This window comes from Ascaphus truei, chromosome 1 (genome assembly GCF_040206685.1).
Source record: "Ascaphus truei isolate aAscTru1 chromosome 1, aAscTru1.hap1, whole genome shotgun sequence".
In the NCBI taxonomy this organism is placed as follows: Eukaryota; Metazoa; Chordata; class Amphibia; order Anura; family Ascaphidae; genus Ascaphus; species Ascaphus truei.
Genome location: NC_134483.1, coordinates 196,766,669 through 196,910,847, shown reverse-complemented (window position 1 = coordinate 196,910,847; position 144,179 = coordinate 196,766,669). Strand labels below are relative to the sequence as shown.

The 144,179-nt window shown below is 44.2% G+C and overlaps 1 protein-coding gene across 1 annotated transcript; it reads left to right on the top strand.

Moving 5' to 3' along the window:
• The first annotated feature begins 63,525 nt into the window (after positions 1-63,525).
• ROR2 (receptor tyrosine kinase like orphan receptor 2) lies at positions 63,526-141,437 on the top strand. The gene is made up of 8 exons (XM_075600054.1): positions 63,526-63,626; positions 102,319-102,606; positions 103,466-103,496; positions 126,210-126,337; positions 132,560-132,874; positions 135,331-135,576; positions 137,915-138,120; positions 138,740-141,437. The coding sequence occupies exons 1-8, from the start codon at positions 63,554-63,556 to the stop codon at positions 140,153-140,155; spliced, it is 2,703 nt and encodes a 900-aa protein (XP_075456169.1). The 5' UTR covers positions 63,526-63,553; the 3' UTR covers positions 140,156-141,437.
• The last annotated feature ends 2,742 nt before the right edge of the window (positions 141,438-144,179 follow it).

Sequence of the window (144,179 nt, the reverse complement as noted above, 5' to 3'; positions counted from 1 at the left end):
TATACCACTAATATATATACGGTATATATATGTATCGGGTATTCCCCCATACAATCACACGTAATGTGTGTGTGCGGGGAACTTAGTGTTACCAGGTGTGGTGCTTTACCTGTTAGGCTCACAGGGGGCCTAAGCCTCCGCCACGGGGAGCCTGGGGCACGAATAATAATAATTGGAGTAACCTCGTACTCGGTGCAGCGCCTCCACCTGCGATGGCTCCCACTCGAGGGGGAGTGATCCTCGCAGGACAATATATAGATCACACAACAGCATGTAATACAACCAATGACTTTACTTGCGAGCATAGAACGTACTTGCATATAATATCAACAGGTGTCCCTCCCTAGAGGAGACACTGACTACTGCGTCTCGCAGGACGCTATCCCCCTTTCACCGGGTGACCCCCACCCCGTGTCCAGTAACCCCACACTCTACAGAGAGAGGATATGGGTGACTGCGCAGTCACTATTAAAGCTAATAGTATTGTTGGTGCACTTGTTGTTACGGATTACCTGCCGAGCACTCCAGTGCTCGGGCCTGCAACTGGCTTCACAAAGGATCCGATGAGAGATGACACCGGAACCACCATCCAGGGCGATCCCACCCGGATGACTGCTGCAGCCGCAGCGAAGGTCTGAGCCCAAACCTCAGAATGGAAACGCAGCGTCCGCTGTGTCCCTAACTTCCTCTGGATACTGATAAGGGGCAGGGTCCCTAATCTGGGGCCTGTCCCTACAACACTCAGCTACTGTGACTCAGGGCTATCTGGGGCTTGGGGGCTGCTGGCCTAGTGCAGGGAATCACTGACTCCTCCACCCTACCTCCTTCCCCTAGCTGCTCCGGTCACCAACTAACTAGCGTGCTCCAAGCCCGCGAAATGTATCCATCCCTGAGCAGGGAGATACTGTAGCCCTATTGGCTCCCTGGGGTCATGTGGCTCTGCCCCTGTGCACCCTGGGGGCTGACTGCCCTTCACTGCGCATGCGCGACCTGTCTGTGTGCCTCCTGGCGCTCCTAGCCCTTGCGCATGCGCAACGCACCTGGCAATGGCGGAGCCCTGAACCGCGAGCCGCCGGGACCTCGGCAACGCGACCGCGGCCCTAGCAACCGGCCGCATCCACAGGAGAGGCGCGCTCTGCTAGCGCACGCCCCCGCACTTCACCTCAGCAACGCTCCGTGAGTAACAGGAGGGGCTCTGAACACTGACAGGGGACCTGGCTACATATATATATTTCTCTAAGGATATCTGCACATCCCTCTGTGATAGGTTGAAGGGCCTGTCACTCACCCAGAGATGGCCAGTGAGGCTGCACATCCTTCCCCTCTGTGATAGGCTGATTGACCTGTCAATCACCTAGGGACAGCCAATGACATTGCACATCCTGTGTAACGAGACTGCATTGGCTATGTAACATCGTAAGTGTCACATAGGAAGTGTCTATGGAGTTCAAATCGGAGGTGAAGAATACAAGAATTGGATTATGCTCTTCATAATTATCCCTGCAACTGTGAGAACTTGGATTTCTAAATGCTCTGACAATTTTGTCACATCTAAAGATTAACTTTGTAAGCTGCTGTGTAACCTTCAGTGCTACACTACCTTCCCAGGGCTGATGTATACATCTGCTCTTTCACCTCCTACTCCTCATCTCCTCCAATACCTGGGAACTCTCTCCTCTCTACCTGCATCTCATTGTGCCCTCCCTATTGCTTTTTCTGTTTGCTGTTTCCTCACTCCTTTGTAAACTTTTCTGTTCCTTCCAACTCCCCAATTCTCCTCCTATCCATATTTCTTCGTCGCTCCTTGCCTCCACCTATGCTTGTACCATACACTGCACCACTATGCACACACCGTTCCCAACAACTTCTACATCCCTCAATAAAAAGCACCCACACAAATTCTCTCTCTCTCAATCCTGGACCCAGCCATATTCACACCAGCTCTCGTCCGTGACTCACTGCCTCCTCCTCCCTCCCTGCTAATGGTGTTAACCCATCTAATTTAATAAAGGCCAATCTTAAAACACACCTCTCAAAAGAAGCGTCCCAATAGCCTAGACTCATGGCTACTGTCCCGCACCCACAGTCACTCCTACCAACCAGCACTGCCATCTACTGCACTTATTCGCTCACCTGCTGTCTCTGTAAGTCTCCCAACATACCACTTAGATTGTAAGCTCCCCGGGACAGTGATCTCCATTCCTATTGTCTGACTTTGCTGCACTTATTGTATTATAATTCTTTTATATGTCCCTTGTCTTTGTAAAGTGCTGAGTACGCTGACGGTGCCATATCGTACATCGTATACATACGTCCCCCTCTGTGATAGACTGAGCAGCCTCTCATTCACACAGGAAACTCTGGGGGAGGGGATTTTAATGGCAGAGGAGACAGCAAGGAGAGGAGGACACAGATGAGATGTGTAGGAGGGGAGATAAGTATACACAGAGGGGAGCTGACACCGTAAGGCAGGGAGTGCAAAGAGGAGCAGGGTATGGTGGAGGAGGGGGGGGAGGGAAGAGGAGATGGAGACAGCAAGGAGAGGAGGAGACAGAGAGACAGCAAGGAGACAGATGAATGAAGAGGAGGAGAGAACGGAGAGCTTTGTGCACATGGGGCAGGAGGGAATACAAAGGGAGCAGAGGTGACAGCAAGGTCAGCAGGAGGAGGAAACAGAGACAGCAAGGAGAGGAGGAGACAGAGGGATGATGAGAGAATGGAGAGCCGTGTGCACATGGGGCAGGAGGGAATGCAAAGGGAGCAGAGGTGAGACAGCAAGGGCAGCAGGAGGAGGAAACAGAGAGACAGCAACGAGAGGAGGAGACAGATGAAATGTGTAGGAGAGGAGGGAGTGTAGTGTGCACAGAGAGGAGCAGACAGAGTAAGGCAGGGAGTGCAAAGAGGAGCAGAGCATGATGGAGGAGAGAGTAAGGCGGAGAAGAGGGAACAGACAGCAAGGCGTTACAGGGAGGGGTGAAAACAAAGAGTAATGTTTAATTAATAACCTTTCAGATCTCCTAGATCAGCGTATGTACAGCTAGTATAATAAAATAAGTATAATTCGCAATTTGAAAAGCCCACTTAGCACAAAGTGATGTCAAGCTTTGTATTGTTTGTGTAGGATAATTTATATCATTTTTATGCTGATGTGTATTTGTTGGTGTCTGAAAATATAAATCTAAACAATTCCCTTGCAGCAAGTACCTTAAACTTGTCCCCAGTATTAAAACAGATTTATGGTGTCGCTTGTCAACACCTTGTGCTTTATATGGGGGCAGTTGATGCTCAGCGTGTACATTTTTAGGGATATTAAAGAATTCAAGTTGAGACAAACAAATTCGCAACATGTAGGCAGAACCAAAAGGCCATTTAGAAGACGAATGGAGCATGTGAGGAATATTATCAAAGTAATACACTATTGACCACCGCAGCCACCTGCACTAGATTTAAAGGGTTCTTGTCCAGGTATCTTGGGAGGTTCGAAAGCTTGCACACTGTAAACTTTTGTTGCTTCCATAAAAAGTGTCATACTACCTATTCCTTCCTTTAGCTTTTTTTTTTTTTTAACATCATAAGGGGCTACTGTGGCTCATGCTTTTTTGTCCGAAAGAGTGAGACATACATATATTTTCACGTACACATATTTTTAATTCTATATCTTTTTCACATATAGTATTTGCCATATTTTCTATACCTCCCCCATCTCCTACCTCTGGTTTAACACATTGAGGGTCAATATGTATGTCATCTTTTTTTTTTTTGCATAGAATTATAATATAACCAAACGTTAATGATTTGAGGTTTTTTTCATTATATATTCTACTTGTTATGCCTACATAGAATAAGTGTTTTTCGGTTATTTCTTTTTTCTTTTTAATTGGTGGCGGTGTATGAGTTGGTATCATTCTAAGCAGACGCCCTTACTAATAATGATGAAAATTATACATTAATGTTTCAAGAAGAAAGGGTTAAGGGAATCACACTTGGCAATATTGTAATTAGGAAGTTTGGTTTTATGTCTGATGGCTCCTTGTTATTGTTTTGAGGCTCCTTTTCGTAAAATTGACTTCATTTTTAAGAAATGTATTTATTCGAACAAATAACATACAAAAATGCTTTCGTTTTTTTTTTTTTTACTTTATAAACCACCGCTAAATATTTTACATTTATGATATATATTTTTATCTATGGATTTAATAAAACCGCACATGGGTTTCTTACCAGCTGATCTTGTGTTTCTTTTTATTTCCAGAATGAAAATGTATTCATATTAAATAAAAGACAACACGAGTTACGACTTTTGCACGCTCAGAGTTTATTATTCATAAATTCATGTTTTGTATGCGAGGTTAGACAAAGAAACGGAGTAAGGGCTTAAAGTAATCTGTTCCAGGCTTCTTCAGCAGATATATTTCAATGGTATTTTTTCCCCCCATTTATTATTCTGCCCTAGAACCATAAAAACAAAATCAAAGTAACAATTTCAGGCTTGGAACTGACTAGAAGAGACCATGATATCTTACAGATTACGTGGCCCGCAAGTCTGACTGTGACTCAGAAACATGTTCTCTCCAGGTGCGCCCAATATTAAGCACTCACTAAAGCACTGGGGTTAACTCTCAGCATCAGTGTAGCCAGAGGCCAGGCTGCAGAAAGCAACATGCTTCCAGTGCACTGCAATTTACTTGTGTTTCAACTCTCTCCGGTATGGCAGCACACTTTAGTATACCACACTGCTCAAAGAAGAGTATTTTATCCCAGTTCCACGTTTTAGAAATCTTTCCCTCTCAAGTTTTCATAAGCTGTTATATTTTGTGTGTGTGTGTCAGAATCGGCGCTTAATGTCATCTTGCTTTTTTATCCATCTAAACATCTGGAGAAAGGGACCTTGAATAACCGAGAAAGGGAATCATTTAGGTAACATCTCATTTTTTTTTTTTTTTTTAATGGTTCAGGCAGCAGGCCTAGAAAGAAGTGAGGGTGTAGTCCTGACTGAATAATATCTCCGATTTCTTTGTCTTACCCAGCCTCAAATCTAATCAACATTCCTAATGTCTTAGGTTCACGACGATGCGGAAAGGCGGACAAAGGTCTGTGTAATGGCATTTATTTAATGCTATTTGGAAAAAGATTTGCAGTGATCCTGAAGAATATGCAAACACAGTCTAAATCAGTCTCATGTTTCTGGTGTGTGCTTGTAGAACCAGTAATTAATATCGTGTATAGACAGATGTGACGCTGAATTCTCAGTTGCTGGACAACTTTTGAGGTTTAAGTTTCATGGCATGTTGTACTTGCACAAGTCAACTAATTTTTGGATACCTTTAACCTCAGACTCCAAGGTATTTAAAGGAGCTATCCAAGCAATATCCTACGTGTGTGTGTGTTTTTTCTCTCTCCAATAAATCAGTTTTGTAGTATTAGATAATACTACTTTTTTTTTTTTTATTCAACTCAATGTCTAATGAAGTTTTAATAAACTGATAATTCTTTTGATTTCTATAGCAGGTTTTAGCCCACTTTCCCAGCAGTGTAAGATCTTTGTAACGCTTTCCTCTTTGTGATAACGTGTTGCCAATATTCCCAGCAATTTGAGCTGCCAACGGTAACAATAGATAATGTTACCTTAGTAATATCAGGATACATTGTAGCTGCTGAGTTACACTGACTGAAGGATTGATTTGAAACTAAAAAGCAGCCATTTAGTGAACCCTGGCAAGCAGGATCTTTGAGGATCGATCACGGGAGAACTAGTCGATCGGCAGCATAGGTAATTATTTTCAATAAAGGTAATCAAAGGCTGCATATATTAAAAGAAAACATATATATGTTGCTTGGATTGCCTCTTTAAAAGAAAAAAATGGTGTAGGTTACAAAAATAAACACGACCCATGTTTGCTCCCAGAACCTGAAACCTAACTGGTGGTTAAAATTAAGAGTTCTAGTTTTTTTGTTTTGGCTGATTTCTTGAGAAATCATGAACTAATCACAATACTCACTATTATATGGAATGATAACCAACTAGTCATCTTTTAAAAGTGAGATCACTCCAGATTGTTGTTACATAAAAGTACAAGCAAATAATGAATGTTAAAAGCATTCATTGGGCAATCCCTCCGAGAACCAGAGTGAACGAGTGCCAGTGACATCAACTAGATCAGGGGTGCTCAACTCCAGTCCTTAAAGGATACCAACAGGCCAGGTTTTAAGGATTTCTCTGCTTCAGCACAGGCATCTCAAGCAAAAGGACTGAGCCACTGATTGAGCCACCTGTGCTAAAGCAGGGATATCCTTAAAACTTGGCCTGTTGGTATCCTTTAAGGACTGGAGTTGAGCACCCCTACCTAGACGGGTGATACCTTTCTAACACCCATACGTATATATCAAATAAAAGGATGCTAGTTTGTAAACATACTTAGCTGGGCCTTAAGGGAACGGTTGACTTCCTTTCTCCGTTTTGTCCGACATTGGATGTTCAGCAAGAGTTTTCAGTCAGCAGCCTCTCCCCCTCCACCCCCATTACCTTTATCGGCTCTCTGATGAGGACCAAGGTTGGCTAAGGGTAAAGGAAACACTTGAGAGTGAGACACGCCCCATGCAGAGGCCCCTACGAAAATTCATCTTGTAATAAATCAAATAAATAAATGGAAATCGGCATGGTCAGATATGTTGAGGGAAGCTAACCAGACTGTTCAATTCATCACAGTAGGTTGTTGTTTTGGTCTAAATTGATGGGACTGTACCTTTATAAGGTAAGTGTACAACAGCAAGAAAAAACATTGGTGCCTTTTCCAATGAAGCAGAAAGCATGTGTGTGCGTTCACATTATCGCCACAGTTGTGGAGAAGTGTTGGCATTGTAGCATCATCAGCGAGGTCAGAGTTGTTCTTTGTTGTCCTCTGCTATCAGCTATACAATCAACTCCATTATTGTGGGGCTTTGATGTTTTTTTCAACATTGTCATTTTGCCTGGGCTAGCGACTCCCCAAATAATCTGCTAGGCTATTTTTCATCCGAAATATCTTAATAACCAGACTTTTCTTATCAGCACCAAAGATTTTCCCACGCAGGACAGCAATGATTTATTTTTTAAAGGTGTTTATTGATTGATAGTTGACATTAAACATGACATATTCGGTAATGTCATGTTGCTACATGTCTGAAGCCAAATGTTGGGGCCCTCTCTGTAAGAGGTCACTTTTTTGCTATGTTAGATCTGTAGGCAAACGCATGAAACGCCAATATCAAAGAGAACTTGCCTATTTCACTTATCAACAGATTACTGTATCAACTTGAGGTATGTCGTAATCAGGGAACCAGGGAGGTGTTTTAAGCTCTGTGCCCCCACCCACCTCTCCCTGGTTCTTTAGACAATTACCAAGTTTAAATCTTCCTCCTGGGGAAACAAAATGGCCACCAAATCTCAGACCAATAGGAATCTGCAACATCATCAGTTGCAGCTTCCTATTGGACGGCCATTTAAACCCTCTTTAGAAACTAGGACGTAACATTGGTAACTTCACCAGTAAGTATATCAGGAACTCGGGGTCCCTGGAGCTGTAAATAATGGGGTCCGCCAGAGGACCTTCATGTACCATCCTGTAAAAGAAACTTTAAAGATGCAGACCAAGCAATATCCTACATGTTTTATTTTTTATTTTTAATAAATCAGTTCTGTACTATGAGAAAATACTTGTAGCATTAAAAAAACAAAAAACTGAGGGACATTATTGATGTATTTTTCATTTCCATAGCAACCATTTACAAAGTCACATCCCCTTCCTCTTCTGAAACAGGCTGTGGCACACCCCTTTTTGAACCCTGCCCTCTCTCTAGCAGTGCACCAATTGTATCTAGTGACTGCCTGGTCACATGATCTTCCCCACAGAACATTGTATCTTTGTTCCTCTTCTGCTGCACTGGCAGCCATTTAGTGAACTCCTGAGCTGAATCTTCACCGGTCGATCACAGGAGAACGGATCGATCGGCAACTTAGCTAATTACTTATCATCGTGTGGATTGTATTGATGCACATAATAAGGGGGGGGGGGAGGAGGAATTAAAACCGGCAGATTAGACTTCTGCTTTAAGACATTTGCTATTGATAACATTCATGGTTTTGACTAGTGCCATAGGAAATAAATCCTGTTTTGTGGGTGTGCTGATGGCCACGCGGGCTAGCCATGAGCCGGCCACTATTACTGTATATCATGCCGATAAGAACAAGATGCCATGCCAAGCTAATTTAAGGGGACGACACATGGGCAATAATGCAAATGAATGATCACTATGGAAGTTATCACATTGTATTCCAGTAACTTTAGTCTCCATTAAGATAGGCTTTTTTTTACTAAGAATTTTGAATTTTATTTAGCAACATTCACGTCACTTTTTCTGTTTTTGCACCAATTTTTCATTATAATATTTCTAATATGAAAGCAGCATTTCTCATTGAGGACTCACTACCCCGTCTGTAGCTGATAATGAACATTGTTCAGCGCACATTGAGTGCAATTGCAGACTTCTATTCATCAGAAACCGTTCCTTCTTATATAATGGGGACCTAACCACTTTGTTGATGCCCTCTGACAAAACAGCTGTTAATTGCTCTCATCCTCCCTCCAACCATCAAAAGAAAACTGTTGATATGGTCTGGGACGATATTCCTGAGCCTGCAGCAAATTGATCCTCGTGGACCTGTAGCTTAGGGCTACAATCATTTATGACCATTCTGGAACCCTCTGTAAGACGTATTGTAAGCTGATTTGATTATATTGCAGCATATTCAGGTGAAGATAAGGTTTTTTCGCTGAAAATATGAACTGCTGTAAAAAATAATTATGCAGGGTTTTTTTCCGATTGCAATGGTTAATTGAAAATAAACAGACCACTTGTGAGCATAGTCTTAAGCTTCGGATTTAGTGGGTGCGGGCACGCGACGTAGCACATTGCGTAGCACATGTTGGCCGAGAGATCTGTGGATTGAAATCCACAGCGGCGGGGAGGTGTGGCGGAGGCGTGTCAGTGATGTCACAAGGCTGGCTCGTCCTCATTGGCTGAACCGCTCACGTGACCCGGCCGTTGTGCGCAAAAAAAAAAAAAATCTCGTCTCCTGAAAGCGTAGTCGCCCTTCATCGCGAGCGAGCTCTATGGACTGCCTCATAGAGGCGCAGCCTGTTGTTCGCGCGCGCAGTAGATCGCACTTTGCGACGTGGCGGTAGCTCGCACTGTGCGACGTGGCCTTGGACAGGACAACCGCCCTGCCCAGAGATAATGGGGGAAGGCAGATTTGTGGATCTGTCTGAGATATGTGTGTGTTCACAAGGGGTATTGTTATCTGGTGTACACAGTATGGTGGAGGGTTTTTGTCACTTTTTTACTCACCATAACTTTCTTCGTGTCAATGGTTAATTAAAATGTTATAATGTTCTTTTCTGATATTGGATGGTTATATTTGCACCAAGATAGAATGTGTGCTATTTATTTTGTTAGAATAAAACAGCATAATTTAACAAATTGTACCTGTCTTTTCTCTTGAATTGTGACTGGCAGGTCAGCTCCTACTCTGCTTTATTAAGGGTTCCGCCTCTGAGCTATGAAATCTCCCAGGAACTCCCAGAAAGCATTTCCATGTTTTCATCGAATCCCAGTGGGCATCCTAAAACCTTATATTTAGACATTATTAAGGAAAGATCGTTGGACCTGACGTTAAACAGTCTCTCAGAGGCTGAGAGATGGGAAAATTGATTTCTGGAATGTACTCCACACATGTGTCACAAAGTACATATTTGGCACAGATTCGTCTGTGTAGGGAAAGTTGCTGAAAAAAACAAACCTTGTAATACATGAACAATGTCATCAGCTTTTGTGTCCTGGCACTGAGGTTTAATGAACTGGCTTCTCTCCAATAGCTTTTTGGAAATGTGATATGAAGTTGAGTAGGAGAGCTGCCTCTTACGTCAGTGTTCTGTGGTCCGCTTGATTGCAAATCCCCATTGTCTTGTATTCCATGTGTGATTAAAAGGAAAAGTCTGTGGAATTGTCCTGTTATCATTCTTGTGATTAAAACTATATTTAAAAACAATGAAAAGATGAATAGTTGGTGCTTGGTTCATAGGAATTGTGCATATACCCATTTTCTACTTTTCATTGGAAGACACCTTTTTTAGGTGAATGGGCCACGAGTCTTACACCGTGGGATGATATCTTATGGAGTAGCACCACTTAGTAAATGTCGCCCTATATATGCCATTGACATTGGTCCATTCTTGCACTTTGGCCATCTAGTTTACAGATGTTTGAAACTTCTTCACAAAGTGCATTTCTATAAGAGGTTCAAGTTATAGTGTGAACGATGTCGGTGACTTCTCCTCATAGTCAGGGCCGCCAACAGGGGGGGACAAAAGGTAAAGGTGTTCCGGGCCCACTGGCTGGGGGCGCAAGTTGGACCGGACCTCTGATCAGGCCCAGCTGCCGGTCCTGTCGCGACCGGGGCCCGGCCCTCAGATGCCTGCAGGGCTCTATCACTGTCCCACACCGACGGGCCTCTGTGACGTCAGCGCGCCAGAAATAGGCCTGACCCAGCATCCAGCGCGCGAAGGCATGGAGGGAGGCCAGGTGCGCGCAAGCTCGACGTGAGACAGAGGAATAGAAGCCCGCAGTGATGGAGAGCCGGGGTCGCGAGAGGACATAATGTGTATCGGGTGGAGTGGGTTTTTTCCCCCAAATGTATTGGGGGAGTGGGGGGCTTTTTCAAATGTATTGGGGGAGTGGGGGGCTTTTTCAAATGTATTGGGGGAGTGGGGGGATTTTTAAAATGTTTTGGGGAGTGAGGGTATTTTAAATATGCATTGGGGGCGTGGGGGGCTTTTTAATATATATTGGGGGAGTGGGCTTTTTAGCGTAGGGTAGTTGACGGAAGGTGGGGGCTAGTGAGTGGAGAGAGGGAGGGAGTGAGGAACAGTGGGAGTAAGTGAGATGCAGAGGAGAGAAATACATGCGAGGCGGAAGGGTAAGAGGGGGAGTGATTGAGGAAGAGGGAGTGAGGCGGAGGGGAGAAATACATGGGAAGAGGGTAGGAAATAGAAATGACTCATGAGGTGTGAAATGGGGGGGGGTCGCAATACTGCTGAGGCAGGGGGTGGGGGACCCAGATGTAACTAGTGCTGGGCCCCTGTGTTATTAAACATAACTAAATACAACCTCTCCATATTGGACAATAACACCCAGTGGAAAACATAATTTTCATCCATATTAACTAGTTTAAAATAGAATTTGCCACTAATGATATCTGTGATTGTTCATTGAGGAAATAGATACAATGGCATATATGTATTTGAATGCTGGGCTACAAGATTAACCCATAGACTGCCCTATTATACTTTGAGGGCTGGCACGCCAGGGGCCCTACGTATTGTGCTAGATTTCTAGGGAGAGATTGTGGTGAATGAGATTGAAACAGAAGAGAAGAACCCGTTCACGTCACCGTAGTGACGTTGGAATCATGTGATCACTGAGGGGTGATCACATGATCACTTAGGAGCAATCACATGATTGCGACTTGCCTTAGGGGTTGTGGCACTCTGCTTCCATTGTGGACCACCCAGCACTGAAAAGTTTAAACAAGGTCAAAATATATATAATTCATCAATGGATCCACTATCCCTAATAAATACTGAACTCCTATATGCGCCAGACAATAGTTTGTAGCCCAAAGATCAGAAGCTAAACTTTTTTCAACTGCTGGCAGATGTTGTGTTGAAGAAAACTGGAAAGTGTAACTTCCTGTCTACAAACAAGGATTAAAAAAAAAATGTGACAGATTGTGCCTGTAGAAAAACTGACATGCACTGTTTTAAAAGAAGAGTCATAAAACAAACCTGGCATACGTTAATGCCATAAAACACATAGGGGGTCATTCTATATAGTCTGACGTGGATGCCGTGGTCAGCTTGACTGGCCACATTGGACTATTTAGAATAAGGCTAGTAGTCCCAACACAGCTGCAATCTTTCTTTAGTTAATAATCAATTTACAAGCGCGCACTACTAACAATATACAAATGGCAGTTTTATTTTGCATTCTTTCCTTCATTCGCAGAAATGTAGCAGCCTTTCCTGCACAAAGTTCTGTGTAAGGAATTCTGTCTCCTTTTTTCTCCACTGTAGATAATGCTTTATCATTGGCTGGCACTTCCCGCACGCATGCGCGTTTGCCCAAGTGGACTTCAAGTCTCAGTTCAGATGAACGTTCCGGATGAATGGTCTGCTGTTGGCAGAATTTTATAGTGATGAAGTACTGGTTTTAAATTGTAAGCTTTCAAGTAATTATATAAGATCTCTGGGGTGGGCCAGTGGAATAAACACAGCCAGTGGTGGGGGAGGGGAGACTATAAAGGAATAAAAATGGATTGGTCAAAAAGTCTGGGTCAAAATATTGAAAACTCAATACTCCCAATAATTTTCATAGAAAGTACTCGTAAAGGTTTCCATCTATAGGTTTGTAGGCGATAGAGAACATGACAGAGGAATAGACTCTTTGATTATATATAATTATTTTTTTAATACTCAGCAGCACTGTAGCCGTATGATAGATTATACCTATATTTGAGACTTTGGACTCGGTTCTTCAGATCGCGCATCTATTGAGGTGTCCTGTTACGTAGTGGATATGCCCCAATACATTGCTCTGCATTGTGTCAAGCTCTATTAATATTTAGCAGCTTATTCATTTTCTCTAAAAAAAAAAAAAAGTAGTCTAGAAAAACAGCATGATATTGTAAAAACAGAACACAAAACGGCAAGCGTTCAGACGCCTTACCTGTACAGAAGTGTCAACACTCAGAAAGATTTATCTGCTGCGATATTGTTTTGATATTGTTGAATGCTAAGAAGTGTACTTCAGCCTGTCAAAAGCTGAGGGGAAGAATGCGCTAACTTATAGCTGAAAATATATTGCATGCCCGCTCCATTAAAAGAGCAGCCCCATTTAGTACCATATGCTGGAGTGGCAAGAAACTCCCAAGATTAATTACCGTCCCCCCCCCTCCCTCTGTCCCCCCTCACTTCTCCCTCTCCCCCACTCTCTTTCCACAACATAACTTTTTTTGTTCCTCACCAATCTGTCCGACCTCTCACCCTTTCTTTTTTTTTTCTCTTTTCCCGTCTGTCTCGTATAATATCTCTTTATTATTACGCAGGCCAGAGCTTTTAATCTGGGATCACGGAGGTTTTCACACAAGTCTAAAGACCTGTGGACATTACAGAAAGAAAACATTGGAGTCTCTCCAAAGCAAACCACTGCTAAACATTGGAGAGTTTGTTACAGCAATTAGTAGAAATTATGATTTATATGAAAATACTTTGCAACAAGCGCTATATACCTTCACCTCTGCTGCAATGTTTTTGCCATTTGAAAGGAAAGGACCATATGTTCAGTTCGCATTTCAAGTTTTGAATGCACAAGGCGCCTTTTGGAAACTATTTTGTTTTTTTATTTGTGCATAGCACAATTTTTTTATTTTTTTTTAAATGCTGAAAAACATATTTAAAAAAAAGTTACGCATGTATATTAAAATGCATTTGGCGAATATATTTATATTCTTGAAAAGCAACCCATTAGATCCACATTAATGCAAGTAAACCATAACATCTCACATCTGGGTCAATTATTTCCTTACCAAACGTTCATGTATTTATGTTTATTTGACTTTACTCATATTACTGGGATTTATTTATTTCTAAGATAGTAACATATCCCACAGTGCAGGGCAATGAGAGATTAAATGCAGCCATAGTTAAGAGACTAAGTATAACAAACAGGACTGGTTATTGGATATCCTTACAGAAGTTGAAGATGTCCCGGCTCGGAAGAACGTACAAAATAACGTTTTCTATTTTCTTTATAACGCCTTTTGCAAAATGCATTACTATTTGCCCCGTTCAGTTTTCCTTCTGTGCTTTGAACCATTTCTGTGACGCTGGCCAGTTACGAGATCTCCGCCATGTGGAAGCGATTTCCATGCGAGTGCTGGAGGACTTGAACGCTCCCATTTTCCCACGAGGCGATACCCCAAGCGTTGCATGCTATCAATTTACATTGATAGATGTTGACAGCTACCATAATCATTTTGCTTCTATTGCTTACACTTGAGTTTCCAATTTTGTCATTTCTGTGGTGCTTTATTTTCCCATGGTTTTTTCCCCCCCCGTTTTCTCCCATCCCCCTTGGCGGGCGCCATTTGTAATTTTTCTTAGATTTTAGTCAAAAACCCAGAACAGGAAAAACGATTTTATATTTCAATATAACTTGGGCACATCAGTCAATTTTGGGAAGTGCTCTGGTAACATGTTGCTTGTGAGAGAAATTGCATGTTGCTAACCACAAAATGTTCTGCAAAATAGAGTTTTAAATAATGCAAAAAGGTACATTTTTCATCATCAATTTATATAGCAAGGATAAATCACAATATGTTAAAACAGTAATCCCAGCTGCCTGTGTTTTTTTTTTGTTTTTTTGGTTTTACCCCCATTTATTTTAACAATATTTGAACCTAGGGTTCACTAGAGCTGAATTGTGCTCTCCAAGAAAAACAAAATGGAAGTTTCAATCTCCCACATCGCATGGGCCAATATCAAGCTACAACGCATCCGCTGCAGCTACCTATAGGCCCATGTGACGCGGGAGATTTAAATCCCAGAGTAAAAACAGGGATCTTGGAACAGGGGGATTCAGCTCCAGCGACCCCGTGGTTCTCATCCTGTGAGAGAAGGGGGAGTGGGGTTAGGTGGGGGACATTGCTGCTTGAAGTTAGGATCCCAGAGGATCTAGTGAAAACTAGAATTATGATGGGACCACTTTGACCATCTCTAAAAGTTTTTATAGATATTTATATATACAAACACATATATCAGTTTGATAGTGTTTGAGCACAGCCTTTGTATTAGCTTTGCAGGGGGAGTACACCATTGTTTTCATCTCTAAAAAGAAAGTGATAACTATATTATTTTCCTTAGTTGGTTATTGACTGCAACTTTAGATAAAATATCTGAAAGATAGATACCGACAGTGACATACTGTAGCTCTGGTAATGATCTAGTAGCCCCATGAGTGGGCACTTTTATCATTTCATAAACCAAATTAATCATTCTGTTCTCCTCCCCGTGTGAATGCCAATGTCTGCTACTGTTAAACTACGGTCAATAGCACAGCCCAGGATACTGGTCAAAGCTAGAAGTGGATACGGATCAAACGCTATAAAGAAAATATTACTCACATGCCTCGATTTTAAGAGGTTTCTTTAGTATGTATTTAGAAACATGCGCTGGTTAGTGGTGGTTGCTCAGTGGTAAGATACTTAGGTCATTGTGCGTGCTTTAGCTCTCCGATGTGGCATGGAAGTTGTAGACATATGGTAGCAAAAATAGTATTGACTGCTGCTTTGAACTATTGTGCGGTCTCCTCCCTGCAGTGCAGGATTCCAGGGTCCTCTTTGTCTCTTGCATGCTGCTCAGGCCTTGCAATATCCACTCTGAGGGTTAAAGGTGGTGTCAGTGTAGATCAAATGACGTTTGCTCAGAATGAAAAGCTGCTGTGTAAAGTGGTACTTAAAAAAATACAACTGTTTCTGGCTAACAGAAAGTAGCCTGGAGCCCCTCTGCGACAGGGCACCTTGCCTTTGAGGCTAGGCTCCCGTTCCCCTCCCTTCTCCTCCCTCCCCCCCTTTCCTCTCCCCCCCCTTTCCTGGCCCCCTCCCCCTTTCCTCTCCACCCCACTCTCCCCCCCTTCTCCACCCTACTCTCCCCCCCGCTTCTACCCCACGATTTTCCCCTTCTCTTCCCCCTCGCTTCTCCCCCTACTCCTCCCACTTTACCCCCTTTTCCTCAACTCCCCGCTTCCCCTCCCCCCGCTTCCCCTCCCCCCCGCTTCCCCTCCCCCCCACTTCCCCTCCCCACCTGCTTTCCCCCCCAACTTATCTGTGTCACGACCGGACCGCGCACTGCTTTCCCTCCCCCTCCTCATCGCGTCTCGATATGATGCGGGGGAGGGGGTGGGGCTTAGGGGGTTCAAAGGAGGGTGGGAAAGCAGTCCGCCCCCTGCAAAGAAGTTGGTGCTCCTGATATAAATCTGGCAAAATCCTGATTGTGTGCCTAACATAATGGCTGCTTCAGACAGTGTAACTCAGCAGCTACAATGTATCTTATATTACTAAGGTAACATTATCTATGGTTACAGTTTGCAGCTCAAACTGCTGGGAATATTGGCAACAAATAATCACAAACAGGAAAGTGTTGCAAAAATCTTGCGCTGCTTTGGAGGTGGGCAAAACCCTGCTATAACAATCAAAGGATGCTTTAAAACCCAAATACAAAATGGCATTAAGTGTTGAATTAGATACTACAGACCTGATTGAAAAATAAAATAAAAAACAAAATTGCACATTATTGCTGCTTTAAAGATACGAAAGTACCAGAAAGAAAGTATTGTTACTAAATAAGGGAAGTTTTATTAACAAGTAGTAGTTTGTAGTTTAATGTCCTTTCTTCAGCTATCATTGCAGGTAACAGAATGCATTCCCTTGGGGGGGAGGGAGTGTAATGCAATCAGGATTTTCATTTTGTTTTCATCTTTTGAGACAAGAGACAAAGAAGGGCTAGTGGTCACTTCTTGACTTTTGCATCTCCTAATATTGCATGTGTATGGCTATGTACGCACCGTGGCATTCACTTGTCACCCAGAAGGTGGTCAATTAAGTAAGGTGGTAGTAATTTCTACCAACTACAAGTCAAATAGAGAACTTTGAAGCTGGCTATGGCTCATTTCCCCTGGAGTGCTAAAGTAACATTTCCTTTAATATATATACACTGTTGGCTCTTGCAACAGCAGAACCTGGAATCTTCATGTCAATACTGTACTTGTGGTTCCTGTATTCAACCATTGGCGCCAGGAATGAATCCAGACATTTTTTTGTTTTTGTTTTAAAGTACATCAGATTTTATTACATTATTAGCGCTTCAAATGCCGTTGTTCCAAATAGAGCTTATTAAAGGATTTCAAGTGGGCTTTCTTATAGGGCAGCGTGGTTGCCATCATATGATATTATTCCATGCATGTTTTGAGTTGTTTTTCATTTGCTTGTCTTTTTGCCCATAATGCTAACTTTTTTTCCACAGAAAAGGACATCATGCTTAATGAAGAGGTAGTGGATATTTTTGGTTCAGTTGCTCTTTGTGTGTTTGAGCTGCATGAAAGTGTTACCTGTTAAATCCGGATTTGACCATAAGGTCAAAACAGCTGTCTGTGAGTAGGTGTTCCTGGCTATGCACTGCGTTAACCCAGGCTGTGCTGAAAAGCTGTGTAATACGGCAGGCATATGCTTATAGGGGTCCATGTTACTATGAACATGAAGTAAAAGGTGACACTGTGTGGCCAGAATCCCTGGCTGCAGTGGAAGCACTGTATGCTAACAGATAATTGTGAAAAGCAGGATTGCAGACCTGTCTGAGACATGTGAGTGTGCTCACAAGTGGTAGTTTTGTATATAGCATAGAAGCTGTTCATTTAATAAATCCCTCTTTTTGGTAGGCTCACTTCTCATTGCTCATTGTTATATATTGGGCATTACCAACTGCTGGATTTCTGATCTGTGATGAGCTGGAGCAAACCATATTCTCTCTGGGTCTGTGTCCTTATGTACAAACATCTGCCAGTTTAGAACATTTGACAGTCGACCTTCTTTGTCCAACTGTAATGTCAACTCTGGTTGCAGATTTCACAGAGTTAAACCATGGATCCATTCTGACTGCAATGACAATATATAAAAATCGATGTATTCTATGCTTGCTGAATATATACTATAAGGGCATGATATCCTTCAATTATTAGCCATGTGTAGCCATGTATCCCCTTGGCTACTAATCTGCCCTGCCTAACACATAAACCCTGGTACCAGTGCAGACAGTGCTAGGGTTAAATCTACGCCCTGCTGTAGTAAGCAGCACCCTTGAGTGACCGGGGGGGGGGGGGGTGACCTGAGGGCTAGGTGCCGCCCACCCAGGGCTGAGACCTGAAGCCCTGCCCCTGGTAACAGTGGGGCGTGGGCAGTTGGAGTTGTGCGTTAGTCAATTCTATCCCCTCCCGCAGGGGAGTTGTAGCTGTTACCCCTTACTCCACCAGGGAGTAGGGGAGCAAACGATAGACTTTTGGGGCCTCAACTCTTAGGGGTTGATTCAAGGGACCAGAGGAAATGCATTGTTGATTGTGTACGGCTATACTCAATAAAGACCAGTTGCTGTTTTTTTATACTCCTGCCTGTGACTGTAGTTTATCAGGGGGTGTAGGAGTTTGAGCTAGCTGGGAATGTGTGTTAATCAATTACTGACTGGTAACAGTTGTATGGAGGTTAGGTGGCACCTCCCCCCAGAGCTCACTCCTCCTCACCTTTTTAACTTGGGAGGTCTTTTCACTTTGCCGTAAGAGCAGGACCTTCTAGGGTTCTTTCCCCTCATACAGAGGTAAAAGGAAGGGTTCACAGTGTAGTGTAGGACCTGCAAATTTGGTTATACCTTGACGTTTGGTATGCAGGCTTACGACGCTTTGGCCAAAGGGTATAACTAAATAACCAAGTCATTATTATTATTATGGAAGTATTTAAACTTTATACTTATTACCATATATGTTTTGTCAATTGGATGTAGCATTGGGCTCCCCTGTCTTTTGTTGTAAACAGTGACATCTCCCAGAGGGTTGGGGAGCACCTGTTACGCACGTATTTGGCTTCATCCTACATTCCTATAGTTTTCACTTAATTGGTATGTTATGTCACATTCAGAGCAAGAACCATGATTGCTATGTATGGCTACTGTAATTAATGTGACCCACTCCCATCAGGGTTCAAGAAGAAAAATTTTAGATCAAAGACCTTGGGAGTTTTAGATGTATGATTCAATCTTACTGTATTCATACTAGAAAAAAAAAATTGAGCAATCTACAATAATGTTTTATGCACTGATTTGTGATTTATTTTTTATGATTGATGTTCAACATGTGGTATTGAACCAGATCTAAAGTCAGATAGTACAAGATACCTCTTCATAGAACTTCTATAAATCATTATTTTTGACTGGCTTTCTCTTCCATATCAGAGATCAAGTAGGTATGTGATGGAATTGTGTGGGTAGACTATTCATTGGATAGCTCTGCTATTTTCTCTTAAATTAAATGCTCCAGATCAGAAAAGAATACTCACAAGCTTTCATGTCTGTGGTTTTAATATTGCGTACTGTGTCCTCTGGTGAAATGCTATGTACTAAATATGGATTTTGGAATAGGATAGGAGAAATAATGGGCCTTAGAAAATTACATGGTGTTGTCATACATGTTTTTAATGTATTTGTTGCTTCTAACAAGAACATTATGGCAGAATAGTAAGGATGAGTAAATCATAATCCCCCATCATTATTTTAGGCCTAAATTTAGTATATAGATCCTCCCTTGCTAGCCCACCTGTACAACAGACATTCTTGCTTTTAGACATTCTGCAAAGTAACAACTGGAAAAGCAATGATTTCCTGGTACTGAACAAACTTGGTGAAATTATGGAGCGGTTTAACTTGGCTAGTCGGCGTACTTTTTATTTGCTCTCTGTTAACCAGAAGAAACTAGTAAGATGGAACTTTAAGGTTAATTGTTCTGCTGAAACTGGGAGGGTTGTTTTCATAAAATGTCCTTCACACAACTTTGCAATTACTTTTTCAGTGTTTTCTTCTTAAAAGTAGGTCTCTACCATTAACACTCTGTATCCTGGTTTTATACAAAGAGACACGTGTTGAACTCCCAACTTGTGTGTTTAGTTGGACCTAGCCGGTTGGGACGTGCATCTCAACAGTTAACACACGCTGCTTAAAAAACCCAAAGCACATGCTTCTGACAGCAAGGTAGTTACATTTATTACATGTTCTGTTGCTTATTTAAGTAATCCTAGTGGGCCTAAACAGTGGTTTGCAGAAGTATTCTCCCCCTACTAATTTGTACTCACATTGTATCGAATTATAAATAATGTATGTGGTTTTTCAAACAAACTTTTTTTTATTCTAAGCCAGCGGTGTGCAAACTGGGGGGTGCGAGACTGAGTGCGGGGGGCGGGGGGGGGGGGGGGGTAGGGTTTACAGAGGAACCAAGCTCTTCCCAAAGGTACTTAAATTAAGTGCCGTGGGAGCTGCAGGCCCTCTGTAAACCTAACTTACCTTGGCTCCGGCGGCTTCTCACACGAGTCGCCATGGCAACGCGACATCAAATTACGCCGCGAGGTTATGTGACGTCACGAAGCCGATGCCGAAGCGGGGGTGAGGTGACCGCCGGCAGGGGCCACAGGGAAAAAAAGTTTACGCCCCCCTCCTGCTCTAAGCTACAAAAGTTGTAGCGGTTAAACTGAACACTGTTAGGAGGAGGTTAAATATCAGCAAAGGAAATGTACAAAATATAATTTACTGGTTGCATACGTATTCGGCCCTTAGGTCAGTACTTGGTAGAAGCACCTTTTGTAGGAATTACTGCTAGAAGTCTATTTGTATCGGTCTGTACTAGCTTTGCACAGTGGGATGGTGACATTTTTGCCCATTTTTCACGGGAAAATCGATCCAGTTCTGATACATTTGTTGGAGACTGTCGATAGGTTGCAATCATCAAGTCTCGCCATAAATGTTAGATTGGGCTCAAGTCAGAACTTTGACTGGGCCACACAAGAACATTAATTCTCTTCATGTTCAAACACTCCAGTGTGGCTTTGTCTTTGTGTTTTGGGTCATTGTCCTGCTGAAATGTGAATTTCCTCCGCAGTTTAAGAGTCCTGGCTGACTCAAACAGGTTTTCCTCAAGGATTCACCTGTAGTGTACACCACCCATTCTCCCCTTTATACTGACAAGCATCCCAGTTCCTGCTGAAGAGACGCATATCCCTAACATGATGTTACCACCTACATGCTTGACAGTTGGGATGGTGTTGCCTGGGTGATGTGCAGTGTTCGCCTTGCGCCAGATATAAAGCTTGGAATTTAGATTAAAAAGTTACATGTTTGTCTCGTCTGACCACAAAGCCTTTTTCCAGATGTCTGCAGTATCATCTACAGCTTTTCCACAAACTCCATACTTGATTTAACATTAGTCTGTTTGAGTAATGGCTTCTTTCTTGCCGCACGTCCATACAGGCCTGCTTTGTGTAGGGACCGGCTTATTGTTGATGTGTGAATACCGACTCCCATCTCAGACACCAAACTTTGCAAATCTATCAAGGTCAATTGTTTGCTTCAGAGTGACATCCTGAACCAGTTTCCTACTTGTCCGGCTGCTCAGTTTGGGAGGGCGACCTGATCTGGTAGTGTCTGGGTGGTACAATGCATCTTTCACTTCTTAATGATGGACGTCACTGCTCTGAGAGGGATAATCGGCCCCTCTGAAATTTTCCTGCACCCTTGTCCTACTCTGTGCCTCTTTACCCCTTTACCCCTGACTTGTTTGGAAAGCTCCTTGGTTTTCATGGTTGCTCTGTTGGATCACTGTGTGAGTTGCAGCTTGAAAGTCTTTATATACTTTAGGGAAATGATCTACAAGTTATACCACTTGGATTACACACAGGCTGAAACCATTTCCCTAATTTGATGGCCTTTCAAACAATTCATATGCACCTGAGCTGATTCAGGGCTGCAGCAGCAAAGGGGTTGAATACTTATGCAACTGAGATCAATCTGCTTTTCTCTGTAAATCGTACTTCTTTATGTTCTATATGCATTTTCTAACTTCATCACTTTGGAGTCATTTTTGTACATTCTACATGTAAAGTTTCATTTGAAAGCGTTGTGGTGTACGCTCAGGTGCTAACAACATGTGAAACGCGCAGGGGTGAATACTTCTGCACACCACCGTATATACTTGAAGGTTTGTACGACAAACCTACGATAGCTCCCTAAAAAACAGTGTGAAAATGTTCATTGTGCTATGTGAAGGTACTTGTATACATAGATTTTTCAAAAGGTCTATATATTCACATTAGCCTGCATGGCATATAGCTGTACTCTGTAATTGTCCATTTATTTTAATACAAATAATACCAATATTAAATGAGTCCAGAAAATATACTGGAATCAGCTTCGACTAATTTGACAACACCCAGAGCAAAACCAAGCATGTCGCTTCAGATCCCAGCGTACCCATACAGCGCTCCAGCACCAGCAAGGAGACATGCGCCATGTAGGCCTACTGGGGATACAATGAGACAGGGTGAGAGTGAAGTTTGCACAAAACAAACTGGCAACAGAGAGGAAACAAACAGGGCTCCTTTCATCACACAAGCATAGCTGATGAAAGACAGAAGACCAGATATTAAACAAACTTGATGTATGAATTACAGGTGCCTCCTGCCCCAGCCACCAAGACACAAAAGGCCTTTTATCAAGAGCCTGAACGTCTTATAAAGTGTCAGCTTTTCTCCAGCCTAATGATAATTATCATATGTAGTGTGTTAAAAAAAAAATGATATACAACAATTGACAAACAGAAATAAATAAATACCCAATTCCATCATGGTTTAGTTATTATTTTGTAAACGTGTTATAAGGCATATGCATTATAACACACATACATTTATGATAGGGGTAAGCTATTTTAGATCAGGATTTTAGTTGAGCTGCGCTGACAATCAGTGTGCTGAGTTTAACCACCTTTTTTCATTCTAAAAGGAAACATCTGCTTGTGAGGGTTTCTCTTTTTGTGCTTCGATGGCATGAATCAGCCAAGCTTCAAGCTAGACTTGTGCATTGGAATGGTCATATCAAACTCATTACCCTTCCTCCTTCCACACGTGTGGAGTTTCCCTTCCCTGTCGTGACGGATCCCAGTTTTCACTCCTTTTCAGCAAATAAAAATACCACTTGTCTCAAGACAGGTCTGAGACCCTGCTTGTCACCATTATCTCCTAGCATAGAATGCTTCCACTGCAGCTAGGGATTCTGGGAAATGACATGCAAACGAGCACAGTGTGTCACCGTCTCACTCCTTTTCTGGGACTGCAATGAAACCTTTTTTACCCCGCGATTCGGAAACTTGGCTTCTCATAACACCACAATGTGCACAATACGAGGATGTGCAATGCCATGTTATTTAACACATGCCACATTATTTGTGTTGAGAAATGTTTTGTTGTTGTTTTTTTTTTGTTCCGATAAACAAGAGTAGAGGTTCGATAAATTCCCCATGTGGGTATTGCTCTTTCTAGTGATCTTTTAGGACATATGCTACCGAATAATACAAAGCCCATTGTGCAAACTAGTATATCAAATGTTCATTTGTAGTGCAAATGTATCGCTATCTTCTTTTCAAGTAAAAGCTTCAAGCTATTTTTATATGGCTATTAAGATGCCTAAGAGACAAATGATACTGGTAATCTGACACTTTCTGGGCTGATTTACTCCAAAAAGAAACACTTTAGTGCTAATTTTTAACCAAGTCATGAATCATTCACTGCGTGGGACAGTTTTGTGGAGAAGTTGGTACTTATCTCTCACTCCCACTCACTAAAAACCTTTACAAATGCAGTATGGCCCAGGATCAAAGTGACCTAAATACAGTGGCATTTATAATACTTAAAAAGAGCTGAACGAGACGTTAAAAAAAAAAGTCATCATTTTTTTTTTACTTTCACATTTTCATGGCAAACAAAGGTTTTCAGGGATTTTCACTGTCTTTGTTAATAAGACTGTTTGCCAGTCATCACAGCAACTAGTAAGTTTCTGGATTTATTCTTTGTTTGCAAAGTGCATATGATGCCATCATTAGTAAACTGATACACATAAGTAGCTGATTTGTTATTTTTGTTATTTTTTTTATAACTAGCGGATATACCCGGCGTTGCCCGCTCCCCCCCCCCTTCACTGCTGCGTTCTCCCCCCCCCACCCCCGCGTTCACATGTCCGATCCTCCCCCCGTGTGTCACTGGGGGGGCGGGAGGGTTGGGATTCCCCCCCCTTGACAGCTAGGCGGCGGCTGTTCACTGGTGGGGTGGGCGTGATGGTTGTAATCCCCCCCCCTTCAGAGCTCAGTGGCGGTGGCTCAATCAGGGTAGTGATTCCCCCCCCCCCCCTTCAGAGTGGGAGGCAGTGACTGGGTGGGAGGCAGTGAGTTTGGCAGTGACACTAGGCCGTGACTGGGTGGGTTGGTGTTTGACAGTGACTGGGTGAGTGATGGTGACTGGGTGGGTGACTTACCTTGACCAGGTGGGTGCTGCTTCCTGCCGCCAGACACTTCCCCCCCTGCCCCTGATATCTCCGCGGCAGTTGGCTGGGGCGGGAGGTGGGCTCGGTGGAGGGGCGCACGGGAAGTTGGCGGGCGGGTGTGGCGACGCTGGGGCAGGAGGCGCGCACGGGGGAAGCGGTGTTGGCGCTTCCCCTCCATCCCACGTTGGGAGCGGAGGGGGGTGCTGGGGTGGGACGTGGGAGGGTGGAGGGTGTGAGGCGGCTGGAGGTGAGGCGTGGTGCGGCTCAGGATGCGGCGTGTGGCTCTCACGCGGTGTGAGGAGGCTGTGAGGGTGGGGGCATGTGTATTTGTGTTTCTGATGTCACTCCACCCCGCAGGCCAATCACAGTGCGAGCCTCCGCCAAGCACGTGACCTGCCGCAACCTCACAAACCCACACACAACCAAACTTTCAGTTTTATATATATAGATACTGTTTTACCAGGAAGTAATACATTGAGAGTTACTGCTCGTTTTTAAGTATGTCCTGGGCATAGAGTTACAATGATAATACATCATTAAACGTTATATTTACAGACATTTCATGGACAGTTGGGGCCAATATAAATATCCCTATAACAGAGTGTCGGAGGGGGCGTGGGACCACTATGTCTCTGATGTCATCTCCCTTCCGGCTGCCCTCAGTGTAGTGCAGGAAATCTCCCCTAAGAAAACATGCTTTTGGGGGAGGGGGGGGGGGGAGAGGGGTGGTGCAGACGTACTACTACATCATGTGGCACACAGGTGAATTCATTACAACCAGTACCTCTCATATAAGAACAATAATAATTTAAACCGAAATATGAGTTCAATGAGCTGTCTACCCCCTGCACCCTCCCCCTCCCTTTTGTTTTATTTCCATGGGTGGGAAGCAGGGGGTCCCTGGAACATTGAATTGCAGCTCTAGGGCCCCCTAGTTGCTAAGATATCTCCTGGGAAAGGTACTTCCGTGTCTTTAAATCCCCAGCATCATGTGGGCCAACAGGAAGCTGCATCAGAGGACGTTGTGGCTCCTTATTGACCCCCTTAACGCTGGTGACTTAAACCACCATTTTGTTTCCCCTGGAGGGGAACCATACTGGCAATACATTTGCAGGTGTATATATTCAGTATGGGGAACGAGTACATTTTAGCTCTGGGGACTCCCCGCTTCCCAGCCAGGTGACAAAACAGAATAGGGCCATGCTGAGCTGGAGGAACGGCCCCAAAGCTAGATGTAAATGCACATAGAACAAAATGTTTTGCTCTGTGAAATTACTCTGATAAAACAGTTAAGAATCTAGCAAAATGCGAATGAGCAGAGTTTGTAAGATGGAGGCGTTAAGGGTCAAAGCTGAATACATTTGTACATTTTATGCAGATATCGCCCCACACCATGTGTGCGGCCACTTTCACACGGATGGCGGGCGGCACAGCAAGATATGGCGGGAGGAAGTGCCAAACTTAAAAAGAAATGCAAGCGATTCATTTGTAAGGTGGCGAACGGCAATGTATTTTACAACAGACTTAGCATTTTTCATACTTAACCGTGATTTAAAAATGTACAATGCAGTTAGGTTTAACATAAAAATGCATATGACATACCCATAGGTTCCACGTTTAGCTCAATTCAACTGCAAGCTGTTGATTTAGCTGGGTTACTACTGTGGTAATGTAATGTTATGTGGTTAAGTTAGTGCAGCAACATAAATAGAAATTACAGATGACATTAATGGTGGACTTTTAATGTATACATTGTACTTTTTTTTGGTCCTTTTTCGCTATCACATATCTGAAAATGTGATGTACAGTAATATTTCCAGGAACTCCTAGTTATTGATGTCTACGTAATAAGTTCAGTAGTCCTGCGATTATCTGCATGTACAGTATGCGATTGGGAAAAATTTAATACGGACTAACATTAGGATGAAAACATGAAAGATAAAAAAAAATTGAATTTCGGCACTATAATGAGAGAGCGGCACATAATACTTATTACAGCAGTATAAATAATTGTTGTGTTCCTTAGTGTATATGCAGACTATTTCCTGTGCTATTGCTTCTGTTGTCTACAAATGTATTGGCCGGGTCAGAAACAGATGTGGGTGTTCCGTCATTCTCCCATTCTTCTCTCGGCATCTGCTGTTTGTCATCAGCTTCTACTAACTGCTCGATACCCATGCAACTGCCTTCTCATGATCAAGAGGGCCAAGCTCCTAAAATAGAAAGCAGCTGAGGCCTAGGTTTCCGCTTTTCCATTAAGTTCATGAATGATATATAGGAGTCTACTGTTCAGCCACTGTGTTATTAGCCATACGATGACGATTGGGTCTCAGTTTGGCACTGAAGAATGCTGTCTGGAAGGCGGCACTTTTATTTATTTATTTTTTCCTGCCAGAGTGGCCCAAGCTAATTGCAGACACATGGGAGTATTTATACAGATGGGGTTGGGCTATTGCAATGACCGATCCAAAGTTCTGATACAATGTATACACACACACACACCAAAGGCTTGTGCTGTCCTGCTTCTTGTAACAGAACCAGGGCTTCTTCTGTTCCTGACATAGCACAGCTGCATTGTATCGTATCATTGGAGGTATTGAGTGCCCAAAAATGTTTAGACAGGAGGGTCTGTGTTCAGTGTATCAGATTATGAAATGATGTGTCTGTTTATTGTTGAAAGCTGAAAGCCGACAAAAGATTTTATCCTTCTAGTGATCTCTGCTCCGAAAAAAACCCCAGATGAAACATATTTGTGTCTTTATCATTTACTAGCTTCCCTGCTCCGGTGACGTTGGGTTTAGCACATACAGTACATTGCTTTGGGGATATGACTTCAAGTTTGGGCTTTGTATCCAGGACATGTTACTAATGTAACAGCAATTTGTAAGTTACAAGTGGACATTTCCATAGCATCCTGTGTTGTGTGGCTTCTAAACTCCAAATTATGTTGCCAGTGTGACAAATACTGTTCTCTTTTTGAGGAAAATTAGATGGAAATGTTTTATTCGATTCATCAGTGGTTGTCTTGGCTGTTTCATCTTTCCTGAAATAGGAATGTGCTTATTATTATCATCATCATCATGGATCGTGCTGCATGTTCAGTGCGAGAATGTAATAGGACTTGATCTTCAAACATTACAACATTCGACCACAATGTATCCTTTGTTTTCTCTTTAGGATTTAATGGGACCTAGCTATTGGAACCATATCAGTAGCCTGTGTTAGAAATCTATAGGGTGGGCTGTAAAGGAACGTCTGTGATTCATTACTGTATACACATTTCTACAGCATTGCAGAGATGTGTATGTCCGGGTTTCATGATCTGTGCAAGGAATAATGGCAGGAATGGGAACGTATCACAACTACTAATATGAATGATGTGAATGAATGGACTTAGACGCAGAATAACATGGTAGCAAGATTTACTTTGACATATTTTTTCAGTTCATCTGCTGCCTTCAGAAAAGAACTAATTTACTAAACAAGCAGCGAGCTAGACATATATGTTACATGAATGTATGCACTTGTCATGCGTGTTTTTTTTTTTTATTACTTTGTTTCAATGAATTAAACAAAACACACAAAACCCCAGTAAGCTCTTTTGGGAACCCCTGAGCCTCCACAAAATGTATATGTATATAAGTGTCAAAAAGGACAGCTATTGAGCGTGGCATATGTAAGGGTTAAACTAAATTACCCTTTTCAAGAGAATTTATAAGTATTTTACTGTGTATTTTTGTCATATTGGATGTAGCATTGGGCTTCTCTGTCGTCTGTTGTTTCAATGAATTTAACAAGAAAAGGCCACAACCCTTTCTATTACCGTTTTAAATGTTTTTAAAGGCTTTTCATCCATTTTCAAGCACATTAATAAATGTGGTGCGGAAAACGTCATACATCAACAAAATATCAATCAATGCCGGATCTTGGCGTGAATGGCCATCATTAAAATACAGATCACATTCATTTCAGAGTACACTTTCTCAGATATTCACGAAGAGCCCCAAACAGCCAGGTTTTCAAAAACCAGAATGAAAAACATGCGACTACAGTAGGGCAGAAAGGGCCCTTAAAAGAATACTACGTGTTGTGTAGGGCGCACGGTACTGTAATTGTGAAGCGCTGTGAGTCCGATTGCGAGAAAAAGCGCGATATGAAATAAAAAGTTATTATTAATATGAAAAGTGTGCACGCTTTAAAAACAGAGAGTATGGACAATCATCACTTTCATATCCAAATTCCTCCGAGGCCTAAAAGATGTGTAATCTGCATTTCTGATCCGGCTCACTTCCTGAACGACTGAACCACCTCCCGTGTATACAAGTCAGAGCCGGAGCCTGTACAGTTGTAACTACATAAGGTATGTTTCACAGTGTTATTACTCTGACCTGCAAAACCCCGTTGCTTCCAGCACTGAATGGGTTAAGTGCCGCCTGTTTATAGCTTTGATAACAATTCTGTGAGGTAAAACAGCATTGTACAGGTTTGTAATACATTGAAATGACCTATTCACCCATCATTTATTTGCAGTCAAATCATATGAGGCCATTAAGAAAAAATGCGACGTGCTGAGTCTGTGGGTTACATTATATACGGCAGATGCTTTTGATCCCTCCCCCCCGCCCCCCACATATGCACCCACATTTTAATGGTCCTGTCTGTTGTCTTCATGTCGGAATAAAATGCTCACTAACCATGAGGGAGAAGCAGTTAAAAGTGCGACATTAGCAGAACTGGCCATTTAGATGTCTCACTATATGCTGAGGCCTGCTTCTTCAAATGATGGGCTTTTTAAATAACAAAGTAGGACATTAAGGGGATTATGTATCAAAGCAATGGTTTCTTTCTTTGATATGTGTGGTGTATTTTTTTTTTTTCTTATGCATTGATTTTGCAGCTGGGAGACAAAGCCCACTAAGTCATTACAGTTGTCATGTCCCAAGGACAACAGTGAGAGAGTTGCTATGGAGAAAAAAAAGAAAGGAGATTTTAATGTATAAAAAAAAGCAACTTCAGAGAGTCAATTGAAATGAATGAGAAATCTAATGCCAGCAATGAGTGGTGCTGTCTCATAGCGGCCGAGCCTCGTTCAAAAAGAAGGAGATAGGAAAAAGGTGTGTTATAAATGTGGGGATAACTGATAATTTATATCAGGGGAGCGCAAGCTTTTTTCTGTGACACGCGCGCCTTTGCGGGGGGGAGGGCGGCGCGTGCACAGCGCTAACTGCGATCTGCGGTCTCCAGGAGAGAGGGAAGCTTGCGACGGGAGGGGGCGTGGTCGGGGATTTGCGGGGGCATGGCCATTACGTCACGCGGCTGGTTCGCCCTCCTTGGGTGAACCGCCGGTGGGGGCGTGGCCATGCCTCCGTCGCAAGGTTTGAACTCAATTTCATTGAGTTGAAAAAACCTTGCAGTACGGCGCGGCTGCACCTTCAGCGTGAAGGTGACTCCTGGGCCCAGCCCCATTGAGGGGCGGTGCTTACACGCACAGCGCACGCCACGCCGTGCGCTGTGGCAGTTACTGGGACCGCAGCCTAAGTGAGGTTTACAGAGGCCTTCGTCACTCCCCCGGCACTTAATTTAAGTGACTTCGGGAAGCGCACGGGGGCCTCTGTAAACCCTGCGCCCCCCACAGTCAGTCTCGCGCCCCACAGTTTGCGCACCGCTGATGTATATAACAGTCTCCGTCCCATTGGAACATCTTAGATCAGAGGTGCACCAGGAAGAGCTTAGAATAGACTCTGCATCCCTCTCAAATTAGCTCTCTTCTACAATCTTGCACGTACAGTAGCTATCATTACTGGAGGTTGATCTTTAGATCCCGGTCTAGTATGTTAGAAATGTATGTTCTAAGGATATATAAATATATTGGTGAACAGGACCAAATGTAAATATAGCAATCCACCAAATGATTATGAAATTGTCCCGCGATAAGGAGACGTGTGGTAACCGCTCGTCGCTTAACCAGCAGAGTTCTATGGACGAGTGGCAAAGACGTGGTTTGAAGAGGTTAATTTCAATGACGTTCTTGGACGAGTGTCAAAGATTGAGTGCGCCCCGAGTAAATTACAGTCCTTAATGCTGCCACGAGTTAAACTGATTTAGTTTGGCAAGAACTACAAAAACAAACACGCATTCAAAAACGGATAAAGCGATCTCAAATTTGGCTCTGCAGAAAAGGAAATGCTTAATAAATTGCACAGTATTCCAGAGTTCAGTCTTTGACCCCATCTCATAATTTAGCATTAACTGGCACAGCTGTAAAGAAATGGGAAAAACATATATATTTTTTATTAATCATTGAAGCATTTTCTTGACTAAAAGACAGAAATTACATATCTCCACCCCCCCCCCCCCGTTCTGTTTTAAACCATTGTGTTATTTTAAGCTACAAAATGCACAGTGGTGCTTTTTTTTAGTCCTGTATGGGAGTTTGGGAATAAGGTCAGAGCTTTCGATTGAATGAAAACAAAGTCAGAGATATTATGACTTTGGATAAGTTATATTCCCAAAGATTGCCATAATGAAAATCCAGCAATCCATCTGAATTACAGGATGTTAACGTTTCAGGGGTGTCCTGTTTTTCACACATTCCAAAGCAGAATACCACACAGCACAGGCTACTCAAAGAAAATATTACCCCAGCAGAAGCCCGGACATGGTACTATAGCCAAGTACGCAAAATTGTAATTTTTTTTTTTTTTTTAATAATGCTGTTAACATGATCTAGGTCTTTTTGGGGGGCTCTAAGTTAAAGTCTCCCCAAAATACAGTCCCTGAGTATATACAATTCAGGAATATCTAGGTCTTATTTATTAAAACTGCAGTTTCTCCAAAGAAAATGATCTTTCGTCAATGTGAGCGCAATGTGCCCCTTAGAGCAGACTGCCAACTTTATTTTCATATCTCCCCCCCCCCCAAAAAAAAGTTTGCGATTTTAATGTCATTTTTACTTTAAAAAGGCCCAAAGCCTGAAGCTGAGCAACATGGCAACTTCTGTTTATTTTCACGGTCTGACTTCACCAGGCAGAGTAAAATCATTTCCCAGGCAGTCTTCAAAGGGTTACATCCGATAAACTGTCTAATTCTAATCTTCTCAGATACGGGTTATTAAAGTCTGCTGAGTGACAACGGGCGTTAATAGCGATCTTCATTTAGGTTTTGGGCTCATTTTACCAGAATAAAATAAACAGTTGAAAAACTCAACGAGCCAGGAAAAAGGTTAGAGAGGAGGAAAGAGACACCCAACGTTATAGTACTGTGAAGAAATCTTTAGAAGATTAACGTGCCAGGTTTTCTGAGCTCTCTCTGTTTGGCCATTTTGGCCGGCATGTAAAAGGTGATTTGTCATGCATGGCGATATAAAGGAGGAAGCTGTCTTAACCACCCATTGACATGCACTGTGGCCGAGAAGGGTCTTATAGGCGTGATTGTAAAGGGCATTTCTCGAATGAGAAGGTGGGATTGGACAGAATGGGGCACACCTTGAAATGCCTGTGATATAGCACAGCCTTGCACGCTCATGACTGAAGAGGTTAATACAGGGTTGGGCAACTCTAGTCCTCAAAGGCCACCAACAGGTCAGCTATTCAGGATGTCCCTGCACCAGTGGCTCAGTCTATGACTGCAGTAGCTGTGCTGAAGCAGGAATAACCTGACCTGTTGGTAGCTCTTGATGACTGGAGTTGCCTACCTCTGGGTTAATATGTTACCCTTGGAGACTCTCTACACAGTATTGTACTTTGTGTTTTCTACTGTAACTGAAGGTTGTGCAGCTGTTCTGCGTTCTCATTTTTTTCCCCGATACTTAGTTTTGTTATTCTTTGATTATTTTTTTATTAGTCCTTGACCCCCACCCTCGAGTTACAACACCTCAACTTTTATTTTCCAGATTATATGTTTTTGTTGCTTTTAGTAGGGCTCTGCCGCAGCCACACGCAACATTTCCTCTCTGCAGATTTGCCCCAGAAGACCTCTTTCTTAAAGCCAACGCTCAAGACATGACACTTTTATTTAAATACCTCTCTTATTAGTAAGAAATAAGAAATACAATTATTAAGATGATAAGAGACCTAGTCACTAAATAAATGTAACAAATCCAATCTAACCCCTTCTGGCAGTAAAGTAGGTAATGTAAGGGGTCCTCCTTTCTCAAACTTTGGGAGGTCTTTCCTCATAGCAAGGGGACCAGATAAGAAAATGAGATTGTAAGAATCACTTCGATTGTAAGCTCTCCGGGGCAGGGATTTCCTTTCCTGTTGTCTGATTTTCTGTTTCTTGCACTTATTGTATTATCATTTCCTATATTGTCTCTTTTTTTAAAAGCGCTATGTACATAGGTGGGGATATATATATATATATATATATATATATATATATATATATATATATATATACTTTTAGCCTATAGGGAACCATGTTAAAAATGGTTTTTGAAGCAAAAAGTGGCACTGTGTGCTCATTTGCATGTCATTTCCCAGAATCCCTTGCTGCAGTGGAAGTGCTGTGTGCTGGGTGATAATGGTGAAAGGCGGGGTTGCAGACCTGCCTAAGACATGCAGATAAGCATACAGTTATATATATATATATATATATATATATATAAAAAAAAGAAAGAAATATATAAGGGAATTGGGAAGGACTCTTTTTCAGGAATGGAACTTATCTCAATGGGTAACACAGTGCTCAGCAATTATTATTTATTTGGCTTCTTCTGGCTGCAAATGCTCATAGTAGATGAGTAAAGAGGCTCTTGATCTAAACTTGTGCGCTGCGGTAGTTTCACTTTAAAGAAGAGTCTGAGATGCCAATCAACCCTTGTATGTCTGATTGATGACTTGAATGAGGTCCTTGCAGTCTCACAGTTGGAGGTCTGTCTGGGATGCAAACTCAGCCAGCTCTAATTATTAGAAGCAGAGCCAGGCGCGCTACCCTCAAACTTAATGCATACTTTCTGTCTATTTTATGTGGATGTTCAGCTTTCCAACCTCTCCCACGTGGCAGAGTGTTTCAGCACGACTGGGCTGAAGATGAGAATCGTGTATATTCCTACATAATACTGTCAGTTTGCAGCCGGTTGTACATAGTATAATGATATGATACTGTGCTAATCCTTGCCTCCAAGTCCTTGCCATGTATTCAAAGTTATGCACAGCAGGAGACGGGGATTTGCCCGCTGGGACAAGCATGTAGCACTACAGTTTCCCACTTGGAAAGCCATAATGATCCTTATCCTCAACAGTTACTGTCTCTATTTACTGCACACACAAAAAAAGCCTTAATGAAGCGTTCCTCTATATCACTTTTAGCCAGCTACACTCTTCCACTTGAATGACTTATTGCAGTTATTACCCTGAACACCCTTATTCTCACTATGGTTGAAATGTCATACCTATCCAAGTCCAAGAGCAGAGCCAGTGAAACAACTCACGCACTGCGCTGTACAAACAACCGAGAGAAATAATGAACCACTATATTACCACGAGTATAAATACATTTCAACAAGTAGAGAGTCCTCAATAGCTGAAACATTAGGTTATGCAAGAAATGTCAACAGCTGTAATTTGTAGGCCCTAGAAGACTGAATATTGTGAGTGATTTAAACTATAGAAAGCCCCACCATTTTATATATGTATATTTTGTCATATTGCCAAGGCAGAATCTGACGCTTGTGTTTCCTTTTACAATGGGCAAGTCGAGGTAACGCAACATCTGGCAACAACAACATAATAAGTCCGTTAATAACATAGGTGTCAGTGCGTCACAGTGAGGTTTATTTGGTTGCGTTTAAATCATATACATATATATTTTTTATCATTGTTGAAATGTTAAAAAAAAAATCCCTGCCAATGTTAGCTGAAGCGTGGGACTCGTAGGAGAGGCATTTTTTCTCTCTCGTGAGTATGGGGAGTTGAACATGTTCTCCTATGCGAGCAAAGTGGTGTATATATATAACTTTAGTTTAATGTATTTTTAAATGGGCACCAGATTAATGCTTTCTACTTAAATGATTTGTTTGCTATGACATTATTAATTTGGGGGGGAAATCTTGGGTTTGAATAGGGTGAGTAATTCATGCCTTTTAAGTACTTTTATTTATGAGGTGACTGGCTTCTCTGCTAGCACTTTATGTAAAGGAGTTTTTAGCACTCCTAGAAGTCAGCATATGGACTTAAATAGACATACTTTAAATATACTGTGTTTTTTTATTTTATTTTATTACCTTCAGAAACAGATGTTCGGTATGTTCGAAGTCTCAGTCTGGGTTACATTGAGGTTGTGAGTTGGACGCTGTGACCAGTTTGCTTGCTAAAATAATTTCTTGGTTCTTTACTATTTTAATACATATCATAACCCATATCTTCATTGTAGAATTGTTTTTCGGGTTTTTTTTTTCTTCAATCTGCCGTACTTTATGTAACTGACCTTATCTGAATATCTTAGTGTTTGAGCGCTAGTGAACTTGAATTTGATATTAATTATATTACTAGCTTTTCTGCAAGACATTTCCTGTTGTTCTTTGACTCTTTTTACACTCTTGCAGAGGTAGGTGTTGGAACCCATTCATGGGCAATTGATTTACAGTACCCTTTTGACCAATAAATCCTTATATATTCAATCCATATTACATCAGATTCAATTTAGGAGTCATTTAGGAGGGACCGCACTATATGTCAATGTCAATGTACGTCTGCTTTTAGTTTCCGATTTTCTGATTCCAAGGCCCCTTCCTTTGAACTTGTCATTATGCGAATGATGGGGCGGTTGTCACATTTTTTACCCTGTTTGGGTAACTCTGCATTAATCATTAACGTGTGTGGCAAATATTTTAGCATCAATCGGTAATAAACTTTTAGCAATACAATAGGCATTGTATGTCTTTATTTATATAGTGCCATTAGTGTACATAGTGCTTCACAGCAGTAATACACATGACAATCCATATAAATAACAAATAATACAAATAACAGGTCATGGGAATAAGTGCTTCAGACATAGAAGTAACATTTAGGAAGAGGAGTCCCTGCTCCGAGGAGCTTACAATCTAATTGGTAGGTAATAGGTGCTCATGTTGGCATTTCACAGATACATGTCTAATTGGGACTATATTTATTTATTTATTTATAAAATATTTTACCAGGAAGTAATACATTGAGAGTTACCTCTCGTTTTCAACTATGTCCTGGGCACAGAGTAAAACAAAATAATACATGGTTACAAATACAGTTACATAAATGAACAAGGTATACATTATATACAAGACATTGCATGCACAGTTAAAGAAAATATATATTATGAGCGTATGAAACAGTTACAGACCAGATTAAAGTGTGAGACAGCCTTAGATTTGAAAGAACTTAAGCTGGTGGTGGATATGAGAGTCTCTGGTAGGTTGTTCCAGTTTTGGGGTGCACGGAAGGAGAAGGAGGAACGTCCGGATACTTTGTTGAGTCTTGGGACCATGAATAGTCTTTTGGAGTCTGATCTCAGGTGATAGGTACTGCATGTGGTAGGGGTGAGGAGCTTGTTCAGGTAGCTGGGTAGCTTGCCCAGAAAGTATTTGAGGGTGAGACAGGAAAGGTGAACTTTGCGCCTAGACTCTAGTGATGACCAATCTAGTTCTTTGAGCATTTCGCAGTGATGTGTGTTGTAGTTGCATTGGAGAACAAAACGACAAATTGAATTGTAGAGGGTGTCAAGTTTGCTAAGGTGGGTTTGAGGAGCCGAGCCATATACTATGTCTCCATAGTCAATAATTGGCATTAGCATCTGCTGTGCAATACGCTTTCTGACCAGGAGACTTAGGGAGGATTTGTTCCTGTAAAGTACCCCTAGTTTGGCATAGGTCTTGGTTGTCAGGGTATCAATGTGCATCCCGAATGTTAAGTGGGAGTCAAACCATAAGCCCAGGTATATCAAGGTTGAGTGTCACCACTTTTGTCCCGCGTGCGTCACCCTGTGTTTTGGGGCTGTGGTTACATGGGGAATCCCCAGACACATAATGAGATATATAGAGCTCTGTATCTGGTTGCTTTATTTTTCCCCCAATTTATATGTATCAAACTTCATCAAAGTCTTCCGCTAAGGATCTGAGTCTAATTTGGTTGAGCAGTTTCTTGGTGCTTTTTTTGGTGCTAGTTGCTCTTTTCAGTAACTTTATACAGAGCCTCCTCCTACATGTTACTGTTTCCACAAGAATAATGAGGTTTACTTATATCCACATTTCCTAATTATGCTTTAATTAATCTACACATAATTAAATGAGACACCTTCGTCCCTGTTTCTGCGCTAGTTTAAATGTAGCTGCGATTCTTTTGGATGTACAATAAAGCGCTTACAATACGAAAATGGCTTCTCCAGTTTGGCGTTGATGCAAAGAATAGCTATATCCATTTTCAACCTCCAGTAACAAGTGGATGTTCTTTTGTACAAAGAAAGGATTTATCTTGTTTAAACATGCACTTTTGTTGCCAGTCAAGCGTAGTTTTTTTTTTTATTATCCTGCTGTTTACTTCACAGATGATCACATACAAGCCTACGGTTTAAAAATCCAAACTTGTTACAGCAAAATACTTTTTGATATAAGATGAGCTTACTGTAACTTTATCTTGCGAAAGTATCTTTCAAATATGTGCTTGGTTCACAGGTGGCTTTGTTCCAAAAATATATATTTCATGTTGTCATCCTAAAGATAGTTCAGGGCTTATTCATTAAACCGCGGTGGTGCCAATCGGAGCATCATCCCGTGGAGTATCCCATTGAAGTCACTGCCAGGTTCTGGGCGATAGTGACCCGATCGGCACTATCACAGTTTAATGAATAACTCCTGTCACCTCCTTTTTTCTTTTCATTTGTGTAGTTGTTGTGCCGGCGCTTTGTTTTGACGTCTTGCTGCAATGTGCTCTGCGCTGTCAGCAAAAAAGACACCAAACGCCTGGGGCACGTGAATGTCTTATTCTAAGGAGTTCATTTACTTTTACCGTGGGGCGCGAGTGTCTCTAATTGTAATGAGATTATTGTGGGGCACTTTAAAAGGAGCAGTGCTGCCTACTCTGCAACACAGATCCGGCAGTGAATGCACTGATATGTAAAATAAAAACAAATCGATGTGCTACCCCCCCAAGTAATGATGGTCAATTCAACTACCGTAGGTGGCTTGTAACCCCAGCCTAGTACTTTAAAGCTTTGTGTCAAAGAAGCGTAAGGCTGCGTCTCCACTGGCGCTGACAGCGCTCATGCTAGAGAGCGGTGACGTCACCAACTCTCTAAGCATGAGCGCCGGGTGTCCTGTCTATTTTGCAAGTGCAGACAGGGGGGCAAGTTGATCGCGCTTCAAAGTCAGTTTTTTTTTTGTTTACTCAAGTGCCAAACTTCGGTGAGCGTGCATGCCCGCACACGAGCACGCGCGCACCGCGTGAGCGGGGACTTCCACATAAAGACATATGTAAGTAAAAGCGGCAAGCACCGCGCACACAGTGCCAGCGGGGACGCAGCCTAAGGCCTTGTCCAGTGTGGTGCTGAGCGGGTGGGCGCGCACCCGCTGGCCGCAATGAAACACATTGCGGCAATGTGTGTACAGCGTGAGCAAGCGCCTGCGCCCTCTCGGCGCTTACAGCAAGCAAATTTGAATTCGCCGCTCGCATGCGCGTCACGTGAGCGGTTCACCCAATGAGGGCGAACCAGCTCCGTGACGTCGTGGCCGCGCCCTCAGGCGAGCGCGCGCCTTACCGGCCACGAATCGCCCGGCCGAGCAGGGCGCAGCGCGCCATTCCCTGCCTGGCCACAGCATAAGAATACAGTGCAGTCGAGCATATTGAATATGCTGAGAAGCAGCTTCCCTGCCCATGAAAAGATTTGAATGCCATTCATTTGAATGAGCTCTTCTCTAGCTCTGGGATACGGCGTCGCAGCATATAAAATAAGGCTGCAGGTTGGTAACCGAATTGAAAGGTGTAAGTGATGTAAGTGATGAATAAGTGGCAGTTCTGCTTTACTTTAGCACCTCGTTCCCTTGGCAGGCCATCAATGGTGCCAGATAAGCCTCAAGGATTCACATAAAGCACGTACACCTGCATGGAAGCATTCACACGGATTTCCTTTTCTGAAAAGGGAAATCCAACACATTGGACAGTGACTTTCTTACAAACAATGGCAAGTCACAGCTAATAATTACACAGCGCAGCTGTTTTTTCAGTGGAGGCCTTACTGGATACAGGATATAAAAAGATGATTTGAGTGATAGACGAGCATAAACATGACCTAATATGGTTTCTCTATAGTCATCGATACAAGACTTTGTTCTACTGTTTCCTTTTATTGTTTACACATGTCATGTTGCCTTTTGCAACCAGACATGTCCCAAGTGTGCTAACAAGGGTCTCGGTTCCTGTGGGCTCTGTTCATAAAATCACTGGCAAAGTGCAACCTGCTGGTGGCGAGATGTTTGTGTGCATGTAGAAAGGGGGTGTGCAGATGTTTAGAAAGCAAACTACACTCATCTTATATACCGCCAATGAATAAGTATTATTGGAATGAGCTATAACATGGTCAGTTTGTATAGATGTAGAGACATATAATTGTAATGGTCTCATTGTGTTTGCATTGAAAGCTAATATTTTATTTACATTTTAGACACAACTTCTTTGGGGGGTGACATTTCTTTAAGCCATACTCCATGCAGCAGTATTGTCACACTGTGCCCACTACAAACTAGACGAGACCCTCGGCACTGAGGTGGGAATAGAGTAAACGCCACACCGACAGGCACGGGAATCTGATCTGGAGTGTGCGTAGTTGCTCGCGCCGGGTCAGGAGCAGGGAGGGTAGAGGAGTAGTGAATACTTGCCAAGGTGAGGGTAATAGAAGTACGGAACGTTGGAGGTACTAGTCGCTGGGGTCGGTGCAGGAGAAGGTAGAATAGTCGAGGTCCGAGAGCCGAGTTCAGGTTGCGGAGGGTCGAGGATAGCCAAGGTCGGGGTTCCAGAGAGGCGGTGGTCCAAAGGCAAGCCAAGGTCAGTACACGGGAGATCAAACAAGACAAGGCAGGATATCTAGGAGACAAGAGAGGTAAGCACAGGAACAGGAAGCTTATGCTCAGCCAATGTGCCAGTGGCACTGCTGAGCCTTAATATGTAAGACAACCCAATAGGAGCAAGAGGCGGATCCGGGGCGTGTTCATGCGGAGCCTGTGATAGGCTATGGTACGGAAACCAGATGAGAGTGCTGAGGCAATCAGTGCATGTTGCCACGGAGCTTGGGAGCGTGGCGCGTGTGTCCCGCACAGGGAGTGTGCGTCGTGATCCGGAGGCGGGAACTCCCGCTGTGACCCCAGCCCGCATGCGCCCGCGCGAGGACGCCGTCCGGCGCAAGGAGGTGCCGCGCGCATGCGCGGAAGAAGCGGGAGCGCGCGAGTGCTGGGCTCCATCAGCGGCCGACAGGGCAGGTAGGGGAGTAGTGCGCCTGCGTGTGAAGGTGCGTGGCACCTAGCTCCTGACAAGTATCACCTGCTTAGCCATATTTTAGGCAAGTGGCCAAGTGGTGGTACTATGCAAGAACATTGTCTCTCTGGAACTGGCTGTGCATCTCAATTACAAACATGGAAAGTAGCAGCGAGGCCCACATTTACTACATGGTTGTAAGATTCAAGGTGCCAGCGATTAGACCATACGGTGCTTTGAGACTTGGCACCAGTAAATGTGGCTCCAAATATGGCCCCAAATGTACAACCAATAGGAGTCTTCCTAAGCCCCACCTCATGGTATTCTGCTCATTAGAAAGTAATCCGACCTTTCATCCGACATGAAAGTTGCTCGGTCTACCTGATATCTGTTGTAAAGAATTGAACATTGTGCTCAGCATTATTAAATCAATATATCTTGGTATAATGAATCATTTCAGCAGGATTATTCTTGAGAAAGGTGTTATGTGGCACATCTACACATTGTTGAAAACAATAAGCAGTCACAGGTTTAATAACTGACCAAACCCTAGCCCAGGGGTGGCCGACCTGACTGGGAGTTGGAGTCAGATTTTGCCGTGTCCTTGTCAAAGGGCCACAATATAAATAAAATAAATCAAATGAATACCTCTGTGCACTCACACAGAGCATAATCTGATCATTATGCTCATTGTCAGTGTGTAGTGCGGAGTATATCCTGATGGCACTATACACTAACGCAGAGCATGTAGCCAGCTGCACTACACACTGACACGACATAACCTGACACAGTATACAAGTGGGAGGGGAGAGGAAGATGAGGGGACACATGGGGGTGGGGGGGAAGAGGGGATGACCCATGGAGAGAGGAGTGACATGTGTAGGGGCCGACACGGAGGAAGAGGGAGACACAGTTTGAGTGACAGGGGCAGTTGGATTGATGGGGGTAGTTGGATTGATGGGTGCAGTTGGAGATACAGGGAGCAGTTAGAGTGACATGAAAGGCAGTTGGGGGTGAAGGCGGGAGGGGTTGGAGTCACGGGATAGTTGGGGTGACTGGGGCAGTTGGAGAGATGGGAGACAGTTAGAGGCAGTGGTGGACAAGGGGATGTAGTTGGGTGAGGGGGCGCAGTGGGGTAATTTGTCCCTACCTTGCTCTCCTGTTAACACAGTCATCAGCACGTAAGACTCTCAGCAGCCAGGGTGCATACGCACTGTACCCCATGCTCCTTTGGAGCCCACTAGTGGTCGCTAGTTTATAGGAGCTCTAGAGAGGAGCTGGTTTGGGGGCGCTCTGGCTTCTCCTCTCCCATATCTCTATGATCCCTCTGCACTGTCTGCAGTCAGAGCCCCGGAAAGTTCGTTTTTTGTTATATTTTTTTTCAGCTTATGTATGTTTTTTTCTTCCTATTCCCCACTCGCTTCAGGGGCCACACAAGAAGCACTTAAGGGTTGTTCATTCCTGCCCTAGCCTATTCTAGCATAATTTAGCCACTCTTCTTGTTACATGACTACATGTTTACATGTTTCATCATACACATCTACCACCATTCTTTGCAAAATACCAGGCCTGCACCTCACACCTACATTTCACACGAACTCCAACGCTGTGCTGGCACCACCTTTTGCCCATTATTTAGTATCAGGACCACTGTGACTGAGTAAGAGACACTGAGGGACAATTTAGCAGCAAGGCACACTTTTATCCTCTTTATAAGTATTGTGTGTGGTCGTCCAATTCTGAGGGCCCAGGTATGTGGTCTCTGTGTTTTTTGATCCCAGCCGGGTCACTTGCCAGCTCAGTACACTATCTTAGGCCTCCGCCATGTTCCCTGCTTGCTGGTGGAAGAGCGCTGACGCGCGCTCCCGCTCAGCACTGAGCCCTTACAGCCGCAATTAGAGCGGCTTTAGTAGAGGCTCACCTGCGCTTCCGCAAGCGATCGGAAGTGTAGGTCTTAGGGGAATTTAAAATTCCCCCGCTTGCCGGCGCGACAGGCCGGTCACGTGAGCGGTTCGCCCAATGAAGGCGAACCAGCTCCGTGACGTCACTGGCCGCCCCCGGCCAGTGACTTGCCCGCCCCCTGACGGCCCCCTGACAGCGCGTGCGGTAAGCAACCGCTAGGCCAGGGAAAGCACCCGCTTTCCCTGAGCCTCAGCGAGCAAGCAGGGAGCCTGGCCGAGGCCTTACACACAGGGAAGGTGGACTCTGGCCCCTGCCCTAATATCCACACATTAAGACATCCAGGGAAATAATGAGGTCTTTCAGTACCTTTTGGTACATGCCAATAAAAAGCCCAAAGCAATAATCCCACTCTTTTAACTCCCCTTTTTATTTTTACAGGATGGGAACCTCCAGAAATGAATGGTGCTATGTCCTGCTCCGGTACACTCCAGTTCCCGAGATACCAGTAGAGTTACTGACATGACTTCCTGATTTTGTACTAGGATTTAAATGGCTGTCCAAAAGAAAGCTGCAACAGATGATGTTGCGGTTTCCTATTTTCTCACGGCAATTTGAAAATCCATTTTGTTTCCCCTAGTGGGGCAGCGACCCTGGTAACTTCACCAATGTGTGTCTCGGGAGCCGGGGAGTCCCCAGAGCTGAAAATAATATGGTTTAGCTCCAGGGAACCTCTCCGTTCTCACTTTGTAATAAAGGGGGTGTAACAAAAACATGCAGCCGAGATTTTGAAATTCAGCATTTACAGTCTCGGATAGAAAAACACTTTGTACCCAGCTACAAATCAGGTCTGTCACTAAGCAATTTCCCATGAGTGGTTCTGACCTTCATAATCATAACTTTGATTAGGCAAAGAATAACACTAAAACGAGGCACTCCAGCTATGTACTTCTTGCTAATGGAATAACATTTGTATTGTGACATCTCACAAAAATCAAGCTTGGCGTACCATATAACATATATGCCCACATTCAAACGCCGTAAACATCTGTGTGTATTGTCATACGCCAGCATGTCAGAATGCAACGTGTCTCCGGCGGATTGTTATATAGAACAAGAGAACAAGCCACTAAACCAATTGACAAAATGAACAGAACGGGAGAAAAGGGGAATGACGGGGGACAAACCTACCAAAACAAAGCGGGAAGAAACCATTTCCTGCTGTGTATATTTGACACTGTAAGTCCAAGGAATTTATTTATAAAATGTTTTACCAGTGAGTAAGAAGAGATGATCCAGGGCTCCATGGGTTTTTCGGCAAAATAATTTTATTCCATGATACACAACGTTTCGGCCTTACATAGGCCTTTATCAAGTGACTGGTAAGGCCTATGTAAGGCCGAAACGTTGTGTATCATGGAATAAAATTATTTTGCTGAAAAACCCGTGGAGCCCTGGATCATCTCTTCTTGCTGTGTATCTGGATTGCTGCAGATAGGCCATCCCTGAACCAGGAGCTCCGGCATTGTGCGCAAGTATCGCATATCATTTCTTTGCATTTATTTGCACTGTCTTGGTGTGCAACACACCTACATACTTTTGCATATTACCAGGAAGTAATACATTGAGAGTTACCTCTCGTTTTCAAGTATGTCCTGGGCACAGCGTTATGATGACAAATACATGGTTACAATGAGTGAAAATGGTTATACAGTACTGTAACAGGGGAGTTATCCCTGTGCAGGAAATGTGCCTCTAATCCAGCAGTGTGGTGGTTAACTGCTGGTAGTCAATTATCCAACACCACCTGCCTGATAGCTTCTTAGAAAAGCCTGTCTTTTGAGACAGGAAGGGAGATTGTTCCTGAGTCTCACAACTTGTGAGACTGACCATGGGGACAGATGTCTTGAGCCTGCCAGAAGAATAGCAGAGCTGCTTGCAAGATAGAGGGGAAAACACCTCTAAACCTGAATGCTGACAAAACCTGAGGAAAAAGGCAGCAACCCAGGAACAGAGAAGACTTTCCCTCCAACCACTACAAACAGATAAGACTTTCCTTTTATAAGACTTTTGGTAAACCTGCTTATATCAAGATATATGTTCGGGGCTGGGAGACATGCTTATCTAAAGGGAGTTGTGGACCATAGGTTTCACTAGAAATACTCCCAAGTGAATAAAAGCTTTGTGTGACCCCTTGTTTGGATGTTTTTCTGATGTTAAGGAAACAGGCGCAATAAAAGCCTTATTTAATTTCACCATTACCAGTCTCCCTTGCATACCTCTGTGTGCGTTCCTCCTACATATGGTGTCAGAAGTGGGATTAGAGGTGGTCCTGGAAGTTAAAAGGGGCCCGGAGTTTGCCTGTGAATTTTTTTTTTGTGCTTTTTGCCTACAAACAGCCTGAGCAACAGAAACAAAGATCTCATGCAGCAGAGACCAGTTAAAGGGACACACCCAGGCAGGAAATCAACACTGCACTAAAACTTACAAAACCACAGATGGACTCTTTTCCCCGATTCCAAGAGGAGAGAGAGAGACCGTGCTGAAGCAGGTAAACCTTATTTGCCTATCACAAATAAAGTGTAATATGGTCATTGAAATAGGGGTTTCTCCTTCCAGCTGTAGTCAGGGTTCAAGAAGTAAGTTAGCCCTTAAAAGGGATAGGCGTTTGTTGTTTTTAAATGTTTTGCTGAAGCAGTGAATACAGATGGTGAAACGCGAGCGGTACTGATTCTGCAAGTAAAGGCTGCCACACCGCATAGGACTACCAGTTGTGAATGGAGTATATGCAGAAAAGTGTGAAAATTGATGCAAGACTGTGCTGAAGCAGGGGAATTTTCAGTAAACAGGTGCTGATGGTAAAATTGCCCTACTGGGGAAAAAGGAATTGCTGAGCTGTGTAAAAGGTATCCCAAAGTGTGAAGAGTTAATGCCATAATACCCAAAGTTGAGACTGAACTCAAGCAGAAAACCACATTATTTGGCTGAAGTGGAGGGATTGCACCTATCAAGTAAATGGTGTAAAGCAAATAGAAGTTTTTTTTCCTAGCAACTGCACATCCAGTATACCTAAAGAGAGAATGCATGCACAGTACTGCTGATATTGTAAAACTTACCCAAGAAAAAGAAAAGTCTACAGATATGCCTGTGAGAGCCACGACCTCTACAAGCAAAATATGCCCACCTGTAGCACTACCACAATTGGGGGTTCTAGCAAATACAGTGGCAACAGCTGCAATAGCGCCTCCTGGGGTCAGGAAGAAAACTACACCTGATAGCCCCAAAATGGAGGACAGGATGCAGCGTTCCTGTAATGAACCCTACCCAACGGAAGAGTGGCCCTTCCTGTCCAATAAAGAGGAAGATATCTCTTACGGGGAACCCGAACCGAGTCACACCCACAAAACACCCCAAGAATGGTGGGGGTGCCTGAACTCGGCACGAACAGAAAAGACCGCTCTCTATGATGACGAATATGGCCGACAAGAGAAAGGAGCGGGAGCAGCATATCACCCAATATTTCTGTCAGCTAAAGCAACTGCAAGAAAAGCCTGGCGTATATAATGAAGCTACTGAAGTATCAAATAAAGAAGGAGACCCCAGTATTCCTGATGGGACGGAGTCATCCAAAACAAAAAGACGGAAAAAGAAAAGCGGTTCTTCACTATCCGTGGAAGAAACAGACACCTCCGCAGATCCTGTGGAGAAAAAGGGGGACCAAGTTGCCCTGCAGCCTAGAGAAAATGGAGAATTCGTCCCGTGGTTAACCGAATATCCAGAGGGCCCAAGGCAGAAGTCGTGTACCCCAAAGAAGTGTCTGCCCGGTGCCAACAGTGAGGAACCCTTAACCAACCATCCCAGGGAAGCGGAGCCGGAACCAGTGAGTGTCGATCCCTTGATCAGCCCTGAAGATGCCCTGAAAAATGCCAGGCATGACTGTGATATGCTCCGTGAACAATTGAAACAAAAGAAAGATGGTTACACAGAGCTACAGAAAAATAATGTGAAGCTACAGAAAGATGTGCTCACAATTTACTCTTTGGCCAGGACAGAATTGGACGATCTCAAGACTGAGCTAGATACTGCAAACGCTACTATTTCCGCCATGGATGAAAAGCAGAGCCAATCTGATAAAATGATGGCTAAGCTGAAGCGGAAGTATGAGGAGGCACTGAAGCAGATGACAGTCTTTCAGCAAGAGGTTCACACTCTTCGTTTAGAGCTGAATGCCTCACAACAGGAGGTCAACAGTGTCCGGACAGAGGTGGACGTATCTCAGAAAGAGGTTCAGACACTCTGCAGAGCACTGGATGCCTCACATCATGAGACCAACAGCTGCCGGACAGACCTGGAAGTCTCCAGAAAGGAACTACACAGTCTCACTGAGGAGCTGGACATTTCTAAAGAAACTATTTTCAATCTTAATACAGATCTCAAAGTCTCTCAGAAGGAGCTTCAGACCCTCAACCTAGAGAAGGAAGTCTCACGCCAGGAGACTGTCATTCTCAAAGCAGATGTGCGTAAATGGAAGGAGGACTGCAAGGAGGCCCTGAATAGTACAGAGACTGAAAAAGGAGAAAATTTAAGATTAAAAAGAGAAAACTTAAAACTGAAAGAAGAAAAATTTAATTTGACAGACGAAGTCAAGGAAAAGAATGAAAAGCTGCACGAGCTTAAAGAAATAAATAGACTGTTGGAAGGTGAGAAGTTTGAAGCAGAGCACCGACTGCAGAACCAACTGCAAGGTCTGCGTGCGCAGGAAGACAATCTGCATGCTGTTAAAGAAATACAGGTGCTGCAGGAACGTCTAATTACCCAGTATGTCCCCGCAAAGTAGCATGAGAAACTGAAGGCTACCCTGAGCCTCACCAAAGCATCGCTAGAGGCCAAGCTTAGAACCCAGATGACCCGGCACAAAAGGGAGCACAAGAAGGTCCAGAAACTGAAACAAGTAACTGTGACCCGAGCAAAGAAATTCATAGTGCTTCACAATGCAGTGAAAATGTGGAAGCAAGCTCAGAGAAAACAAAGGGTGCAGATAAATTCCCTGAGAAGAGACTTGCAAGACGCACTCAAAAAACAGGGATATCTCGCGGATGAGATTACAGTTCTACAAGGACAAGTATTGACCCTGACTAAGCGTCAGTATCCCACAGCCACAAAAACCCATGAAAACAAGGGTACAGTGAGAGCTGGGAATACCGCTCGTCTGAAAAACAAGGTTGCAAAATTTGAACCACCTAAACAAGCACTAGCAAAACCTTCAGCCACCCAACAGGCAATAAAAGAAGGTACACGTGCTGAATCAAAACTATAAGAAGCCTTAGCTGATGAAGCTGAAAAGATGGGACATTCTCTGGAAGTGGATATGGATTTGCAACTTAATCCCAAAGAGGCTGAACTAGCAACTCCATTAAGTGGAAAAAGTGCAGAGAGACAGCTTCAAGAGCGGAAAACTCAAAGGGCTGTTTATAAACACTCTGCAACTGCTGCCATACAGTCTGCCTACAATTAAACGAGCACCCGACGCAAGGGAAATCTCATGACCGCGCATGTAGCAAAAAGACTATACTTAGAAAAAGTCCTCCTCGAGTGACTGAGGAGTGCTGATCTCAAGCACCTTCGGGAGGAGACATGAATGAACTGGAGAAAGGGCTCCGATCCCAGCGGGACTGAGGGTTCTCTTCCTCCATCCACTCTCATTCAAGTCACAGAGATATCTAGAATGAGAGTTGAAGGATGGGCTTTGGCCGTGGCAAGCCCGAGCTTCCCACAAACAGGGGAGGTATGTAACAGGGGAATTATCCCTGTGCAGGAAATGTGCCTCTAATCCAGCAGTGTGGTGGTTAACTGCTGGTAGTCAATTATCCAATACCACCTGCCTGATTAGCTTCTTAGAAAAGCCTGTCTTTTGAGACAGGAAGGGAGATTGTTCCTGAGTCTCACAACTTGTGAGACTGATGTCTTGAGCCTGCCAGAAGAATAGCAGAGCTGCTTGCAAGACAGAGGGGAAAACACCTCTAAACCTGAATGCTGACAAAACCTGAGGGAAAAGGCAGCAACCTAGGAACAGAGAAGACTTTCCCTCCAACCACTACAAACAGATAAGACTTTCCTTTTATAAGACTTTTGGTAAACCTGCTTATATCAAGATATATGTTCGGGGCTGGGAGACATGCTTATCTAAAGGGAGTTGTGGACCATAGGTTTCACTAGAAATACTCCCAAGTGAATAGAAGCTTTGTTTGACCCCTTGTTTGGATGTTTTTCTGATGTTAAGGAAACAGGCGCAACAAAAGCCTTATTTAATTTCACCATAACCAGTCTCCCTTGCATACCTCTGTGCACGTTCCTCCTACAAGTACATTATATACAAGACATTGGATGCACAGATAAAGATAATATATTGTAGGTGTATAAGGAAGGGGGTGGGGTACCCTGACATGGCCCTTGTGTTAATTCCTTGTGAGATGTTACAATACATTTTGTTTTCTATTTGCAAGAAGTACACATGTGAGTTTTCAATCTCTCTGGGCTTTTCGTATTATTCTTTCCATTTGTCCTACCATGATGGTGTGGTTGGACGCCCTGAGAGACCCAGAACAACGGTTGATCCAGGAATTTCCATATGAGGATAATGCCAGTCCTTCTCTTTGTACTTTAATTAAGCAAACCATAGCTAATGTGAGAGAATACATTCCCTGCACTTTTTGACCCAATTCATTATCAACGGGTCATGTTAGTTGCAGAGATTACTTAGCAAGGGGCGTTTTAAGTTCCCTCTTACTCGCATGAGTGTATTCTAATCTAGCACATGTAAGTAATACCTTGGTAAATATTTGCTTAGGGATAATGAAAACCACAGCTGAACATTTTGAATAGGCTCTTGATCATTTGAAGTTAAATCAGCAAAACATGTAAGCTCATATTATTATTTTTTAATACATCAGTTCCGTAGTATTAGATAAAAGTGGCTTATTTTTGTTTTTATTCAACTCTTAATGCCATTATTAATTTGTTTTAAAGCATCCTTTGATTTCTATGGCCCACCTCCCAAGCAGCGCAAGCTCTTTACACGTTCCTGCTTGGGATCATTTGTTGATAATGTTCGCAGCAGTTTGAGCTGCAAACTGTAACAATAGATAATGTTACCTTAGTAATATAAGGATAGAGCAGCTGCTGAGTTACACTGTTACACTGAGTTACACTGACTAGTCAGCCATTATGTTAGGCACGCAATCAGGATTGTTACTGATTTATAACAAGAGCACCAAACGAATGCCAGCTTAGGTACAAATGTAGAATTATACATTGTCACATGCTTCACGTATACAAATAATAAAAAATAAATAAACAAAAGTTAGAAAGTAGTATTGCTGTTTTAATATTGAATAACGCTTTGAAGAATATGTTTGACAATATTAATATAAATAACATTTAAAGAACAGAAAATGAGTTCCAAACAATGTTTCAATCGTATTTTGGTTTTTATTTGTGGGGCTGCTGTGGTATTTCATGGATATTAACTAGTGGTTCCAGACGTTGTTTAGCCTTCAATGACTATCTGTAGTATATAAATAAGCTGTTTGAGTCTGTGACCATCAGATTTGCGTTGTCACCCTATGGCAGAAAAAACACTGAATGGTCCTTGTCTATCAGCATTTGTTTTTGCATTATTACACTTAATCTTCCTGGCATCGTTCCTGTTTCTATAACAACCATGTGTCCAGAAAACGGACTAAGATCTGGCTGGATTTGGAATTGTAATTATTGCTCACAACAGGCAGCAATTTCTGAGACAGATTCTATCTAAACAGAAACGGGATTGTGTTGTGGAACGTTATACAACAAAACACACAAAATCCAAGGGGAGCATAGGGTTGAAACCCCATGTTAGCTGATGAGTGATTTTAACCCCATGGTTGTTTATGAGTGAATACAATGGTATCATCCACCCCAGTAGCACTTTAAGAAATAGTATACACCTGATGATTAATCAGTTCACCAAGATATATAAGTATGTACTGTGTCATGAGACTCCACACTCCTGACGAAGTCGACGGTAACACGTGACGAAACGCGTAGAGTGGGTGCCTCATCCAGAGCGGAGCATACAGCAGAGAAGTTGCAGGAAGATCCAGCCTTTACCGAGCGGCGAAACCGGAAGTGACGTCAGACGCCGGTGGGAACAGTGTAACAGCTGACCGGAGGCTGAGGCGGAGGAGTGGGGAACGCTGCGAGACGGTGAGCCTGGCTGGCTAAAGTCTTCCTACACTAATGCAGTGTGACATGCCTGTTTTTAATTGTTAGAATGTGAGTACATTATTTTATTGTTATAAAATCTTTATACCTTGAGTGATCTGTGCTATGCCAGTTTCTTTCTCTCAATATTGGGGCACTTCATCCTGAGGACCTGATCCACTCTGATGAAAACTGCACCACCCATCTGCCACCGACTGTTTGAGTCAACCCTGCCTATTTGACTCTTACAATCTTGTAAGTAGTCAATTCATTAGAGCCAAGTCATTTGGAGGCTTTTATTTCCACGTTGCCATTCTGCTGCACTTAAATGTTTTTTTGTTTCTCCCCCATGCTCCCCTTGGATTTTGTGTGTTTTGCTGTTACTATGGGGGGGGGGAAGACTACCCCTTCCAGTGGGTTCCAGAGCAGGGGGTGAAACTGTATGTACTTATTACTATCACTTTCTCACTTATTTAAGTTTTCAATTAGTCACTTATTAACAGTGTCCACTTTTTATTTGTTTGCGCCTGTGTTCACTTTACCACTATACAATTGAACGTTATACAACTACAATAAATGGGCATCTTCATATAATGCTATCATTCCTCAAGGTGCATGCTGTTTATTTTGGTGAACCATGGCCGTCTAAACGATATGCTAAAGCAGGGGAGCACAAACTTTATTTGCGGCGCCCCCTCGCCTGCTCTCCTCAGTTAGAGCACCACCCCCCACCTTGCCGTGACGTGACATGCGGTGTCATTTGACGTCCCGTTACCGTGGCAACCATGACGTCACATGACCCTGCGCGCGCCATTTGACGCCGCGTTGCCATGCCGATGCCTGACACCAAGCTTTTGAACCACGGTAAGTGTAGTTGCAGAGGCCTTGCGCTGTCCCCGGGCATTTAATTTAAATGCCTTGGGGAAGAGCGCAGGAACTCTGCAACTGCCCGCGCCCCCTCTAAAAAAAATCTTGCGCCCCCCAGTTTACACACCGCTGGGCTAAAGCACTTCTTTATTGGCTATATGCTAACGGTGGAGGTTTTTTGTTGCCTTTTTCACCCACCATAACTTAAAATGTAATGGTAAACCTACCCAGAGTAAAGTTAGATACAATGTATCCTATTAGGTGCATCAGAAACAGTTAGAAGACCCCATTGTACAATGCAAGGAGTAGTGTCTGTGATATTCAGCAACTGGCCCAGCTCTGGGCACCAAAGGTTGCTATTTAGAGTGCTCACGGTTTTGAGGAGGATTATTCATCTGTTGGAGGTCATCGGTGATGTAACGCAGTGTTGCACCGCCAACCCCACCGTGACTCTGGCGTCACGTGGGGCGGTCAAGTGACCGGCGGTGATCCCCTTCAATGCTGACAAGGTGGGGGGAGAGTATCCCGGTGTACACCTCAGCTGTGCTCCTGTGTGTGGAGGGCACCGCTGCTCCCGGCGTGTGGACGGTCTCGCGCTCGGTAGTCACGTGACCTGCGGTTCCTCCTCTGTGAGTGGGGTCATCCGGCGTGCAAAGCGGCAGCAGAAGCAGGGAAGAATCATTCAGCAAAGCCGAAGGAAATGGCGCTGCACAGCCGCGAACACAGGGTGTAGACAACGGTGGGGACTTAAGAACAAGTTTATTGAACAGACATAGGTGGCTGATGGGTCCTCTGACGCGTTTCGGCTCGCAGGCCTTCGTCAAACCTACCCAGCCTAGAAATATTGCAAAGCAAGTATAAACCAACCTCACACTGATGATACCCATCAAGGTTGAAACATGTCTGTGAGTGGTTTGACTTGCTTTGCTAGTCCCATGCTGTGCTTAAAAGCTGTGTGAACGGCGGTGCATTTGCTTAGATGGGCTCCATGTGTATGGATATTCCAGGCAAAAGGTGATACATTGTGCGCTCATTTGCATGTCATTACCCAGAATCCCTTGCTGCAGTGGGAGCACTGTATGCTAGGTGATAATGGTTGAAAGGCAGGGGTGCAGACCTGTCTAAGACATGTGAATGTGCTCACAAGTGATATTCTTTATTGACTATATGCTAACGGTGGAGGCTTTTTGTTGTCTTTTTCACCCACCATAACTTAAAATATAATGGTATATATATTAAATATATATACATTTTAATTTATGGTGGGTGAAAAAGGCAACAAAAAACCTCCACCGTTAGCATATAGTCAATTAATTTCCCAGAATCCCTTGCTGCAGTGGGAGCACCATATGCTAGGTGATAATGGTTGAAAGGCAGGCTTGCAGACCTGTCTGAAACACGTGAATGTACTCACAAGTATGTGAGATATTTATTGGAAATGTATGTATATATATATATATATATATATATATATATATATATATATATATATAAAAAGAGACGGCAGTTGGCACACTACTAACCAGGCAAAAACAGATGCTTATCCCATATGAATAGAACAAATTTTATATTTACCAGATTGGGGTCCAGCAAAAAAAGAGACAGCACACTGCATGTAGTCTTCAGACAAAAAACTGTATTGAATCACAGGGCACTGTACCCAACGTTTCGGTCACCCAGAGGGACCTTCATCAGGGTTGGGCTATATATAGTTAGAGAGAGAGAGAGTTAGGCAAATATATATAGTATATATAAATAAAGAGTTGGTCCGTTTCTGAATATTATGTATATGAACAAATTGTTCGACTGTTGAATATATGTCAGTAAGTTATTATTCAGGCATCTTATAGGTTTTTAATGGCACAGCTTCTAATGAATCACCACACTCTTACAAATACTTCCCACATAGTATAGTCTTGGCATGAAGGGTACTTTTCTTAACATATTTTAACTGTAGACGTTTACGGTTTCGAAGGCAAATTTGAAATGTGCACACCATTGCAGATTGTCTACATTTTTGCCTCTCCTAATATTTACATTTCTCAATTGAACGCTTAAGTTTCCCATGAGTCCAAGAGGCCTTAAAACTGAGGTGTGAAACACCAAGCATGTCATAACAAAACCTATATTCAGCTTTTGCATAGCTCAAGGGCAGATCTCGAGTGTTTTCTGAAACAAACCCAGTAACAATTCAAAGTTTACATGGCTAAAATTAGAAATTATGATGGGGCACTTATGTAGATAACGAAATCTATCGCAGAGATAATACAAGAAAGTTCCATTTTAAGAGGGTGTCAAGAGAGTGATACATGGTACCTGAATACAGACATACCCCGGTTTAAGTACACTCACTTTAAGTACACTCGCGAGTAAGTACATCTCGCTCAATAGGCAAACGGCAGCTCACGCATGCGCCAGTCAGCACGTCCTGAACAGCAATACCAGCTCCCTACCTGTACCGAAGGTGTGCGCAAGCGGGGAGACTATAGAGCCTGTTACAAATGCCTTATTTACATAAGTTATGCACGTATATGACGATTGCAGTACAGTACATGCATCGATAAGTGGGAAAAAGGTAGTGCTTCACTTTAAGTACATTTTCGCTTTACATACATGCTCGGGTCCCATTGCGTACGTTAATGTGGGGTATGCCTGTATATACACTTCGAAGACCCAGTGAAGCGATCTTCCTGGGGACTCGTATATGCGTTTAAGGTTTTTTTTTTTATTGCCTACACGGGCGGTTTTCATAAAACGTGTTATGCTGCGGATTTCACTGTCTCTCGTTTACTTGGACTTTTTGGCCTTTAAACATTGCACTTAGATTACTTTAGGATTTGGAAAGAAGTTGGAGGATTTGAACCTATTGGAGCCTATTCCACAGATATCTGTCCGTTCCTGGTAATTACATGTGTCTGAGGGCTGTTCTGTAGAGGGCGCGCGCGCGGCAGTTACAGTTGGCTGAGGTTAGTCTGCCTTTGTATAATGGTGCCGCGCGCGCACGGCAGTGAGCGTGGAACCGGCCGACAGGGGGGAAGATAAGGAAAATAAAGATTTCACGCTGCTACTGCCGCTGAAATGTGTGTGTGTGTGTGTGTATGTACAATTTTCATAAATAATTTATTCCAACATATTTATTTATTTATTATAAACGTAACACACAATACACACACACACACACACACACACACACACACACACACACACACACACACACACACACACACACACACACACACACACACACACACACACACACACACACACACACACACACACACACACACCCTGATGTCGCTGACACCATACACACAAAAAGTGTGCGGCACGTGCACGCGTGTTCGCACAGGCGCGCGCACGGCCGCACACACTATATTACGGGCCTTAAGAAATACTTTGCAGGTCCTTCCAGATTATACAGGATTCTTTCATTAATGACCAATTGCTGCGGCAAGCTGCTTTTTTTTTTTTTTAATGATTTGCATGTGATTAGTTTGGGACAGGCTTTCAATCGGTGAGAAATGTTTTCAGTACAATAAACTTACCTCAAACAGGCACTGCACATTCGTGCTGACACACTCGCGTTGCTTCTCTGTACATATTACAGCAAGGCAATTAATAGTGAGATATGGCTATCCTTCTTGCTTAGTGATTACTATGTTTACACAATCGTTGTTTATCTTACTCATGTGTCTTCACTACCCGTTCTCACAAAAAAATGTTAATGAAACCTTTTTCTAGTCCTGTTATCTAATTTACGGATTGGATCTGGTGTCAAATAGTGTTGTTCATCACACTTAGATTGTAAGCTCTTCGGGGCAGGGACCCTTCCTTCCTGTTGTTACTGTCATGTCTTGTGTTATATTACTATGTCACGTGTATTACTGCTGTGAAACGCGATGTACATATATGGTGCTATATAAACACAAATATACATACATACACGGAGTGTTTTCCCATGCTAAATGTGCAAAGTTTTCCTTTACCACCAAGGTTCTCAGACCATTTCTTAGATCTATTAGCCATTACAGGTTTAGTCAAATGTTCCATGTTCTTGTGAGATTCAAAGGCTGCGGATATAGTAGGCGCGCAACGGAGCGCGTGGCGTGCGCCTGCCCAAGAGGCGATCTGTGGCCTTTGGGACGTGGAGGGGGAGGGTGCCGTCATGTGAGCGTTTCGCCCTTATTGGCTGAATTGCTCACGTGACCCAGTCCTCGCACGAAAAAAAAATGTGTTTGCTGAGAGCGCGTGGTCGCTTGCTCTATGGCCTGCCTCATAGAGGTATGGCCTTTTGTTGGCACCGCGCGGAATATGGACTCGGCCTAAGGTTCCATTCTAAGTTTCCTAGTGTGTCTACACTGTATCTAATGTAGCTCACTGGTATGTTTATGGAAGGGGTGCGCAAACTGTAGGGCTGGGGGCGCGAGATTATCTGCGAGGGGTGCGGGGTATACAGAGGCCCCGCGCTCTTCCCGAAGGCACTTAAATTAAGTGCCGGGGAAGCGGCCAAGGCCTCTGTAAATGTCACGTACCTTGGTTCAGATGGCTTCTGGAGACGCGTCACCATGGCAACGCGGGGTCATGTGATGTCATGTTGCTATGGCAACGCGACATCATGTCTCCCAGAACGCCGGAACCCAGGTAAAGGGGGTGGCGCAGTTAGGGGGACAGCAGGCAGGGGGGCTCAGGAGAAAAAGATTGCGCTCCCCTGGTTTATAGCATGCAATTTGAAATGTATACATATAAAGGTTACTGAAAGAGTTTGTACTGTTAGAATTCACATTGCACGGTTCTCACGGTAGATTTTCAATGGACATAGATATTTGTCATGTTTATTTGCACGGAAATCTGCCCTTTCTAGATAAATGTGAACATTTCGACAAGTTACCTACTTACCAAGTCACCCGGAATGTGATTATTGCAGTAGCATAAGGCTACGTCCATAGCAGGGGAAGCCGCGCTGAGCCACGCGGACGCTTTGCGCTGAGCCGCGCGGACGCTTTGCGCTGAGCCGCGCGGACGCTTTGCGCTTAGCCCTTGCATCCTCAATTGAGGATGTTTTTAGAGGGGGCTCATGTGAGCGTCCGCAGGCGTGCTGAGGCGTTGGAATTTTCAGCCGACAGCAGAGCCTGTTTCTCAGTGCGCTGTCGGCTGAAAACCTCCAATCACAGCAAAGCAGCGTCAACGTCACGGCGTTGTGATGGCGCCGTGACGTTGACGTCGGTGCGTCGCAGACTATTGACCCAGCGACGTCACTGCCCCGCCTCCTCCCGACCCCCGATCGAGTGTTGTCTGTGACAGATTAGCATTGCGTCTACTTATGTGTCCAAGATGTGCCAGGGAGACATGTATGATGAAAGTGCTGTAGTTTTCACATCGTGACATTATACATGTATGATTAAAGTGCTGTAGTAATAATAATAGCATGTTCTTATATAGCGCTACTAGATTTACATAGGAATTTACAGAGACATTTTGCAGACACAGGTCCTGCCCCGTGGAGCTTACAATCTATTTTTTGGTGCCTGGTGTCACATCGTGACATTATACACGTATGATGAAAGTGCTTTAGTATTCACATCGTGACATTATACATGTATGATGAAAGTGCTGTAGTATTCACATCGTGACATTATACATGTATGATTAAAGTGCTGTAGTAATAATAATAATAGCATGTTCTTGTATACAGTAGCACTACTAGTTTTACATAGGGATTTACAGAGACATTTTGCAGACACAGTTCCCTGCCCCGTGGAGCTTACAATCTATTTTTTGGTGCCTGGTGTCACATCGTGTCATTATACATGTATGATGAAAGTGCTGTAGTATTCACATCGTGACATTATACATGTATGATGAAAGTGCTGTAGTATTCACATTCTGACATTATCGTGTCACTGTGGAGATACAGTATGCATGCCTCTATAAAATAAGCTTGAATTGTGCAAACTGTTACAGAACTGTCAGTTTTACATCTGCATGACTTCTAGCCATTTGCTGAAAATGTGATCTGATCACCTGAATAATGGCAGAATGTAGTCATTCAGCTTGAGTTGAAGCAACATGTTGTTTTTGGAGGAAGAATGTAAGGTATTTAGCAGATTAACTAAACAATGTGAACTGTGTACATAAGGGATCGTAAGACTGACAGAGGTGGGTTGCTGTTCGCTATATTCAACTTATTTTACATCCGAGAAGTTTCTGCAATAAAGTGTTTCAAAGACTGAAGTCATACAAATGGGTGTACAAAGCTCATATTATTAACATCACTGATTTATTTATTTTTTGTATCCTCTCTATGGTTGAGAGTTATATTTTCAAGAATTGACTCCAACTTTGTACAGTATTACATTATATTTCTAAGACACCGAGGAATGAAGAATGTCAGTAGACTTGCTTCCTGCATAGACAGAAAAGATTACTTATCCGAGTCCGTTCATTCTGAATGGCAGAAGAGCAAACAACAGATATTGAATGTTTGGACACTGTATGTAAACTTTTCTTATATTAATATATATATTTTATATATTTTTTTCTTTTTTTGAGCAGTAGGCTGTACATTGTTATTTTATTTAATTACAAGTTCTAGATGTATTCAATTATATTTTACCCTTGTTTCGTTTTGGCAGTAGTATACATAGTATAATATACAAGCATAATGATACTTTTGAGTACATCTAATTGTCCATCAATAATGGTATATTTCCAGTAAAAGTATCACAGTAGACTGTTGTTCACAGTAGTAAGTGTGAAGAAATGATGAGTCAATGACTCACAATTTAGGGCTAGATCTACAACGCTCCGTTAAATCAGGGATCATAACGTGACATTACCTCAGGGGTGGACAAAGAATTGTAAAAACTTAGGAGCCAGACACAATTGTGTGACCCAAACTTTTGTTGAGCGCTGGGGGCGGAGAGAAGATGTTCTGACAACTCCTCCCACCTACCCCCCACTTCCACTGTGGCTGTGGTGGCTGCTCTATAAGTTTGTGTGTATATTTGTGACACACACACTCATTGACTGACATACACTGACCCACAGCGACATAGCCCACAGCAAACTGACAAACAGCACACGGACAGACACTGACACAGCACACGGACAGACACTGACACAACAAACAGACAGACACTGACACAGCACACGGACAGACACTAACAAACAGCACACGGACAGACACTGACACAGCACACGGACAGACACTGACACAGCACACGGACAGACACTGACACAGCACACGGACAGACACTGACACAGCACACGGACAGACACTGACACAGCACACGGACAGACACTGACACAGCACACGGACAGATACTGACACAGCACACGGACAGATACTGACACAGCACACAGACAGACACTGAAGCATACACAGCACACCACATAATTACACAAAGCAGCACACTGAAACTCCTTCCCCCCTCCCTCTGACACTGATCTAATTTAAAGCTGGGGTGTACCAACTCTTGTACATTTTGCCACCTGCTCTCCACTGCCCCTTCCTTCAACCTCCGCACTCCTCATTTAGCAACACAGCTGTGACTTTACCTGTCAATCACCACTCCTGCCGGTCTCAGCGCGCCCCATTCTGTGTCACTGTCGCATTGGTGAAGCCGGATAGGGCGTGTTGCTGCCGGTCTCAGCGATGACTGACAGATTAGTCAGCACCACAACACAGGGGCTAGGGGGCAAATATTAGGCCAGCCGCCCTGGGTTTTCCCATCCCTGCTGTTGTATGGCCTTACAGGTTTTGTAAGAGACGGAGGGAAGAGCGAGAGAGAGACTCATTTTGTAGAGTACACATTGATTGAAATACCTTCCCAAACACTACTGTAGAACATGGTGATAGATACCTGTAACCACACCTTAGATACCTGGGATATAAGCAAATTTGGATTTGTAAAGTATATTCAAATAATTTCAATTATTATATTGGCCAGGTATCTCAGGTGTGTTCACATGTATGCCCCCATGAGTTGTATAAAGGAGTGTTTTCGGAGGTGTATAAGTTAATGGGTGCTCTACCAAATTAGTTTCTCTCTCACTCTCTCACTCTCAGTGTTTAGCTTAATTGACTTTAGTGGATGTATAATGTTAGGCTAATGCCTCTTTGGTATGTAATTACCACTAATGGCCATTATAGTAATGCAATGCTCATTGCAGGAGAACACATGACTTAACGTTATTGGCCTTTAATAAACATATGCAGTAAGCTTAGGTCCCCGCTGCAACCGGCGGCGCACGCGTCTCTCACCAGCCCCTTACCTCCTCCCTAGCTGTCCCCAGTGCCCCCTCGCTTCCTGGCTCACTGCTTACTGTGAAGCGTCAGCCAGCAGGGGATACAACAGGATTGTGTTCCCGTGCGGCAACGCGTCACATGGTGCGCCAGGGAGCCAATCAGAGACTGGATTTTGGCAACTACAGTAAAACAGTAAAACTCTGGGTATAATCCCTGTTTTAAGGCTTTTATATGGGGAAGTGAGCTGGGAACTAAGTGATCCGGTAACAGAGGGGGTGAGGGCCGGAGTGTCATGGTTTAACCCTTTACCTGGTACCGTGTCTGTTTATGTCTCTCTGGTACAAAGGGGCAGAGAAAATCTGCCTTTGGAGTCAATACATTCAAACTTGTGTGATTGACTAACAAACAGTGACCCCCCTGTATCCACGCTTGCAGGATTCATTCTAGTCAACTGTATAGATCAAAACATCTCTGCTCCGAGCCCCGTTTAGGCCACACCCCCGCGCCTCCGATCACTGCTAGCAGACAGCATTTCTTCCGTAGCCAGGCAGCTTTTGGAGCACAGACTGGGGCACTGGTGCTCTGAAGACCTTCCCCAGTTCTGTTGAGATGTTTTTGTAAAGTGTATTTTTAATGAGAGATTAACCGTCATTAACATGTCATTCTTTGCAAAGCACTGCATCAAATGATTTTATATTTGCTTAATGTTGCTCTTAATTTGGAATATATATATTATATATATATATATATTAATATATATATATATATATATATATATATATATATATATATATATATATATATATATATATATATATATCAGAGATATACATTAATACCAAATTACCAAGTCATTGAGCCATAAAAATATAAAAGTCCATAGATTGTAGATCAATTAACAAATCACTGAGTAATAAAAATCCAAAAGTACATAGACTGTAGATCTTTTTACACAAATGGGCAAAACAATACAAGGAAAACGCTGATATCCGACAGTGAAAGCATAGAATTTACCATAACAATTATATGGCTGTAATGATCATATGGCTCTAACTTCAGCTTTGTAGGCTGTTAACCACCTTGACACGGTTGCCAAAACCACCGCAATCAGTTGCCAGTAATACTGAGGCTGAGGAGGGGGGAAGACAAATTTCAATGAAAGGCCTTGATTCAGTAAGCTAAGTAGCCGGTTTCTCTCACAGCCAAAGTAATCAGATTGGCAGCTGAATCAAAGTGTACAGTAGGCTCATTGTCTGAGGAGCACCAAAGGTTGGAATTTCTTAGAAGGTCAACAAAGTGAATTTTTACGCAGAAAATATTAGACGGTATTGAAATAAAGAATTTGCTCTTTTGGGAGATTTGTGTTACTCAAGTATGGTTTCACGTTTTAACATCTGTCCCGCTTACCGGGTCCAAAAAATATATTTTAACAGTTTACCTTTTAATTGGACTTTTATTATTCTAGGCACGACACTTGATTATTTATTTCAGGGTGTAATTATTAGAGAGATATGTTAAGTTGAGATGACTGGTGGCACTTATTTTTCAGCTACCTGGTACTACATAGATCCTTAGGTAAATAGCATGTAGTTCAGACAGAAGAAACCATAAGAATTTACACAGACCACCAACTAAACATAATAGGGCGAATGGTTTCATGAAAAAAGCCTAGTAGATAACTCAAAAAACGTCGGCATGTCAATATGTACCATAGTCATTAGCACTGAAAGGTCAAGGGGTCACTTCCCACACCTGACTGCAGCTCTTTGCCCTTTAAAGCCACTGGATTTAAGTTAGCGTAAACATGGTAGAGCTGCTTGGTAACACGTTTGTGTCTAGAAACACAAGATTTCAAACAAAACCATCTATTCACATTATTTTAAAGGTGGATGGACAATGGTCCCATGTACAGTCTAAAATATATCAAATGAAAGCAGCCTGAATACTTTGTGAGAACTTTGTGTGCCACATATCGCAAGGCTCCAGCTGTGGGGGTTTGGCAGTTTGCAACTCCCTACACGAGTAAAAGGGCTGTCTAATTAGAGCACTAACTTAATAAACATTGAATGGAAATTGAATTGTGTGTTAAAGAAGAATTGAGCCCTGTGAATAGAAAAGAGATTGAACAAATGTCTCTGAATGTCACCCAAGAAACTCTAATCAAATGCACAGATGCAATTAGTTGGGCTCGGCTTTTGTGCAAACATCATGTTAGCACTGCAGATTAGGCAGCTGCATACATCCCCATTTACTGGTAGCTGGAATTAATAACATGACCTGTTCAAGTGTCTCTGTGAAGTAAAGATGTATGCTGGGCGTGTTCAGTGTTTGTTGGAGCACTGAAGGGTCAAGCAAATAAAGATAAAATTATTTGTGCGGTGAAGCAACTGTTGGTTTGATTTGTTTTGAAAGCAAGAGACCGCCAGGACCTGATAACATGTTTAATGTGTGTTTACTTATGATTCTTCTGCCTAGAGTCTTGTGCAGCTGCCCTACGTTCAGATGAATCTATGTTGTGGGTCTGTATTTAATATACTCTTATGTTGTAGAATATTTACCCACACTTTTTGAATCCTATTCCAAGGACACAGCGTTGGTTCTTTTAATGACATATGTATGTGTCACATATTGTTTCCTCTAGAGAAATCACGCCATGACGGTTAGAGCAGTAACTGTCACCTCAGCCAGACTCACAGTGCGGATCAGACATCCCACTGGTAGTGAATGTAGTAAGGGTCACTAGTGTGTTGGCCGAGTTTTGCTTTAGTGACATTGGGACTAAAGTACAGATGTAGCCAGCATCCCCACGGAGGAAATGTAGAAAAGCAAGGAGAGGGGCGTGGCTGCAGCGATGGCCCTATGGGGGGTCCATTCTTTTCATTCTATTCTTCCGGGCCCCAATCAGCGTGGTCGTTGCCATGAGAACAGTAAGGTTGGTTACATCAGTAGTCGTAGGCAGATTACACCTTTTTCTTTTCTTTTTTACAACTAAGCCTCAAAATGCAAACTGGGATCATCAAGTTACAGGAGTCCTCGTTATCCAACGTTTCACTTTACAACGAATGGCATATCCAATGCTTTACAATGCAACCCTATGGGCTTTTTTTCGATGCCGGAATGTGTTATCCGAAGCCTGAATGCGTTATCCAACGCTCACCGACACTGATTAACATGCTACTCACTTTACAACGGGTTCACTATCCAACGCTACTTCCAGAACGGATTCCGTTGGATAACCGAGGACTGCCTGTATTGTGACATGATTTGTGTCTATGAATCCATACTTCACTTGTTTTCATTTGTTTTTCATGCTGTCGACTACCATCTACAGTGTGAAAAGGTCTGGAAGACTTGGCATTATACATTCGTATCCAACTAAATTAACATTATTGTATAATGGGGCTATTTACCCCATCATTTATATAAATTACAGTTTAGTCTTGCTCAGTAGATGAGGGACTAAATAGCATAGAATTAACAGTCATAATTAACCATGCCCTGCAAATGTAGTTAGACGGTTTCGTCACTTTCCTGCTGGCCACAAGGAATGCATTCGGTCTCAAAGTGAACCTTCTAGTTCAAAGTCCTCTGTGTTTTACTATCAGGCTACTTTTAAAGCAATCGTGTTTACAGACAGCCACGGCAGCGGCTTTAGAGGGCAGAGGCTTTAGAGTGGACCTGACTAATCTCTATCAGTGATCTGCTGAAGGATCCTACAGAATGAATATCTGGCCAAACCTTTCATAAGAAGAGACCTCTTACAAAGCATCTAAATTGGAGAAATATAAATTTACCTTACATGCTTTAGTTCTTTCTTAAGTTATAACCCGCACATTCTTCTTGAGAGCCTACCCGGGGGTATGCGAGATATATATTTAAGCCACCACTTAGAAGTATTTGCATTGGTGCACAATGTGTCCATTGTAGTTTTTCTCAAGCCAGTCCATTTTTCCTAAGTACTATGCCATTACATTGTGAAAATAAACATTTTGTAGTGCGCCAAAGAAAGCAATCATAAAACGGATTACAAATGTTTTTATGTAACAGTAGAACCTTTTGGCCTCGCCAAAGGCAAAGCATGTGACCAAGTGTTCTATTGCAATTAGGAAATTAATGGACGTACAAAATGAAATTAGAATCTGAATAGAAGTATATTTAACAGGCAGGATTGGTTTTAATGAGGCTGAGAAAGGAATTCCTGCCCAGATAATGTGCCGTAAGAAAATAATGGCCTGAACTCCTCGCATGAAATCTGCATTTGTTCAAATTCTTTTCTCCAATTCATCACGCTGGCGAACGATCGTGAGCCGTTCTCATGTGTTACTTGGCTTACAATTAAGGACTTTTCAAGCACAATCACGAAAAGTATTTCCAAAGTCCTCTTGTAACCGTAACTTTCAGTGAGTGGCTGAAGGGTCCGCTTTGCACAGCATTAGGTGCTGTGGCACCGCAGACTGGGAATGGTTAAGTTATAATGTTTATACGGGGACAAGAATAAAACAAGGCTTTTACACTTTGACATAACACCTCGAAACACTCATGTAGGACAATGTGAACGGACTGGTTTTAAATGCTATCTTTCATTTTTTGCAGGTGAAATGGATTTACCGGATATAAATGACCCGTTGGGGCAAGTGGATAGCCATGACCGGCTTGTGCCAACTCCCAAGGGTAAGTGGAATAATTGGGATATAGCTGTGCAGAGATGAATGCAGGTTACCACTCCTGTGTGGTAGTAAATGATTTAGGGACTTTAAACGTAGATGTAAAAATGCCAGAAAACTGAAATAAATAGAATCTGACCCAGTATGACAATAAGGTGAACCACTTTTGTGTAAAATATGTTATTTGCAGGAACTGGTGTTTGTGCTGGAAAATGCAGATGTTTCGCGGATACAATAAAGAAAGGCATGTGTGACACAAATGACAGAATAATAACGCAAAGTGACCCCCAAATGCAACTTGTACCTTGTTTTTGACACTTGATTCATATTCCCCCTCCCCCCCCCAAATATTTACACCATCAACAATTAACAGCACAGCCTCTACTACAGGGGTAGCCAACTCCAGTTCTCAAGAGCTACCAGTTGGTCAGGTTGTCAGGATATCCTTGCTTCACAAGTGGTGCCGGTTTTGTCTGAGCCACTGATTGAGCCACTTGTGCGGAAGCTGGAATATCGTGACAACCTAACCCTGTTGGTAGCTCTTGAGAACTGGAGTTGGCCGCCCCTGCTCACTGTAACGTGCTGAGCTATGATGTGTATCTCTTGTCTCTGCCATTCACATGAATGTTCTTCACGGCCATATGCTAAAGCTCGTCATATTCTTGTAGTATCTGTGATTCCCTTATGAAATACGACATTTTCTAACCTGTCTGCTATTCAAAAATGAAATGTGAAGCAATTTTTGGAGTTTTTCTATTATGCATATAAAAGTTAATCCTCTCAAAACTTTTGGCCCTGTTTTTCATGCGCGGATATAGCAGAGAACGACTCAGCTTGTGGATTGGTTTGATGCAGACCACATTCAGAGCTGTGAGGTATCCTCATTATTAGCTTGGCTGCAGACTAGTGCATTTCAACATTTTAACACCAATAACCACAATGTTCTGGAAACCAAACACCTAACCCCAAACATTTTTGTACATGCAGTAGCTACCATTCCCTACTGTTACTGCATGCAGACTGCAAAATGAAAAGGCACAAATAAAGCAGATCACAAACTTCATTAAATCAACAAAGGTCTACACAACAGGGCAACCTTTTAAATTGGGAATTAGAAAATGCAATTAAACCAGTGCTATTATCACACTGTTTCTCAATCGTTTTTTTTTTTTTGCATGGTACCATAGCTCATTAGTTTTCTAAATATGACACATTTATATTTACTTCCAAGGTACATCTCCTTGATATAGCTCTTTTAATTAAAACTGGTATCTATTTACCATGTTGTAATTCCATTGAATTTAGAATGTCCCTTATATTTTTTCTCTTTAATAAAGTTGTGTAACCCGCTCTGCTGGCATTTCACTAAATACTGCTTCAGCACCACAATATTATCTAACCAGTTTGCTTTGAGGGACATGACAACACAATGCTGTTTCACTCCCAATGCATACATGTGCCCAAAAATTCACTGTGGCACCTATGTTGCATTGTCCCGCCTCTCGTGCCTTGGTCCCAATGCTCACTGATCCTGCATAAAGCAGTATGGGTTGCTGGTAGTGGTGACTAGCATTCAGGTAAGTCAGCGTTGCACTGCGGAGCTGGCAGGAAGGAGGCACAATAGGGGAATAGTGTCAGAAGTGAGGCACTGAGGGGCGGCGGAAGGAGCTCTCCGTGACCACCCACCCCGGGTCTCACTTGATCCAATGCAGCTTAACCTGTGGCAGGGGAGGAGTTTGTGTGTGTGTGTTAGTGTCAGTCAGTGTTTTTGTTAATGTCAGTCAGTCATTGTGTGTGTGTGTTAGTGTCAGTCAGTGTGTGTGTGTGTGTGTGTGTGAGTCAGTGTGTGTGTGTCAGTATCACTGTGTCACAGCGTGTATATCAGTCACTCACACACTGACACACATAGCCATCAACGGGGGCCAAACCTAATGGTACATTCCTTCCAAGGACGAAAGTGGTAAATTGCAGTGACATATTTTATAGGTTAAATGCAGGTAACGTGCACCCTAAAAAAAAGTTACTGTTTCAGTGGTAACCTAATGCTTTTGGAAAGTTTATTCAATCTCTAATGCATTTTGGTGATAACACTGTTAAACACTAGAATCTGCAGATTTATATTTCTTTAGTTAAAGGAATAATGATGCCATCATTAGTATGAACATCATACAATTTGCAATAAGAAACAAACAAGTACCTTTATAGGCAATTACATTGATACGTTGTTTCTTTTCATTTTTTTTTTTTGTTTTACTTTTTATTTTTTTGCCCACTATTTGGGACTGCTCCTTTAACAGACTTGTCTGGCTTTTAGGCCACAAACCCGAGCTTGTTTTCTGAGGCTGGTCAATACATGCTGTCTAAGGAAGTAATTAGTCAAGAGCGTTTTCCAGGAGTATTTTGTTTATCCTCTGGAAGGAGGTCTCTCGCCCTTGCTGGTGGCATTTATCACCTAGGCAGGGAATAGGGATTAATGCTGCAGGTTTACTCTTAAAAAAATAACCAGGCCACATACTTTGCAGACACTACTTTGACTTTACAGTATATGTGTTTGTGTTCATTTGTCACATTTAAACTGCTGGTAGTTCTTTCCGATACTGTGCTGCCTTCAATATGTAGGCTGTTGCCAAAATATTTTCGTATGCTTTTTCCTACAAGATTATATTTTGTTTCTTTTCAAAACCCAACGGTTGATCTGTTTTCAGATTATTATTTTGCACAATTTCTTCAATTCCCCTCAAGTGGTGGTGTGTTTCTAATTTGGTCTGGAGTATATTTAGTAATCCAGTTCACTGCTGCAGACAAACATAGTTTCGGAGTGCAATGTTGTACTCATGGGAAGTTGTACAAAAAAAGGTGCACTCCCTCGAGTCTACCGTGACACCTCGGGTGCGCACCCGTCGCCGGTGAAGGCACACTCCGTATCAAACTGGTATCCTTCAAATGAAGGAAGAAAAACTCCAGAGGACTAGTTCAAATATGGAAAATCATTTAATAGAAGAGGATCAACGTTTTAGTCTGCAACCCTGACCTTTGTCTTGACCGTTTTATCTCGGACTGCTTTCTTCCTTCATTTGAAGGACACCTGTTTGATACTCATATGGGAAGGTCATCTTTCTCGTTCCCAGCATCCATAAAATGGTCAGGCTTTTGTACCCAGTATCCCACATTTTTCTCATAGAAACATAGATTTTGATGGCAGATAAGAACTACTTGGCCCTTATTATTCTGTCCATTTCCTATCTGCTGTAAAATCTCAGACTCTGTTTGGTCCTTGGCTTTCTTTTTTATTGAGCATTGCCTTATGGCTATCATTGAGCATCACCATGTGTCTATACTTGAGCACTGCCTTATGTCTATCCTTGAGCTTCACCTTATGTCTATCCTTATTATTTATTTATTTATAAAATATTTTACCAGGAAGTAATACATTGAGAGTTACCTCTAGTTTTCAAGTATATCCTGGGCACAGAGTTAAGACAAATAATACATGGTTACAAATACAGTTACATAAATGAATAGGGTATACATTATATACAAGACATTGCATGCACAGTTAAAGAAAATATATATTATGGGCGTATGAAACAGTTACAGACCAGATTAAAATGTGAGACAGCCTTAGATTTGAAAGAAGTTAAACTGGTGGTGGATGTGAGAGTCTCTGGTAGGTTGTTCCAGTTTTGGGGTGCACGGTAAGAGAAGGAGGAATGGCCGGATACTTTGTTGAGCCTTGGGACCATGAACAGTCTTTTGGAGTCTGATCTCAGATGATAAGTGCTGCATGTGGTAGGGGTGAGGAGCTTGTTCAGATAGACGGGTAGCTTGCTCAGAAAGAATTTGAAGGCAAGACAGGAAAGGTGAACTTTGCGCCTAGACTCGAGTGATTACCAATCTAGTTCTTTGAGCATTTCGCAGTGATGTGTGTTGCAGTTGCATTGGAGAATAAAACGACAAATTGAATTGTAGAGGGTGTCAAGTTTGCTAAGGTGGGTTTGAGGTGCCGAGCCATATACTATGTCTCCATAGTCAATAATTGGCATTAGCATCTGCTGTGCGATACGCTTTCTGACCAGGAGACTTAGGGAGGATTTGTTCCTGTAAAGTATCCCTAGTTTGGCATAGGTCTTGGTTGTCAGGGTATCAATGTGCATCCCGAATGTTAAGTGGGAGTCAAACCATAAGCCCAGGTATTTAAAACTAGTGACAGGCGTTAGGGTGGTGTTGCGTTGGTTCTAATCTGGAGCTCAGTCGCTGGAAGCTTTAAAAATTTAGTCTTGGTTCCAAATACCATTGTTACAGTCTTGTCAGTGTTTAAAAACAGTTTGTTTTGGGAAATCCAGTTTTCGAGTCTCAAAAAGTCAGACTGAAGTATGTGTTGAAGGTCAGACACGCTATGGCTGTGTGCATATAGGATTGTGTCATCTGCATACATGTGTATTAAGGCTTCCTTACAAGCTGTGGGAAGATCATTGATGAACACTGAGAAGAGTAGGGGCCCCATAACAGAGCCTTGCAGGACACCACAGGTGATATCCAGGGGGCTGGCGTTAGAGCCTGAGATGGACACATGTTGGATCTACCTGATAGGTAGGACTGAAACCAGTTTAAAGCATGCTTCCCTATTCCAGAGCTCTGGAGTTTTTTAAGCAGGATAGCATGATCAACAGTATCAAAAGCCTTGGCAAAATCTAGGAATACTGCACCAGTGAGTTGTCCCCGTTTCATTCCACACTGGATTTCATTGCAAACTTTTAGCAGGGTAGTTACGGTGGAGTGTTTGGGGCGAAAGCCAGATTGGAATTGGCTAGGGAAATTTGTCTTGGTATAGTAATCGCTTATTGGCAGTGGACACATTTTTCCATGACTTTGGATAGAATTGGGAGAAGTGAGATTGGCCTGTAGTTTGAGACAGTGTTTTTGTCCCCACTTTTGAAGATTGGGACAACTGTGGCAGTTTTCCAGGTCTTAGGGATATGGCTTGCAGACAGGATAGAGTTGACTATGGAAGCAATTGGTTTGGCAATGGCTGGGGCACCAAGTCGTAGGAACCTAGATTGTAGTAAATCAGGTCCACATTGGCTACTTAGTTTTAATTTGAGGAGCGCTTATGTAATCTCCTCTTCGGATACTGGACCAAATTGAAAATTGTGGGCAGTTTGGGAGGGGGTGGGGCTATGTGGGTACTCCCAGGATGAGATTCAGGTTTGTGGTTTGGGCTGCGTTTCGCTAATAAGTTTGTGGCACACCCCACAAAGTAATCATTGAATGTATTTGCAATGTCAGTGGGGTTTGTCAGAGTAATATCCCCCTTAGTGATATTACTTGGTTGCTGATGGTTAGAAGGCTGGAATATATTGTTGATAACCTTCCAAGTAATTAGCTGGGTTTGATGTATTCTGGTGGAGATTGTCAGAGTAATATTGTACTTTTGCGTGCCTTGTTTGCATTGTGCACATGTACCGCAGGCATCTGTAGTGATTGAGATCCTTGGTAGTGCCAGTTACTTTGTAGCTTTTCCACAAGGTATCCCTGAACTGGTAGAGTGCTATAAGGTCAGTTGTAACCCATGGAAGGTGGGCTCCTCATACCCTTATTTTGCATAGTGGAGCATGGGTATTGCAGAGTTTTAAGAACTCGGATTGGAAATAGTCGAGCGCAGAATCAGGGTCGGGAATTAAATCGATTCTGTGCTATGGGCAGTTGGTAAGGTCATCCAGAAACTGTTTTGGGTTAAAGTTTCTAAATGTTCTAGTGAGGAGAACTTTAGGGCTTGAATAGGGTGGTTTAATTTTCCTTACACAGTACACTATTGCATGGTCACTGAAAATATCAGGAAGGATGCTAGAGGATTGGATTCTGCTGGGGTTTGAGGAGAGAATCCAGTCTAGCAAGGAATGGTTGTGCGATTTCAGGTTTGTCCGTGTGGGTTGGGAAATAAGGTGCGATAGGTTAAGCGATTTGTATCTGGATTTTGTGGTTTTTAGGGTCAAGCCAATTGAAGTTGAAATCCCCAAGAACTAGCAGCTCACTCTTCTCATTCAGAGAGGAAATGGAGCCAAGAAACTGGGTGATATCAGTCAGGGATTATAGAGGTGCTTTAGGGGGGCGGTAGATGCCAGCAAGCAAGATGGGCTTAGAAAAGAGGAGGCAGATTTTGCCAATGAGAATTTCAAAAGAGGTTGGGCTTGGGGGGCAATTTAACAGTGTGAATTGTAAAGTGTCTGCAATATAAAATAACACCCCATCTCCTCTCTTTGACCTATCTCTCCTAGAAATGGAGTATCCCTGAATGGCGATATTTACACTGGGGGTTTTAGGGGTTAGCCATGTTTCTGTAAGAACGATGGCTTTGGGTGTATGCATAAGGCACCATGCCCTTAGTTCGTCCAGTTTGGGCAACAGGCTCCGGATATTTATGTGGGCGACAGATAGCCCTTTTTGGAATTTAAAGTTGGAATTCTCGGGGGTATGGGAAAGAGCTGAAATGTATTTATTTATTTATAAAATATTTTACCCCTCAAACATGGATGCCCACCATCTGGTTTCCTGCTCTACAACCTGCTCCCTCACTGAAACAGCTATTTCACTTTTCCTCCGGTTCTCCCCCAGAAGAAACACCTGATGTTCCCGTGGATCTAGAACCCGACCCAATAAGTTTAGGCCTACCCCTCACCTTAGCATTACAATCGGTAGAACTCATTCTTGAAGACATCCCAGACGGAATCATTTCCCTCCCCGATCCCTCATCAGAGGTAAAACATTACCCCCAGTCCGTTCCTCAGATGTGTCCCGGGACTCCCCAGACCACTCTTGGCTAGATAGGGACCCAGATGACGAGGTGACAGGGGCAGGGGTTTGAGCAATGGCCGGGGGCAGGGCAAAGGGAGAAATGTGCTGGCGATGCGGTTTCACGATCCGCAGTTTGGCAATACCCTGGCCGGTGCCTGCGTTGGGCAGGTCAGGCTCACCCTTCTCCTGGTTCCCCGGATTCCTCGTGGCCTGCCGACACTTGCCCATCTCGTTTCCGGACAACCTGGTGAAGCACGGCGGTCGCGATGATGCTGGTTGCTTCCAACCGGCTCCGCTGTGTCTGCCGGAAGTGACGTCATCAATCTCGCGGGACAAGGCGCCATCTTGGGTGGGGTCCCCCACCGGAACTTCTTCCTTCAGTTCGACGTCCAGCGCCGGATGTGATGGTACACTTTGGAGCTCTGCTTGGGCCTTGGCTGGGCCTTCCTTCTCCGTCGCCTCCATTGGAGCCTGTGGTAGGTAAGAGGGTGTCTCACCACTCTGCTGGCTTGCGATGAGGTACTCTTCTCCTTTCTTGATGGAAGTCGCCACAGCCGTGGGACTCATCCGCTCCGGTCACATCAGCGCAGGTAATCGAGAACTCTCGAGACTCGGCTCCTCCACATCACAGGTAAGTGCTGTCTCTTTTTCAGCACCGCTGTAGTGGCCCGCCGGTAGGCGCATCACCACCGATGTCGGGCTTGCTTGCTCTTCGTCCGACGAGGCAAACTCCGACGCTGGTAGGGGTACCTCCGCAGGGGACCGACAGCGAGGTTCCGGGTTCTCGCTGCGGTTGCAGGCCCCAGTTTCACTCTTTCCCGGTGCTATCATCAGTAGGGATCCCCATTCTCCGGGATCGGCCTTCTCCTTTTCACTTTGGGCGAGGCTCCAGCCGTCAGCTTGGCTGTCTCTCCTCACGTCTCCGCGGCGTGCCCAGGCACAAACGACTCCACAGCCCACAGATGGTGTATGCCACACTGAGGGCATCTTGCAGTGGTGCTGGCTACTCCGCCGGGTATGTTATGGAAAGAGAAAACCCGGGCGCTACCTGTATGTATATTAAGTACGGGATAAAGGTATAATAACAACCTTAGAAGTTCATAAGGTATCCCTCTGCTTCTTTGTCTCCTCCTATGACTCAAACAACCCCAAAAAAGGATCTACCCAGGATCCTTAGTAAAACAGGGAAACAAGAGAGAGAGATGGGGGAGCACAGGTGGAAGGGTGAAATGGAACACAATATGGTTCAGGTGTGTTAAGCCCTGAAGCAATGACAATGGTGTTTTAAAGCGTGTATTAACTCTTAACACTCACACGGCCCTGTGCAAATGCTGTCGCATCAAGGTATCTTTAGGTCTTCTCTCTGTCTTGTGGAGTCTTTCTTCACTCTCCGTCTGCGAACTTCTTCTCCTTCTTCTTTGATGTGGTGTCACCCTCGGGATAAACGAATGAACAAATGAGCAGAATACATAAACAGTTTAAAAAGTTTAAAAATGTCCCAAGGAGTAAAAACAGGGCTAAAATGCACTATAAACACTCACACGGACAGGTGTGAGTGCAGTCTTTGGGGATGCTTCTTTAGGCTCCAGGAAACGGTTCAGCCTCTCCAATAGAGTTAGAAGGTCTCTACTTAAAAAAATAAGTAATGGAATGGAAGGTTTGTAACAGAGTACTAATACTCACACGGCCAAGTGTGAGCACACACTTAGAATGGTATCTTTGTTGCTCCTCCTGCAGTCTCCAAATCGTAGTCCAAAGCAGAATAGGGTGATGAAGTCTCACCCCAGAAAGGTAAGTAAAGGTCTTAAATCAGAGGTAAAAGCCAAGGTATTTATTGAAACAATAAACAAAAAAATGCTGCTAACTCAACAAGTGAGCAGCGCTATAACAGATAAAAAAGCCAGTCTATAGGGAATATTGTATAATGCAGGACTCGTGGTTTTGCAGCAAACTCCCTCCGCGTCCGGATGTAGTGCTGCGCTTCCCTTGTCCCACTCCAGACGGTGGCTGCAAAGGTTCAAAACACTGGGGGGTTTTGAGCTACGGGTTTCGCCCTTTCTTGGGCTTCCTCAGGCTCCTCTAACCACTCTGTCCACTCCCCAGGTCTCTGTCAGGCCCCTGCTGATGGCTCTGCAAGCACCTCACAGTCCCATCTCCGTACAGATCTGGATGCCCTCCAGCCTCACTCCCTCTCTTAGGCTGCGCTCATGGTGGCGGCGTCGCTACGTGCGTTTGCGTTCGTGCGCACGTCCGGCACTCTTACCTTTCTTCCAATTGTAGTTCCTCAAGTACCTGCAGTGCTGTAGCGCGTCAACGCAGCTCCATTTTGGCCTGACAAGTACATTTGTGATTTCGGGCTGCAGTCGCGTGACATCAGCATCACGTAAGCTGGATCAGCCAATGAGGGCTAAACAGCTTTGTGAGGCGTCCGTGACGCGTACACCACACCCCCAATCGCCCCCCCAATCTCCTGCAGCCTAGTGCACACCGCTGGGGCTGCAGGAGTGCGTGCGCCCGCGCCACCACCATGAGCGAGACCTAAGGCCTCGGGCATGGTCAGCGCTTATGCGCTGTCCCGTGCTGAGGCGCGCGCAAGCTTACCAGTGAGCCCCTGCAGCCGCAATGAGAGCGGCTTTAGCAGGGGCTCCCGCACGCTTGCAGAAGCGTGTGTCTTAACAAATCTTTAGTTTCGGCGCTCACGGGAGCGCAGGGCCGGTCACGTGAGCGGTTCGCCCAATGAGGGCGGACCAGCTCCGTGACGTCACTGGCCCGCCCCCCAGACACGCCCACAGACGGCGCGCGCTCTCAGGCCAGGCGGTGCTTTCCCTCAGCCTCAGTGCGCCTCCGCACGGCTTCAGTGTCTATGGACACCAGCTCTCTCACTGGCTTAAGCTGATCACATATCTCTGGAGTTTAAGTCATTGAGGGGCAGTGTGTGGTGTTGCCGAACATACACAGGAGTTACATTTGGTTAAGCTAGAGTCAACACACATTACAACTTTTATGTTTATAGAAATTATAGTCTGTAAGGTTTATTAATAACAACTATTTCGATTCTTCTATTATACAATATTTTGAATTGATATTATTTATGTTTATTGAATATTTATCATAATTCACCACATTTTTTAATATGTTCAACATATTTATTTTTACCTCTAATATAATGTATATCATCATGTCTATTGATGTAGTCTATTGGGGGCAAAGTGACATATCTGACTCACACATTAAGTTGTAGTTTTATATATCTTGGGCTCATCCATATGCATATTTATAGTAGGACCCGAATCGCAGATCAGGACGGGGGGAATTTAGAACACATGCAGCACCTTTGTAAATAAGACCTTCTGTGCAACTTGTGCTCATACTGACCTTATAATACATAGGGGCCTATGCAGAGAGCAGCGCTATTTCAAAACTCGCCATTTTTTGGAGAAAATCGCGCAGAAAACAGCAGAAAATGGCGAGTTACGAAAAACGCGCCAATTTTTTTTTCTATTTCTAAAACTCGCCGCGCGGCTGGCGAGAACCTCCATCTCGCCAGTTTAAAAAATATCCTAATGCAGAGAGGCGCGAACGGCATCTAGCGGCTGTTCGCGCCAATAAAATGGCGCGATTGTCTCCTTTTTGCCTCGCCAGGAAAAGTTGGCAAGAAGCTGCTGCTCGCGGCCATAGGAAAGGAAAAAAAAAGGCGCAATTTTTTTTTAACACATTTCTGCAGCGCGCATCTCGCCAATTTAAACTCGCCACACGCATTCATGTTAAACATAGCAGAATTCGCACATTTCTGCATATGGAGAATAAAACTCTCCAAAAAAGCTACTTTTTATTAAACTCGCCAATTTTAAAATTCGCTGCTCTCTGCATAGGCCCCTTAGATTCTTTATTTCCTGCACCTCATTAAAGCAGCAGTTTAAACTGATACTTCATCCAGTCATACTTGTTGGAGTGTCAGGCTGTCTTCTTTTTTGATATGCACTCCCTGCTTGTAATAATACAGTATGTTAATACAGTACTTCACAGTGGAGTAGTTCACAGTTGACTTAGAGGAGGCAGTATTGTTAGTTCACACTTTCCCTAAGATCGCTGGGTTGTTTTTTTTTTATTCATTACAATAAATCTTCTAAATGGGGTCACAATGATCTGAAGAGTGATACTGATGCGTGTATGTAAGTGTAGCCCCCTGTAAACAGCACAGGCTATACCTATCTTCCTCCTACTGTGGTAAGTCCTGTTAAGGGCAGGCACCAGTAGTCATCATGGGTTTTCCCCCTTCCAAGCCCTGCCCTGAGTGGTAGATGCAGGCCCCTGACTCTGCTGCAGGCATGAGACAGAGGGGAGGTTCTGCTGACATCATGAGGGGTGGGGCTGACTCTATTTTAGCAGCCAGCTCCTGTAAGTGACGAGTTCTGTTCTGTCCGAGGAGTTGTAGGAGACAGTGCGGTCTCACCTGTGCAGTTCGTACGGGAGCAGAGAGAGGAGAGGAGAGACTCAGCCACTTTCAGTAGAGCTGATAGCACCATAGACCCGGTGGACCAATGCCCCTCACCCCAGTGCTGGGGTAATGGGGAGAATCCATTCCCCACCCAGAGGATAACCTCTGAGGTGGGCCGCGGGGTATTGACGCCCCAGCCTAGACCATCCTGTCGGAGGAGAGACTTGGAGGGAAGGAGAGGAGGAAAGACCTGTAAAGGGAGGAGAGTGGAGTGACAAGCGGGACATTGCTGTTGTTGTTGTGACTGCTGTCGCCACTACATTTGGAGTCGCTGATCTGACAAATAAAGAAACAATACTTTTATACAAAGACTGTTGTGTGAGTCTGGAGCATTCAACCCTGGACCAGGGTGGTTCTTCTATACAGGTCCTATCCCACATCCCTGGGAGTATAGAGGATGGAGGCGCTGCACCACTAAAGCATGGAGGCTACTACCCCAGAAGCCTGGTCCTGTCTCCCCAATAGAAACGCGGGAAGCTCTGGCCCTCCTGTTCCACGCAGGTATGCACCACCACTATACAAAAAACAAAAGAACAAGGCGCACAACGCACATAGTGTATTAAAGTATAAAATGTGACTTTATGGTTAAAAATAAATAGTTCTGCGTACATCAAGTAGGGAATAAACAAGCAGTTGGTATATAGGTTTACCACACCAGGAGATGAAACTGTGCGACACCCTCAGATGGATCTCAGCATACACTGGGTCAGCAGTCGTCTCATCAGTCTCTTCCAGCGTCCTCTGTTAGGGGATGGTAGGTGGATGAGTCCCTTGTAGAGAGAGCCCCACAGCATACAGCTCACAGGTAAGTAAAGACGCCGTAGGATTCAGCATCCATGGAACACTGCAGCATTTGCCGCCACTCCTCGTTGGGCGCTCAGCGATGACGTCACTAGTCGCACCTCCGCTTCCGCAATGCTTCTCATGGAACGCACAGCGTGCGTGTCAATCCAGAGTTGTAAGGCAGCGGGGAGAGATATTTCGCCAGGCAAATGACTAATAAACAGTGTCCAAACAGTGTCCAGAATCACAAAGGATGGGGGGAGAAGAGCATAGACACCTCTTATCCAACGCGTTTCGTAACACTAGGTTACTTCTTCAGGGAATGTATATGCACCACCACTATGCATGTAATCTGCCCTCACGCACCCTAGACACCACAGATGCGTCTGGGGGGGACAAGGGTTACATATGTATGTCTTTATTTATATAGCGCCATTAATGTACATAGTGCTTCACAGCAGTAATACATGTGACAATCATACTGAATATATAACAAATAATACAAATAACAGATCATGGGAATAAGTACTTCAGACTTAAAGCAATGCCCACATTACATTTTTTAACTGAAGAAAATTGTATTTTAAAGAGAATTTCATTGAAATGTTTCCATTTATAAAATGTCAGGAACTCATGCAACTAAAAGATACTTAAACCATATTTTAAGTGTGCTGCATGAGTTGCATGAGTTGCCACAAAGCATGGCTAATATTTAGCATCTGTTATACTTGTGCCAGCTTGATAAAATAACATCCACTCAAGGATGTCTTCACTCTACCCCCTTTGTATCTAAAGCCCTCTCCCGACTTAAACCTTTCTCACTGACTACCCCACACCTCTGGAATGCCCTTCCCCTCAGTACCCGACTAGCACCCTCTCTATCCACCTTTAAAATACACCTTCAAACACGCCTTCAAACAACACCCACGGCTAATACTATACACCTGATACATAAGGCTGAGTCCATACAGACTTCAGCCGTGCGGAGGCGCGCGGAGGCTGAGGGAAAGCTCGCTTTCCCTGGCCTTAGACCGGGAGCGTGTCGGGGGGGGCGGGAGGGGGGCTGTGACGTTACGGAGCTTGTTCACCCTCATTGGGCGAACCGCTCACGTGACCGGCCCTGCGCTCCGGCGAGCTCAGAAACGTAATATTTGTTAAGACACACGCTTCCGCAAGCGTGTGCGAGCCCCTGCTAAAGCCGCTCTCATTGCGGCTGCAGGGGCTCACTGTCGAGCAGCAGCGCGCCTCAGCACAGGTCAGCGCCTAAAGCTTGGCCCCCTGCAGATGCACTTACCAGAACGCCCTCCTGCTGTCCCTGTATGTTCTCCCTACCTACCAATTAGATTGTAAGCTCTTCAGAGCAGGGACTCCTCTTCCTTAATGTTACTTTTTAAGTCTGAAGCACTTATTCCCATGATCTGTTATTTGTATTATTTGTTATTTATATGATTGTCGCATGTATTACTGCTGTGAAGCGCTATGTACATTAATGGCGCTGTATAAATAAAGACATACATACATACTCAATTGTATAAGGCTGGGGTTGGGGGAGCTATTCTCACAATCATTAAAGATCACAAAGGCTTTTGGAGTTCTCATGATCCTAATTTGGGATCATTTAAGGTGCCTCAAGTGTAAGTGTGGAGAGCAGAAACCTCACTAGAAAACTATCAATGCTTATGTCTGAAAAACTATAGCTAGTAATTAGTGTCATTTTCAAATGACAAAGACTTCTGCCCTGCATAAGGAAGCAAAACAGATGGAGCACCTTGAGCATTGTGTGCTAAAGCTAAGCAATATCACTGATTTGATCAGAAGGTGCCTATAAAGGTATTAAAAGGGAAGTACCTTTCCAAGCGGCTTTGTGGGATAGAAAGGATTCAGTCTGTGACTGAGCCACTGATGGAGCCTCCTGTGCTGAAGCTGGGATATCCTTTAAACCTCACCTGTTGGTGGCCCTTGAAGACTGGAGTTGGCTACCCCTGCCTTAGTCCCTCCTTCCCCTAGTTTCCCATAGGCCAGGTCCCCGCTGCCTGCTGCTGTGCCCGCTATGGCGGGTGCTGAAGGGACAAGGACCGCCCCTCAATGGGGCCGGGCCTGCTGCGTTGTGCAAACAGATTTCCCTGAAGACAGGAAATCTGTGCTCGCGATGGAGCGCTGACGCCTCCCCCCCCCCCGGCGGTTCAGCCAATGAGGGCGAAACTGCCGGGTGACGTTGTGGCTGCACCCCCGCCACGCTCCCCCTGTAGCTAACTGCAGACCGGGGATCTCAGCTGCACTCATAGACTTGGGACTGGGTTGCAGGTGTGAATAGATACATAGCTGTGTATCATCTGCATAGAAATGATACCTGAGGCCGAAAGGTCACAAAGTGATAGCGTGTAGACAGATAAAAGAGAGGTCACAGAACAGAGTTAGCATGGGCCGTCCCATATGTAGCCCTACATACAGTAGGGGGCTTATTCTATCTGGGCCAAAGTGTCCACTTCAACGGGTATAGAATAAGCCCATAAAGAATATTGTATAAGAGAAATGGCAAAGTCTATTTGAACTTCTACCAAAAGTCTTCATTGTCCCTGTATAGATATACATTGGTACATTCCTAAGAACATTGGCAGCCAAACACCTTCATTGATAGCAATTCTTATTTAAAACAAAGCCAAACAATGTAAACAAATAATATGTTAATGTGTCCATTGGTTACTATGATTCTGCAAGGCAGGAGGTCAGGGGCTGTTGGCTCTAAATATTTGCTTTCGCGATCCCCCGCACCAGAGATTACTAGCAGCTGCATAGAGACAACCTACCATTTAGAGCTGTGGAATAGGAGCAATTATTTTGTTAGTGTTACCTTTTTCAAGTCACTTGAAAAAGCGACAGGCTGCCTGGCGGCGCTCGTTCCCGGCAGCAGCGCCGCCTGGTGGGCTCCAGGCAGCGCGCAATGGGGAGGCGTGGTGGGGGCATGGCCATGACATCACGCGGCTGGTTCGCTCTCATTGGCTGAACCACCGCCGTGACATCACGCGGCTGGTTCGCTCTCATTGGCTGAACCACCGCCGTGACATCACGCGGCTGGTTCGCTCTCATTGGCTGAACCACCGCCGTGACATCACGTGGCTGGTTCGCTCTCATTGGCTGAACCACCGCCGTGATGTGGCCAGCGCTCCGTCGCCAAAAGCAAAGACAAAATCCTTGTCTTTGCAAAATGTGGCCGCGCTTCGCGCATTGTGCCGGGACGCGCAGGCAGCTACTGGGGCCAGCCCCATAGAGGGTCGTACCTTGTGTGTGCCGCGCACGTCGTCATCGCAGCCACTGGGGACCTAGCCTAAAGAGTATACAGTAAATTATTTCTTAGCAAGGCTTTAGAATTCCTCGTTGTTTCATCTTGGACAGTATTGGGCAGTGTTATAGAAGAAAAATAACCCCTCGTATCTTCAATTTATTGTGGGAACAGCACCCTGACTTTGACAAATCTCGTTTTTATTCACACCTCAAATTCCCCATCAGTCGCATTGTGCTCGTCCTGTTCAAGATTAGATGGGCCTTCAAAGACTTTTTAATGCCATCACCCTTCTAAGCATCCCGTTTGTGCTAAAGTCTCCAGCTGTGGGGAAGCATTACTTGTTAGATTATCACCATCAATGCCTGCTCCAGCTGCTTTGGTTTTCCAGGCCCCCAGGCATATAGCTAAATATTCAAAGACACAAACGGAGTGCTTCCATAAGACAGCGACCAGTGACATCTTCACATGTGCACTTCTGCATTCCTGCATTTCTATGGCAAATGGACAGAATGCTCCTTCAGGGTTCAAGAGAGCTACTCAGCAGCGCCAAGGACAGTATGCTGGACTCCTATTATGCCTATGTTAATAGATAATATAGGTACAATCACTTAATAGAACCTCAGAGGATATTTACAGAATGATATTATTGTTAAGCATTGCTTTGTATATAAAACAGCTGCTGTGCCAGCGTCACTCACATTCTGTACACTGCGCTGCACATCGTAGATTTGCTCTGAACATCCCGTAGTTACATTTTACCATTGGTTAAGTGCAGCCCAGACTGAGGCTGCTGCTGCTGCTGCTGCTGCGGCTGCTGCTGCTGCTGACATTCACTTTCCTCTTCCTGACATGTCACAACCACACAATATCAGACACCAAAATACTCTGAAAGACAATGCACAAGCAGTCTCATGTTATTCGTGCTTTTTTTATGACGTTAGTTTTTCAAATGTATAAATACTTCCATAAAATGGGCTAAAAAGGTATTTTAAGAACTCCTAATGTAAACATATAAGCAGAGTTTGCTGATTGTATGAAATATAACGAGAGGCAACGGAAGAGAGAAGATTGAATTTAATTGGAGATAGCGGGAGCGGCAACAGGAGATTGTTTAAATTCTACTCAAGTCCTTTTCTGTAAAATGGCGGATTTTAGCACAAGTAGTATGGTTGATAAAAAAAGTTTTTTTTTTTTTTTTTTATTATGTACTTTGTGTGAAGTTTGCCCTGCTTGTCCCTGTGTCTCTGCAGGGGGGGTATTTGATTACATTTCACCTCTAACTTTAATTAGATAAGTGAAGGTCACCAGCTGTGGATGTGCATTTGAAAGGTCGGCAACATGCTGAGCCTTCATCAGCTATTGTACTGTATTTCTCAATCTGTTTAGCTGTGTGTATGACTCTCCAGCACAGTGGTTTCCAACCTTTTTTGGTTAAGTAACCCTATAATTATATTGTGAAATTCTGAGGAAGCACAATCCTAACTAATAGCGCGTCTGAGATCAGATGCATTGTACGGAACCCAAACCCTCTCTAATAGCGCGTCTGAGATCAGATGCATTGTTAGGAACCCCAAACCCTCTCTAATAGCGCGTCTGAGATCAGATGCATTGTAAGGAACCCCAACCCTCTCTAATAGCACGTCTGAGATCAGATGCATTGTAAGGAACCCCAACCCTCTCTAATAGCTTATCTGAGATCAGATGCATTGTAAGGAACCCCAACCCTCTCTAATAGCACGTCTGAGATCAGATGCTTGTGCATTTTGGTACAATTTGCAAATGACCTGAACATTGCAGGGAACCCTTTAGAGATGCCCGGGGAACCCAAGAGTTCCTAGGAACCGTGGTTAAAAAACACTGCTCTAGTGTATTAGATCAAATACATTCAGTAGCAGTCAATTCTAGTTAATACAGTTCACAAGGCCCACATTGCATTATATTGTTGGACCGATTGCGTCACAAGATTATGCTATTTTTGAATCTGTCCTGTGGTTTCATTTCAATCTATGATTATATGTTTTAAAATTAACTTAGATATGCATTTCTTTTCATCCCTTCTGGTTAGGCTTTTCGGCCCAGTGATCCTTGTTAATGCGAATCTGCGTCACTCCAGCAGGCAGTACACAGTGTGATCAACATGTGCTATAAAGCAATGCAGCTGTTTAGTTTGCATTTTTTGTTTTGTTTGTTTGTTTGTTTTAATAGATGCAACATGTGCTTACCTTTAAGGAAATGTAATTACTTAAGCTGCCAATCCATCCGCAAAGATCCTGCTTGCCCGGGCTCAAACTATGGCCGCCTTTTTCAAAAGAGGAACTGGTTTCTGTTGCAACCCAAGGAAGCTTATTACCTTTAAACTCCTTAACAAATGGCATAAAGAGTGGGAAAAAATAAATACAAAATACAGCTGAACTCCGTTATAACTCGGTCCACAGAATGAGACCACGTTATAACCAGGATCGCGTTATAAAATGTTGCCATGCGAGGACTTACCGGCATCTGCAGCTCTCTCCTCTCTACAGCTTATTTCACTTATAAATATACTTAACTTACTTATAATAATAGCACAGTGGACTGCACTGTGTACTATATGTTAAGTTTATTTTTAGTGTCTGTGACATCACACAAACCCTGTGGCTTGCAGGTAGAGAATTGGTACTAGCATATGAAAGGTCCTGGGTTCAATTCCTGCATGTGTATTATATAAAATGTATTCATGTTCAATTCCCACATGGTGTATGTGTGTGTCCGTTAGCAATAAAGCATTTAGCGTTAAAAAATAAATAAAAATGGAGATGTTTTTAAATCGGGAGCCATGCTCAGACTGCATTATAAGTGGATCTGCGTTTTAGTGGCTCGTGCTATAACGGGGTTGAGCTGTACTTTTATGGGAGTGACAATACTGTGATGCCATAAAACACATTCTTCACCATTCTTAGTGTTTGTTTTATGATAAGATGTCTAATCATTTTGCAAAATTAGACCAAAATGAAACTTTATGATTGTATCTAATTACAATCCATATTGCCTTTGTGGTGGGAATGTTAGAGGATAATACACAACTTAAGAAAGAATACTGCAGTGATTCCAAAGTCAAAGTAAAGAAGTCTGCTTTCTAATGACCTTTTTAGCAATTTACAATTTTGGCGACTTTATAGATCACACACAACATTTTTTTACATCAATATTTTTCCATATAAGTAGTTCACCAGATTTGTGACTTCAGTACTAGGGAATAGCAAAAAATAAAGATCACTTTCTGAGACTTTTTTTTTAAAATTAGAAACTTGCTCATTGCAATTGTTTTGTGACCTCTTAAATTAGTAAATGTTATTAATATTCAATCACAAATGAGCCTGTAATGAACTAAGCATGCATTGCAAATCTTATGATACTTGTGCTTTTCTGAGTTAAGAATTTAGCTGAAATTTGCGAACTCCTAAACATATCTTAAAATATGTAGCACATTTAGAATACTGCTGTCAAATGACTTTCTTTAGCAGTGCCTAATCACATGAGCTTGTAACAAAGGTGTCAAAACTGCACACCCAAATAAATATTATTTACAGTGTTTCTCCGCAAATCGGAACGCCAATAGGAGGTACTGAGAAAGATTTCCATATGTAGATCATTAGAACGTAGAAGAGAAAGTTGTATTCTTAGCACTCGGTTTTATGAAGTTTGTATGACAAGTTAACCAAAAGGTTGTGGTGCCCTATTTTAATATGGAAACAAAACATTAGTTTTCTTTAAAGGAGCAATGCACAGCAAGTTATGTGTGATTGACTTAGAGCTGTAATCATCCCTAGCTAATAACCTTTTTTAGGCCTTGGCCATGTTTGGCGCTTGTTCGCTCTCGCTTGCTGCCGCTCGCTCTACCAGGAGCTTTTTGCTGTCCTTACAGAGGAGACAGCAAGCGCTTGGGAGGTGGGTATCACTGTGTGTGTGTGTCACTTGGTAGCTGTCAGTGTGTGTGTGTCACTGGGGAACGTGTGTGTGTGTGTGTGTGTGTGTGTGTGTGTGTGTGTGTGTGTGTGTGTGTGTGTGTGTGTGTATTATATAATATTTTAAAAATTAAAAAAAAAGACATGTTGTGAGAATAAATTATTTATTAACATTGTGCAACTTTGATAAATATATTCACGCACGCGCGCACGCACACACGCATACACATACACACACACACGCACACAAAGGCACACACACACACACACAAAGACACACACGCATGCATACACACACATGCATACACACACATGCATACACATACACACACACACACATGCATATACACACACATGCACACACACACATGCATATACACACACACACACACACACACACACACACACACACACACACACACACACACATACATGCATACATGCGCACACACACACACACACACACACATGCATACACATACACACACACACATGCATACACACACATGCATACACACACATGCATACACATACACATGCACACACACATACACACATGCATACACATACACATGCATACACACACACGCACACACACACACACACACACACAATGCACAAACACACACATACACAGACACACACACACACAGGAGACATGGATCGGGGCAGAAGGGGGACAGGGATCGGGCAGAAGGGGGGCAGGGATCGGGCAGAAGGGGGACAGACCGGCCGGGGGCGGGCGCGTCACTTGCCGGGGGCGGGCCAGTGACGTCATGGAGCTGGTTCGCCCTCATTGGGCGAACCGCTCACGTGACCGGCCTGTCGCGCCGGCAAGCGGGGGAATTTTAAATTCCCCTAGGACCTGCGCTTCTGCAAGCGCGCGGAAGCGCAGGTGAGCCCCTACTAAAGCCGCTCTAATTGTGGCTGTAGGGGCTCAGTGCTGAGCGGGAGCGCGCGTCAGCACACTTCCGCAAGCACGCAGGGAACATGTCCGGGGCCTTACATTGGAACCAGAGGGTGCTGTGGAGATGAACTACGCAATTGTTAGTTCCGGTTACCACCTGGTTCCTGAGATAGTTACCAGGGAAGTTACCAGCATTACTACCTGATTTTGAAAGGGGATTTAAAGCTGCAGTTCAAGCTGCCATTTTTAAAAATGTATATATTTTTTGTTTCTATTTAATATCTGCATCAATACAATCTACAGAGACAGGTGATTAGACAAGTTGCTAATCGATCCGTTCTTCTGTGATCACTCTGCGAAAAGTCGGCTCGGGGGATCACTAAATGGCTGTCAGTGCAAAGTGAAAGTGAGTGAAAGATCATGTGACCAGGCAGTCACTAGATAAAATTGGTGCACTGCTAGATAGAGGGCAGGGCTCAAAAACGGGTGTGCAGCCCGGGGACGTGACTTTGTAAATGGTTGCTATAGGAAGAAAAAATTCTCGTTACATTAGAATACATTAAAAATGTTTTTAAATGCTACAAGTATTTTCTCATAGTTCAGAACTAATTTATTTAAAAAAAAAACCACACATGTAGTATATTGCTTGAACTGCAGCTTTAAATGGTCATCTAATAGAAGGTCGCAACTGATGATGTTGCAGCTTCCAATTGGCCTGAGATTTGGCAACCATTTTATTTCTCCTGGAGGGAGATTGAAACCTTGTAACTTCACGGGTAGGTATCCTGGGAAATGGGGGGAACGGGGATACATGTGGGGGGAAATGGGAGTATTTCAGGAATCCTGTAAAACACAAAAAATGGGGTGGGGGGAAGAAAGAAATAGTAGGGGAGATTGCTGATTTAAGTATGCTGCATGTTTCTTTACACATCTGAAATGTCTGGAAAGTGAACATACTACTCCCTCAGTGATTTGCAAAGGTCCCACGTATGCAGGTTTAAGCTTAGGTAAGAGCCATATGAGATTGCCAGGGACAGATCCACAAATCCTGACAAAGCCGCTGCTGTTTTATCCCCGTGTGACAGACCATTGATACACTGCAGCATTGAGCATTGCAGACTCCTGGCATTGAAGGTGAGAAAGCCGATCGTCCTCTTGGCAGTTTAGCACAAGATTACCAATAGGAATAATTATTTTCTTTTAGATTCTTGTCAAGACCTTAAGCGAACTGTCAAATCATACAAAATGTATCTTGTCGTCTGGAGAGCTTTGGACTTGAGGCGAGAGGGAGGACTGGACATGGGAGTGGGAGGAGGGAAGGGGGGAAACACAATAAAACATAGCAACAATAACAAAAAAAAAATAGTGACCCACGAGCCACCTGTGGCCATAATCGGCCTCGGATCGGCTGCCCTTGGGCGTATAACCTCAACTGGACCTTGATTGGTCCTTCACCTGTCACCTGAGTCACCAGAACACTCAGGTACCCTAGGGACTTTATTGGGCACAAGGGCTGCTCCCCTGTCCCTCTGTATCCGGAACATGCGTTCTGCTGGGTATCCACGCTTCTTATCCTTCCCCAGCGCATCGGTATCGTGCTAACACATGACGATTTCCCAAACAACCCACCTTCCACTATCTAATCTCTCTTTAACCGCTTATACTATCAGGCCCTCTAAAAAATGACCCCTGGCATATTTAGCCCTCTAACGAAGCTCGACCTCCTCTGAATAGATCACCTGAAGTTATGATGTTCGCCTAGTTTTGAGCTCTTCTAGACTTCTGAGACCTCCTTGCCCCCTGTGATTTTATGGATGCTTCTCCCTTTACCCATCTCTCCAGCCTCAGCTTCCCCATTTCACCTGCATTTATGTATCCTGAGCATGTAAGAGTACCTCTGATAAGCCTGCTGGGGGCACAGACACTCCATGTTTCTAATAGAGCCTGTTTCCTCTGCCTAAGGCCACGCGTAGAGTGCCCGCGACGGGACGGGTGACGTCACCCGTCGCCGCTAGCGAAAGTTATATTTCGCTTTGCAGCGGCGTCGCGGGCGTACTGGCATTTGATTTGTTCAGGGGCTGTCACATGAGGCGACAGCCCTTCAAAAATCAAATATTGCCAGCTTCCAAAGTTGGCGACGCAACGTCGCATTGTCGCCGTCGCGCTTACTATAAGCGCACGCGGCGGCGGCAATGTATTTGTTTTTGGGTGTGAAGAACTCCCCAGCAGGGGACAAACCGGTGCACAGCATTGATGAATAGATGAATAATCAGAAGGATTTATTAAATAAAAAACATGGACAAAAAAGAAAGCACTGATACAGTCACTCTAACGCGTTTCACACGCAGGGTGCTTTATCAAAGAGTGAACAAAAATCACTGAGTGATAAAGGGCATTTGTATCTGAAACGCGTAGGAGGCGTTATACCTCCTTTGGGTGATGTTTTGTGTTAATAAACAGATTTTTTTACTTTTATACCACCTGACTCCCGGGCAGTGCGCTGCTTTCTTCTTATTTCTACCATAGAATATGCCCCATAGTCTGATCGGACACTATTGCATGGAAAGCTCTATTGACTTAAATAGGGCTTTCCGTGCGACAGCACCGGATCAACGATATTCACACTTTGCAGAATAAAGTCCATGCTCCTTTATAACTGAATGGTTCAGCTGAAACGTGGCTGTAGTATTCAAGTTATGAAATGCTATAATACTTACTGGGCCAAATCACATTTGATTTGAAGTGCGGGATTCACCTAGATCTTAGAAATGAAAGTGTTGTTCACATGATCCTGTCTTTGTCTCATTACCTTGTACTTTTGCATAGTGGTAACGTATTATTTAATCATTTATAACCGTCATAGAGTGGAAACAAAAAGTAAAAGTGATGTACTGTAATTTTCCATCTGCATCGCTTACCCTATACTTCTGACTTTGCCTCATCCTCTATCACAAACAGGTTTACTAGAAGATGACCATTATTTTACTGTAAATGGTCTCAGCTGAATGTAGCACTAAGCATGTAGCAGTATCTGAACATGTTATACTGCCGTAGCCTTGTAAGGAAAGCAATTTCATTTACTGGATGTGGTTAGTTGATTTTATGATCAGCCTAAAAGCTTTTAGTCTCCTGGCTGAGTAAACAAAGACATCTTTTTTTTATTTGTGTTGGATATGTACTTTCCTTTGACTTAACTCTTCATAGCGTATTGTCAAGACAGGTCGCGGCTGAAACGGGTGCATGTGCCTCCAGGTGCTCCTGCACGCGTGCAGCTGTGACCACTGGGGCCGCAGCCTAAGGCTTAGATTCACTAAACTCCTTTAAATCAGAGCAAATACTGTGATTTCCCCTAAAACAGGAATGGCTGTGATTTTCGATGTGTTAACTCCTTATTCACTAAAAATAACAGCTGTAATTGAAGTCGTTAGCATAATGTTAACACTCGTTACAATAATGCAACATTATTTACGTTTTGTCATTACTCCCACTGTAATAGGGCTTTTGCTAGAGAAAGGGACGGGGAGGCAGAGGAGGGAAGAGAGAGGGCGGTATCTTACTGTAGGTGTGTTCACAGGTATCTCACCATGTGGTAGATCCACAGAGCTCCGTTATATCTGGGCTACTAACGTGACGTTACCTAAATAGGTAACGTCCGTTATTTGTCCTCGGGTTAACGGGTATCCACAAAGGTAATGCTATGCAAAAACAACGTCCGTTCCGCAAACTAGCATCGTTACGTTAGCTGTATTAATAGATTTTCGTTGTGCAGAGACGCGTTAACCAATACACTGCACCTGTGCATTGGCAAAACTAGAATGTCCATTTCAATTAGCGCACGTGCGTTACTGACAGGTCAGCCACAGAAGAGAGGAGAGGATTTTATGTAAATATTGTTCTTTTTATTGGACCGGCACATTTTTCTCCCTTTATTGTTGGCACACAGTGAAGTAAAAGTTTTGTTCACTACGTCTGTCTCTTGGTAATTATTGTTATAATATTTTAACACATTGTTATACAGCCACGATTAATACTGCCAAGGTTATATACCATATTAGTTCAGACAAGCTTATCCTATATTCACTTTAATCACTAAGTACCACAGTGTAGTTTATTACATGAAATTCATGACACATTATCAGATCCATCTCATGATGAGGTTCAGACATTTATATGACCCGTAATATATATCTTTGTATGACACCTGTAATGAAAGGGTTAAGTCCTATACTCAGTACAATCATTTAGGTTGCACGTAAGACTTGGACTTTTTGCTTGTCAGCTATTCCCTAGAAATAACGCTACAAAAATCATGGTGTGAATGTGAGAAGCGGCCGGTCTTGATGTGACCTAATTATCAGAACATTATTTCCATGCGCTAACATGAATGGAGGTTTGTGGATCTGCGATGTTGGGTTAACGGCTCATTAGCATATGATTTGCATTGGCGTACGCCAGATGTTTGTTATAATGTAGCAATACTGCTCTGGTTAACGCGAGGGCACCATAACACTAATCACCTCAATATCCGGTATGACTATCGGTAACGTCTCGATAAAAGATTTATTGGAGCTCTGTGGTTCTACCCCCATGTGGTGTGTAGGTTTGTGTAATTGAAAGTATATAGGTTAATGGGCACCATCCCTCTCTTTTCCGCCATCATTTTTTCTGGTTCTGTCTGACAATTTACTTCTGCCTCTAATAAAGGAGACCAGTTTTGTGTTCTTATTATTTATTTTTTTACTTAAATTAACATTTTTATTGAGTTTTGCAACAATTGTGGGGGGGGGGGGGGGGGAGTACAGAAATCAAAGGTGGGGGAGGAGGAATGGTGCAACATTCCCGATGAGCACATGTTACATTAAGAGAATATACAATGAATGACCGGTGGCAAAAGTAGCAAAAGTAGGTAAATATATACATACATTTCTTCAAATCAATTCATAACTCTCTGTACATACATTGTATGTTTGTATGTACCTTACACCCTTTTGGTTATCTGTCTCATTCTGACTGAGTCACTAATTGAGCCAGCTGTGCTGAAGCAGGGATATCCTGAAAACCTGGCCTGTTGGTGGCCCTTGAGGACTGGAGTGGGGCACCCCTGATATGTACTCTTATGGTACAGAAAATGATTGCATCGTGTCTTTTATGTTATTAGAGGCAGTCCCTTCTTCCTCATAAAATCAAGTTAATTTTCCACATGAACCTGCTCTCTGAAATTGTTAGCCTCCTATCTCCTCGTTCATTGGCCAGTACCACCTCAATGTAATAAGTAGAATCAACAATTACAATTACTGACATGTTTTAAGTCAGACAGAGTTGGGAACATTAATTTCCTGTAGGTGCTAAGGAGGGAATCGTGTAATTCCGGCCACACCAGGTATAACTCGTGCACAGGTGAAGCTGCCATATTTACATATGGATAGAATATTGGGTCAGATACCTGCTCTGCCGCAGGACCCGGAGGAGAAGTTTGAGAACCACTAGTGAAAACCACGGCTTCGTTCCTAACGCCAATAGACAACTCTATCTAGAAAGAACATGTTGAATGTTATGATGTGTTTGATTTTTGTGCCAAACTGTAATACTACAGTCAAAAAACTGTGTGGTGCTCAAAAAAACAGTTGCATATATCGCTATATATAGCATCAAAGAACAATAGTCCGCAATACAGTACCCCTCAGGTAACCATGTAAAGATGTACAAATGAATGGTGGTATGGAAATCCCCGGTAACTGACGTATTTGCTGGAGAAACAAAACCCACATCGCACAGTGGTAAGGATTTAACACATCCTGGTGTCCAGACCTGAATGCATCAATGGGTGACGGGTAATACCTTAAATAGCATCTGAGGGAGATGACCAAGGACTCACGTGTAGGTGCAGCGTCCTGGTAAGATGTCCCACTTGTCCTGGGGTACTGGGTGTGCCTTATCTGAGCAGTTACAGGCGTATTGTACTGGGTTATCTGTTTCATTCTCACTTTGTTGTGTCGAGATCCATCTCCACTAGTGTGGTAGAAAAATGTGTGTGGGCTACTTGCCCTTGTATGTCTTCATGATCCAATACATTTGTATATTTTTGTATGTTCTTTATCTATGGGAACGCCCGCTAATAATTGTTTCTCTGCATAGAAGTAGTGCTCTGCTTTTTCTCCCCCATTCTTGTAATACTGCAGTGCTTACTTTTTGTCTTTTTTTTTTTGTCCCCCGGAGGTGATCTATGGTCTTCCAACCTCCGGACCCCCCCTGCTTTCTGCCATTTTTGTATGTTATTTTCTGTCAGTGTGTGACAAAAAAATGACAAATATGGCAGCAGTGTCAGAAAGTAGCAACTTCATCTTCTTATTGGCCACCGGAGCAAGCCTGTGGCCATATTTTGTCCGCTGGGCAGGTATTCTTACCCAGGGAGCACTAGTTTTATCTCAAGTTAATCTGAACCTGGGAGGCCTCAGATCAGTGTAGAGGCGATCAGCTTTGAGAAACCCCCTGATTAAGGTGGAATTAAAACAAAATGAGCTGTGCAGGCCGCTGCTTTAAATACATTGAAGCAATGTCAGGTAGATAGTTTATACAATTTTCTTAGGACACTTGTTTACCCTTTCTATTCAGTTGAGCCTGACCACACGTGTCTCATACCTCCCTGGCACCTAACGTTTTAAGGATCACTCTACAATTGTTACATATGGTGGCTGAGCTCCCAGAAATACAGTGGGGACCCTAGTGATTGTTAATGATGAATTGTAGGGATGTGCACTGACCAGGACCGTTTTAAGACCTTGGTTAGGCCCCAGGCACTTTTATTTCTAGAGGCCTGTGTGTCCGATATTTTTACTCATTCTTATGCTAATTTCATCGTTTGCTTGTTTCTTTCGATACGAGCGATATTTGGCATCGATACTTTTGTTTCGATATTTAAAGGTATCGATACTTGGAAGACATTTTAAATTAAAATTTGCTGTTTTCTCTTATTTTGTGATTTTTTTTTTGTTTAGGTATTTTTTCAAGTGAAATATTGTAGGCCCTAAAAGGTTCGTAGGCCCCAGGCACTGTGCCTAGTCGGCCTAATGTATAAAGCGGCCCTGGCACTGACACAGTAAGGCTAGCACACTAGCAGTTAGCACTCTTCCGTCTCTCTGTAGAGCTTAATTGTTACACATGGGGGCTCTAGGCTACACAGTGTAAAAATTCAATTGGGCCCCAACTTTTTGCAAACAAAAGTAAATTTTTCTTAAAATAACTAGAACCTGAGCTCACCCTAACTAAACTGAGCTCACCCTTTGCTGCCCTGTATGATCATAGACAGACATTTAACTGCTGAGCTCCCAAAAATAACAGCCGAATATTACAGAGCACTGCAACCCTTCCTCCCCTAAATGATTTTGTGCAGTCACAACTATTGAAAGATACTTTCTGACGGCTTCACATTAATATTTCAACACAGTTGGCCCAAAATATGTTCTTCATCTACATAGGCCTTTTATTCCTCCTTACCTTATTTATGCAATTCGTATTGCAGACCAATAAATCTGTTCCAGTTTAAAACACGGCTGTGGTTGGCTCAGGCAGCCGTTGGACAGACATACAAAGGGCACAGTTTGAAGCCAGAATAATACATGTTTTGTTACTTGTCTGAACTGCTGTTTTATAGCCTCATTTTTTTTTTTAAAGATATTCCTCCAAGGGGGATTACTACTGTTTTTTTTTAAATGCACCATGTAACTCGTATTATATTCAAGATTCAAACTATACAGGTCTTTGGAGGTTCTGAGTATTGCAATTCTTTTGTACGCATGATGATGCTATTGCTTACATTGTAATCTAAGGGAAAATTACAATATACCTGTTTTTATAAAAGAACTATACCCATGCCCTTACATACAGTGTGTGTGTGTGTGTGTGTGTGTGTGTGTGTGTGTGTGTGTGTGTGTATATATACACAGTATATGTGTATGTGTGTGTGTGTATGTATAATATCGAGAGAGAGGTGCTTGCTCCAGATACTCAAATGTACTGACAAAGTACAATATTCAAAATTCACAGGGCTAGAATGTGCACATTCATAAGCAAATGACATAACATTACTGAAACCTCACTCCAAATTACGCTATTCCATAATCAAATATAAAACCCACAATGTGTCAGTCCTCCAATACAAGAGAGCGGAGAGATCACCCTGTATTAGACTACAATAGGAAGAATGTGCCCAATGGATAATACTGTAAGTCCAAAGATATTTACCCCTCAATGGGAGGGAAACAATGAAAAGTTCCTTGATATGTAGTTGATATTAGAGTCTCCTTGGTCCACTGCTGTCTTAATGATCCAAAGTAATACTCCCCTCGCTTTCCAGCGTTTGGTTCAAAAGGAGTGGCAGTGTTAAAATGCTGCAGTTTTTGAATGGGTAGTAATGATCTGAATAACATTCAGTGGTTCAAAGGTGGTATAACAGTTCTATGGTGTTCCCACGCTGGCCAGCGTGTTGCTCTGTGACCACTAGCCAGATGACATACTGATAAGCAGTAACTCACCCCAACTCTCCGTCCGGGGTATCCCCACGCTGACAAGCAGCGTCCCTGGGGTTAGTGGATGAAAACTTGTATCTGCAATTGGCACTGATTACACCCAATTCTGGATATCAATGGTTCTCCCGGTATAGCAGCTGGTAGATGCCGCACAGTGATCTTCTGGTTTTAACAGCAGGACTTGGCTCAAAATAAAGTGCTCCGTGCTCTGTGATCTCACCTCTCAGGCAGGGGTATAGATTAACCCTACGCGTTTCATCATGACTTCATCAGGGGTGTGTCCCATAATAGTCACAGGAAGCTTATTTATAGGCAAAGGTTACCACAGTGATAAATTGATTTGAAAAGATTTCAATTGTTATAAAAATCATAAAATACATAGAGAATATATATATATATATATATAATATATAATAAAATATATTATATGATATACACCAATCAATTCTCTGCACTGCAAACCACCAATGCACTTCTCAGTTATTGAGTGTGGCATATACCATATAATACATTTAAAAAAAAAAATCTTTAATTGAGCAAATATATAAAATCTCAATAAAATGATCACACATATAAAGTGCTGTAAAATGTCTCTTCACCCTTTAGGTTGTTGTATTAAAAACTGAAGTGCACATCCCACAATAAAATGAAACTGTCACCAACGTGTTTTGTTTCTCGTCAATTAAAGGTAACAGATGATAAATGCGGTGTAACCTGGCATCTCCCCATCAAGTTCAGGCTATATTTTGTGTCCCACTGTCCAGGGCCATATGTCCTCTCCACATCTTAATGGAACTGTGCTCATTCTGTATGGCTATCACAATTCTTCTGTTGCCAGTCCACACTGAGAGCTTTTTGCTTTGATGTAGAATTAATGTTCGTGAGAAATATTTTATTGGGGGCCAGTGAAAATGAAAATTTTGAACCACCAGAATAACTGAGACCCTGTGTTATGGTAATAAATACGGTATGGACACTAGTGATTGTTTATGGTGAAATGTAATGATGTGCACTGACACAGCAAGGTTAGCACACATGCAGTGAGCGTCACCTCCCACTCTATACATCTCCTCTCAACAATAACAAAATTAAAATACTGTCATGTGCTTCGGAGATAGCTTTTACTGCATGCATAGTCAGACAAAAAGACAAAAATACTCAATGCTACATCCAATGTGACAAAATACATAGTTAAATACTTCAATGTTAGTATTCATGCATAAGGGTCATTTAGTTCAACCCTTTGGCCAAAGCATTATAAGCCTGCAGCCATGTCACGGCATGACCAGTATGCAGGTCCTGTGAAAACTCTCAGTATCCTCTGCTGGAGGGAGAATGGCCACACTGGACCTGTCCTTCACATGAACATGGAAAAACCTGCTACTTAGAAAGTGGGGATGGGTGAGCTTCTCCGGAGATAGCTTATATTGCATATATAGTCAGATATATGTCACAGTATTGGGATAAAGATATGTTGTAGTTTTACCCCTAGCACCTACCCGGGTCCTATCAGGAATGTAGTAATCTTATCTCTGGTGAAGAACCTAGGGTTGTGGGTGTTTGTAGCTGTCTGCTTGTGGGGGAGGTTTGAAGTAGCTGTGAGTATAATTGTGCGTAGCTTTTGTGCGTTCCAAAGTGCACCCTTCAGTGGCAGAAAACAAAGCAAAAATAGGAGGATACGGAGCAGCAGCAGCAAGAAACCGGAAACAGCACAATATAAAATGCTTTATTTAACACATATACAAAATAGCAGCGGTTCAAGCAAATATCTCTCCGTGCGTTTCGCACCTAAATAGCTCTTTCTCAAGGGCTACTGAGAATGAATGTAAGGACATTTTATATACCACACATATTACATTGCCAGAGTCTTCCTAGACATCTTGCTCCCAGCCACAGTTCCCTTGTCTGTCCACCGGGTGTGCTACTGTTTCTGTCTGCTCTGGGGTTCTTCTTTATGTCTGTCTCCTCTTGTTGGTCCTGTCCTCTATCCTTATAGTTTCCTATGCTTCCTTGCTTTTGCTTTGTGTTCCCTGGACTTCTCTGCCACAGTCTGTTCCATTTTCCTGTACTTGTCCTTGTGAATAAAGGTCCTTGCCTGCAATTAGGCTTGTTCCCTGTCTGTTCCTTGCCCTGTCCCTGCCATAGCCTCTGTCCCTGTGGATTCCCTGCTTCCAACCTCTGCCTGTGACCCCGACCACGTTTCTTGCCGCCTGCCCTGGACCCCTGCTTGTGAACCTGACCATGCTTATTGCTGCCTGCCCTGGACCCCTGCTTGTGACCCTGACCATGCTTATTGCCGCCTGCCCTGGACCCCTGCTTGTGACCCCGACCATGCTTATTGCCGCCTGGCCTGGATCCTTGCCTATAAACCTGATGCCTCCTCGCCTGTCCCCTGCTGTTCTGGCCACTGAGGTCATACCTGCACCAGTAGTCTTGACAGACATCATAGTTGAATGTATCTTAATCCAATACACCAGAACCATATTTAAATATCTCTAGTTTCACAGAAACTCTTGTTAATGATTAGCTGTATATAATAATGTATATAATAGTTATATCTGATGCTGAAACATCCAAATATATATATGAAAATGTTACATCTAAAAATGAAAAATAATAATGTAAAAATATGTAATGAGAATGGTAATAGAATAAATTGACATCAACTTCTAATTTTATAGATGAAAGCATGTAAAGATAAACAGTAATGTTCTTAAATGCAAAAAGTGAATAACCTGTAATGAACTAAATAGTTAATATATTAGAGCCAACTTGCAATACGGAGAGGATATAGCTCATTCAAATGAAGTGTTTGAGATCCCACTGTATTTAATCCCTTAGGTATAAGGGTATTCGGTGTGAAATTCCAAAATGCCTCTCTACAATATAACAAGTTGGCTCTATTATCTCCAGGGGGCGGTGATCCAACATATCCCAGTGCTACATATCTAAATTGAGTGAGAGAGCCAAAGTCACAATTAGAAAAAAAAAGTCTCAAATGCTCCATAATACACATAAGGTCTAGTAGTTAATGCTACATACTGCTTACTGCAGACATATCAAGAGATAAATAACGTGATCCGTTCTACAGGTTATGAACGATTTTATCTTGACAGTCTTAGTTCGCCTTGAGCTTCAAATGTTTGGGTTCTTTGTAAATATGGACACAGCGTGCGGTGGCCACATTTAAATGATTCCACCATAATAGGAAAAAGACGGCTAACTGTGTCTTTAATGTGAGATCGAACCATTCTCGGTGATACAATGTTACCTTGTGTCTGTGTCCTTTTGAAATCAAATTTAAGATTTGACGATACAATGTTCTAATAAGGGGATTTAGGGATAAAATACCCCAATGTTTACTAATTATGGTTGCAATTGCTGTTGCTTGGTTACTATATTGTGTAACAAAATAAGGAAGCTCGGAAGCAAGATGGTTAGTGCCTCCGACCTGATTATATTTAGTAATCCTGCTTTTGTTATTACGTACAGCAGGATCAAAGGTGATCAATTTATTCCTGTCAATAGATAATGCATATTCCTCTCCACAATGGCCTGTAACTAAACAACACATTTGGTTAAAAATGTGCATGTGTAACAGATAGCATGAGTTTGTGTGAAACATGAGCAGTAGAAAAGTGGTTCCAAACTTTCAGTTACTATTGTTTGTTCCTGTTTTACTTATTTGGGTCTTGGGAATAGAATATGTTTTGCTTCTCCTCCGGTTCTGCTGAATTCAAGCATGTCGGCGTCTTATGTTTATGTATTTGACAAATAATGGCATCATAATTACTTTGCAAATAAGGAGGAAATCAAAAAGAACTATTTACCTATGGCCTGGCCTAGACACATTAAAATGCAATACCAAACGCGCATTGCGAAATCTATTAGTGGAATGTGGCATAGCTGTTTGCTGTATGTATGCACGCACAAACATTATCATCTATACGCAGAATACTAATATTCCAAATGAAAATGTCATTATATCTGATTTCCTGACTCTGGACAGTTCTCATGAACAGCAGTTTATTTGTTTAGGTTACTGGGTGCTATGTATTTCAATTATGAGGACATAATGTATTTTTCTAGGGTAAATATGTAGAGCTACTGTAGGTGGATTAAAGAGAGAAAGGTATTTAAAAGTAAGCCATTATGAATAGGCGAGTAGTCTTACTAACATAGTCATTCTGTCCTGGCCTTATTTATACAGCTTGAGCTTGACATATGGGATTAGAAAGGGAGAGGTAAGTGGCAAAACCCTCACTGCAACTTTCCCAAGACTTTGATGTCTCTTGAGTATATTTGCAATGGGATCATGCTTTTGTTCTGTGCCAAATCTGTAATAACCGAATCATTGCCCTTTCTTGGCTCTCCTTTAGCAGCATGCATACACACACACACACACACACACATACTGTACATGTACTAAATACAGAACTTTGTTCCAAATTTGGTGGGGTGGAAGCACAAGATTGTGACTGTATAATATCATAGAAATCAACTAGCTTATTAATATACAGTGTATACAGTATATATATATATATAGCCACAGAACGGTATCATCTAGTTATCTATCTATCTATCTATATCTATATAATTGAAATTGAAAATGTTGTATGTTTGCTGTTCTTATGGGCAATCTGATTGGTCCGTCGGTCTGTCATTCAGCCTCTGGCCAATCAGATTGGTCCGTGGCCCGGCTCCGCCCCTGCACGCCTATCATTGGCTTGCTGGCTTGCTTCCTTAGCTGGAGGGACACACGCACAACCACCCGACCACTCTCCCCTTCTCCTCCTCACCCTGCGGCCTGGGCCGCTGGATCCCCCCGCCATCACCCATAGCTCACCTCCCCGCCGCCCCCCCCCCTCCATCACCCACCCTCCCTCCATCACCCGCAGCTCACCTTCCCTCGCGGCGCCCTTAACCTTGCTTGGCCACAGGGGGGGGGAAGCGCGGCCCGGCTGACTGCGCGCCTTCCACGACCCTCAACACGACCCTCCCTCACCCTCCGCTGCTTGCCATCACCTCCTGCCACGCGCAGCGGGCAATGCCACGGGCAGGGGAGAGCAAGGCAGTGGCGGCCACGCAGGACATGCCCTTCACTCTGGGCCCCTTGACCACGGCGCTCCCTTGGTTGCCTACGAGGTGCGGGAGATGGCCATGGGGGGGAACCGCCTGTTCAGATCTGCGGCGGTTCCACTCTTCCTCCCCCCCATCTCCTCCTGTCCACTGTGTGTGTGTGTGACACTGTGTGTGTGTGTGTGTCACTGTGTGTCTCACTGACACTGTGTGTGTGAGACTGTGTGTGTGTGTGTGTGTGTGTGTGTGTGTGTGTCTGTCTGTGTGTGTGTGTGTGTGATACTCTGTGTGTGTGACACTGTGTGTATGTGTCTGTGACACTGTGTGTCTCACTAACACTGTGTGTGTGTCACTGTGTGTGTCTGTGACGCTGTGTGTCTCACTGACACTGTGTGTGTGTCACTGTGTGTGTCTGTGACACTGTGTCTCACTGACACTGTGTGTGTGTGTGTGTGTGTGTGTGTGTGTGTGTGTGTGTGTGTGTGTGTGTGTGTGTGTGTGTGTGTGTGTGTGTCTGTGACACTGTGTGTTTGACACTGTGTGTGTGTGTCTGTGACACTGTGTGTGTGACACTGTGTGTGTCTCACTGACACTGTGTGTGTGTGTCTGTGACACTGTGTGTTTGACACTGTGTGTGTGTGTGTGTCTGTGACACTATGTGTGTGACACTGTGCGTGTGTCTGTGACTGTGTGTGACACTGTGTGTGTGTGTGTGTGTGTGTGACACTGTGTGTCTCACTGACTGTGTGTGTGACACTGTGTGTGTGTGTGTGTGTGTGTGTGACACTGTGTGTGTGTCTGTGACACAGTGTGTGTGATACTGTGTGTGTGACACTGTGTGTATGTGTCTGTGACACTGTGTGTGTGTCTGTGACACTGTGTGTGTGACACTGTGTGTGTGTCTCATTGACACTGTGTGTGTCTGTGACACTATGTGTGTGACACTGTGTGTGTGTGTCTGTGACACTGTGTGTGTGACACTGTGTGTGTGTGTGACACTGTGTGTTTATCACTGACACTGTGTATGTGTGACACTGTGTGTGTGTGTGTGTGTGTGTGTGTGTGTGTGTGTGTGTGTGTGTGTGTGTGTGTGTGTGTGTGTGTGTGTGTGTGTGTGGGACACTGTGTGTGTGTGTGTGGGACACTGTGGGGGGGGGGGGGGGGACCGGAGCTGCACATGGGGGGGGGGGGAACCGAGAAAGCGATGGGGAGCGGAGAAACAGACAAGGGGAGAGAGGAGGGAGCGGGACATTTTACTCCCGGGCAACGCCGGGTCTCTCAACTAGTATATAAATATATGTACACACACTGTTTCCCCGAAAGAGCCAATAAGAAACAGCACTCAATAGATAATGTATAGAAACCCTACAGGTTTTCTATTGAGTGCTGTTTCTTGTTTACTCTTTGGGGGAAACAGTTTTGTTCTATTTATGCACATGCACCAAACCATATTTTCTGTATTGGAGTGCCAGCTGTATCTTTTTGTTTATATACAGTGTGTGTGTATATATACAGTGTGTGTGTATGTGTGTGTGTGTGTGTCTATATACATATATATATATATATATATATATATATATATAGGCATACCCCGCTTTAAGTACACTCACTTTAAGTACACTCGCGAGTAAGTACGTATCGCCCAATAGGCAAACGGCAGCTCACGCATGCGCTTGTCATCACGTCCTGAACAGCAATACTGGCTCCCTACCTGTACCGAAGCTGTGCGCAAGCGGGGAGACTATAGAGCCTGTTACAAATGGGTTATTTACATCAGTTATGCACGTATATAACAATTGCAGTACAGTACATGCATCAATAAGTGGGAAAAGGTAGTGCTTCACTTTAAGTACATTTTCGCTTTACATACATGCTCCGGTCCCATTGCGTACGCTAATGCGGGGTATGCCTGTATATATATACAGTGTTCGACAAACCTAAACATTTGCTCGCCCCGGGCGAGTGGATTTAACCCCCGGGCGAGTAAATATTGGCCCAAGCAGCACACGTTTGGTACTAGGTGGCGAGTAGATTTTTTTGTGTGGCGAGTAGATTTTTTGGTGATTTGTCAACCACTGTATATATATATATATATATATATATATATATATATATATATATATTTTTTTTTTAATTTTTTAAGGGGCTTCCAGAGGCAATCCAAGCTGGAATTGCAGTCTTTGATTACCTTTATTAAAACTAATTACCTAAGCTGCCAATCGATTTGTTCTCCCGTGATCGATCAGCAAAGATCCTGCTTCCCAGGGTTCACTAAATGGCTGCCTTTCAGTTTCAAATGAATCTTTCAGTCAGTGTAACTCAACAGCTACAATGTATTCTTATATTACTAAGGTAACATTATCTATTGTTACAGTTTGCAGCTCAAACTGCTGGGAACATTGGCAACAAATAATCACAAACAGGATAATGTGTTTCAAATAACTTGCACTGCTGGGGAAGTGTGTTAAAATCTTCCATAGAAATCAAATCCCAATTAAGCGATTACTATACCAAGACAAATTTCCCTAGCCAATTCCAATCTGGCTTTCTCCCCAAACACTCCACCGTATCTACCCTGCTAAAAGTTTATTTATTTATAAAATATTTTACCAGGAAGTAATACATTGAGAGTTACCTCTCGTTTTCAAGTATGTCCTGGGCACAGAGTTAAGACAGATAATACATGGTTACAAATACAGTTACATAAATGAACAGGGTATACATTATATACAAGACATTGCGTGCACAGTTAAAGAAAATATATATTATGAGCGTATGAAACAGTTACAGACCAGATTAAAGTGTGAGACAGCCTTAGATTTGAAAGAACTTAAACTGGTGGTGGATATGAGAGTCTCTGGTAGGTTATTCCAGTTTTGGGGTGCACGGTAGGAGAAGGAGGAACGTCCGGATACTTTGTTGAGCCTTGGGACCATGAACAGTCTTTTGGAGTCTGATCTCAGGTGATAAGTGCTGCATGTGGTAGGGGTGAGGAGCTTGTTCAGGTAGCTGGGTAGCTTGCCCATGAAGAATTTAAAGGCAAGACAGGAAAGGTGAACTTTGCGCCTAGACTCTAGTGATGACCAATATAGTTCTTTGAGCATATCGCAGTGATGTGTGTTGTAGTTGCATTGGAGAACAAAACGACAAATTGAATTGTAGAGGGTGTCAAGTTTGCTAAGGTGGGTTTGAGGTGCCGAGCCGTATACTATGTCTCCATAGTCAATAATTGGCATTAGCATCTGCTGTGCGATACGCTTTCTGACCAGGAGACTTAGGGAGGATTTGTTCCTGTAAAGTGCCCCTAGTTTGGCATAGGTCTTGGTTGTCAGGATATCAATGTGCATCCCGAATGTTAAGTGGGAGTCAAACCATAAGCCCAGGTATTTAAAACTAGTGACAGGGGTTAGGGTGGTTTTAGCGTTGGTTCTAATCAGGAGCTCAGTCACTGGAAGCTTTAAAAATTTAGTCTGGGTCCCGAATACCATTGTTACAGTCTTGTCAGTGTTTAAAAACAGTTTGTTTTGGGAAATCCAGTTTTCGAGTCTCAAAAAGTCAGACTGAAGTATGTGTTGAGGGTCAGACATGCTATGGCTGTGTGCATACAGGATTGTTTCATCTGCATACATGTGTATTGAGGCTTCCTTACAAGCTGTGGGAAGATAATTGATGAACACTGAGAAGAGTAGGGGCCCCAGAACAGAGCTTTGCAATGTGAACAATGTGGATCTTGCTTGAAGAAAGGGAATTCATGGTATCAAAAGTGCATGGTACATGTTGGCAATAAACACTCAAAGTGTGGAAGGGTTAAGGATAAGTGCCCCGGTTGATAATGCAGAGGTGACTGTACAATACATCTCCTACCTGGTTCTCTTCCAAGTGGGACGCCCTCCCTAGAGCTAAGTTGCCCAGCACAATGTAAAATACTGAATGTCCAGCACTATGCAATAAACTGTAGTAATCAGCTGTATAAGTAATAGTACTCACAATGAGTGATGATCCTTCCTGATAGGCGTGCTTCACGTAATGAATGAACTGCAGGAGATCCACGTAATGAATGAACTGCAGGAGATCCAATGTGAAGAGGAAAAAACGGCGCGCAGCAACAAGCAGCAAGGAGGGCTACAATACTGGAACTGGGTTAAAAGTAATTTTAATGAAAAGGCAGCATGGCATACAGATGGTAAAACACTCTAACGCGTTTCACCCCCGATGTGGTCTTCGTCAGAGAGTGACACTCTGACGAAGCGCCACACCAGGCATGAAACGTGTTGGAGTGTTTTACCATCTGTATGCCATGCTGCCTTTTCATTAAAATTACTTTTAACCTACAGTAGTTCCAGTATTGTAGCCCTCCTTGCTGCTTGTTGCTGCGCTCCGTTTTTTCCTCTTCACGTTGGATCTCCTGTTGTTCCCCATTATGTCTCCCAGCTTTTATTTGTCTCCTCCTTTCCACTCAACCGTTTCGTCCATTGATTTCTGAGCTTCTTGAAGTGTCAAAAATGCCTTTGTAATTGGTAACCTTTCCGTAGACCAGATATAAGAGAGTCTTCAAGTGTATCATGTATCCAACACATCTGTTGCTGCTGTCTTTTTTTTTTTTTTGCGTGAATAATAATGCATTTTTCTGATTATTTACCTAAAAAAAAAACAACCACTAAGGAAATGCAGAATTAACTTTGGGGGCAGCTTGTGCTTTTTTTTTTTTTTTTACGTTTTAAAAAGAATGACTTGATATGTGTGAACCGCACAGATCTATCTCAAGGGTGTGCATTTAAATGGAACGTGAAACCGTTTTCAATAAGTACTTCGCAAAAGTGTGCCCTGGAGCCATCTTATGCTACTCCAACTGCAGCTTGATCTTTTCTGACCTCTTTGTCTTTTCCAGGTTACTTCCTGACATTTCTGGAACCGGTGAACAACATCACCATCGTTCAGGGCCAGGCAGCCACCCTCCACTGCAAGGTAGCAGGAAACCCACTGCCCAACGTCCGGTGGCTGAAGAACGACGCGCCAGTGGTGCAAGAACCCAAGAGAATCACAATAAGGAAAACGGACTATGGCTCTCGGTTAAGGATACAAGACCTTGACACCACAGACACTGGGTATTATCAGTGCGTCGCGACCAATGGGATAAAGACAATTAGCGCCACTGGAGTGCTCTTCGTCAGGCTGGGTACGTATGGGGCTATGCAAATGGTATGGAAATTAAAACCTTATCAGATGTTGCATTCATTTTGCCTCTTTTGGTCACAATGATTATTCTCACCATGGCATGGTGTCACTGTATAAGACACGTGGGGGACTTTATGTCCCATTTTAACCCCGCTTCCTACTCGCCTTATATTAGTAGAGGGGTGGCTGGTAACATTTACGGTTTATGCTGTGGTGCCATCTACACTAAAACGTGTGGGTAATATCAGTACATGAAGAAAACAAAGTGCATAGGCCTTTCCTAGTTATTATCCGAGAACCGGGGAACTTAACAATTAAGAACTCAACCAGGCAAGCCAGGAAAACACACGTATAGGCATGAATGCAGCAGTGCAATGTCTGCCCGTTTCGGCCCTTGGCCCGTGGTTTGGTTACATTTAGAAAGTTTGCTGTTATAGATACAGATGTAGCAAGACTCGCTGTCCTTGGCACCGCGGAGAAGGAAGCAAACGTCCGCCGCGCCGGGACAGCGTCTGCCACGATCACACTGCGGGGGGGGGAGAGGGTCCACGCTTCTGAATGGGACCCCTACAGTGTTAATCCTCCATTGCTGCGACCACCACGGTCGTGTGGCAGCTGCACCATAGACAATAAGTCTTGCTACATGTGTAGGTGTATCTCAGAGGTGGAAGCGGCTAATGAGAGAGAGGGGGTATCCTATACTTTGCACGTTTATAGTACCCCTTCCCAACCAGATGTCTCCCTTGCTGGGCTGCTGCCTCCATTTTAGCAGTAGTGATGGCTCCCTCAAGTGGGCACTTCTGTAGAGCTGCAGTATTTAAAGAAAATAATCCTCTTTTTTTCCCCTTCTGTTTGTACAGGACCAACACAGAGCCCAAACCCCAACATCCAGTAAGTGTCATTTTTGTGTGTGCTTTTTTTTAAATAAAGTTTATTTTGAAAGAGTAATTTTCTACACCATCAAGGCGTATAGGCATTAAAAATGAGTGGCAATCTGATTCATCAAATATTATTTACTGATTTGGGTGCACATGAGCTTCCAAGAGAATCTATAAGCATTGGAAAGACATAGGCATAGACTATGTTTCAATAATAGTTTACAGTAAATAAAAATACCACCTGGGGTGCATTTGCAGGTCTGCAACCCTGTCTTTCCACATTATCGCTTAGCAAACAGCGCTTCCCCTGCAGCCAGGGATTCTGGGCAATAACATGAAAATGAGCACTCACAGCGAGTCACTCTTTAAATCTTATCCATTTTAACATGGACCCCCAGCTTCACGTTGCATAGCCAGTAACCAACCTGGCACTGATGAGACCTGTCTGCGAGGTTTACTGGCTATGCACTTTTTAACCCAGGCTGTGCTGAAAAGCTGTGTAGTATGGCCAGGGCCACCGGCAGGGTGGGGGGGGGAGGTGGAGAGGGGGAGAGCCGAGACAAGTGTCCCTGGCTTGGTGGCTGTGGGGGTCGAGCCGGCCGGCTGGCGCTGGAAGTTGGGCCCAACTTGTGCGTCCGGCTGCCGGGCCTCTGGTTGCCTCCGGTGCGTGCCAGAAGCTGAGCTTCTTCTCCTGATGCACACAGCATGAGAGAGAGGCCCGGCGCGGGACAGTGAGGGTGAGAAGCAGGCCAGCCGCAGCGTGGGAGAGCTGGGGCACGGCAGCAGCCAGATGCCTGGCAGCCCGACGCACAAATTGGGCCTGACCTCTGTCTGGGCCCAACTTCCAGCACCGGCTGGCTGGGCCCCCCGCAGCCACCGGCATGAGAGGCCCGGCGCAGGGGAGTGAGAGGTCAGCAGCAGCATGGGAGAGAGGCCAACCCCAGGGTAAGTGTAAGAATGTATTGTGGGGCGGGGTTGGGGGGGCGGGGGTAGTGTAAAAAAGTATTTGGGGTTTAGTGCAAGTATGTATAAGGAGGTTGGTGTAAGCATGTATATGGAGGTTGGTGTAAGCATGTATATGGAGGTTGGTGTAAGTATGTATATGGAGGTTGGTGTAAGTATGTATATGGAGGTTGGTGTAAGTATGTATATGGAGGTTGGTGTAAGTATGTATATGGAGGTTGGTGTAAGTATGTATCTGGGGGGCAGTGTAAGTATGTATCTGGGGGGCAGTGTAAGTATGTATCTGGGGTAGTGTAAGTATGTATTAGGAGGCAATGTAAGTATGTATAGGGGGTAGTGTAAGTATGTATCTGGGAGATAGTGTATGTATTGAGGGGTAGTGTAAGTATGTATTTGGGGGGCAGTGTAATTATGTATCTGGGGGTTAGTGTAAGTATGTATCTGGGGGTAATGTAAGTATGTATCTGGGGGTAGTGTAAGAATGTATCTGGGGGTAGTGTAAGTATGTACTTGGGGGGTTAGTGTTAGTATGTATTTGAGGGTAATGTAAGTATGTATCTGGGGGGGCAGTGTAAGTATGTATTTGGGGGCAGTGTAAGTATGTATTTGGGAAGGTAGTGTATGTATGTATCGGGGCAGTGTAAGTATGTATATGGGGGGCTGTGTAAGTATGTATTTGGGGAGGTAGTGTATGTATGTATCAGGGGGCAGTGTAAGTATGTATATGGGGGGCTGTATAAGTATGTATTTGGGGAGGTAGTTTATGTGTGTATCGGGGGTCAGTGTAGGTATGTATTTGGGGAGGTAGTTTATGTATGTATCGGGGGCAGTGTAAGTATGTATATGGGGGGCTGTGTAAGTATGTATTTGGGGAGGTAGTGTATGTATGTATCGGGAGCAGTGTAAGTATGTATATGGGGACTGTGTAAGTATGTATCTGGGGGCTGTGTAAGTATGTATTTGGGAGGTAGTGTATGTATGTATTGGGGGGCAGTGTAAGTATGTATATGGGGGCTGTGTAAGTATGTATTTGGGGAGGTAGTGTATGTATGTATGGGGTTGCAGTGTAAGTATGTATTTGGGGAGGTAGTTTATGTATGTATCGGGGGGCAGTGTAAGTATGTATTTGGGGAGGTAGTTTATGTATGTATCCTTTGGGCAGTGTAAGTATGTATTGGGGGGTAGTGTAAGTATGTATTGGTGGGGAGAATGTATTGGGGGCAGTGTAAGTATGTATTGGGGGACTGTGTAAGTATGTATTTGGGGAGGTAGTTTATGTATGTATCCTTTGGGCAGTGTAAGTATGTATCGGGGGGCAGTGTAAGTATGTATTTGGAGGGCTGTGTAAGTGTATTTGGGGAGGTAGTGTATGTATCGGGGTGCAGTGTAAGTATGTATATGGGGGGCTGTGTAAGTATGTATTTGGGGAGGTAGTGTATGTATGTATCGGGGAGCTGTGTAAGTATGTATTTGGGGAGGTAGTTTATGTATGTATCGGGGGCAGTGTAAGTATGTATATGGGGGGCTGTGTAAGTATGTATTTGGGGAGGTAGTGTATGTATGTATTTGGGGGCAGTGTAAGTATATATATGGGGGGTAGTGTAAGTATGTATTTGGGGAGGTAGTGTATGTATGTATGGGGGGGCTGTGTAAGAATGTATTTGGGGAGGTAGTGTATGTATGTATGGGGGGGCAGTGTAAGTATGTATTTGGGGAGGTAGTGTATGTATGTATCGGGGGCAGTGTAAGTATGTATATGGGGGGCTGTGTAAGTATGTATTTGGGGAGGTAGTGTATGTATGTATCGGGGGGCTGTGTAAGTATGTATTTGGGGAGGTAGTGTATGTATGTATCGGGGGGCCGTGTAAGTATGTATATGGGGGGCTGTGTAAGTGTATTTGGGGAGGTAGTGTATGTATCGGGAGCAGTGTAAGTATGTATATGGGGGGCTGTGTAAGTATGTATTTGGGGAGGTAGAGTATGTATGTATCGGGGGGCTGTGTAAGTATGTATTTGGGGAGGTAGTGTATGTATGTATCGGGGGCAGTGTAAGTATGTATTTGGGGAGGTAGTTTATGTATGTATCGGGGGTCAGTGTAGGTATGTATTTGGGGAGGTAGTTTATGTATGTATCGGGGGCAGTGTAAGTATGTATATGGGGGGCTGTGTAAGTATGTATTTGGGGAGATAGTGTATGTATGTATCGGGGGCAGTGTAAGTATGTATATGGGGACTGTGTAAGTATGTATCTGGGGGCTGTGTAAGTATGTATTTGGGAGGTAGTGTATGTATGTATTGGGGGGCAGTGTAAGTATGTATATGGGGGCTGTGTAAGTATGTATTTGGGGAGGTAGTGTATGTATGTATGGGGTTGCAGTGTAAGTATGTATTTGGGGAGGTAGTTTATGTATGTATCGGGGGGCAGTGTAAGTATGTATTTGGGGAGGTAGTTTATGTATGTATCCTTTGGGCAGTGTAAGTATGTATTGGGGGGTAGTGTAAGTATGTATTGGTGGGGAGAATGTATTGGGGGCAGTGTAAGTATGTATCGGGGGGCAGTGTAAGTATGTATTTGGAGGGCTGTGTAAGTGTATTTGGGGAGGTAGTGTATTTATCGGGGGGCAGTGTAAGTATATATATGGGGGGTAGTGTAAGTATGTATTTGGGGAGGTAGTGTATGTATGTATGGGGGGGCAGTGTAAGTATGTATTTGGGGAGGTAGTGTATGTATGTATGGGGGGGCAGTGTAAGTATGTATTTGGGGAGGTAGTTTATGTATGTATCGGGGGCAGTGTAAGTATGTATATGGGGGCCTGTGTAAGTATGTATTTGGGGAGGTAGTGTATGTATGTATCGGGGGCAGTGTAAGTATGTATATGGGGGGCTGTGTAAGTATGTATTTGGGGAGGTAGTGTATGTATGTATCGGGGGGCTGTGTAAGTATGTATTTGGGGAGGTAGTGTATGTATGTATCGGGGGCAGTGTAAGTATGTATTTGGGGAGGTAGTTTATGTATGTATCGGTGGGCTGTGTAAGTATGTATTTGGGGAGGTAGTTTATGTATGTATCCTTTGGGCAGTGTAAGTATGTATCTGGGGGGGCTGTGTAAGTATGTATTGGGGGGCAGTGTAAGTATGTATTGGGGGGTAGTGTAAGTATGTATTGGGGGGCAGAGTAAGTATGTATTGGGGGGTAGTGTACGTATGTATTGGTGGGTAGAATGTATTGGGGGCAGTGTAAGTATGTATTGGGGGGGCTGTGTAAGTATGTATTTGGGGAGGTAGTTTATGTATGTATCCTTTGGGCAGTGTAAGTATGTATCTGGGGGGGCTGTGTAAGGCTAAGGCCCCACTGCACGCGCCTGCATGGCCGCCTTGCATCCTGGCGGCGATCTGCGGTCTGTAGGGAGATTTTTTTAGGTGAGGGGGCGTGGCCAAAACAGGTCGGGTGGGCGCAGCCATGTCGCACATTTTCTGATCCGCTTACGTGTGTGTGTGTGTCCAGCATTGAGGGCTGAGCTTGGTTATGTATAAACAGCGCAGCACCCGGTCAGAGCCCTCACACAGGGTGAGCCCACAAACTCACCCGAAAAAAAGAAACCAGCCAGTCACAAGCAGCTGATGTGCGACTTGAGTCACAAAGCCCAGGGAGGGAGCAAGCGAGTGGGGAGTGAGTAATTAACATACAAAGATCACTCTTCTGAAAGCAGCTTCACTGACACGTAGTGCAGCCAATGTATATTGTTCTGAAAGCAGCAAACCCTTCACCCAAACCGCTGAGAACCTTAAGGAAGGATCCACCCCCCCATGCCGGCGATCTCCCCTCTTCATTGGCTCCCTGGCGCACCATGTGATGCGTCGCCGCACGGGATCACAATTCACTTATATTCCCTGCTGGCTGACACGTCATAGGATGCTGTGAGCCAGGAAGCAAGGAGTCACGGGAGACTGCTAGGGAGGAGGTAAGGGGCAAGGGAGAGGTGCGCGCCGCCGGCTGCAGCGGGGACCTAGCCTTAGGCTTTGGTCCCGCTGCGGCCGGCGGCGCGCAGGGCTGCGGTCCACCAGCTGCCTGCCTCCGGTCTGGATGTCCCCGCTGGCTCCTTCAGGCGTGGCTGACTGCGTGCTGTGACGCGTCAGCCAGCCGGAGCTACAAGGAGCTTGTGGTTTCGGCGAGTGCCGCATCACGTGACACGCAAGGCAGCCAATCCGATTTCCCTCTCTGCTCCGATACCCCCACTGCTTCCATCACCCCCCCTGCTCAGATTTCCCCCTTCCGATTCCCCCGTGCTCCGATTCCCCCCTCTGCTCAGATTTCCCCCCCGCTCAGATTTCCCCCCCTGCTCAGATTCCCCCGTGCTCCGATTCCCCCCCCTGCTCAGATTCCCCCCCTGCTCAGATTTCCCCCCCGCTCAGATTCCCCCCCTGCTCAGATTTCCCCCCCGCTCAGATTTCCCCCCCTGCTCAGATTTCCCCTCCCTGCTCCGACCCCCATTCCGATTCCCCTGTGCTCCGATTCACCCCCCTGTGTGTGTGTGTGTCTGTGTGTGCGCGAGTGCCTGGGTGTGCGAAGGGCTGAAGCCAGGCCTGAAGGATGGTCCCGCCCCCTCACGTCATGGCCGCGCCCCCCCAACCGTTTTGGCCACGCCCCAGCGCCGAAATTTTTTTACCGCAGGTCGCGGTGCAGTGAATTGCATGCGCCGCCGGCAAGCAACGCAGCCGTGCGGGCGCGTGCAGCGGGGCCTTGGCATGTATCTGTGGGGGTAGTGTAAGAATTTATTGTGTGTGTGGGGGGGAGGGAGGGGGGTAATTATTGTGGGGGGAATTGTGTGTGGGGCCAGGGAAGGAGGAGGGATAGTGGAGAGGGGGGAGGTAGTGAGGAAGAGAGAGGGCTTAGTGAGGAAGAGAAGGGTGGTGCTGGGCCCCTGGAAATCTACCGGCTCTGGCAGGCATAAGCTTGTATGGGTGCACGTTAAAATGGATAAGACGTAAAGCGTGACACACCGTGCTCATTTTCATGTCATTACCCAGAACCCCTGGCTGCAGTGGAAGCATTGTTTGCTAAGCGATAATGGGGAAAAACAAGGTTGCAAATGCACCACAAGTGGTATTTTTATTTATTGTACAGTTTTTGTCACTAGCATAACTTTTTTAATGTCTAATAATAGTTTAAGAGTTACAAAGTAAACATAATTTATTTGAAGTGATCCATCAATATAAGACTTGTATCTGATCCCACACCATCTACTGACCATTTTTCCATGAAAACTCATTTATTTAAAACTCTATGCTTAATTGATATATTTGCCCAATAAATAATATCACAGCTTGCGAGGGAACTTGTTTTCAAATGATTTCTTTTATTTTGTGACCTTAAATATTTTGCAAGCTACATTTGCTTCTCTTTAATTCTAGTCGTTGTTTAGTTATTTATCACAAAGCCCCTACACCTGCAGCACAGGAATTCTATTACCCTGAAGTGCAAGAGTTTGCTTTTCAAATGTAAGATGAGATGCATAAGCTGAATAACGCAGTAATAAGTATCGAGGTGTGTACTGCAGTCACCCCAGAGTAGCAGCGATCAGTGCTGAGCCTAAGTAAGAGGTTTTAGAACAGCGGTGCGCAAAATGGAGGGTGGCGCGAGACTGACTGCGGCGGGGGTCGCGGAGTTTACAGAGGCCCAGCGCGCTTCCCGAAGACATTTAAATTAAGTGCCGGGGAAGCGGCGAAGGCCTTTGTAAACTGCACTTACCTTGGCTCCGGCGGCTTCTTAGACGCGTCGCCATGTGACGTCATGTTGCCATGGCAACGTGACGTCATGACACCGGAGCCGAGGTAAGGGGGAGGGGAGGGGGGCGGAGAGAGGAGAACTGCCGGCAGGGGGGCTCAGGGAAAAAAGTTTGCGCTCCCCTGTTTTAGAGAATACACAATGGAATACAAATACTTGATACCCAAAATGGAAAACTACTTAAGGTTTAGCTTAAATTGGAAATGTTCACTCTCTCCAAACACTGCATCGTTCTGCAAGAGAAAGCCCCCCGTTCCTGGTATACTATATATTAGTGTAGATATTTAACCTTACCCAGCATAAAGTGGAGACATACAAGGGAGTAGGACTGAATCTGAAAAAGAGAGAGTGCAACAAAGACCGTATTGTGTTCATTGGTAATGTAATACAGATCGAGATGGAGGTAGAAAAACAAATGCCTGTAAGACTCTTTTCCTAGCTTTTATTTTCATGTACTTGACTTTTTCATCACAGATAACCCAGGGGATAAATAATATAAATGTGTATTAGTTTTTTTTTTTTTCCTTTTACTATTCAGCAGAAATAATCTGTGGTTATGTTCATGCCGCTATGTATAGTTGCATGCGAGAGAGGACAGGAAAAAAAATGCATTTTTCCTGCATCGGATTGATGCCGGGAGTCTCCGGAGCTAATACCCATTAAAGCTGCAGTTCAGTCTTTTTTTTAAAAATTTATTTTATTACTTCAATATTTTCATGTGTGCAATCTCTAATTACCTAAAGAGCTGTATAGCTGCAGGTCAATTCGTTCTCCATGTATTGATAGGTTGAAATTTGGTGACATCATTAGTGAAGGGATCTGTTTTTTTTTCTGCTTCTTTCTCTCAGTGGAAGCTCATGAATATTCATGAGCACTCCTGCACTGACATGTGCTAGAGGGAGGCCAGGGCTGACAAAGGGGTGTGCCAGGGCTTGTGACAGGACATGAAGGGGCAGTGCCTTAGCAAATGGTTGTTAAAATAGAATACAAGAAAATTTGTCTTTCAAAGTTGTTTTTTAAAAAACAGAAAATGCTAAAAGTATTTTTTCTTACTACAGAACTGATTTATTAAAAAAACCCACACATGCAGGATATTGACTGAACTGCAGCATTAATATCAGCACCGGAGACCCCTGACTTGAATCCCATGCAATAAAAATGCATTTACAGGCAATGACCGCTAAGGCAATGAAGGGGTTAACTAACTGCCATGCTTATTGTGGGTAGCGGGGGTGGGTGAAGGTGGTATTTGGCCCTTGGTGGGTGTTTAGGTCTTGCGGGTGGAGTTAACCCCTTTATTACTTAGCGGTTAATACCACTAAGGTAATGAAGGGGTTAACCCCTCCCGCTACCACCCGGTAGGTATAAACACCCACCAAGGGCCAAATACCAACTTCACCCATCCTCAATACACATTCAAAAACTCAACAATACCCACCTCCTCTACCCCCAACAACCCCCCCCCCCAAAACACATACAGTACAGTAATAGGCAAAATTACTATTATCACGATATGGATAATAGCTCATATGCCCATTCCAAATAAAACATTAGCGAGCCAGCATAAATACAACTTTCTACTTACCCCTGCCATCATGAAGGGCATCCTCATCAGCATACTGCAGGTCCATGTCCTCTGTTGCCAGCAAGAGTACATAAAAAAAATACAATCTAATGGCCCTAACCCGTTAAGCACATTAATAACCGCTATAGTAATGAAGGGGTTGTCCCCCGCTACCCACCCAGGAGGCCTAATCACCCACCCCGGACCCACTATACCCACCCTCTACCCATTGATTGGCACAGTGGTATATCATACACATATAATATGAGCATGATAAGCCGCTATAGCACTCAATGGTCAACCTAATACAAATTATTAAGGCGAAAAATACACAATAATAAAAGAAATACACAAGCACCTAAACACCCCAACAATAAAATTATTAAAAAGCCTAATAGTACACATGAATAAAAATGATCTATCACCAAAACAACAAAATAATAAAAATTATGTTATTCCAAAACATAACAATTAAATTAAATAAACAGCTATCCAACCAATTAAATAAACAAAACCACTAGCCAACAAATCAATTAAATAAATAAAACCACTACCCAACAAAACAATTAATTTAAAATGATAACCAATCCTAAAATGTACTAAAAACAAGCCAACCAAATTCCAAACAATTTAATCCAAACAATAAACAGAAATAGAAAAAAATAACAATCAATTGAAAACCAGCATTTGCCAAAAAATACATTGCCTGTCATTGTATTTATCTGTACCCTGGGGCACATACTAAAACATTAGCAGTCAATGGGCAATCACAAACATAAAAATAAATACAATAAAAAAACCTGAAAAAAGACATTTACATACTTTCAATATATTTTACTTACCTTTAGAACTTTTCTTCACCCTCCGAATCCCGGCGTATCTGCAAGCTCTCGACCCATGATGTCATCATCCGCAATCCGTCATATGCATTTTATTCCCACGGTCACATGACGCGAGACATTTAAATGCATAGGAGATACTGGCACCCTATAACAGGGCCGGTATCTCGGGAAGCAGGGGTTCCCCGGACCTGAAATCAACGCGGTTCTGCTTCGGAGACCCCCTGCTCATCTATTCTAGTATTAAAATGTATTAAAAGCCTGCGATCGCTGGTGAGATATGCGCAGGGCGAGGCGGCTCTCTCTGCAGCTGGAACAAATCGAGAGAGGCGATCATCACATCGCCGGCTACTCGTCTGTTTTGGGAATTTTGCTATCACAGGTAATCGAGGCTTTGTGAATATCGTGATAGCAACGCTCAAAAAACTGGCAACGTAAACGGCCCACCTATGGTTTTTTTTGTATGAAGCCTTATAGAATAGACCCCAGAGATTTAATAAAGAGCGACTACACAGATTCTGGAGTGGGACTTTCTGTGCCAGAGATTTGAAAGTTTCCCAGTACCATTGATTACTTCCATGATTTAGCATCTATTTAAATTCTATTCTGCTATTAATGACACTTCTGTGAATAGTCATTGGCCATGTTAAAAAGTATTAATACATTGTTTTATAACGCTTCATACAAACATAGTGGTAAAATGTGTTCAATGAGATTTTGCAGCGAATTCTTTCCAACGGTGTAAATCCATCTTCTGCTAACGAGTATGAACATTAACAATGCGTCTGCAACCTGACTCGCTCTGTAAAGTACTTTCAATACACTGCTGAGAACGTTTTTTTCACTAGTCCACCTTGGGAAATGTCATGGTCTGTAGTCCATTGTGAGGTTCAACATAAGTTTGTTAAACCAAGGGGGGAATTCACAATAAACACAATGCTGGAGCAGCAAGTGAGCACCACCATTGGTTATCTCCCGTATGGACTTAGGGTTTCAAAAGCAAAGTAATGTTTTCATTCTTAGTTGTGTCCATCCCGATGCTGATCGCTAATCAGAAGTTATACATAACATGGCAGGTTCACTTGATCCATATGCTCCTATTTCTTGGGGTTGTTCTTAATCAATGCGAGGGGACTTATGCTGCCATAAGCAGTCAGAGCAATATTATAATGAGATGTATCAAAAGGTGAACCTATAACTGGTGTAGTTTTCCTCTCTCTTTGAACCCCCCCCCCCCCCCTTCAAATCCTGCAGATTTAGGTGGCGTTAACCTCTGCTCCTAAGAGATCTGGGCCAAATTGTAAGAAGCAGAATTTGCTAGATTCATTCATATCTCGCTGCAGCTGGAGCTGTTTGCTCCACGTTTGTGTCGCAAAGTGCACAGTTTTAGATACATACATATATATATATATATATATATATATATATAAAACAGAAATACAATAAGCGCAACCACACTGAAATTAAAAAATGGAATATTTACCACATATCATGGAGGGTATATACCCTTACAGTCTAACTATCCCTGACTCTATATGCAGCCAAAAGGTCTACCGCTCCACGGGCTGGTAACGAAATGTGCACAAGAAATGACCTAGGCGCAAAAGGAGACAAGAAAAGACAGAGAAAACATAGGGTAGTATGTTCAGACTCAATAAACCGCCAGAAGGTATAATATGCACTTACAGTATAAATGATAAAGTCAAGCCTTGCATCCACTCTGGGATCTGGAACAATTATGCGATGGATCTGGAACAGCTGGGCGTCCACAGCAGTAATGATCTCCAGCACAGATTACCATGCAGGAAGAGAGGTAAAGTGCAAATAGTATAACACAATTTATTAAAATTCTTAATAAAAAATTTGATAGGTAAAACACTCACATTCTGTGAGATAACATAAAACTTTTGAGAATTCTGAGCTTCTCACACTCAATAGAAATAGGGTATTTAGCCCTTAGCAGATTTCTTCAGCAGTCCTTGGTATATGGGTTATTGACCACAAGTGAAATACTCCTGTTTTAAATGCAGCAAACACATTAGGTGTCTCTACTGCTCCACACAGTCTCTGAATGAGTTTATTACTCAGTTTTTCACAACCTAATAGGTCTATTCCGCCGCTCCTAATGTATATATAGTACTCACGGTACTTTCTTATAGGTGCAGTCCACAGTGGCACTCCGTGCGTTGTGTTATCTTCCCACGAAGAGTCCTCTCTCTTCCTGTGGTTACCCGTGGCTCCAGGGGACGTTCCGTACCACGTGATGGCGCGGTGACGTCACTCACTCTCGCGAGACTTCGTCCGGTCTACTGTGGGAGTAGGGCCTCGATCCTCTGCACTGCCGTTCTCCCTGCAGGCAAATAGTGGGACAGGCGGCCACCGGCACCTCTTTGCTGCTGTCTGCTTCTTCTAATGAGTCTGCTTAGTTCAATGTACACCACGCCCTACGCGTTTCTCCGTTAGGCTTCGTCAGGGGCTGATTCTGCCCCTGACGAAGCCTAACGGAGAAACGCGTAGGGCGTGGTGTACATTGAACTAAGCAGACTCATTAGAAGAAGCAGACAGCAGCAAAGAGGTGCCGGTGGCCGCCTGTCCCACTATTTGCCTGCAGGGAGAACGGCAGTGCAGAGGATCGAGGCCCTACTCCCACAGTAGACCGGACGAAGTCTCGCGAGAGTGAGTGACGTCACCGCGCCATCACGTGGTACGGAACGTCCCCTGGAGCCGCGGGTAACCACAGGAAGAGAGAGGACTCTTCGTGGGAAGATAACACAACGCACGGAGTGCCACTGTGGACTGCACCTATAAGAAAGTACCGTGAGTACTATATATACATTAGGAGCGGCGGAATAGACCTATTAGGTTGTGAAAAACTGAGTAATAAACTCATTCAGAGACTGTGTGGAGCAGTAGAGACACCTAATGTGTTTGCTGCATTTAAAACAGGAGTATTTCACTTGTGGTCAATAACCCATATACCAAGGACTGCTGAAGAAATCTGCTAAGGGCTAAATACCCTATTTCTATTGAGTGTGAGAAGCTCAGAATTCTCAAAAGTTTTATGTTATCTCACAGAATGTGAGTGTTTTACCTATCAAATTTTTTATTAAGAATTTTAATAAATTGTGTTATACTATTTGCACTTTACCTCTCTTCCTGCATGGTAATCTGTGCTGGAGATCATTACTGCTGTGGACGCCCAGCTGTTCCAGATCCATCGCATAATTGTTCCAGATCCCAGAGTGGATGCAAGGCTTGACTTTATCATTTATACTGTAAGTGCATATTATACCTTCTGGCGGTTTATTGAGTCTGAACATACTACCCTATGTTTTCTCTGTCTTTTCTTGTCTCCTTTTGCGCCTAGGTCATTTCTTGTGTATATATATATATATATATATATATATATATATATTTATATATATATACTGCTTCTGTTTTACTTATTGAAATATATCAGGTAGTTACACGGCGAAAGACCCCGTGGGATCATTTAGTGCTCGCTAACATGGAACTCATCTGTTATTATTTTTTTGATACACATGAATTTAATGAGCTAATAAGAGTACTCTGTTTGTTGAAACATTCAGTAATGTCTGTTAGTTTTCGGGGGACTTTTAATGGTCTACTGTGCGCGCTTTGGCAGGTTCAGAGGAAAAGCATTAAAAACAAATTACTTCCCCTCCCTCCCCCCCCCCCTACAGAATTTTAAGCCTTGAAAATCTTGCTTGCTTTTAGAAGGCAAAAAAAAAACATGCCCTTTTTTTTACTGAGTTATTCACCTCATTTGTTTTCTGGTCATCAAATCAGTTGTTGGTCTCCCGGGTTTATACTAGCTGTAGAATGTATTAAAATAGTTGCCATGTGTCTGCTGCCTTCTGTGTCTATTCACCCCTTCATTGCCAATCGGGAGTCTCAAGCAGAAGGCTTCATCCAAATGACAATTGTCAACTTGGTCGCATACTTATTTAATCATATCACCTACAATAGTGATCTGCCACAGAAGAAACAGATGCGAGGCAAAATGTGTGTTGATTCAGGACAGAGCTTCCCAACAGATGTAATGATACCATCTTTCCTTCTTCCACTGTGTACATGTTAAATTAGTTGTGATAGTCTCAATGGTTCAATTTATAGTACATAGAAACGATTTATATTCAATGTGTTTAGACGGTGGCTTTGTCACGGTCTGTAAGGCTAAGGTCCCGTTGCACGCGTCCGCACGGCTGGCTTGCTTGCCGGCGGCGCGTGCAACTCGCTGTACCGCGATCTGCGGTCTACAGGAAACTTCAGTAGTAGCGGGGGGGGCGTGGCCAAACGGGTCGGGGGGGGGGGGTGCGGCCATGACGTGAGCGGGCGCGGCCATGACGTAGGGGGCCGGAGCGGGAGGTGGGCGGGAGTGGGAGGATTGACAGGGCGGGGGGGGGGGGGGGCGTGGCTTGAGCGGAGGGACCCGCTACTCTTCCCCCCCTCCCTCCACGGGCTGCCACGGGCTGCAGGTAAGTAAAAAAAAAACACACACACGCAGGCACTCATACATACATACATACACACACACACACAGACACACAGACAGGCACTCACGCACTCATACACACACACACACACACACACACACACACACACAGAGACAGAGACAGGCACTCACGCTGCTTTCACTCCACACTCCTCCCCGCTCCCCGAAGCCTCTCCTCCTCCCGCAGCCTCCCCTCCCCATTGGCTCACAGCCACACCACGTGACGCGTCGAAACTAGGAAACACCATTCTCTTGTGTCTCCTAGCGGCTGACGCGCCACAGCGTGTAGTCAGCTGTGCCGCCAGGGGGGACCGGGACCGGCTCGCGAGGATTCCCCTGCTGGTGGGGAACTCGCTACATTGCCGCCCGCGCCAACGAGCGCAGCGGGTCCCAGGCCTAATCTCTTTTATTGTGAGAGCTCTTTGTAGATGTAGTTGTCCTAAATTGAGTTAAGTACTGGATGCTCCCTACAGTACACAGCTTCTGCGATCACAAATATCAAAAGTTATTCCCACGTCTTGAGACCACAGGCAAAAGATGGAAGGAATGTGAATATTTATTGAAACATGTTCTGCATGGGAAGCCGATTCCCTTCCGTGCATATACACTGACACATTTCAAGACGCGCGCGTCATTTCATCAGTCCCCTTGCGGGAACGATTTGTAGATCACAGAATGTTGCAACTGATCTGAGGAAGTAACTGACATCGCAAAATGCGTTGGCTTTTCTGCGCATGTTTTACCCAAGTACTTGAAAGGTAACATATAATTTCTTCACATTTGCTGTGAAATATTAAAGCAGCAGTTCAAGCTGCCGGTTGTTTAATTTTAATTTTTTTCTCCATTTAATATGTGGATCAATACAATCCACACAGTTGCCGATTGAGCCATTCTTCTGTGATCGATCGGTGAAGATTCGACTCGGGGGTTCACTAAATGGCTGTCAGTGCAGCAGAAGGGGACCAAAGATGCAAAGTTCTGTGGGAAAGATCATGTGACCAGGCAAGCACTAGATACAATTGGTGCACTGCTAGAGAGAGGGTAGGGCTCAAAAAAAGGGGTGTGCCCGAGCCCGTTTCAGAAGAGGAAGGGATTGCGACTTTGTAAATGGTTGCTATAGAAACAAAAATGCCTGTTACATTATAATACAATAAAAATGTCATTCAGAGGTTGTTTTTTGCTTTTATGCTACAAGTATTTTCTCATAGTACAGAACTGATTTATTAAAAAAAAAAAACACATGTAGGATATTGCTTGGTCTGCAGCTTTAAAAACAGTTATAGAAAAAAATGCACGTGCTACCAGGATTTCATGTTGTTGCCGTTTGGGAACTGCTGCCATTGATAGACACTGCAGCCCAGGCCTTGTTTCTGCTACAATACCCTGGGCATGGTTCGCCTTTCTAATACAGCTCAGTTATTGCCTCCAGCTATATTGTGCAGAGGACGTAAGTAGCAGACGCAACTCAGCCGATTTATGTTATGTCATTATTTCATTTGTCTGGGTAATAGCTTTTCAAAATCTCCTTCTCACTTTCACCTTAATCCCTAGCCAGGAAAGTCGGGCAAGATGTACTGGTTTTATATTTAGTGACCAAAGATTTGACCCCCTAAGTCAGGGGTGCGCAAACTTTACCCCCCCGCAGCCCCCTGTCTGCACTTCTCCCTGCTCCCCCCGCCCCCTCCCTTCCTTACCATGTCTCCGGCGTGAAAGGACGCAGCGGGGTCACGTGACATTGCTGCGTCATTACGCCGCACTGCCACGGTGACGCGTCTGCGGAGACAAGATATGTGAAGTTCCAGAGGCCTCACGCGATCCCCCGGCATTTCATTTAAATGCCTTGGGGAAGAGCAGGGGGCCTGTGCAACTGCCGTGCCGTGCCCCCCCCCCCCCAATTTGCGTAACCCTGCCCTAAGTAACTGTAACGATGCTCGTCTCAAGCAGGAAACAGACCCGCAGAGCTGAGGTAGGAAGGTGAAAGTACCCACCTGAGCCGAGGGACAGAGTCCTGATAGAGTAGTGAGTCGTACGCTGAAGGTCAGGGCTGGCGGCTGAGTTGCGTAGTCGGTGTGGATGCAGAGGTCGGGGCGGGCTAAAATCAGTTAGTCGAGGTACGTGAGCCGGGTCTGGTAACGTGAGAGACAAAAAGCATAAGCGCGTTGCATGTACACCGCAGGAAACTGGAACTTTGCTCGGCAACTTCCTGCTAACAGGGCTGTCCTTTTAAAGGAAGTTGACAGGAGCAAAAATGGACGATCCAGCCACAGAGGACGAGCAAGAGCAAAATCCAGAAGCGGAATGTGAAAACCCGGAAAGGATTTTCGCCAAACCTCATAGTAACGAAGCCTGGAATGCATGGCTGGCCTCTCTGGCACTGAGGGGGTTAAACAACTGCGCCCAATTACCAGCTTTGCAAAAGCAAGCAATCCTGCAAGACAACATTGTGACTCTGACCCCTTGCATTCCACAGCAAAATGGTTTTAACACAACAGATTTTTTCCCCTGCAAACAATAACGGCTACAAGACCGTATAAGCGAGAACATAAATGCTGTCTTTTTACACATTGCGGTTACTTTGAATTTTCTAATCCAACGCCACGTGAAATCCTCACGTTGGTTTCCGTGAAGCACCGACGGCCAGTGGCATGCATTTCCTGAGAGGTGCTCCCCAGCCCGAGCCACTGCAGCTTCGGAACCACTGCTCTGATAAAGAACCAGCTCTTGGCTAGACAGCGATGAAAGCAATGTGTTTTTTACATTCTCTCTTATTTATTACTCTGCTCTTGTGAGTTCCCTTTTGAGGTTATTTTTTTCCTTCCATATGTTCTAAAGCTAGTAAACAGTAGAGCTAAGCAATTTTTGTTGGGGGGGCGAATTTGGATCCGCAGCGGATCGCCCGGTTCCTTTTGTCTATGGAGCTCAGCGGATCAATGTCAAAAAGGCGATTCACATTTTGCTGATTTTTTATTATTATCAGCAATAAACTCAGCGGATTCCGCAACCCGTCGACGGATTTGTAGTATCCAATCGTTTCTTAAGAATCCGCCAATGGATTGCTGAATCCGCAGATTGGATTCTACAAATCCGTCCGTGGGTTGTATCAAATCGTGATTTTTGATGAATCTGCTCGGATTGAAATCACCCAAATCTGTTTGGCATTTTGCACTGCGAAACGGATTTGGGGGGGGGGGGGGGGGGGGTGTAACATCAGCGAAAATCCGGGGAAACGGATTTGGGCGGATTCGCCCATCTCTACTAAACAGTTGTTTCATTATCTAAACAGCTGGAGCAGAGAAGGTTTTAAGTGGTGCTCTGTCATATGGCGCCATACAGCGGGTGGAAAGTGCTATAGCGCCTCTTAGCAAACATTGCCTTTTAGGTGTGGGTACATTCACTTAATCAATAAGGATATTAGTGTACAAAAAGCGCTACTACCACCAAAAATTAAACTAAGAATAATCAATGAATAAATAATACATTGTATTGTATTGTATTGTATGTCTTTATTTATATAGCGCCATTAATGTACATAGCGCTTCACAGTAGTAATACACGTGGTAATCAAATAAATAACAGATAATATAAATAACAGATCATGGGAATAAGTGCTTCAGACATAAAAGTAACATTAAGGAAGAGGAGCTCCCTGCCCCGAGGAGCTTACAGTCTAATTGTATACAACATAATACAACAACAGTGAATGAAGTCCAATGGTGAAGTCCTGTGATATTGTCCAAAAAGCAGCCTAAAAAGTCCACTGGGTGTCTAATGTCCAGTATGAAATGCAAAACATAAACAGACCTCTCTGGCGCTGAGGAATAGAAAAGCACCGTGGGGCTAAGGCGGTAAAATGCGTGGATCATTCATTTAATGCCAAATCCAATAAATGTTGCACCTTTAAAATGAAGTATAGTGCATGAAATGCCATCCTGACGCACTCCTGCATATGAACTCACATTTTTGCAACCTCTCCCGGTTAGGTTTTTAAAGTAACAGTCTACCTTTTCTGGTCTATTTCTTTTATTTGTTTAATCCCTTTAGAACAGTTTTTCGTTTCAGAGAAATATTGACAGAAAACATGTCAAGTTTCCACCTTTCCAATCTATCCAAAATTCTGCTGCCAGAATAATTTCACCTTCTCTGCTCATCTCCTCCTTAAATTCCTCTCCTGGCTTCCCATCAAATTTCGGATCATCTGCAAAATTCACCTCCACTCATCTGCTCCTGACTACATATGAGCCGTGATCTCTCGTTAGGCCTCTGCTCGTCTCCTGCACTCTACACATAACTGTCTCCTTTCCACCCCTTTCACCTCTACTGCTCTCTAACCTTAAACCTTTTTCTCTCACAGCCCTTTACCCGCGGAACTCCCTGTATACGACAAGCACCTTCTCTCCCCACCTTTAAGTCAAACCTTAAAACTACCCTCTTAAGTGAAGCATTTCAATAGCCCAGACTCATGGCTACTGTCCCACATCCACAGTCACTCCTTCCAACCATTGTGCTCAAGCACTGCCATCTACTGCACTTATTCTCTCACCTGCTGTCACTGGAAGTCTCCCAACATACCACTTAGGCTGCGGCCCCGCTGGCTACTGCAGCGCCCGCTGTGGCGGACGCTGCAGGGACAAGAGCCGCCCCACGATGGGGTCGGGCATGCTGCGACAGGCGGCCGCCGCGCTGCGCAGAGAAAAACTCCCACTCTCAAGAAAATTGGGAGCAGGACTCGCGACGGAGCGCTAGGCCACGCCCCCCGGCGGTTCAGCCAATGTGGGCGACCTGCGGGGTGACGTCACGGCCACACACTCCCCTCCCCCTGTCTTTCCCCCTGCAGCTCACTGCAGACCGGGGGAATCGGCTGCACGCACCGCCAGTCTCGCAGGCGCGTGTGCAGCGCAGGCACTGGGGCCGTAGCCATAGAGTGTATGCTTTCCGGGCAGGGATTTCCTTTCCTATTGTCTGATTTTACTTGTTGCAATTATTGTATTATAATTTCCTGTACTGTATTGTCTCTTTTGTAAAGCGCTAAGTAAACTGTGGGCGCTATATAAATAAAGATTATATATATATATATACTAGCTGAGAGACCCGGTGCTGCCCGGGACCAAAACCTCGCGCTCCTTCCTCGCCACCCCCCTCCCCCCGGTTCCCCTCGTCTCTCCGTCTCCCATCACCCATGCGCAGCTGTGGTCCTTCCCCCCCCCCCCCCCCCCTCTGCGCAGGTCCGGTCCTCCCGCCCCCCCCCCCCCTGCGCTCCTCCGGTCCTCCCCCCCCCCACGCGCAGCACACAGTGCCACACACACAAACCCAGTGAGACACACACACAGTGTCACACACACACACCCAGCCAGTGTCACACACACACACACACACACACACCAGTGTCACACACAAACACATACCCAGTGTCACACACACACACACACACACACACACATACATACACATACACACACACACAAATATCCTCGGGCACCCACAACAAATGCAGTGAGGACCCGCCCGTTCCCCCACCGGCGGACACCAGCCACCTCCGTCCAATCTCCTCGCTCCCACCGGTGCAGATGGCGCCTCTCTCCTGTCCGGGCGCTCTGACCGGTCGGTCCCGGGTGTGGGGGCGGAGCATGCAGCAGAGGCCGCCAAGCGCACGGCAACCCGGAACGGGTGCGAGCCGGCTTCGGGAGGAGGCTGAAGTGCGCGATGATCGGGAGCAGCCGCAGGCTGGAGCCGCAGCGTGCACAGGCCGCTGGAGCACACGTGCAACGCGCATGTGACAGGGGGGCACCGGGGAAAGGGGTGGGGGGCAGGGTCCGGGGTGGACCGACACAGGGGGCTGTGGGGGGGGGATGTGACACCCGGGGGGCATGGGTGTGCGCTACCCAGGGGGGGGGGCAGGTGGAGGTCATACCCGGGGGCATGGGGACTCAGTGGGAGACAGGGACACAGAGTGGTGTGACCAGGGGGAGGGGGGTTGGTGGTGGGGGAGAGGTGAGGCCAAGCGGCGGGTGGTAGTGTTGTGACCGGGAGGAGGGGGTTTGGTGGTGGGGGAGAGGTGAGGCGGGTGGTAGTGTTGTGACCGGGAGGAGGGGGTTTGGTGGTGGGGGAGAGGTGAGGCGGGTGGTAGTGTTGTGACCGGGAGGAGGGGGTTTGGTGGTGGGGGAGAGGTGAGGCGGGTGGTAGTGTTGTGGATGGTCTTGCTAAGTGAGATTCCTAATCCAAGTGAGGGCAAGAGATGCAATGTGAGGGGTGGGGTGAGGGGGGTGGGGGTGTGTGCATCCGTGGCCAATGACACAGAGGGAACACAGGGCCAATCACACAGGGGGAAGACATACACACACAAACATTATTTGAGACTTATAGATATAGACATACACACACACACACACACACACACACACTTTTAGCATGTAAAAATGGCCACCATTTAGATTTTCCAAAAATGTATTTATAACTTGATCACTGCAGCTTTGGAATTACTACAGTATGTATTTCTTCAGTTTTATGTAAGACTGCGCTTATAGTGCCGGCGATGCGGCGTCGCCCAAAAACAAATGCATTGTTGCCGCTGTGTGCGCTTATAGTAAGCGTGTCGTGGCGACTCGATTTTCGGAAGCCGGGAATATTTGATCTTTCAGAGGCTGTCGCCTCATGTGACAGCCCCTGAACCAATTAATGCCCGGGTTGCCTGCGACGCCGCCGCAAAGCGAAATACAACTAGCACGCGTCGCGGGCACTATAGGCGCGGCCTAAGTCTCTTAGTTGCCTCTAATAAAAACCCTATATATTGTCTAGTTTGTGTTGTGTGTGTTTTGGCGTTAGGTGTTAAGTGGGCTTGCTAACTTTGCTCTAAATTTTACAAAGAGAAGTGGCTGTTTGTCATGATATATAGATTGTAAGCTCTTCAGGCCAGGACCTCCCGCTGCCTCATGTCATTTTACCTGTCGCGCTTGTCCCCATTGGTTCTACATTATTTAACTTGCATTGTGATTTTGTAAAGCGCTGTGCAAACTGTGGCACTATGGAAATACAATTACACGTACATACTAGGGAATGCCCTGCTGTGCACGCGTCAGTAATACATGGGACGATTCCTCGTGGTCTTAGCATCGTTATATTTTCTGACGGCTTCTATACTACTTTGGGGTTACTTCTTAACATAGATAGAATCATGCTAGTTCCACCACTTGTGTTGCAGCTCTTTCTGACACACAGAACATGGAGGGAACTTGCATTTATTAAGTCTTACCAATGACTTCGGTCTCCTTGACATCCCAGTTTACTGTGCAAACATTTATATCTTCCATATCAGATTTCATTTCGTTTTCACTACACTATATAAAAAGAAAAATCAATATTTCTGAGTTCATTTGACAAAAAAACAAATCAAAGAAGAAAAAAAAAACCCAATGCATTTTATCTCATAATAGGCGAAAGTTGCTCTTTCAATTCAATACAACTCGCAATGTATTACTTCCTGGTAAAACATTTTATAAATAAAAATGTAAACTTGCATATGAATTCCTCTATACGGATGAAGCCCATAGCTTCTTGTCTTGTTATCTAAATGACTGAGGTCAATTTTTGGGGAGAGAAACTCTGTGCAGCACAGTTAATGCGGCCATAGCTAATTAACAATCAATTTGACAAAAGAGCAACTAACAGGGAAGTGGAATTTGGGCCATGTTAACAGCCTGTGATTAGAACAGCTTGACTGCCCCATGGCCATCTAACATTCCTCAACTCAATGAGCACTCGCATGGCCTCAGGATGTACATTGTGTGCTACTACTTTGCAGCTGTGCTATAAATGAAGCAGTCACGACCCTGGCACATTGGAAGCTGCTGTATTGTAATCTTTTCAAAGGCTTGTTGAGAAAGAAGCAGATATTGTGTATCAACACACACGCTCACGCTTCCTTACATGCTGCAGCTGTATGTGTGCGCTTCTTTGGAGTCCCAACATGTCACGGGCGAGTCCTTCTTGATGTGTAGGTGAGACTGGCAGATACCTGCTTACAAAACGACTGTAGCCATCCTAAGTTACAGAGATAACAGTAGTAGATGGAACTTGTGCCTCTATAATGCCCATTCGTCCCAAATCTCTACTACAGTATGTGACTCAAAGGGCAGTGCTGCCTCCCTCATGACACAGCTTCATTAAACTAAAGAGGGATTCTACAAAGACACTCTTAAGCTAACCGCTTTTTGTTTATTTGGCCAGCACTTGGCTGCTTTGTTTGTTAGCAACGCACAGTCACATAGCTGACAGTTTTAACCCTTCAGTGCCGGAGGAGCTTGCAACGCATTGCAAATAAGTGGCTAAATGGCAGGTCCCATTAGCACTGTCGGGGTTTCATTGTCTGCATCCTACACACAAGCATTAAACGAAAGTGAAGTGTATCAAATTTATATTTATATTTTGCCTTGGCGAAATGGCTCGCATAATTCTGCAGGATGTAATCAGAGCGCCTTAAAAACATATATTTTTTTTTAGGGTACAATGGTTGTTTTCTTTTCCAACACGAAATCCATTTCACTAAACCTCGCTGCAAAAGTTGAAGCGCTGCGCTAATGTCTCCCTGGTTGGTCTTGGCCGCAGGAATCACTAGCTCGGTGTTACAGCACAGGCCTTAAGTACTTTAACAACACCTGCCTTAAATCCCATCACACAGCTTTTGAAGCGATCAGATGTCTCTCCTCTGGGCCATACATTCTGCAGCAGTCGCCTGTCGAGCATTTCCTAACCTCTTCACTGCCGATCTTTGAGACATTCAGATCTCCTCGTGACTGCAAAGTCACTGCAATCCTTAACAACTCCCGTGCTGCAGGGGACTTGCATACATTGCATGCCTCTGTAGCACCGAAGGAGTTACATTACCACCAATGCTTCAGCAGTGACGTTGTTCATATTGCTGCATTATATGCAGCACCCAGGGAGTTAACACATTTCAGACCTTTGCATACATACATATTTGGGGGTGGGGGGGGGAGACATAAACTCTGACAACCAGACATCTGCAGACTTACTTATAAAGTGCATTTGTGTTTTTTTTTTCTACAGGGATGACTACCAGGAAGATGGGTTTTGTCAGCCCTACAGGGGAATAGCTTGTGCAAGATTCATTGGAAACCGGACCATTTACGTGGACTCCCTCCAGATGCAGGGGGAAATTGAAAACCGGATTACGGGTAGGGATTGCAAACCACTGCGGTGGGACAAGGGTCGGTTGTGCACATCACCTATTTAAATGCAAACATTAGCCATTGTATTGCCCTATTCAATGTACAATCACTGCTCAGTGTAGTCCTGATACCAGACCCTTCTCAAATGAATGACTGTACGACAGATTGTATTTTTAAAAAAAAACGTTTAGTCCTATGTACAGTGACTCAATTTGTGCAGCATCGTCGAGAATCTTTTTTTTATAATCTAAACTGTCTTCTTCAAGAATAAAAGTGTCCCTCAATTTCTGCTCGTACAAAAACATATAGCGGTATCCTTTTCAACAGGGTATATAGAAAGATCAGTGCTTCCTTGTTCATAGAGATGGTTTTTTTTCTCGAGCACAGTACCACTGCTTTCTTAGTAAATTCTACTACTGCCAACGATGTTTGACACATTTCCTTTAATAAGAAGTGCAGTGTGCATGACATACTTGGTGTCATTTCTTGTGTGTATTTCGCCACTAGGCTTTTGGCTTTACATTTGCTTTGCTACCGAAGAAATATGTTAAGTTGCAAAACATCCGTTATAAATAGGAGATGTGTTAAAAGCCTGGGCCCTTTCACATCTACATGTCGTATTGCTGCATTAAAGCAGCACAGCATGTGAGTGTTTTTTAATAGATGGGAAGCAGGGGGTCTCCGGAGCTGAACCGCGTTCATTTCAGCTCCGGGGACCCCCTGCTCCCCGAGACATTTACCTCCCGTAGGTGATGCCGGTAACAGCTCCGCAGGTTTAACTGTCCTTGTCATGCGGCCAGTAGGAAGCCACAAGGGAGGACATCACAGCCTTCTATTGGCCGCGTGATGCGGGAGCTTTAAAGCCAGCATTTCAGTAGCCCCACGCAGCCCAGCCAGAGCGGCTACCGGCACCCACTACGGAGGTGAGTTTTTAGAGAAGCAGGGGGCCCCCAGAGCTGAAATTAACACAGTTCCGGTCTGGAGACCCCCTGCTTCAAACCTAGAACACACACAAAGGAGAAGGAAACAGGCGTGCTTTCTCATTAGGCTTACTCTTTCACAGCATCAAATACTGCATGGGCTCCCCATTATGTCTCATATTATTCTGTCGCATGTATTATAAAGCACTATGTACATGGATGGCTCTATACAATTAAAGATATATAAATATATATCAGTGCATCAGAAATGCATTATATGTATTATCATTTTTAAGAATGATGCTGATCAGTTAACCCCGGTGCAGCAATATGTTGCTGATGTTAGGCACTACAATCTATTGCCTTGCACTTAAAATGTTTCTTATCTTTTGTTGAGTGCATCCCAAAATTGGCATTATTAATGTGATTAAAGCGTGTGGTTTATTACAGTAGGTAAAATGTGCCTTTTATTCTCCGGGTAAATTTAGTGTCTATGCCAGTGTTTTTCAACATGGGTTCCCCGGGCATCCTTAAAGGGTTCCCTGCCATGTTCAGGTCATTTGAAAATTGTACCAAATACAAAAGAATTTATAATGCATCTTATCTCAGACACGCTATTAGAGAGGGTTGGGGCTCCTTACAATGCATCTGATCTTAGACGCGCTATTAGAGAGGGTTGGGGTTCATTACAATGCATCTGATCTTAGACGCGCTATTAGAGAGGGTTGGGGTTCATTACAATGCATCTGATCTCAGACGCGCTATTAGAGAGGGTTGGGGTTCATTACAATGCATCTGATCTCAGACGCGCTATTAGAGAGAGTTGAGGTTCCTTACAATGCATCTGATCTCAGACACACTATTGCAGAGGGTTGGGGTTCCTCAGAATTTCACACTATAATGATAGTGTTCCTAAACCATAAAAAGTTTAAAAAAACACTGGTCTATGCTAATAGACACAATTGCTTTGGTGCCCTCTACTGTTCAAACATCTTATTGATCTCTATATAGGCACCACAGTTTAGTGCTCTGCTATTTCTCAAAACATGTTGGGTTGAAGTTGAAGAAAGTGAATATTTTCAGCCACACATTTATTACTTTAATATTCTTATTATGATTTATGTAGGTCCGTATTACCGTGTGCAAAAAAAAAGCTGTGTGTGCTGTGCACGCGCATAGTAAGTGAAACTTCTTTGACTTTTGTCACAGAAATTGTATTTGTATTGGTGATGTTTTAATTAAAAATCAAAATACAATTTCATTGACAAAACGCAAATAAATTTGACTTAGAACATGCGTACACATCCCTTGTATTTGCACTAAGCGTGAATTCCTCGTGTGTGACTGTGTGACTGTGCGTGTGACTGTGCGTGTGACTGTGTGACTGTGCGTGTGACTGTGCGTGTGACTGTGCGTGTTACTGTGTGACTGTGCGCGTGACAGTGCACGGTGCGCGTGACAGTGCGTGTGCACGCGATGGACTGTGTGCGCGACTAACTGTGTGCGCGACTGACTGTGTGCGCGACTGACTGTGTGACTGTGTGTGTGTGTGTGTGCGTGTGACTGTGTGACTGTGCGTGACCATGTGCGTGTGTGCGTGACCATGTGCGTGTGTGCGTGACCGTGTGCGTGCGTGTGACCGTGTGACGTATGCGCAGCCCCCCTGCACCTCACATATCCCCCTAACCTATTCACCCCCAATACAGCTCCATGATTCCCACCCCAATACCGCCTGCCCTCCCCCTAATGATACACCCGAATAACCCCTGTCCCCCACCCCAAATGATATAGCCACACCAATACCCCCTGCCCTTCCCCTAATGATACACCCCATCTCCCCAGTCTAGGCACGCACTCACCGGGCGGCAGGAAGAGGCTGCTCCGGACCCTTCCCTCCCGCACCGGGCTCCGTGTCACCCCCTCCCGCATGAAGCTCCTCTCCTAGGCGGCCGTGACCAGCAGGTGGCCGGACGGCTAGTCTGCACATCCCTCCGGAGCAGCCTCCTGAAGGGAGTCCACGGCTGCAGGGACCACAGGAGCCCCTCGGGCTCTACCCCACAGAAGCTGCCGCCCTGCAGGGACGGGGAGAGGCTCAGCTCCAGCTACCCGCCCCGGTACCGGCCCAGGGAGGTGAAGGTCTCCCCGCCCTCACCAGTCACCTCCAGCCCGGAGCTCAGGCCTGAGACTGACCCGCAGCGGCTCATCCCACAGGCAGCAGCCAGGGGAGGCCTGCAGGGTCACGGGCATGCACCGGGAGGAGAGGAGAGGCCGCAGGAGATCAGGGCCTGGAGCAGTGTGGGCTGCAGTGTCCCTATGAGAGCCGTGGCGTCTTGAGTGTCGCCATGACTACCGTGCTGGGGCGTGTGGGGGGAACGGCGCCGCTGGCAGCCGCATGCGTCTTTCCCCAGCGTCCCCATGACTACTGCGCATGCGCGGCCTGGCAGCGGACGTGTTGGGGGAACGGAGCCGCTGCCAGCCGCTTCTGCGCATGCGCAGAAGGCCGTAGTCGCCATTAGTTGTGCGCATGCGCGCCATTGCAGCGGACGTATGGCGGCCGTTAGGAGCGGCGGCCGGCGGCGGCGCCGCATGTCAGCGGCTGTGTGGGGGGTGCGGTGGCCATTAGGAGCGGCGCCGGCGGCTATCGCTGCCGCCGCATCTGATTTGTGGAGCGGGTGTGATGTCAGTGTTGGGGTCGGGCTGAGCCAGAACACAGCCCGGCCTCAACTGCCAGCACTGACGTCACATCCGTTTCATTTCTGTCTCCACAATCCATTTTTGCCCCATCACGAATGAGGTGCCACTAAGGAAGTTTCACTTCAATAAAAAAAAAAGCTGTGTGTGCTGAGCACGCGCATAGTAAGTGAAACTTCTTTGACTTTTGTCACAGAAATTGTGTTTGTGATGTTTTAATTAAAAATCAAAATACAATTTCTTTGACAAAACGCAAATAAATTTGGACTTAGAATGTGCGTGCTCGGCACACATCCCCTGTATTAGCTATTTGCACTAAGCGTGAATTCCTCGTGCGTGTGACTGTGTGTGTGCGTGTGACTGTGTGTGTGTGCGTGTGACTGTGTGTGTGTGCGCGTGTGACTGTGTAGTGTGCGCGTGTGACTGTGTGTGTGTGCGTGTGACTATGTGTGTGTGCGCGTGTGACTGTGTAGTGTGCGCGTGTGACTGTGTGTGTGCGTGTGCGTGTGTGATGTATGCGCAGCCATCCTGCACCTTGCATATGCCCCTGCACCTCGCATATGCCCCTGCACCTCGCATCACCCCCCTGCACCTCGCATCACCCCCCTGCACCTCGCATCCCCCCCTGCACCTCGCATCACCCCCCTGCACCTCGCATCACCCCCCTGCACCTCGCATCACCCCCCTGCACCTCGCATCACCCCCTGCACCTCGCATCAAACCCCTGCACCTCGCATCAACCCCTTGCACCTCACATCACTCCCCTGCACCTTACATCATCTCCCTGCACCTCACATCACCCCCCTGCACCTCGCATCAAACCCCTGCACCTCGCATCAACCCCTTGCACCTCACATCACTCCCCTGCACCTTACATCATCTCCCTGCACCTCACATCACCCCCCTCCACCTCACATCACCCACCCCACCTCACATCACCCCCCCTGCACCTCACATCACCCCCCCTGCATCTCACATCACCCCCCTTCACCTCCTCACATCACCCCCCCTTCACCTCCTCACATCACCCCCCTTCACCTCCTCACATCACCCCTTCACCTCCTTACATCACCCCCCCTTCACCTCCTCACATCACCCCCCTTCACCTCCTCACATCACCCCCCCTTCACCTCCTCACCTGCACCTCCCCTCACCCCCTGCACCTCCGATCACCCCCTGCACCTGCGAGCACGGCGGCAGAGCAGTGTGGTAGGAGGAGGGATGGGCACAGGTTGTGTTGCCCCGCAGTGCCGGGGATCAGGGCAGGGAGGACGGCACATACGGCGAGGAGGCCCATGTGAGTGTGACGCCCCCCCCCCTGGGGAAGAACACCATGATGCCGGTGGGGGGGTGTGGGGGGAGGAATAGAGGGGGTAATTGGGGGAGAGGGGTGGGGGAAGGTTGAGACGCGGCCGCACCGGGCCCGCCGTATGCGTAGGAAGCGGCGCGCTCAAACCCCCCCGCTTCCCACTTTACCCGAGGAGGAGCCAGGAGTCACTGGCGCCATCGCGCATGCGCGGCACGGCAGCGGGCGGGGAACGGCGGCCATTATGAGCATGTCAGCTGCTGTGTGGGGGGTGCGGTGGCCATTAGGAGCGGCGCCGGCGGCTATCGCTGCCGCCGCCGCATCTGATTTGTGGAGCGGGTGTGATGTCAGTGTTGGGGTCGGGCTGAGCCAGAACACAGCCCGGCCTCAACTGCCAGCACTGACGTCACATCCGTTTCATTTCTGTCTCCACAATCCATTTTTGCCCCATCACGAATGAGGTGCCACTAAGGAAGTTTCACTTCAAAAAGCACAATGATTATTTGTATTATTATCATTTATTCATAATGCACCAACATATGGCGCAGCACATTGCAATGGGGTGTGAAGACAATCGCAAAACAATTACGACATTAAAATACCCTGGTACAGAAGGTAAAGCGCCTACAAATATCACATCCAATAAATACATGCTGCTTTGTTAGGCGATAGCTAGGGGCTGATATCTAACTAAGGAAAGAATGCAAACCAACAATGATAATATTGCTTTCATGAGGGCCGAGTTAAGTATGTTTGTTTTGAAAGAGTCACTGCAAACCCCATATAAAAGCCTGGGTAATTGGCTTTGCCATCAAAACATGTTTGTATTAAATAGCGCAAGAGAGGGTTGTTGTTTTAATGATGTTGTCCTCTGGTTACCTTGTTAACACAAACAAGAATATGGTTTTATTTTTCTATGCTGGTTTTATGTGAAAGGTGAAACTTATAATAGAAAACATAAAGATTCAGCCAAAGTCGCGGTCGTTTCTTGATCAACAACAACAAATCAAATACATTATTTATTTATAAAATATTTTGCCAGGAAGTAATACATTGAGAGTTACCTCTCGTTTTCAAGTACGTCCTGGGCACAGAGTTAAGACAAATACATTGCGGTTGTCATGACTTTGGGTAGAGATGTAAGTTTCTGTTACTGCCCCCATTAAGGGAAATGTCCTGTTAGAAACTAGAACCAGCGCTCTGCAGTCTTGGTTACTCTTTAAAAATGTACACTGGTAGTGTCATAATGATACGCTCGTAAGTCTCGGGGGTAGATAAGATGCCATATAATAACTTGGGTTTTCTTTTCAGCTGCATTTACCATGATTGGCACCTCTACCCATCTCTCTGACCAGTGCTCTCAGTTTGCCATCCCATCCTTTTGCCACTTTGTGTTCCCGCTTTGTGACGAACGCTCTCGCACCCCAAAGCCCAGGGAGCTGTGTAGAGACGAGTGTGAAGTGCTGGAAAATGACCTCTGCAGGCAGGAGTACAACATTGCTCGGTCCAACCCCCTCATCCTAATGCAGCTCCATCTCCCAAACTGCGAGGAGCTGCCTCTGCCTGAAAGCCCCGAGGCTGCCAACTGCATGAGAATCGGAATCCCAGTGGAGAGACTGAACAGATGTAAGCTTTCATGTCACCACTTTGTATATCTATCTTTGTGCGCGTGGCTGTTAAATGTCTCTCTCTGAAAATAAATCTCCATTTGAGAGTCATTTAAAGACGGGGAAGATGTCGCAGTCGTGTTTCCAGCTGCGAAATGCTTCGGCCCATCACTCCAATAAGGTCCGTTAGTAACCTTAGTTAACATCAAGTTGATGGTAACGCAGCAATCGTTAAAGAAAGTAACGTCACGTTAAAAATCACAGCGTTTAACGGAAATAACGGACATTAGTGAAAATGATATGCAAACGAGTCATTAAAGGGAAACAACATTACATTACGTTATTTAAGTCATACTTAACTTGGCATTACTCCCAGACATTGAAACAGGACAAAGGCAATAGGCAAAGGCCACATTTCAGTGTCCGGATGAGAGTAACGCCAGGTTTAGGTACAGTATGACTTATAACATAGCATTATTTCTAGGTGTTCTTTCCTTTTCCTCCGCTCTATTGCAGTGTCTAGCTGGGGGTAATAACATGACCATGGCAACACGCCTATGCTAATCTGCTTTAGTACTGCTGTTATTTTTGCATGTAATTAGTTTACTGGATACAACATTAATCTCACCGCAAATAATGTCCGTTCATATGTTAGATAACCACATTATTTGCCCTGATTTAACGCAGGAGCTTGGATAATCTGCCCCTCGGTGCTAACGCTGTGTATTGGTATAGGCAACAAGTATCATGAGACCTGTTTACGATTTAATATTGTAAGAGATTCCCTCTCACAGAAGCTCCTGTCATTGTCATGCAGCCCACCTAAACATTTTTTGACTTTTCACTCAATTTGCATGAAATTATTTATTATATTATAGCAAAGGACACATACATATCTCTATGCTATTTGTAAATGTTCTTAAAAGAACTACTATTTCTGTAGTTAGTTCACTTGTTTAGCGTGTGTGTAAATGCCATGGCATTTGTGCAAAATGTGCAGAATTTCTACAGAATCCAGAGCTATGAGCAAATTAATTCAGATAAAAGAACACTCAAGAAACCCCCTTCACATGTCACACTGGTTTAATAAGACAATTGTGATGTTTCAAAGACTGGGGTATATCTCTAAGGTGCAAGATCGCCAATCCATGCGGTCTGACACAGAAGTCCCATTGAAGTCAATGGGGCTTGGGGTTGCCAGGTGGTTTGTACAAAAATACTGGACACAATGGTGAAAGGTGCGACACGCGCGAGAATCGTTGGTGGGGAAGAATGTTATTTACAAATGACCTGTATGTTACGTCATTGTTTCTAAATTTCACTCCCAAGTATTCACCAATTTGCACCAATTTATATTCTATTTCGTAAAAAGTCTGGGGAGGGGTCTTGGGAGGGAGCGCCCTTCCGAGGATTTTTTTAGGAACTAGAATATGACATAGTGCAAATTGTTGCGAATTGGTGCATGCTTTGAGTGAAATTTAGAACCAATGACGTAATGGTCAGATCATTTATAAATAACTGACCTGCAGTCATACTGTACATGGCGAGCAATACTGATCTTACTGCTCCTCCCACAAATTCCAAGATTGTGGCACCCCTCCTCATCCTCTCTCTCCCCTTATCCTATCTCCCTCCCACCCCCTCCCTTCATCCTCTCTCACCCCCCCTTCATCCCCCCTCTCTTCATCCTCTCTAACCCCCCCTTCGTCCTCTCACCCCCCATCCTCACCTCCCTCCCTCCCTTCATCCTCTCACCCCCCTCCCTTCTTCCTCTCTCATCCCCCCTCCCTTCATCCTCACTCCCCTCCCATCCCCCCTCCCTTCGTCCTCTCACCCCTCCTTCATCCTCTCACCGCCTTCCTTCATCCTCTCTCAACCCCCCCTCTGTCCATCCTCTCTCATCCCTTCTCCCTTCATCCTCTCACCCCCCCCTTCCTTCATTCTCTCTCAACCCCACTCCCTTCATCCTCTCTCACCCCCTTCATCCTCTCACCCCCCTCCCTGTCATTTTCACTCCCACAGGAAAGCTATAGAAAACACACAAACACACACACACACACACACACACACACACACACACACACACACACACACACACACACACACACACACACCAGGACAAAACAGAACAAATGCACACAGGACACAGGTAGGAGACAGGACACAGCCTCACCTCTCTCTGCTCCATGCTTTTCCTCCGCTCTTTGGCCCCACCCCCAGGTTCCTCTTTCCACTGTCCATTGTGCTATTGCAAACCTCACTGAAGACTTGACATAACTATACTATAAAATGACTCATAGATCATAAAAAATGGGTTAAGAGAAAAATCATTTTACCCCAATTGCCAAACTTTACACCCTGAGTCTCTATTCACTGTTGTGGACAATCCTGTTAAATTCTACCAAGACCTTGCAAAACTAATTGCGTTTTCATTACACTCTGTAATGTTTGTCTTTGACAAATTTCTTTCCTCAGATCAACAGTGTTACAATGGAACTGGGTCCGATTATCGAGGTTCCGTCAGTGTGACCCAGTCCGGTCACCAGTGTCAGCCATGGAACAGCCAGTTTCCACACAGTCACCAGCTTTTCAGCATGGACTATCCAGAGATCAGCGGAGGGCATGCATACTGCCGAAACCCTGGGGGCCAGATGGAAGCTCCCTGGTGTTTTACACTGAACAAAAACGTGCGCGTGGAGCTGTGTGAAGTGCCTGCTTGCCGTATGTATCAGGATACACATATCTATGTATATATCTTTCAGAAGGTAGACGAGTAGTTTTCAACTTTTTTTTTGTTAAGGAACCCTAGAATTATATTGTGAAATTCTTGGGAACCCCAACCCTGTGTTCCCCCTGTCTTTCTCTTCTTCCCTTACACTCCCCCATCTCTCTCTTCCCCTCTTACACTCCCCGTTTTCTCTCTTCCCCTTACAATCTTCCTTTCCTCCCCCCCCCCCTTACTTTACAGTCTCCCCTTTCTTCCTTCCCCTCGCTCCTCCACCTCTCATCTACACACATCTTACCTTGGGGTGAGGAGGTCTCCAGTACTGCTCCAGACCTGCATCGGTCCGTGGACTCAGCAACTCCTTCCACCGGTTGGGCGGAGGTTGGACCCAACTTCCGGCGCGGACAAAAGGGGGTAGAGGATTGCATTGACTGCCGACCTGCAGCAACATGGAGAACTGGGGAGCTGCCGGCTGCCATTGCTGGGGAGCTCTCCCCCTCTGTTGGCCATGGAACCCTTGAGGGGTGCCCGTGGAACCTCGATGGAAGATCACTGATGTAGACATTAATGCTATGTATCAAAACTATTTTGGAGCAAAGCCAGGGCAATTTCACACTACAGGGGAGGCGTTGCATGGTGCATGCATCTTGATGCACCATCCTTTTTGCCTTTTCTTTGCCCCCCCCCCCCCCAATCCTCCATATTGAAAGGGGCCTAAGAATAACATACTGCATCATCTGATAAGAACCTGTTCTTACACATGCCACCGCTCTGCTCCAGAAAACAGAGCAATGCATCTAAACACACTTTCTCTACATTGATACATAGACCGTATGTATTAAAAATGGTGCAATTCTGGGGCAAAACAAACTGCACCAGATATATCAAAGCATAAAGTCGTATTGATTCCAGTGGGATTTATTTCTTTTAAACAGATGGTGCACATTTTTGTGCCCCAGTATTGCCCCACTTTGTTCTTGATACGTATTCGTTCTTGATACGTATTCTCCCATGAATATCCTTATGAAAGTATATACGTCTACTTGATTTTGCACACATGTTTCGGTTCATTTGTACCTGCTCTAACCCTCACGAATGAACTAACGAGAGTTTAGGTTTACTAGGTAAAACATACAGACAGCAAACATATCAGTTTGTCTTTTTACATTTTTCTAAAAATGTGTTGCACTTTTAAAAGTAAAAAGTATTTAACTCATAACTTCCTCAAATCCATTGGCCTAAAAGGCCATGTAAAAACGTTTTATTTCTTATCAATATGTGCCATCTGAGACCACAGAGGGTGCGAAAAGCTCATACATAACAACACTGCTTGTAAAGACTTTCTTGTTGAAAGGACCCTAAGGATACGTCCCCAGGCACTGCGCGCACACGCGTGTCGGAGCGCCCGGCTGCGCGTGCACCAGTTTCTGCTGTGGTCTAGGGGTCGCGATGGGACACGCGTTTTGTAAGTCAGAGAAGAGCAGGGGAGCAAAGACAAGATCTAGGCTACAGCCCCCGCGGAGGCGTGGCCACGATGTGACGTGGCTGGTTCGCCCTCATTGGCTGAACCACTGTCACGCCGTGGCCAAAAGACAAAAATCTTGCCTTTTTGGAAAGGTGGTCGCGCATCGTGCTTTCTGCAGGAGCGCACAGGGAGTGACTGGGGACGGCCCAATAGAGGGCCGTATCTTGTTTGCGACCACGCACGCCATAGCGTGCACAGCCACGAGCAGTGGGGACACGGCCTAAGAGTTTCAAAACCGTTCCACTACTTGTTGGTCCAATAAAGGGTATCTTACCCCCTACTCCCTCTCCCTCCTTTGTTACTACATGGAAGAAAGGACCAACACGGCTACCCACCCCTCTTTGCTTGTTGAAAGTTGAAGGCATCGCCTTCTAAAACATTATTTGGTTGTGTATTTTCAATTTGGTTAGTTGTTATCTTTCTTTCATACAGGTTTTAACATTGAAATAAAAAATACTGTATTCATTCACCATTGGGTGTAACAGCAGCATTTATGAGCAGGCCAAGAGCTGGTTTTATAATTGTCATTTATCATTGCATGTGTTACTCGGTTGAATAGGACCTTTTATTTTTTGGGGGACCCCTTTAGTATAAAGAACTGTCTGGAAAACCAACATAACGCATGAAATCACCTCCGCTAATTTACATGTGCAATTTCGAGTATCTGAATATTTTCCATCCACCCTCACTTTCTAACTAGTTTGCTAACCATCGTCTTCTTACCATCTTTACCATCGTAAAACTTACTTAGGTAAAGAAAAGCTATAACGTATGAGACTTGACAGTAACGCATATTTCATTGTTAACAGGTATCCGTGAGAACACAAAGATGGAAATCCTCTACATATTGGTCCCCAGTATTGCAATCCCCTTGGTCATCGCCTGCCTCTTCTTCTTAGTCTGTATGTGCAGAAACAAACAGAAGGCATCGGAAGGGACACCCCAGCGTCGGCAGCTCATGGCCTCGCCAAGCCAGGACATGGAAATGCCACTTATGAACCAGCACAAACAACCGGTATTCCTATATATCATTTAATAATAATGTTGCCTGTTGCATGGATTCATAAACGATAACAACCATTAAGAGGAGGATTTCACAATTCTAACACACTAAACCTTTTCTGTGTTTAAAAGGAAGGAATCTCAGGAAAACAAGTCTTAGTACACTTGAAAAATGACCACTACTTAGAAACCATTAATTTTAGGAAGGGCTGTTCTGTTGGCTCTTACTGTAAATTATAGGGAAGGTTGAGCACTACTCAAAATCAACATCTCAAGCACTGCAATAGTCGGTTGTTGGGGGATTTATTAAGCTTTCTCAAAGGAGACGGAACTTTTGGTGTTGAAAAGTTCACATCCTACATCCAAGGTTGCATTTTTACAAGGTAAAGTGGAGGATTAAATAATGCATAGCATCTTTTCTGCTTCATCATTTGCATCCGTAACTAGTATTCTAAGTGTTCAGTAAACGGAATCACCGTTTACAGATAAGCATGCCACACATATATATTGTATCTGTGACCAATCATCATGTTTACATCTATGATCCAAAAAAGTATCTGTTTATGTCTCAAATATTTCACTGTGCAATAATTTGTGTATGTACGTTACATTATTGTCTATTTTTATTTTAGACCAAAGTAAAAGAGATAAACCTGTCCACTGTGAGGTTCATGGAAGAGCTAGGAGAAGATCGTTTTGGAAAAGTGTACAAGGGACATCTCTTTGGGGTTGCACCAGGGGAACAGACACAAACTGTTGCTATCAAGACCCTAAAAGACAAAGTAGAAGTGGCACTTCGGGAAGAATTCAAGCATGAAGCCATGATGAGGTCAAGGCTTCAACACCCAAATGTTGTTTGCCTTCTTGGTACAGTAACCAAAGAGCAGCCCATGAGCATGATATTTAACTACTCTTCACTTAGTGACCTCCACGAGTTTCTGGTCATGAGATCTCCCCATTCTGATGTGGGCAGCACAGATGATGATAAGACTGTAAAGTCCACTTTGGAGCCAGCTGATTTTCTTCACATTGTGACACAAATAGCAGCAGGAATGGAGTACCTCTCAAGTCACCACGTTGTTCACAAAGATCTGGCCACCAGAAATATTTTGGTGTTTGATAAGCTTAGCATTAAAATATCTGATCTTGGGCTCTTTCGAGATGTATATTCGGCAGACTACTATAAACTGGTGGGAAATTCCCTTCTTCCTATACGATGGATGTCCCCAGAAGCAATCATGTATGGCCAGTGCTCTATTGATTCTGATATATGGTCCTATGGAGTAATGACATGGGAAATTTTCAGCTACGGCCTACAGCCATACTGTGGTTATTCCAACCAGGATGTCATTGAAATGGTAAGGAACCATCAGGTGCTACCATGTCCAGATGACTGCCCCGCATGGATATACACCATGATGCTCGAATGCTGGAATGAATTCCCAGCTAGAAGACCTAGATTCAAGGACATTCACACAAGACTAAGAACATGGGAAAATATGTCTAACTATAATAGTTCTGCACAAACCTCTGGGGCAAGCAATACCACGCAGACTAGTTCTCTTAGCACCAGTCCAGTTAGCAATGTCAGCAATGCTAGGTATGTTGGACCAAAGCAGAAAGTCCAGCAATTTCCACAACCACAGTATATACCAATGAAAGGACAAATTAGACCCATGGTGCCTCCTCCACAGCTTTACATTCCCGTCAATGGCTATCAACAGATGGCAGCTTATTTTTATCCAGTCCAAATACCGATGCAAATGGCTCCTCAGCAAATGCCACCACAGATGATTCCAAAACCTGGATCTCATCATAGCGGGAGTGGTTCCACCAGTACAGGATATGTCACGACAGCACCATCAAATAATTCCATGGCAGACAGAGTCGCTCTGCTTGCAGATGGCACCGATGAAGTGCATATAACGGCAGAAGATGTATCACAAAATCATGTCCAAGAAGAAGAAGGCTCTGTACCAGAGACGGAATTACTAGGCGATAATGAAACACCTCGGTTAGATGAAGCAGATATTCAGTCAGAAGCTTAAAATTAATTGTGTTAACTTGGAAGACTTCTACAAGACTTGAATAGAATACAGATAACTTAACCTGCAGCTGGACAACCGAATGACATCGTGCCTATAATCAAAGTTGAATTTAATATTTGAGCCATTAACAGTGAATTGATTTCATTTGGCGTTGTCCGCAGTAGTGCATACCCTTCTTTACAGATATTTGTAATTCATAAGAATGTTGAAGGTACACTACTTGAAAATGTAATGTACTGTTGCTATGCAACAGTCGGCTAAGTAGCAGTGCACATCATATGTAACCGAGACTGTGATTGTAAATTTAGTGAAACGTGCCCATGTCACTGTTTAGGGAAACAAGGTATTTGACTCACATCATAGCCCTGGGAGTATTTTGAATACCTCTGGTATGCATCTCACAGAGGAATCGTGTTGAACCATAAGGAACACCAGCCTGGTCTATGGGGTACAGCATATGGGGAAACTGAAATGTAACAAGATGAGAAGAATAACCTGTGCTTCTGTTTTTTGGGAAAGGGGAGGGACCCCTTCTCTATTTCTAATTAAGTGTCACTAGGTGTAATTAATCTCTATAAAAACAACAGGTCATGGTAATAGGAAACCAAAAGAAGAAAATGGTGTACCATGCACTAACTTATAAAGAAAATGATCTTGTCATGCATATCTTTTTGTTGAAGAGAACAAAAAGCCTGTTTTAGAATTTTTTTTTTTTTTAGCTTAGTTTTTAACTAGACTTGAAAACTACGATAAAAAAAAAATACAGTATCACTTTTTGCCTTAGCAGATTGTGAGATATTGTTATGCGTTGAATTGGAGCACATTGCAATTGAATCTGCTCACGCACTAAATGGGTTTTCTTAGCTATCTTTTTAGTCCAAAATAAATGTTTGAGTTCTAAACAGAAATGAAGCAGTATTGTACAAAATCCTGTTTTAGTTGTTTTTTACAAAATAAATCATGTACAGACTTTAAAATGTAATTTATGTTTTATTACCTTCTTATATACCTTTTCTTTTATAAATTGAAGTATTTTGATCCTTGGAAAGAATGCCTTTATAATTTAACAGTTTACAATATCCACTTTGGTACCTTTTTATTGTATAATTTTAGGTTTTCTTTTTTAAAATGTAAAATGTGTAAACAGGTCAATTCATTTCATGCCTTTACTTCTGTAAAACTCACAAGCAACACACATTGTTGCAGCCCAGTGCACCCTATAGTTTAATGTTGTAAATCCAGATACAGTACAATAAGTATCTAATAAAGGTGACGCAGAACATTTGGCTACGCAAATCTTTGATATTTCTTTATAAGCATTTAAATATGTAAAGGAGCAAATCTGCTCCAAACCAAGATTGAGCTAAACACATCATATTTAAGAGTGACCAGTTGCAAAAAAAATATAACCTCTTCTTAAGTTACCATTTTAGCTTTAATCATTGACTCAATATCAGTGACACTATATATTTATCTCCCACAATCCTCTGCTTCTGTCATTCTCACTGTTTATTGGCTATCCATTGAAAGTAAGGACAGTGATATTATCAGACATGAATTATAAAGTGTCAACTGATTAATCCCTGATGAATGTGCATGTTGCACTGAAACGTTGGATGCTGCTGGTATGATGACTCTTTTTAGTCATTAAATCACCTTTTTTTATTTATCTATTTTTGGTGTGCTTGACTACCTTGTTCAACTCATTCTATCCGCCATATTGTTATACCACAGACAGGGCTCTTATCCCCCACTTTGAAATAGTTAAGACAGTTTAGGAGTGGCCTGCGGGTGGGGATCTTTTAAAGGTTCAGTCCCGGCTAGTTTGTAAAACGCCATATTCTGAAAACCACGTAACATTCAAATTATATTCTTTAACGAGATGTAATCATACTGAACGCAAACATTTGGCTGTTTGACAACCTCTCCCCCGTCCTGAATGGGGGTGGGGTGGGATATGTCAATGATGTGTTTCCTCAGCCTCTAGGTTTCTTTGCCCATGCTAAGGGATGAATAATGATAAGGATGGAGGGGAGAGCGGGCTTTGCCTGTGTAAACTTCTGTTCAGCCCACAGCAATGTTATACAAAGGGAGTGGGTAGAGGAAATCAGACCCTCAGGTTTCTTAGCAATATGTTCCCAAACTCATGTTAGACAATTATTAAAAAATACTTATTCTTGAAACAAAAAAATGGCAGTCACCATTTCACCATCCAGTCACCATTCAACTGCCATTGGTTCATGTTGGTCCTAAAAGGCTGTGCACCTTTAAAAGACGAGGAAAACAAAATTGCTTGCACATTTGAAGAGTTTGTGGCATTGTATATACCTGAAAATAATACGCTACAATTCATACCTCAAAAGGTAAAGAACTGCTTTCTAATTGGATAAAACATATCACATGATCACACAAATTTAAGGGCCCTAAAAAATTTTATTTTTGACGCACAACAGTTCTTCTCATTTTTTACCAAATTTAAAGTATTTCTTTTATTTTCTACACCTTTTTAGCAAATTAAATTGCAGTTTATTGTACATAAAGAAGGCAATAAACACCAGTGATTCATGTAACATTATCTCCGATAGTGACAGGGAGTATAGCCAATTTTATTAGTCGTAAACAGGCACTACAGTATTTGATAGCATCAAACAGTGCCCATACAGGAGAAGCCCAGTTGACTGCAATAGAATGGAGCGCTTCATATATATATATATATATATATATATATATATGCGTGTGTGTGTATATATGTATATATATATATATATATATTGTGTGTGTTAGTATATATATCTATATATATATATATCTATATACTAGCTTTTGTGCTCGGCTTCGCCCAGGGAATTTAATATTGAATACGTGTCCGTCTCCCCCCCCCCCCCTGCTGCTGGCTGTAGTGCGGGGTGAGATTTTTCTCTGTCTGTGTGTGTCTGTCTGTCTATATGTATGTGTGTCTCCTCCCGCTGTCGGAACATGGCCCCGCCACCCTCCCCCCCCCCCCCCCCCACTGGCGGCACATCTCCGCGCGCTGCTGTTGCATGTCCCCTCGCTGCTGGCACATCAAAACCCGCCCCACCCCCCCCCTCGTTGGTACATCTCCCCTCGCTGGTGGCACATTTTCCCGGTGCGCTCCCCCCCGTTGATAAATCTCCCCGCTGCTGGCACATGTCGTCCCCGTCAATGCTGGTACATCTCCCCCTGCTAGCTGGCACATCTCCCCCCCTGCTGGTACATCTCCCCCTGCTATATGGCACATCTCCCCCCGCTAGCTGACACATCTCTCCCCCCCCCCCCTCTGGCACATCTCCCCCGCACATCTCACATCACACACACCAGTGATTCACAACCTTTTTTGTTTGGAGGAACCCTTTAAGTGTTTCGTAAAATTTTGGGGAACCCCTATCTGGATGACACATGTTAGACAGGGGTAAATCACAAAATAGACGGGTAAAGCAGTAGGGGTAATAAATAATAACTAACTCATACTTTTGAATAAAGAATGTGTATATATTTTGTAATGATTTTGGTTTAAACATCACCCCCCCTGTATCTCACATCACCCCCCACGGATCGATCTCTCTCTCTCTCCCCCTCTCTCATCTCCCTTCTCTCTCATCTCCCTCCTTCTCTCTCCTCTCTCCCTCCTTCTATCCCCCTCCCTCCTCTGTCCTCTCCCCTTTCTCCTCTCCTTCCTTCTCTCTCCTCTCCTCCCTTCTCTCTCCTCTCGTCCCTTCTCTCTCCTCTTCCTTCCTTCTCTCTCCTCTCCCTCTCACACACATGTCACACACACACACACACACACTGTCTGGCAAACGTTTACAGAAGAAGCAGCCCATTCCCCCCCCCCCCATGTATCTCACAGATCAAGCTCTCCCATCCCATACCTCAGGCAGCAGGAGGCTTGAGTCAGCGCGCTCCTAGGAGAGGAGGGAGGGAAGGGGGAGGAGGAGAGCCAGGGGCTGCAGTGAGTGTGGACGGCCAGGCAGAACCCCTGGGAATGCTCCACGGAGCTCTGGTTGAG

Bases quoted from the DNA above. Each gene is read 5' to 3' on its own strand.
- ROR2 (XM_075600054.1), top strand. From the start codon at position 63,554: ATGGATTTACCGGATATAAATGACCCGTTGGGGCAAGTGGATAGCCAT. The intron at 103,497-126,209 runs GTAAGTGTCATT...TTTTTTCTACAG, and splicing joins AGCCCAAACCCCAACATCCA to GGATGACTACCAGGAAGATG. The intron at 135,577-137,914 runs GTATGTATCAGG...CATTGTTAACAG, and splicing joins GTGTGAAGTGCCTGCTTGCC to GTATCCGTGAGAACACAAAG.